At 37.7% G+C, this 144179-nt stretch overlaps 3 protein-coding genes across 3 annotated transcripts in view; 2 read left to right on the forward strand and 1 right to left on the reverse strand.

Annotated features, from left to right (window-relative positions):
• The first annotated feature begins 23237 nt into the window (after positions 1-23237).
• Positions 23238-42834, forward strand: TTPA (alpha tocopherol transfer protein). The gene is made up of 5 exons (XM_081266420.1): positions 23238-23769; positions 31445-31598; positions 36500-36693; positions 38947-39057; positions 41905-42834. Exons 1-5 carry the CDS (start codon positions 23566-23568, stop codon positions 42076-42078), a joined length of 837 nt encoding a protein of 278 aa, XP_081122546.1. The 5' UTR covers positions 23238-23565; the 3' UTR covers positions 42079-42834.
• Positions 42835-65812: 22978 nt separating this feature from the next.
• GGH (gamma-glutamyl hydrolase) lies at positions 65813-83593 on the forward strand. Its single transcript, XM_081266240.1, has 9 exons — positions 65813-66053; positions 68869-68980; positions 72438-72488; positions 74645-74729; positions 75567-75708; positions 77892-77998; positions 78079-78169; positions 81185-81322; positions 83175-83593. Exons 1-9 carry the CDS (start codon positions 65945-65947, stop codon positions 83294-83296), a joined length of 957 nt encoding a protein of 318 aa, XP_081122366.1. The 5' UTR covers positions 65813-65944; the 3' UTR covers positions 83297-83593.
• Positions 83594-114093: 30500 nt separating this feature from the next.
• The window catches only part of NKAIN3 (sodium/potassium transporting ATPase interacting 3), a gene marked incomplete at both ends in the record, with an annotated part of 615336 nt that continues 585250 nt past the window's right edge, over positions 114094-144179 (reverse strand). The window contains 2 exons of the mRNA XM_081266514.1: positions 114094-114147; positions 125653-125723. Of these exons, the coding sequence (XP_081122640.1) occupies positions 114094-114147; positions 125653-125723 (125 nt within the window). The remainder of the gene's footprint in view (positions 114148-125652; positions 125724-144179) is intronic.

The following is a 144179-nucleotide window of genomic DNA, read 5'->3' on the forward strand; positions in this document are numbered from 1 at the left end:
CCTCTATTTTATATCACCCTTTAATTCAATCATCCATGCTCATGTTTTCCACACAATTAGCACTCCCTAGGGCATTGAAAGGCAGCATTTGTTGAGTCTGAGAAAGGAACCCATTGGATGCAAACTGTAAGCCAGCTTTGCAATTAAGTAGAACCATCTTATTTTGACCACAGGAATACTGATAAATATATGTGATTCAGCAATTCCCCCTGTTGTCCTGCTTGACCTTTTTGTTTATACCCATAATTTTTGGGGTCACAGGGCTGAAAAGATTATACTAATTGAAATTTTATGGAAAACAGTTTGTCAGATTCTCAAAACATTAAACATAGAACTACTAAATGACACCGGAAGTCTATTCATAGGTCTGTGTCCAGTAAAAGTGAAAGTGGGAACTCAAACAGATAACTAAACATCAATGATTATAGCAGCTTCATTTATATTAGCCAAAACATGGAAGCTGATATCAAAACCAGGCAGAGACACATCAAGGAAAAAATTTTAGAACAATATCCCTGATGAACATTGATGCAAAATTTCTCAATAAAATTATGGCAAATCATATAGAAAAACATATTTAAAAAAATATTGCACCATGATCAAGTGGGGTTCATTCTAGTGATGCAAAGTTAGTTCAACATACAGAATTCAATAAATATAATTTATTACATCAATAGACTTAAAGAATCATATGATTATATCAATTGATGCAGAGAAAGCATTTGACAAATACACCACCCTTTTATGTTCAAAACACTAGAAAAACTAGGTATAGTAGGAACATACCTCAACATTGTAAAAGCTATTTATGCTAAACTCAAGGCCAACATCATTCTAAAAAGAAAAAAAAAATGGAAACATTCCCTCTAAAAACAGGAACAAGGTAAGGAAATCCTCTTTCACCACTTCTATTCAACATAGTCCTTGACACTCTAACCAGAGCAATTAGACAGAAGAAAGAAATTAAAGGGATATGAATAGGAAAAGAAGAACTCAAACTATCATTATTTGCTGATAACATGATTCTATATTTGAGGATCCAAAAAACTCCACCAGAAAACTTCTAGAATTAATAAATGAATTCAGCAAAGTAGCAGGATATAAAATCAATACACACGAATCAAATGTATTTCTATATATCACTGATGAATCCTCTGAAAGATAAATTAGAAAAACTATCCCATTCACAATAGCCTCAAAATAAATAAATAAGTAAAATACTTGAGAATCAACTTAACCAAAGAGGTGAAAGACCTCTACAATGAAAACTACAATACCCTAAAGAAAGAAATTGAAGATGACCTTAGATGACAGAAAGATCTCCCATGCTCTTGGATACACAAAATTAATATTATCAAAATGGCCATACTACCCAAAGCACTATGCAGATTCAATGTGATTTCAATTAAAATCCCAATGTCATTCCCTATAGAAATAGAAAAAGCAATCATTAAATTTATTTGGAAAAATAAGAGATCCAGAATAGCCAAAGCAATTCTTAGCAAGAAGAGTGAAGCAGGAGGCATCTCAATACCAGACCTTATGCTATATTACAAAGCTATAGTAACAAAAACAGCATGGTACTGGCACCAAAATAACATAGAACAATGTTACATAACAGAAGATACAGAGACAAATGCACATAAATACAGTTATCTCATACTAGACAAGGGAGCCAAAAATATACATTGGAAAAAAGATAGTCTGTTCAACAAATGGTACTGGGAGAACTGGAAATCCATATGCATCAAAATGAAACTAAATCCCTATTTCTCACCATGCACAAAACTCAACTCAAAGTGGATCAAGGGCCTAGGAATTAGACCAGAGAACTTACCTGCACCTAATAGAGGAAAAAGTAGTCCCAAATCTTCATCACGTCAGATTAGGCCCTGACTTCCTTAACAAGACTCCTAAAGTACAAGAAATAAAATTGATAATTAATAAATGGGATGGATTCAAACTAAAAATCTTCTTTTCAGCAAAACAAACAATGAGGTAACGAGAGATCCTATATTTTGGGAGCGAATTTTTGCCACACACACATCAGAGCACTAATCTCCAGGATACATAAAGAACTCAAAAACTTAGCACCAAAAAACCAAACAACCCAATCAATAAATGGGCTAAGGAGCTGAATAGACAATTCTCAGAAGAAGTTATACATTCACTCAACAAATATGTGAAAAATGTTCACCATCTCTAATAATTAGAGAATTGCAAATCAAAACTACTAGAAGATTTCATTTCACACCAGTCAGAATGGCAGCTATTCAGAATACAAACAACAATAAGTGTTGGTGAGGAAAGGCACACTCATAAATTGCTGATGGGACTGCAAATTGGTGCAATCAATCTGAAAATCATTATGGAGATTCCTTAGAACACTTGGAATGGAACCATCATTTGACCCAGCTATCCTACTCCTTGGTCTGTACCTGAAGGACTTAAAATCAGCATACTATAGTGACGCAGCCATACCAGCTCAATTCACAATATCTAAACTGTGGAAGCAACCTAGATGCCCTTCAATAGATGAATGGATAAAGAAACTGTGGTATATATGCACAATGGAATATTACTCAGCATTAAAAGAGAATAAAATTATGGCATTTTCAGGTAAATGGATGGACTTGAAGAATATCATGCTAAGCCAAGTAAGCCAATCCCACAAAACAAAAGCCTGAATGTTCTTTCTGATAAGTAGATGCTTATCCATAATGGGGGGGCATGGAAAAAATAGGTAAATTTTGGGAAAAGGGGAGGTAAAGAAGGGGAGAGCGTATGGGGGCAGGAAATATGGTGGAATGTGATGGATATTATTACCCTAGGTACATGTATGACTGCACATATAGTGTGACGCTACATCATTTATAACCAAAGAAATAACAAGTTGTGCTGCAATTGTGTACGATTAATCAAAATGCATTCTGCTTTCATATATGACTAATTAAAATAAATGAATTAATTAAAAAATATGGAAACAAGCTAAATGTCCATAGACAGATGAATAGATAAACAAATGTGGTATATAAACAAAATGTGAGAGATATACCTATAGAATACACACACACATATGTACACACACATTGAAATATTACTGAATCATAAAACGAGTCTAATTTGATATATTCTACAACATTTATGGACCTTCAAAACTATGTTAGGTAAAGTAAGTCAGATACAGAAGGATAAATATTGCATTGTTCCATAAACACCTAGAACAGAAACATTTGAAAAGACAGAAAGTAGAATAGAGGTTCCTAGAGGCAGGGGGTAAAGGAAGAGGTGCATTGTGGGTTCATGGGTTTAGACACTATCACATGTGAACTGGGCCTGGTGAGTGGGATATAGTCATCAAACAAGGTTCTTTAGTAAGATGCTGCACAGCAGAGGCTAGATGACGTTACATCAGGTGTGGGGAGCCATTCTGACACGTGATTGGGTGACTCCCGTTAAGGGCCTGAGGCGCTCTGGCTGTGTTGGAGCTTTCCCGACCCTTTCCTGATGAGAGAGCCCATCCGTGTGGGGGTGTGCGTGACCACTGACCCCGGAGACCCAATCACTGGCCCTGACCTTGGAGTGCAGCCCCCCCTCAACCTTCATTGGATGGAATTCTCCCCTGAATCTCTTGTCCCCCCAAATAAAAGGCTGCTCCAAGGCGTGTTCGCTCTCTCTCTCTCTCCTGCTAGCCCAGAGTAATCCTCGCTGCCCTGCTGGGCGGCTAGAGGCGGGAACCAGGGAGGCGAGCCGTCTGGGACCTAGCAATGTAAAATAAGGTACTGGTTTGTGTGTTTTATTTCGATCTCTTCTAACTAACTTAATGCCTAGAACCTCATTAATGAAACCACTGTGCAGGCCGCGTGGTAGAATCAGGTGCAGCCACATCAATGACATTCAAGTCTGGAACACGGTGAGATATTCCCACTGAAGTGAGAGACAAGTGGATGCTCCGACTATTTCCCACCACAATAAAAATGACAACATTTGAATGATTCTTTGGATATTGGAAGCAAGATATTACAGATGAGTGTCTCTAATCTGAAAATTCAAAATCTGAAAGGATCCAGAAATCTGAAACTTTTGAGTGCTGACATTATGTCCACAAGTGGAAATCTCACACCTGACCACATGTGATGAGCCAGTCAAAATGTGGCTACATTAAAATATCAGATAAAATTACCTTTGAGCTATGTGTGTTTGCATATGAAACATAATGTAATGTTTCAACTTGGGTTCCCATCCCCAAGGATTCATTATGTATATGAAATATGGATTTCATTTTGCATATGAAAATACTATCATTCAGATGTGGTTGGAGTGTCCCCTAAGAGTCCACTGTGATTAAAGCCTTAGTTCGCAGGGTGACACTATTGGAAAGTGGTGGAACCTTAGGGAGATGGGGCCTAGTGGAGAGTACTTAGTTTGCTGGGTTGTGAGGTGGTTCTTTTGTAACCATATGAGGTTTCATAAGAGGATTATTATAAAATGAACAAGTCTGGCCTCATCCATCCTTACTTCCTCTCTGTTCCTGTTGGAGATATTACCACTTGCTCCTGTATGCATTCCTGCTCTGATATACCAACCTTACCAAAAGCCAAACAAATGGGGTCTGCCTGATCTTGGACTTTGGTGCTCCCAAACCATGAGCTACAGAACACTTTTTCTCTTTATAAGTTAACTGTCTCAGGAATTTTGTTGTAGTAATGAAAAACTGTACAAAATCTGTACAAAAATCTGAAATCTGAAACACTTCTTGTCCCAAGCATTTTGGATAAGGAACACTCAACTTATACCATATTTGAGCATGCTGCTCTAACTCATTTATCATCAAGCTCTCAGGTGGCCAATGTTAATGGGACATGAGGTAAGAGAGGGTTAGCAGAAGGTCCAGGCTGCAGCACCAACTGCATTGCAATCTGGCCTTGTGATCCACCCTGAGGTACTGGATTTGTCTATGGTATTGAGACAATCACAGTGTAGACCTCTAAGTATTTTCATTGAGGCTATACATGCCCTATTCTGCACACAATACTCCATTCAAACATCAGCTCCTCACTTGCTATTGAGACCTGGTGGAAATTGGCTGCCTGATCATGAGGCATCAAGTAACTATGAAACCTGAACTTCCCATTATGAAGTGTATATTTTTTGATATACTAAAACATAAAATTGTATGTGCAGCTGCATGCTATTTTTAAAGAAAAGTGTCTATACAAATCCAGGCTCTGACAGACCAGGAAACACAGATAAATATCATATGTAGGTTGCTTAAAGTCCCATAGAATTCATGTCTAGTGCTTTGCTACCTCTTTTGAAACACATCAGTAGCCTTATGGAGACCCCCCTATAACTAGTTAATAGAGGAAAGAAGAAACGTGGCCCAGTTTAGAAGTAGGCCTACACTATGATGATACCAACTATATGAGGAAAACTGCTACATTATAGCTCCACTAAGGGTTATCCCTCACAGTGATAAAGGAAAATCTTCCCTGTGGACAAAATTCAGGTGGCACATCTGATAGTCTGCTTCATGTGGGAGGAGAGAAGGCCTGAGATACAAATCTCTTCTGATTGTGGGCAGTGGCTAATGGTTTGCCAGATAAACAACTTGGAAAGAAGAGTACTAGAGAACTGGCAATCTGGCAGATGGGTGGAAATCTACGTGTATGTACCTCTTGAGATGGGGACAGACTGGGAATATAAATCTACTTTGTTGAAAAGGATTTATGGTAGAAAGGTAAAGACAAAGGGACATGCAAGGCCTCACTGCAGAGGGGCATCTCAGGAACCAAGCAGATAAAATGACTGATTCAGTGGCTAATTCTCTTCTTCTCTCTCCAAGCATCCTATCGCCTGCTCAATGGGTCCAATTACAAAGTGTCCATGGTTACAGAAAGGCAGTCTACACAGGGACTTGGAAACATGGATTTCCCATCACTAAGTCTGATCTGGCTATCTCCTAATTTGCCATTTGTGTAAGCCAATCTTGAGCCCTAATATGGCACCTTTCCCTGGAGAGACAATTGAGCCACTGGTCCATTGGTTACACTGAGAATTTTCCATCAGGAAGGGACAGTAATACTCCTTCGTGGAAAAGTTACCTTTTTCAGATATAGGCCTGATTTTCTTGCCCAAATGGCTTCAGAAATACAAGTACAGGTTGGCTTACAGATACCTTAGCACTGTGGAATTTACCTCTGACTGTAGAATTTGTCTTATAGTATAGGAAGTGTCGCAAAGGGCTCATACCAACAGAATCCACTGGTCTTGAAACTTTTTCTCCAAGCTAGAAACAGTTGAGGCATCTTGAACCAAAAATTGACAAAGAACCAACCTAAAATTCAGTTACAGTGCCACCTAAGAAACAATGTACTGCAAGACTGGTGACCTTTGCTGGAGGATACCTTAAAAATATGGCCAATGCATTTATACACAATGGAGTATTACTCTGCATTAAAAAATGACAAAATCATAGAATTTGGAAGGAAATGGATGGCATTAGAGCAGATTATGCTAAGTGAAGCCAGCCAATCCCTAAAAAACAAATGCCAAATGTCTTCTTTGATATAAGGAGAGTAACTAAGAACAGAGTAGGGACGAAGAGCATGAGAAGAAGATTAACATTAAACAGGGATGAGAGGTGGGAGGGAAAACGAGAGAGAAGGGAAATTGCATGGAAATGGAAGGAGACCCTCAGGGTTATACAAAATTACATACAAGAGGAAGTGAGGGGAAAGGGAAAAATAATACAAGGGGGAGAAATGAATTACAGTAGAGGGGGTAGAGAGAGAAGAGGGGAGGGGAGGGGGGATAGTAGAGGATAGGAAAGGCAGCAGAATACAACAGACACTAGTATGGCAATATGTAAATCAATGGAAGTGTAACTGATGTGATTCTGCAATCTGTATACGGGGTAAAAATGGGAGTTCATAACCCACTTGAATCAAAGTGTGAAATATGATATGTCAAGAACTATGTAATGTTTTGAACAACCAACAATAAAAAAATTTAAAAAATAAAAAAATAAAAAATAAATAAAAAAATATGGCCAATGCATGGTACATGGACACCATTGCCATAAAGCAAGGCTATAGGAAATAAGGGTCAGCTATAATCTCAGTCCCTCTGGATATTACATCTAGTGAACTGCTTAAGAAATGTTTTGCTGCTGGGTGCAGTGGTGCACATCTGTAATCCTAATGACCTGGGAGGCTGAGGTAGAAAGATTGGAAGTTCAAAGTAAACCCCAGCAACTTAGTGAGGCCCTAAGCAACTTAGTGATACCCTGTCTTAAAATAAAACATAAAAAGAACTGAGGATGTGGCTCAGTGGTTAAAAGTCCCTGGTTCAATCCCCAACCAGTACCCCCCCCCCAAAAAAAAAAAAAAGAAGAAGAAGAAGAAGAAGAAGAAGAAGAAGAAGAAGAAGAAGAAGAAGAAGAAGAAAGAAAGAAAGAATGCTTTGCTTACCATATCCAAAATACCTAATGTTTCACTAGAAGACACAATTATTATTCAATAAAATAGAAAAGGAGCCTATCCCCAAAGCCATGTGGCTTCCCTTTTCTCTAGATAAACCATCAGAAAAGGGGAGTCATGGTACTAGCCAAAGTGATTGTTGTAAATGACTAACGGGAAATTAGGTTTCTGTTACACAACAGGGACAAGAAGGACTATGTTTGCAACCTAGGGAGTTCACCCAGGAGCCCTTTGATCTGTGGTAGTAATCAATGAGAAACTCCATCAACCTGGGTCATCAAGAACCTGGAATCTAGAAATGAATGTAGAAATGAATATTTGGGTCACCCTGTCTCACTGGTAGAGAATAAAGGGTTCATGGAATAGTTAGTGGATGAAGGTAGCTTTGAATATCAATTTAGATCATATGAACAGTGAAATCATTACCTATCACAAAAATCATATTGCCAAACAAGGAATCACACAATGTTTATTGGTCATATCTCTGTGATTAGTTGAGATTGCCTCATTGGCTCTGCTGATTTGGGCTGGGCTCACTCACACGACTGAGGATTAGCTTACTCTTGGCTGATCTGGAAGATCTTCAGGTAAGCTGATGGGGCATGTAGCTCTGCTGCAGGTATCACTTTTCCTTCAAATGGGTTAGAATTGGCACATTCTCATGGTGACGGCAGAAATGCAAATGGGCAGATGAACACGCAGGAGGCCTTTGGAGATCTATGCTTGGAACTGGTGATGTCAGATAGAAGGAATAAGAAATAGGTAGAAAGGAGACATAAAGGAAGGACAAGGAAATAAGATTTTAACTCAGAAGTTCTGCATAATTCCAGGCCTGTCACTCCTTAAACAGTCTCTCTTCTAGGACTATCACTCCCAAATTCATGGGAAATCTTTAAATCTGCTTGTGCACTGCTAACTAACCCCTGATAAGTAGATTTAGTAAAGAGAGAGACAATATTTTCAGAAACTTAAAATTTATGGAATTTTCTGGTGCTATCTGTTGATCTAATAATGAAGACGCTGAGGACGCTGAGATTGACCAGATTATCCTATACCATCTTGAGAACACTAAAATGATATTATTCCTACATACCTTTCCATACTTACCACTCACCAAGTTTCCTTTAAAAGAAGAACAGGGAACCCCGAAAATGCATCTCTCACTCTTGACATGGCCCACATTCTCCTTTGAATATGTATTCCTTACTTTACTCCCAAAAGTATCTCTTGAGATCACCCACATTTTCCCCTTGAATGTGTTATATCTTTCCTAAATAAACTTCTATGTCTCTTACTGGCATATGCTGAAATTCTTTTCCAGCATGTAAGTCAAGAATCCTGTTGGTCCTGAGCTGAGTTCCCCCTCCTTTCTGGGAACTCCTCAGATCCATCTTGGAGATACCTCTTCTCCCATGATACAGGCATATTGGTGTTGCTGCTCATTTAGGTTGAGAAGCCCAGATACATGGGTTAAAGATAAGGACATCACATCTTTCATGAGAAATATTGAAAAATTATATAGTAAGAGACATAGATACAGAATGGAATGGAAATTATGGGCCATAGTTGAAGAGTTTTTCCCTTAAAATGTTAGGTCTCAATGGATTCTATAATGGGTTCTTCTTTTGCTCTTTCAGATGAGGGGCAATATTAGTTTCCATTGTAGTTGATTCCAACTCTGGTATACCTTGCCTACCCTTGTTGGTTTCTCTGTCTCCATCTGTTAAATAGTTCCCTTCTGGGGCTGGGGTTGTGGCTCAGAGGTAGAGTGCTCGCCTAACATGTGTGAGGCACTGGGTTTGATCCTTAGCATCATATAAAAATAAAATAAAGATATTGTGTCCACCTATAACTAAAAAAAAAAAAAAACCAACTAGTTCCCTTTTGTAAACTCTAGTCAACTATCTCTTTTGAGACTCATCTGTTTCCTGCTGGGACCCTAATACAGTCTTAAATATTGTGAATGAAGAAAGTAAGATATGAATATTCATATTATGTTATATTTTATGTAAAAATAATGAAGAATATAACTAGATATATATACTATTGACCTTGAAAAGTGAGGTTAGAGGAGCTGAACTATACGTAGTAAAACAAAATCTGTAAATTTTGACTCTCTGAAAACCTAACTGCTAATAGCCTTCTGTTGATGGGAAGACTTACTGATAGTATCAAAAATTAACTAATACATATTTTGTGTGTTATATGTAATATATATGTGAAAGATGTGCAAAAAACAAGAGATCACTTTTTATTACAATATACAATTTACTGGAGAGAAAAAGTGCTCACATGGAAATGATTGGCAGCACACAGCATTTTAAGCAGACATTTGCAATATTTATGCTCACCTTAGTAGCAATAGGAGGTGGTTACAAAGCTATTACAGTAGAACAATATATACTATGGCTAATTATATGCATTTATGATGTAGTAATGCATCTTTATGTTTGTTTATATTTCTCTTAATTGGCTCCATGTATAGTCCATATTTGTGTCTTTAAGCTTTGGTAAATGTTAACTTTTCACAATAGATTTGTGTATAGCTATGGCAGAAAATGATAAAACTGACTATTACATATACATATTTTTTTAAGAGAGAGAGAATTTTTTAATATTTATTTTTCAGTTTTCAGTGGACACAACATCTTTATTTTATTTTTATGTGGTGCTGAGGATCGAACCCAGTGCCCCGCGCATGCCAGGCGAGCGCGTTACCGCTTAAGCCACATCCCCAGCCCAACATACACATATTTTATGCATCTAATTTTTCAATATTTCTGGTCTATGTGATGCATCTGTGAGGTTTTTCAAATTGTAATCCAAATAAAATAAAATCCAGCTATAAGTGGAAGGACATAGTTCAAGCTCATATTTTTCAAGGGTCAACAGTATTTATTTTTATTTTCAAAAAGAGAAAACAGAAGCATTAATGAACACTAAACAATAGTGAAGAAAGAAAAAAAAAGTGAAGGGGACAGATATTGAAACCAGATTTGGAGATGAAACCAGATATTCACCAAAAACTCATGTATGCGACAATGCAAAAAAATTTAGAGGTGAAATTATTGGGTTATGAAAGCCTTAACCTAATAAATGCACTACTCCTCTGATAGGGGTTAACTGAGAGATGACTGCAGGCAGATATGCTGTGGTTGGAGGAGGTGGGTCATTGGGGTGTGCCTTTGTATATATATTTTGTCCATGGTGATGGGATCTCCCCTCACCTTGCTTCCTGATGCCATGTTTCCAGTTGCTTTTCTCCACTACCCACTTCTGCCCTGACATTTTGCCTCACATTGGCTCTGGAGAATGGAATCAGCCATCTGTGAACTGAGACCTCTGAAATCATGAGTGCCAAATAAACGTTCCCTTCTCTAAAATTGTTCTTGTCAGGTCTTTTGGTCACAGCAGAGAAAAAGCTGCTAAAACACTGTAAATTACAGCCTTCTACAGCCAAGAAAACCAGTTGGAGTGCTAGCAGCTACTCAAAGCAGGGAACTGCCTGCCAGGGTGGGGTCCACAGGTCAGAAGGCAAAGCCAGGTTCTCCTCTGCTATAACTGCAGTGGTGTGTTGCAGCTCTCAGTGACAGGCTATCCCGCCAGTATTGCAACAGACCCCAGCAGCTTGCTGTTATATTTCTTCCTAGTTTCCTGTGAATTCAAAGAGTAAAATCCATGGACAATGAAGAAAGAGTATAAAAGAGTAGGATTTATTCCAAGAAGGAAAAAAAAAAAAAAAGAATCAATGCTTCTGCTGAGCAAGAGGGGGCCTAATAGCAGATTTTCCATTTAGGTTTGCTGGTCTAGGGATTTAATACAGTTACCAGGTAGAGTCATGAGTCAAAATCTATGGTAAACAGGTATCAGAAAAGCTTAAGGCTATTAGTTTAGCTCATATCCTTATGATTGTGCTCTTTTTAGCAACTTTCCTATAGTTTCTGTTTAGGTTAACCCCAACTTTCATTTTCCTGGAAAAAGGGTACTTTTTCTATCTTTCTGGGACAAAGGGTTGGTTGGAATGCTTGGAATGTTTCCACAGGTTAATTGCGTGGAGTAGCCTTTACATTAAAAAAAAAGAAAAAAAAAAAGAAAAAGAAAAAGAGTTTTTGGAGGGCCCATTACTCCAATTTCTGTACTATCTATCTTATTCAAATGAAAATACAACTCTATGTCTTTTTTTAAAAAAAACTCTGAAATCAGTTAATGTTTTATATTATATACTTAAAAATTAAAACAAAATTTCCTTAAAAAGACAAGGGGAAACAATAAAATTATGTATTAAATTGTACCAACTGAGCTATATCTCCAGCCCTAAAAAAATTTAAAGATGGGGTTTTACTATGTTGTCCAGACAAGTCTTCACTACCTGAGTTCCAGCGATAGTTCCACCTCAGCCTCTTGAGTAGCTGGAACTATAGGCTCATAGCATCATACCCTGAACTTAAATTTTGAATATATATCCTTGATAAGATATTTTTGAATTTCTAATCTTCATTTTCATTAATTTTATTTTGACTGAGCATGTGAGGTGTTCAGAGACAAAGTTTTTATCACACACCTTACAGTAAGTGAAAAGTGGGTTAGCACCTTTGAATTTACATGTTCTGGACCCCATGGTGATTTAATGGGAGTTAAAGGAAAATATTCCTACATGAGTGGCAAAATATGCCCAGTGGAGAGGGATTGAAGAAAAATTATTTTTCTCCGTTTAGAAAGAGAAGGAGTCAGCTGCCCCCTTTCATGGCTAAAAGGGTCTCTTTACCTACCTCCATGCCTTTGGTATATAAATAAAATCTCTCCAGGAGACAGATGTCTACTTCTTCTTGGTTCTTAGCTTTTTCTGTCTAGAGATTTCTTATAGTTCTCAGGCTTCATTCTTCTTTGAGATGTAAATTCCTACAAGAATATCCATCCTAGTCATTTTGACACCAGCGAGACTTAACCTAAGGACTAAGCTGTAACCACATGGCTCTCTCCGGGAGATGAGAATAGTTCTACTATTCTCACAGGTGAGAGCCATTATAGTGTTTTAGTCAGCTTTTTTTGTAGAGGAGAAAAAGTTTATTTGACACAATTTCAGCGGTCTCAGTCCATAAATGGCTAGCTCCATTGCTCTGGGCCCGAGGTAGAACATCATATGGAAGGATGTGGTGGACATGGTCCTCAGGAAGCAGACAGAAACTCTGCTTACCAGGGACCAAATATATATCCCTGTGACCCTCCCCCAGCCACATCCTACCTGCCTACAGATACCACCGAGTTAATCCATCCAAGCAGATTAACACACTGATGAGGTTAAGGCTCTCATAACCCAATCATTTCACCTCTAAATTTTCTTGAATTGTCTCACACATGAACCTTTTGGGGATACCTCATATCTGAACCATAACAACTAAATATAGGCTACAACTAATTCTCAGGATCTGTGAAAATGTTTCTTGGGGACTGAAACTCTTCTTTATAGTAACACTGGACAAATCCAGAAAAGTTTTACCTACATATATTCTAAGAAAAAAAAAATGCCACAAAAAAATCTCTAATAGCATTCAGTAATCTTATTTTCAGTGTATTACTGGAAGCATATCTAAGTTGCAGGATTAAAACAAATGAGTAATTGTATCACTATTACAAGGCAATATGATTGTCAGTATAATGTTACAAAGATCAAAATATAAAACCAAAAGTTAGAAAAACACAACAATCTTAAGGTTTGATTTAGAAAAAACTGTATGAATGCATGGTATATTTTTCCCTTTAATAATTCTAATTCTTTCCACTAAAAAATCTAGAAATTGTGACAATTCAATGGAAATAAGCAAGAAATTGAGCCTTCTTGTGTCCCCTTCAAGACACTATCTACAGCAAAAATTCTTTTGTGACTGTCTTTTGTAATCAACTTCATGTTTGGGTGATACATCTGCATTGTTACATGAGCATTTAGTTTGTTAATTCTCTTTAAATGTAATATTCTACTATATGAATATACTGATTATAACAGACAGATGTGAATGTGGGGACATGAGGTTAAGAGGATAATTCTATAAACTGGACCTACTGTGCTGACCCTCACGTCCTTCTTTTAAAAAGCAATGTACCTGAGGCCATGCCTGACAGGATATGTTGCATTCGTTAGCAAATAATTTGTTATCTGTAGGAGAAATGCATACCAAAAGACTCTTCCTGACTGATAAGAAGAACACACTACCCTGAAGGGTGATTTTTGTAACCTTTATACAAACCCACATTCCCAGGACTCAAGGAGACAGGATAATTAAAAGCAAAGCCAACAACCATAAAATCTGTAAAAATAAGTTGGAGGGGGGGCTGGGGTTGTGGCTTAGCAGTAGAGCACTCACCTAGCACCTGCGAGGCCCCTGGTTCCATCCTCGGCACCACATAAAAATAAATAAATAAAAAACAAAGGTACTGTGTACAACTAAAAGAAATAAATATTTAAAAAAAATAAGTTCCAACCAGAACTGGTCAGCATAGGCCAAAATGACCCAGAAATGCCTTGGATCTCTAAAATGTCATTATAATATTAAAATCTCCTCTCCATGGGACAATACCATGTGCATGGGGACTTGGAACATCTGAAGCAATCCTGCAAGTCAAGAGAGGTAGATCTGATGAACAGTTACTAATAGGGCATCAGATCTACCTCTCTTGACTTGCAGGATTGCTTCAGATGTTCCAAGTCCCCATGCGACGTGATTCTGCAATCTGCATTTGGGGTAAAAATTTGGAGTTCATAACCCACTTGAATCTAATGTATGAAATATGATATGTCAAGAGCTGTGTAATGTTGTGAACAACCAATAAAAAATAAATTAATTTAAAAAAAGAGAGAGAGGTAGATCTAAGTAGGACTATCCTGAAACTTCCCTGGAACCCTTTATAAATCTGGAAGGCAGGAGGTGCATGCCAGTCCTCTCCTCTCTGATCTCTCCCCTCTTTCCTTTGAGTGTCTCCCCTTTGCCCCTTTCCTATCCCTTCTAATAAACTCATGCCCGCCACTCTGAGCAAATGATCTGAAATCTTTCTGGCATGATTGTAAGAACTGGTGAGCAAGGAGATCTATGGCGGCTTAGGCTCCTCAGATAGCCTTACTCTGTCACAAAACCACAATTTATCTCTTTTACTATTTATGGACCCTTTTTCTCATTCCAATTTGGAATACTACAAATAGAGCTCCTATTCTCTCTGCATGTCTTTTGTTGAATCTGTGATATATGTATAAGAGTAGTTAGATGGATGAACACTGGTAGGGGGATGGTGAAAGAACAGGAGGGCACTCCATCTTGAATAATGAAGATCACTTCACCCTGGGTGATGGAAAACCCTGCTCATTATCCTAATCCTTCAAAGTCAGCTACTACCATCTTAAATCTAAATAAACCAGGTATAACCAGCTTAAGGAACTTACCAACTTTAGGACATTTGCAAAGAACTGAGGCACTGTCCTTTGGGTGATCCTGGGTCCATTACAAAATCATTTACATTGTGGTTTTAACCCCCCTGATCACCTTGTAGGGTTCTCTTAGGGACTGACGAGAAATTTTCCAACATGGTAAAAAATCAGTGCAGATGGACTAAGCCATTCTGGGAAACTGCAGTAACTGCCCCAAATACATAATACATGAGGAGGGAGGTTTCCAAGACCAAATATAAAAACCCACCACATGGAAAATTCCAGACTGCTTTTTCTCTCAGACTGGCCAACTCCATGTTCCCTGAAGTGTACTTTCACTTCCTAAATAAGCCCTTTACAAAGCTTTTTCTATCTATGTCTCCCAACTAAGATCTTAGGAGAAGACAAGAATTGAGGAAGCTATCATTTGATAACATATATAGTGCATTTTTCTTCAACAGATGGAACATATGTTATATGTATGATCACATGTACATATATGTAGGAGCGAATAGTTTCAATACTAGTAAATATTGCCAACTAGCTAATGAAAACAATCAAACATTCATCTTACATTTTCAGTTAAAACTGGATTTCACATTAATAAAATAGTTGGTAAAAGAAAGTTCTTATATTGAGAAAGATTCTAATAAATGAGAAAATAAGAGTCAGAAAATGACCATTTTGCAACCCCTATCAACAAAATGGACATACCTTTGGGTAAAGGGCAAAAGAAAACTTTAAAATGCATGGATCATGGTAAAGATGCCTAGGCCAAACCATCTTATTAGCATACTAACATGGTGCGTGAACAAAGGTAGCACATACCTCCTCCTGTGATTCAAAATGAGTCACATCATGAAACACTCTTGTTAGAGTAATTGAACCTTAATAAAACCACTAGATCTAACTACTGCTTACCAGAAATACAGGGAAAGAGGAATCTTTAATGATACCAAGAAAAAGCAATCAGATGAACTCAGAATATGGTAAATCCAAAGGAAAATTGATTTGGTTACTCCAAAGAATTAGTGGCATAAAAAATTGGGGGGGGGGACTTTTCTTCACATTGAAGCATAGCAAAAAATCCAGTGAATGGACTGAAGAATATGGAAGATGACAATCCCCAATACAGTGTGACCCAGGAAGAGGGAGGGAGGAAGAAGGCAAACCATTGATCCTTCCCCAATAAATCCTTTCCCAGTGACAATGAAGCCACACATTAATCCTGTCCAAGTGACAATACAATGATCCCAAAGGAGAAAGATAAGCACTAAGTGTTGAACTCTGGACCCTCCATCCTTTCCCAGTAATAATGAGTTTCAAAAATTTTACAGCCTTTTCCTGACTGCCCAAACTGGCACATCTTGACAAAGTCTCCAATGATTAAGTCACCACTCATTGTAACCTATAGAAGCACAGACTGCTCTTATAACCCAGAGCCATTTTCTACTGAGCCCCTCCAATGCCTGACCAGTTGACTCCACTGTTGAATAAAAGGGGTTGCTGATCTGTGAGGTCTGCTCCTGTTTTCAGTTATTTTTGCACTTTAGGTGGTTCTTACTTCTTAAATAATTTAAGAGATATTTTTTAGACAAGTAGAGGTATATCAATATAACCTGGGTACTAGATGATATTAGAAAACTTACATTTTTCTAAAGTATAGAAAAAGGTTTTTTTAGTGATAATCCTCATTGTTTACCAAAACAATTAAAAGTGCATTTTTGTTGTATTTACCAGAAAAATTATAAGCTCTATGCTATTTCTTTAAAATATTTCAACTTTTTAAAAAAGTAGTCTCATGAAAATTGAAGGGAGGCCAGTACAGTAGAAAAGGAAATCAAGGGGAGGGAAAGAGGAAGTTTTGGTGAAAAAATTGATCAAATAATATTCTATTATATGCATGTATTATGCATATATGAATGTGTAACAACAAATCCCACTTTTACATATAACTGTAGTACACAAATAAAGTTTTAGAAGGAAAAACAAAAAAGTAGGAGAGAGAGATGAGATTGGCAAAATAGCATTCGTTGCTGAAGCAGGCTGTACACTGGTATTTGTTATTATTCTTTCTACCTATGTTGAACATTTTCATGATAAATATATTTTTTAAAACTTTAAAATAAGGTTCCCCAAGGGATATAGGGTAAAATTTGTGTTTCAGTGGAAAATTATGCATTATGTAGACACTAGATGACACTTCTGGGGTTATTGGATTGTGATTCTAATCAAGTTATTTCACAACTCTACAAATTGTAGATAACTGGTGGCAAGGGGGCAAATAATTCCTGTTTAAGAACATGCAAATTCTGTCCTGCTTGGGCAGATCTTCCTCTCTCACTGGGGAAGCAGTTCATTTTGTTTCCATTGGCACATTCATTTCAACATTCTTTGCTCCATATAAATGTGTACTTTTAAAAATTTCTTCTTTGAAGTTGGCATAACACCTGCCTGGTTTCCTCCTTATGAATGAAACAAAATCTTTAACACATGTTCATAATTTTACTATTTTTTGAAAATGTTATCTTTTATAAATAAATAAATATTTATCTATGTCTTTTCTAGGGATCTGAAAGCAAAATAAATTGATTGTTATAAATTATTATGTGTGGATGAATAATTCATTAAATAATTTTAGAGACACTTGTAAGCTACTTGCAAATATTCTGAACTAATTTTTCCTTACATTTTTGCTTTTATTTCTTGATAAAATTTCGGATGGTTAATCTTGGTTGTTGGTTTGACTGAACTGCCTCAAAAACTGGTGAAGTACTCTTTTGGGTGTGTCTGTAAGGGGTATTTCCAGAGATGATTGGCATGTGGGTTAATGAACTTAAACCTGAATGTGGGTAGCACTCTCCAATAGCCTGGAGGCTCAGATGGAACAAAAAATGCAAGAGGATAAATCTCATGCAAGCTTGATTCTTCTTGAGTGGATATGTTTTTCGCTGCTGCTATCAACTTCAGACATCAAATTACCAATTCTTCAGCTTTTGAACTCAGACTCACACCAGTGATTCTCCAGGAAGCTTCATGGCATTTAACTTTGGACTGGGGCTACATCATTTGTCCCTCTTTTTCTGTGGCTTCTGTTTTGTGGAGTGAGCATCTTCCAGTTTCCTTAGCTCTGCAGACCATAGATGGCCATTGTGGGACCATCCAGCCTCTGTCTGGGTAGACCAGTCTAATAAACTGCCTCTTATATGTACATTCCATTGGTTCTATTCCTCTAGAGAACCCTGACTAATACCATTAGTTCCAGAAACCCCTTTGGAATTGTTTATTTTCTTTTTGAGTGTGTGTGATACTAGCTATTGAACCCAGGGGCACTCTATTACTGAATTATACCGCAGCCCTTTTTTATTTTTATTTTGAGACACAATCTCACTAAACTTGAACTTGGGATACTCCCACCATTGGAATTTTAGGTGTAGGCCTCTACACCTACCCTTTGAAATCTTTATACCATGGCCTATATGTATTTTCACTAAGTGTGAGTCCTCACAGTGTATAACATGAACATAACAAATTTCAAAACACTTCAAAACAGAACTGGAGTAGCATCTTTTGAAAATTTATTTCAAGAATTCAAGTTTTTATATATATATTTAAGAAACATTGTCAAAAGACAGCACATCTTCATTATTTACTAGAAGTAATCAACTTTAAATGTAGAAGTACCACCTTGTATGTCTACGCCACCATTTCTCCATTTTTTTCTATTTTTTTCCCTTAATGATGTACTCTTTTTTTTTCTTTTCTTTTCTTTTCTTTTTTTTTTTTTTTTTTACAAGTGGACTACCTGCCAACATTGAAATTACTTCACATTGTAATTATAAGTCTCTACTATTTCCACTGCCATTTCTTTCTGTGGTATTTAGAAGTCACCTGTCACAACCATCTAGACTCAAGTTGGCTCTAGTTTTAACACGTTTAGTGACAATCAATTGACATTTTTTTGTGCATAAATAACAACTTTGGATTTCAAATTCACATTATGGTATACTTTTTAAAAAGAATACTTAATTAGATAATGCCTTTGATATATTTTACTGAAATTTCTACCCAAATTCCCAGAACAAGATGCTATTACTTGTTGGGTGCAGAGCAGGCTGAACTGTGTTGTCTGCAGGGCAGGCTGAACAGATGCTGGCTGCAAGATAGCCCACACACTCAAACCCCCCTCTATCTGGTCCTTTATCAAGTCCTGCTCAAGGCTGAGCACTCAACCCCACTTGGGCCAACAAGGCAGCTTGCAGACCCCGAGGCCCCATTAGATTTGGGCTATAAAAACTCCCTCCTGCCAGGCCCCTCTTTCTCTTGCTCTTTCTCTCTTGCTCTCTCTCTCTCTCTCTCTCTCTCTCTCTCTCTTTTGCTCTCTTTATCTTTCTTGCGCGCGCTCTCTGTCTCTCTCTTGCTCTTGCTCTCTCCCTGTTCATTTCTTCTCTTCTTTCTTTCTCTTTCTCTCTCTCTCTTTCCTTCCTTCCTTCTTTTCTCTTTGTTGCACTGCTGAAATAAAGATCTTTTGGTCACTCCGAGTGTTGTGGTCACTTTCCTTTCATTGGTGCCGAAACCAGGGAGAGGGTTAAAACCCACTTTTGGGTCCCTCTTCCTTCGGAAGTGCCACTCACTGGATGGCCTGAACCCAGGCCTGAACCCATTTTCTCGATTGCCAGAACTCCATCCACCACCGACCTTCGATTGGTGAGTTTCCCCTTCCTGGAGTCCTAAACCCAAAGGTGGTGTCAGGAGGATTTGACCATTGATTGTCTGGCAAACCTCTTTGCCCACCTGCGGGGAGGAAAACACCCCACCACAGCCTTCAAGGCCACGGTGGCCCTCAGGGACTCCTTCCTAGGGCAAAATAGACTCCTGGGTTCAAAATTATTCCCTTCCCTTCCCCGCTGGTAATTTCCCAGCGTAGGCTTTGTAGGTCTCCCTCGAAGGACTGTGTAACCTCCAGGAACACATAACAGAGAACTGAACATCACACCCCACCCAGACCTTCACCATCTTGGTGGCTCTCCTAAAATCCTAGTCCTCACACCTTCAAGATTCCGCCAGAGAGTCACTTACCCTCCCCCTCCTCCCTCTTCCCCAGTCTCTTTCTTTCCCCTCTTTCCGGCCCTGTGGCCCTGCAAGTCTCCGGCCTCTCCAGGAGGGGTCCCAAAAAGAAAAGCCTTGGCCAAGGTCTCCCACTGCTCTGGCTCCGTCCAGGACGAGAGATTCGACTGTCAGGATTCGGTGACGACCAATCTCTGCAGCTCGAACCTGCCACTAAGGCACTCCTGATTTTTGGCTCTAGCGGGGACGCCCCTTTTGCCAATAAATCAGTTTCCTCCTTCTCTCTTATACTACGGTTGCATCTCCTTCCTTCTCCTCTATACCAAGTTTGTGTCCCCTTCCCTCCTCCTTATACTATTTTGCGACATGGGTAATGTGTCCTCTCTGCCAGTCGACTCTCCCCTACAATGCCTCTTGGATAACCTCAAAACTCTCTCCTTGACACCAGACATCAAACCCCCAAAATTGATCAAATATAGCACCCAGGCCTGGCCCACTTATCCCTTAGACAACCAAAGCAGTTGGCCCCCCTTTTGGGTCCCTGGATCCCTCCATTCTAAGGGATCTCTACAATTACTGTGAGCATTCGAAAAAATGGGTAAAAAGCTGCTACATCAAAGATTTCTTCTTGCTTGTGCTCTCTGCACCTCTTGCAGACCTCTGCAAATTTTTCTAGCTTGCAAACCAACACCCACAACCACTGATCCCCAATCTCCTCCTCCTCCAGACTCATCCACTACTTTTGACCCTACTGATGAATTTCCACCCTATTGCCCGGCTCAAATAGGTCCTCACCCTCAACCTTCTGCCCCAGCCCCTCCACTGTCTCCCCCACCTGAACAACCTGACTTCTCCTCTCCACTCACTAGATCAAAAACTAAACAACCGCCTTTCCTCAAACCATTGCCTCTTTTCTGAGGTAGCAGGTACTGAAGGAATCCCTTCACCCACTCACTCCTCTCTTCTTCTGTCAGAGCCCACACAAGGTGCCACCAGGTCCTCTTACCAGCTAACCCAAAGCTCAAACAAGCTGAAGAGAGCCCTTGGACCCCTATCAGAGATCTGGTGAAAATGGCCTTTAAAGTTGCTTTGTCATCACTGAAAACAGGTTACTAAGAATTGTCCTTTACAGGCTTTTTGGGATATTCACTCCCATCCTCCCCTCTGCTCTACCTGTTCTACTGCTCAAGTTTTCCTTGCTAGGGAAAATTCTATTCTTTTACATCACTCCTTCCTCATTCTCAGATCCACCAAGCTGCTCTCAGCCCCGCCTTCCTGTCTTCCCCTCCCTACCCAGGCCCACAGAAAAGGCTTAACTGATCTTCTCCAGAAATCTTCACCATGGCTGATTTTAGGACTTTCAGCAAAAAAAAATCTCTACAAAAAAGTTGAATGTAGATAAACTTCCTATTTTCGTGTTGCCCTGTTTTACTTGGTCACTTTCCTTTCATTACTAAAAACAAGTTAGAGGTTGTTTTTGGAAAAAAAACCCAAACAACTTTTTCTTTAAGAGAAGGAATCATGCTATATGAACTCTCTCAGTATTACTTTTAAACACTTAAAACTGCTTGAGAAGACTGGCTTCTCTTGTCTTGTTAATCATTCAGAGTTCCAAATGGTACTTTTCTTCCTGTCCTCCCCTTCTCTTTCACCTAGCAAATGCTCCCAATGCATCCCCCAGGCCAAGCTGCTAGGGAATCAGGTGGTTTTCCTCTGTGCTCCCACAGAGTGAGAATTCTTTCATACACTATTCACATTAACTTATCAACCTTTACTTTATTAACTTCCTCTCATTCCAAGTATAAACCAAAGTTTGGAATCCCCATCTTCATTTATGCTAGCTTATTCACTGGCTTCTGATTACCTCCTTTACTGATATTCCATCTCCTCCCTCAGAATCCAAGACAAAGCCTGTAGCCCTTCAATCCCAGATACCCTCCTTATATCAGTTGTTTGATAACTGAAGACACTTAATTTCCTGCTTCAGTTGGTTTCTGTTCTGCATGTATTGCCATCTTTATACCATCTTTACTGACTTACCTTCTTTATTCTCTCCCACTCCCCCACAAGAACAAAACTCCCCAAGGCAAGAGTTTTGTGTGTTTTGTTCACAGGAGTGTCACCAGCACCCACAGTGGGCCTATGTTTGTCTTTTTTTTCTTTTTCTTTTTTAAATACCTTTATTTATTTGTTTGTTTGTTTGTTTATTTGTTTATATGTGGGGCTGAGGATTGAACCCAGGGCCTCCCTCAGTGCTAGGTGAGTGCTCTATAGCTGAGCCATAAATGCAGCCCCCAGCCTAGGTTTTTCTTTAGTGAATGAAACGTCAGCTTCCATCACCATCCTCTGAACTCCTCAAAGGCAAGGATTTTATTTTGTTTTTGCAAATCTAGCATTTTCCTGTACATACTGTACATTCAATAAGAATTGGGGCTGAGGCTGTAGCCCCAGCGACAGAGCACTTCCCTAGCATGCATGAGGAACTGGGTTCCATCCTCAGCACCACATAAAAATAAACAAATAAAATAAAGGCATTCTGTCCATCTAAAACTACCAAAAAAAAAAAAAAAAAGACTTAGTTTTATGAATACCCTATTGGGAAGACAAGCCAATTCCTGGGTAGTTTTAAGCAGACAGAAATCAAGAAAAGGCCTGTTAAAAACAACTGCTCAGATTTCTGCCTCAGTTCCGGGCCTCCTGCTCCCTACCTAAGATCCCATAGATTCTATCATATTAGGCCACTGGACAGACTAGTACAACTGCAGACGTACTTGCAGATGAGTGATTGTGGAGTTTAACAGAATAGGTTTATGGCGTTAAAAAAAAAAAATCTCCCCATTTGCTAGGCATTTATTTGTATATGACACTAGCAGGGCCAGGTGCCAAAAACTCAGAAGGGTTTCCCTGGACTGGGAGGGAAGAAAGGGGAGGAGCATGTTATGGTGGCTTTGTGGAACTGCATTTTTTTTTTTAAATTTTTATTTATGTTTTTTTTTTAGTTTTCAGCAGATACAACATCTTTGTTTGTATGTGGTGCTGAGGATCGAACCCGGGCCGCACGCATGCCAGGCGAGCGCGCTACCGCTTGAGCCACATCCCCAGCCCCTGGAACTGCATTTTTGAAACAATGTTGTAATACGGTTTCAGGCGCCATATGGAAAGACTAGGGCTCAGAAGCGGCAGGGCCCTTAAATCGGTCGTTCTAAGACTCTTTCCAGCTGCAAGATTCCAGGGAGGAAGGACTGAAAAAGAGGGAGGGAGGAGAACAAAAGGTCCTCTGACTGGTGATTTTTTTAAACCTTCCAAGTAACTTTTGGACAGCATGCTCTTGACTTTGAACACACCAGTGACTTCCCTCAGGAGGAAGGGCTCGAATTACTACTTCAAACTACTAAAGACCTGTTGAGCCCGCACGGGGACACTACTGGGATTCCTTTAAGAGGCAGCTCTCACCCTCCCACGGTTCGGGTGGCGAGGCCCGAGGAGGGTTGTGCGCGGGTGGGTGTGCGCTGGGCAGCGACCAACAGAGGAGGGGCTGAGGGTAGCGCGGGGCCGGCGCTTTCCCCCCTCGCCGCCCTGGCAGCGGCGGTGGCCGCCACGGGCATGGCAGAGATGCGGTCGGGGCTGCCAACCGGGCTGCAACTCAGCGCGCTGCCGGACCACTCGCCGCTGCTGCAGCCCAGCCTGGCGGAGCTGCGGCGCCGAGCCCGGGAGGAGGGCACCTGGTTCGCGCCGCTGCCGCTCACCGATTCCTTTCTACTTCGATTCCTGCGCGCCCGGGATTTTGATCTGGACCTGGCCTGGCGGGTAAGTGCTGCGCTGCGCCTGGCCAGCCGGGCAGGGCGTCTGTGACTTCACCTGGATCTCTGCGGACGCTCTGGCTGCCGGCAGGACGCACAGGATCCTAACGCACCAAGCGTTGGCGCTTCCTGCGGCTGTAGATCTTCCAAGAAATCGCGCTCAGGTCCTTCCAGTTCTTTGGAGTTAGTGGAAAGGGGGAAACTTAAAAAGTGTTGGAGCCCTCGGGGGTAATGGCAAGCCCTGGATTTCGACCTAGATATGTCTCCCGAGCCCGTCAAGTTTTGGGGGAAACTTTATGCCTTCCTCTCCCCGCGAGAAATCCTGTGATATGAAAGTAGAAGCAGGTATCTCAAGACTTGTCACATCTGAGCAGAAAACTACGTGTGGCGAGGAAAATGATATTGCCGGTAAAATTGAAGATCCGAAGCCATACCCTAGCAAACTAGTATTATTAATAGTAATATTTAAATGTCAAGACAGTAAAGCAGCCCGGTATTATTTTTGAACCCAGGGGAACGACGGGGCTGTTCTTTTATGTTTCCAAGTGTGTTACACCAGTTTGAGAGAAAGGGTGGTGAAAAGACCGAAATCAGAGATGCGACCTTGAATTTGTTACTTGGGGTTCATTGCCCTTTATCTGTTAAATAACGGTGAGAACCCTTATCTTGTTGATTGATTGTGAGGATTGAACATTAATCAGTTAAACTGTTAGAACAAGATGTGCCCAGTCCAGGCACATGGTAAGCACTAAGGAATTGGATGGGATCTAGCCCATTTTCTGAGTGCCTTGCTCAATGTCATTCTGCACGTTGGGAACAGGGAAGTCAGTCCTAGAACAGAATTTAAATGTGCTTCATTGAGGTTTTTTTTTTCTTTCCCTTGTTTTAAGTAAAAATTTTTATTGAAAAAAGTAAATAGTGAAAATACTGCAGATAATACAAAATAGCAAAAAGTGCAAAACAAGTTTTTAAAAGTAACTTTCTGAAGGAAAACATTTCTTTACCCTCAATACCCAGGGACCATGTCTGTCATCTGTCTGTTTACCTTTTCAGCCATGCCTATATTCACATAAGCAGGTGCATGCGTGTTCTGCCTTTCTTACCTGACTTATCAAGGGAGTCGTCTCATATGACCATGTACACATACATCTTGCTTATTTTGGAGCTGCTGTTATGCCATAAAATGGGTATATTACATGTTAACTAGTCCTCTGCTTTCAGATGGGATTTTACCAACTGATGCCAGTGCTTCCTTGCACGCTGTTCAGTCTTTCAGTGATTCTCTTTTTTGGACTCTTAACTGTTTGCCTAGAGTACACAAGATGCAATAGGCAAGGTGTCTGTGGTTTCTTCCATCATCAACGGTGCATCTGGTATATCTTCATGCTTCCTCTGGTGCATAAATAGGGACACACCCTTATTGAATAAATTTAGGTGGGGAAATTGCTGGATGGAATAAGAAGTACATTTTTTCAGTCTTGAGGAATATCACAAATGGCTTTCCAGAGGGTTTGCACTAATTTTATCACTTTCATATTACATAGTGAGATTTTGTTTGTTTGTGGTATTGAGGGTTGAACCTAGGACCTCACACATAAAAGCAAGTGCCTTACCACTGAGTGATATTCCCATTCTGTCTTTTAAAAAACTTTATTTTGAGATAGGTCTTGCTGAATTGTTGAGGCTGGCCTTGTATTAAGAGACTCTGGAGTAGCTGACATTACAGGTGTGTACTTCCATGACTGGCAGAGAAACGGCTTGTCATGGTTATAACAATATGCATGCACTTTGAGGGTAATTTTTTTGTGTGTGTGTGGTGCTAGGGATTGAACCCAGGGCCTTGTCATGCAAGGCAAGCACTCTACCAACTGAGCTACATCCCCAGCCCTGAGGGTAATCTTTAATATAGCTAACCTTTAAAAATTATTTTTTACTTTAATTGCCTGTTTGCCATTTGTTCATTTTTATATCTTACTGATTCATATCTGTATATCAAAGTAACTGTGTATCAAATAAAATAGTTCTTTGTCCTAGCTTGATGCTTGTCTTTTGACATAACTATGCTATTTTCTTTCAGAAAGACTTTAATTTTTTTTATTGTGATCAAATGTAATGATTGATTGTTTTCTGATTGCTCTTTGTTCTTGCTTTTGATGCTGGCAGTTGAACCCAGGCAGGGCCTCATGAATGCTGAGCACCTGCTCTACCACAGAGCTACACCCTCAACCCCCACATTTGGGTTTTAGAAACTCTTCAGTCCAGAATTTTCCCGAGAAATGATGGCTTCTCTTTTTCTATGTCAACATGGATGATATATTGAGATTTATTTTGCTGTTAGGACTAAAGTAAGAATACAGTTTTCTTTATTTTCATGAAGTTCAATGCTTATGCAAGTGTCCTGACATCCTGAGTAATAAGCTAATGTGTACTCATAACCAACTGAAAATGAAGATTTAATTTTAGTTTTGTGAGAAATGCAGTTTAAATGAGGTATTATACATATATGTATGGAGATAATGAATAATAAAATGGTGTGTTGGCTGATTTTTAATTTTGCTGTTTTTTTTAAGAAGTAATGTCTAAGTAGAAAAAGAAGTAAAATTTAACTTCATCCTCTGTGACTTAGATATTCTTCTGTCTTCCTCATTTCACTGAATGGTTTTTATTACACTGTGCCCTTGAAGAACTGGCTAGCAGGACTATGTCCAAATTCACTGGACACTAATCAAGTTTCTGTCTGTGACCTCTTTGTCTTAACTTTTCTGCCAACTGGAAAGGAAAGAGGAAAGAGTAAAAATGTGAAACTGGCTTTTAATTTTCCTCCACAGTGGCAGTTAATTTAACTCAAACTCCATATTCATAATATATAAGCCCTACAGTTTTTGTAGGAAGAAACCTTGAGAAGAGCACTGGTTATGATAAAAGTTCTCATTATTCTAGCATTTGTATTTGAAGTTATAATGAATTAATAAGGTCTTCTAATCCTCATAGCTAACTAATATGCTTGTGAAATGCTGGGTACATTTTAAAGAAGTATTTGCATTATTTTTTCATGTTAGAAGAAATTGAGGTATAAAAAGTAAGTAAATTGTCAAAAATCATGTACCGATTAAGTGGAGCAGAGATTTGAAGTTGGGTAGAACTCAGGAGGGCCTATGCTATCAGATATATGCACTAGCCCTTTTGGTTTAAAACAATGAAAAAAAAATATCCTCAGTTCTTCTGTCTTATAGATCCTTACGAATTTCTGTCTTTTACAAGTGAATAGTCCAGTTATTTCTATTTTTTATTTCTGCTGTTATAGCTTGAGTAAAGTTTGTGCCCTCCAAAACTTGTATTGGAATTTAAACCCTATTGTGAGGAACTTAATCAGAGTATGGTGTTTGGAGGTAAGGCCTTTGGGAAGTGATTGAGATTCTCTAATTTCATTGAGGGGGGGGTCCCCACAACAGAATACTGATGGCTTATAAGAAGTGCAGGACAGGGCTGGGGATGTGGCTCAAGTGGTAGCACGCTCTCCTGGCATGCGTGCGGCCCAGGTTCAATCCTCAGCACCACATACAAACAGGGATGTTGTGCCCGCTGAAAACTAAAAAAAAAATAATAAATATTAAAAAAAAAAAAAAAAGAAGTGCAGGACAGCCTGCTACTCCAGAGGCCTTGACAGGAGGATTTCAAATTAGAGGCCAACCTTGGCAATTTAGGCAGATCTTATCTCAAAATAAACTAAAAGGAGGACTGGGATGTAGCTTAGATATTGAATGATCCTGGGTTCAATTCTAGTTAAGAAGAAGAAAAGGAGGAAGAGGAAGAGGAGCAGGAGGAGGAGGAGAAGGGAAGAGGAGGAACCAGTAGCAGCAGCAAGAGGAAGAGAGACCACAGTGCACACACACTTGTTATCTCTTGACATCTGATGTCCTGTGCCACCTTGGGACTCTGTCATCTAGAAGGCCATCAGAAAATGTGGCCCTAGGACCTTGGATCAGAACTATGAGCCAAAATAAATCCCCCCCCCTTTTTTTATCACTTACCTAGTTTGTTATCGTTATTACCAACAGAAAACTAAGACATGGGATTTTTAAAATCCTTTAGTTATTTTCATAGTTTACCCAAAGATTTTAAAACTTTCAAAATTCCATGGATTCTCAGTGCTAATTTCCCTCTAAATGTAATTTCTTTTTTGAAACTTACCAGATCACATGTCAATTTCAGTCTCTACTATGGTCCTGAGAGTTATAATCCTTAAATGAATGTATAATTTCTCAGAGCTTTACTTGTCTTATCCATCTAATGGTCTAAGTTCCCAAGGTTGGCCTTGAACTTGGAATCCTCCTGTCTCAGCCTCTGGAGTAGCCAGGTCTCCCCACTCTTATAAAGCCATTAGTATTCAACCATGGGGGTTCCACTCTGATGACCTTAGTTAATCCAGTAACTTCTCAAAGTTACCTTTCAAGGTAGTTGTAGGAGGACTTGCAATTACTTCATTAGGCCCTGTAAGAGTGGCACAAAGACAATTATTTTGTTTGAAAATACATGAAAAATATAAGAGGACTCTTTATGATAAAGCATAGTTAAAACATAACACTGTAAATATTTTTCACTTCTATTTTTTATTTATATATTTTTTACAAAACATGCATGTTCCAATAATGAATATTCGTTTGCAGCCATATTTTTGCTATTGTGGACACAAAGTAGTTTGAGAACTGCTCAGTAATAGTTCATTTTTGGCATTTATGTAAAATATTTGCACTAATTGGACCTGTGGATTTATTTATCAGTAGAAGAATAATAATCAAAGGTTTGGATTTTGATGTTCCACTTTTCAAAAGTTAAGTGTCAGAGGAATGAAAGTGATTTGTGCATCTTTACAGATCTTAGTTATTCAAGTGTGTGGACATGATTTATTCATGCATTGATTCATTCTTTTGTTCAAGACATATTTCTATCCCCTGGGAGCCAGCTATCTGAAGAGACCAATAAGCTGACCACCCTGCCACTATTACCTAAAAGTTCCCTTCTAACAAAGCCACAACTTTTATCATTCCTCAGGAAGTAAAGGCATTATTTCTACATAGCTACTAATATTCTGTTTCTAGCATTTTGCTTGAATCAGAATTGAAAGACCCGCTTATATGTCTGAGGAAACTCTCAAAAAGTAATGAGCATTGTAAATTGCTGTAGATACCTATTCTGATGCTCCTGAGGACAGGAGGAAGAAGGGAAATTCATCTCCTAGAACAGAATGAGCATACCAGAACCTACAATGTGCTTGTTGTTCTTACTACTTTTGTAAACTGATATTTAGGTCACCAATTATTTCTTGGTTGGCACACTGACTGACTTTTTTTCCCCCTTACTTCTCTGTTGCATTTAGCTCTCAGCAATGTTCTCTCTTTTTCTCTTTTAAAGTTAAGAAGAGTTTATTAAATGTGGAGATGAAAAAGAGGGAGAGAGACACAGAGAGAGGGAGACAAGATCAGAGGAGGTGGGCGGGGTGATGCTGATGATTTAAGAAACAGGGATGCACCTCCTCTCTCGCCCAGCCAGCCTCTCTCTCTCCCCCAGCCATTCCCAGCCAGGGACACTTTACAGGGCTCACAATTTTTACCTCTACTTTCTGTATTATTTGTAGTTTCTCTTCCAGATCATTACTGCTTTTTTTTTTTTTTTGTGATTATGGTTACCATCTTTATTCTAATGCATTTCAAATATAAAATCTGTCTTTTCCTTTTTGCCTTAACTGTGATTCCACATTGCTAATAGGTGTCTTTAAACTGAAAATAAAATACTGTTATTTTAGAAAAATTGAGAAGGATGAAAATCATAAAGAGGAAAATTAAAATATAATAATTTTTAAATATATCCTTTGCTTTAGTATTCTTTACAGTGCATTTGTTGATTGGCCATTTCTGGTGTTTATTTTGGGGTGGCAGGTGGTGGGGTGGGAAGAATGTAGAATTCCTTAAAACCATGTTTTGCTAAGAATTTTTTAGCCAGGTGTACTGTTCCTTGGGCTCTTCTAATTCAGTTGATTGATTTCTATTCTTATTTTTTTAAAAATACTTGGGCTGGGGATGTGGCTCAAGCGGTAGCGCGCTGGCCTGGCATGCGCGGGGCACTGGGTTCGATCCTCAGCACCACATAAAATAAAATAAAATAAAGATGTTGTGTCTACCAAAAACTAAAAAATATAAATATTAAAAATTTCTCTCTCTCTCTCTCTGTCTCTCTCTCTCTCTCTCTCTGTCTCTGTCTCTGTCTCTCTCTTTAAAAAAAATACTAAAGGTGGCATTTCGGTTTTCTTCTGCTGAGTAATAAAACATCCCCAAACTTCTTGCCTTAAAGCACAACTATTTATTTGTGTTCTCTAGTTTGGGCAGGGCTCAGTGGGGATGCTTCATCTCTGCTGAACATGACACCAGATGGGAACTTGGTTAAGTGAGCCTAACCAGGATGACCTCTCAAACTCTAGGGCTTCTCTCCACGTGAACTGTTTTCATTCAACAATCTTACATGGTGTCTGAGTCTCAAAAACAAAACAACAAATTCAGAAGGTTCCAGGGTTTTTAAGACCTGGTGCAGTGTCATTTCCATTGTTATGCCAGATTCGTGGAACTCCAGTAGACCTCCAGGAGCCGAATCCGATGCAATCACACAAGAGTCTTTATTGCAAGCTCGAGCCTGGACTCACAGCCGTTCCGGACGCAGCGGTCCCAGGGAATGAGTCCCTGGTCCTTTGTTCAGTGAGATTTTATAGGTTTTGGGGGGATACTCTATGCGTCACAACATCACACAGCAAATCATTCCATATCGCGGGAAAATCAAACAACTCTTAACATTGATTAGCATATTCACTGGCGGGAACAAGTTGGGTAGGGGTGATTGGTTAGTACAAGGGGGATTCCTTTGAACTGATTGGCTTAGGCCACGAGGGGTGTACGAGCTAAACTACATGGTTTCCCAACATGTTATCAACCACCATAAACTACTGGGGGGTCATCTGGCATTCCAGGTATTTTCCCTGTCTCATGCTGATTGGTGGTTGCTAGGGGGTTGCTATGGGTCCTCACCTAGCCTGAGTCAGGGACACCTGGTGCAGAAGACCTCTCCTGTTACTTACAGACAAACAACTCAGCAGGGTGGGTATGTGCTTAGGAGTGCTCTGTGGGTTTTTTCAAGGACAAGGGTCACGCCCCCTTCCTTAGGACAGGCCTTGAGGTAGAAACTGCTGTTATTTATTTATTTTTAAAAATGGAGTCACATTAGTTTCTCACTATCAATTTCTATTGGTCCAAGTAAAGTGTAAGGCCAACTCACACACAGGTGGAGGAAACCAAATGGATCTCACTGCCTGCTAGAAGGAATGCATGTATATACCAGGAGGGGAAGAAGTGTTGGTAGCTGACTTTAGACACTATCTACTCTAGGTGGCAACTGAAAATTACTGGACTGAAAATTACTTGATGAAAAACTCCTGTTACCTTAGACCCTTGATGATGGGAACTTGGGCTCTATAGAGGGATGCTATCATGCTCAGCTAAAAGATACCCCAGATTAAAATCCAGATATAATGGATTTAATGGATGTCAAGGTTCATATAATGTCAAGGTTTTCCTACTGTTATCACAAAATGCTTACCAGGTGTACAATCTATGGACAGTTTTAATTTTATTTTTCAGTTACTAAAAAACTATTATAAATGGAGAGCAGAATGTCCAGAACTCAGCGCAGATCTCCACCCTGGAAGTATCCTTGGCCTTTTGAAGGCTGGCTACCATGGAGTTCTGAGATCCAGGGATCCCACTGGCAGCAAAGTTCTTATTTACAGAATTGGTGAGTCACACACAACTCTTCTTCTCCCCCACCTTCCTTCTCCTCCTCCGCCTCCTCTCTCCTCATATTTTTCATTGATTGCCGAATAGAATGTTTTAGTGTCTATGTTTAAGAATTTAGGTTTCAATTTATGTTTTTAGGTTTCAACCTCAGTGTACTTTAGGTCTTAACATTTACCAAATATAAGAAAATGTTGGCAGTTTTGAGAAAATTAACAGAATTTGGCAAAAATCCTACTTGTACTTTTCTAAACAGTCAACTGTATAAAATAAAAGAAAAATGGGAAGAGCAATAGTGGGAAAAAGTGAAAGCGCTCAAGATAAAGTGTTCAAAAACTGTTTAGTAGGAAATAAAAAGAAAAAAAAAAGAATTCTGAACTATAAGATATAAGCCACATGTATTCACAGATTTTTGTCTGATATGTTCATTGCTGTGTCCCAAGCACTGAACATAGGGCCTGGTACATGGAAAGCACTCATTAAATATTTGTGGAATGAGTGAGCGAATGACCAGTTCAATAATGCCCAGGGCTGAGGAGCAAGGGACTCATTTCTCTGGGTGGAAGGGGGTGCAGTAGGGACCAAGAACCCCTGGGAATTATTGCAGACACTTTATTCCATTAGCACCTTTTTATTTTCATGTTTTCTCTTTTTAATTACTAGGCATTCCTAGTTTTGTGAGTGGGTGGTTTATCCATTCAAGCTGCTACAACAAACTGTCATAGACTATGTGGATTAAAAAATAGAAAGTTATTTCTTACAGTTGTGAAGGCTAAGAAGTCCAAAAGGCATCAGCAGATTTGGTTCTGATGAGACCCTGTTTTCTGGTTCATAGACATTTTCTCACTCTAACCTCTACATCAGGGGCAAAGGTCTCTCTTGGGCCTCTTTTCATAAGGGTACTAATTCCATTTTTGAAGTCTCTTACCCTCATGGCTTGATCGCTTCCCAAAGACTTCCCCACTAATATCATGACCTTGGGAGTTAGGATTTCAACATATAAACTTTTTGTGGGGGGACATAGACATTCAGACTACAGCATTTGGTGACCTACAACTTCTGTTGCCTGTTTAGTTCTGTGTATGATTTTAAAAGCCAGGTGAAAGGGAACTCTATAGCTCAGTTGAAAGGACAAATAAAACCAACGTTTTGTGAACTGCATTCTATGAATTATCATCTTATAGAAGTTTCATCCTTTTTTCTTTCTTTTTTCAGATGGGGTCTTTCTGGGCTCTCTGGGCTAGCCTTGAACCCCGGGGGTTCAATCATCCCCCTGCCTCAGCCTGCCAGAGTAGCTGGGACTAGAGAAGTGTGCTATGATATCCAGCTAACTTTTAAATCTTTAAAGAATTAAACTTTATGTATTTATATTTTCAGCCCGCTTAGAGATAAGATACTTGCCTATAATGAAAGCTTGGTATCTGGCAAAAAGATATTATATTTAATTCTTGAAAGGGTATCAGATGATCTAATAAAGTTATTCTGTTTTCTTTTTATTTATTTTTTTGTCCCAGCTTGTCAAAAAAAAAAAAAACTGAGTTAATCGTTAAGCCATTATCTATAAAGCAGACATTAAAATGACCTTTCTGTTCTTTCATGTCTCCTCTAGTGCCAGAGGCTATTGAATGATTTGTCAGTCATAAGTTCCTTGAACTCCTCAGGGATAGGGTTGCCAGTTTTCGTGTTTTATTTAGCAAAAAACCCTACATATTATAAGAATATAGGGTGCCCAGTCATATTTGAATTTCAGATAAAGAATATTTTTGAAGTATGCATGGGGCATAGTTGTGCTAAATAATTATATCATACTTATCATAAATTCAGCTTTAACTGTGTGTTCTATATTTTATCTGGCAAATCTATTAAGAGTTCCCAGGAACATAAAACTGAAATTCATAGCAAGGTTTTGGGCTCTGCAGTGCCTGACTGAATTCTCTCTCTCTCTCTCTCTCTCTCTCTTTCTCTCTCTCTCTCTCTCCTCTCTCTCTTGTCCCTACCCCCTCTCTGTTTAGGAGCCACTTGGGCAAAATAAAAAGTAAAAATGACATTTTTGTAGTGAGAAAGAAAACATGCTCTTTTGGTCATAAGTTCTTCTTAAAGACTAGCCAGCACTATCTCATCAAACTTTCTATGATGATGAAATTATTTTATAGTAGCCACCAGCCCTCTGTGGCTACTGAGCCAACTTGACATTGGCTCAGACTATTAAGTTAGTTGACTCAGAAGTTTAGGTCATGAAAATATTTTGATCTGTAAACTTCATTTGGCTCATCACTCAGTGTCTGAAGGAGTATAGTATTTTTTTAGTTATATTTATTTTTCAAATGCTTACCATGAACCTGAGGGTTTTTAAAAGCAAGAGTAATCCCATTATACCCTCCCAAGACTCCTTCTGATTATCTTTTCTTTTTCTAGATCTTTAGGGCTTTTGTTGCTACTAGATGTTACCAACCAATACTTAAATCTGTTAAGGTTCAGTCCTCTAAAAATATACAAAAAGTCCTCCTCTATCCCACCCCTGCCCAGCCTCTGCCCCAGCCACCTTTCTTCCCAGCTCCCTCTCCTATTCTAAGCCAGACTTGTTAAGTTAGGATGTTCACCATCCACACTTTCCAATCATTCCTTAGCCCATACTGCTCTGGTTTCACTCCCACATCTGCTAAAAAGACATCAGTGACGTTTTCACCAAATCTCATGGACATGTTTAGTCTTATTTTACTTGGCTTCCAACACAATGAGACACTTCCTCTTTTTTAAAATATCCTTTTCCCTTGGCCTCTTTGATGCCTTCAGCCTAATTAGTGGCTCCTGTCTCTTCTTTTTCTCCTTTCTCCACTTCCTCTTCTCCTCCTCTTTGTTTTCAGAATCTAAGGCCTCACAAATGCCAGTCAAGTACTCTACCAGTGAGCCATATGCCCACCTGGCACCTTTTATTGAGATAAAATAGAAGCATTTTGAGCAGAAAAGATCCGTAATTAGGAACATGTCAAACTGCTGACTGTGAGTGGGGTGCAGTGGTGCATGCCTGTTATCCCAGAGGCTCTAGAGGCTAAGGCAGGAGGATCCTGAGTTCAAAGCCAGCCTCAGCAACTTAGCAAGGGTTTAAACAACTTAGCAACACCCTGCCTCAGAAAAACAAAAAAGGGCTGAGGATGTATTCATTGGTTCAACACCCCTGGGTTCAATACTTGGTACAAAAAAAAAAAAAAAAAAAAAAAAAAAGAAAGAAAGAAAATAAAAGAAAGGAAAGGAAAGGAAATTGTTACAGTGAGAGATCCAAATGGATACAGCCAGAATAGGGATCTGGTTTTTATGAACTGGATTCCCAAGGTTCACCTCATTCTTCAAATTCTGAAATTCCTTTTACACTGGCCTTAGCCTCTGCTTTATATGATACTTTATCTCTACCTTAACAGAGAAAAACTTGGATGTAAGACAATCAATCTCTCTTTTAGATTGCCATCTAAGTAACAACTCCCAGATTTGTATCTTCACCCCCATCTTCTCTTTGGGGATCCAGTTCATGTGACTAGCTCCCTATTCTAGCTGTACACTTTTGGATGTCTCACTATCACCATTTTGACGTGTTCCTACTTAGGATCTCTTCCACCCAAAAGGCTTCTCTTTTATCTCAATAAACGGTACCACCATCCTACCCAGTTGCCCATACCAGAAACTTTGCTTTTTGAATGCTTTACCATTACTTCACATTATGAATAATTTTTCATTCATTCTGTTAGGCCCTTCATCAATCTTCAATCTAAAGACTTACATCATTTTTCAGCTATGTAAAAAAATTTCTCTATGGTTACTATTCTGTTGTTTCATGTTCTTTGTATTTGCTTTCTATATCTCAGGATATTAAAATTTCTAGGTTTACCTGCATTATCATTTAACTTTTATTCATACTCATCAACTCTTGACTTGTGTGCCAAATTGAAGAAAACTCCTCAAGTAGATCTTCCAAACCACTGTTCATTTACTGGTTCTGTCATTTGTTCCATCCGATTTCACCTGATTTTAAAAAATCTTTGCCTGTTCTTAGAATAATAGCTTTCAACATCTTCTCCCTGGTAGTATTATGTTTCTTTGAATGTCTCTACCTTTCTTAACCTTACCTCAAGCTTTGTTGCCTTTATCTACTGAGTTCAGCTCATCTGTTCTTTGCATAGACATGTAAAATTTTTGACAGATGCATATCTTTTTTTTTTTTTTAAATTACCTGCTTGCCAGTCAATTATTGTCATTTCTGCCTGCTGTGGCCTGTCTCAGGGATGCAAGGGAACAGGTGAGACATATGGACAAGAAATGTCAGTTCCTGTTTTCAACACAGGTTCCCCTTGTTTTCCCTGGGCATGGGCAGTTACCTGGGTGTGCATCTAGCTGGTCATTTCCTCAACTTCTTTCCCAAGCTCATATTTCCTGCTTAGGCCTGTAGGGACATGCCTCTTATTTGGGCTGCTTCTCACTGAGAGTTGAGAGGATTAACTTGTCTGTCTGCTCCTCCTGCTTTTCTCATAGCAACCTCTTCAGTTACTATGGGGCCCTACCTGCTCCTCAGAATCCAGGCCCTGGGTTTTCCCTTCTCCAACATCTCCTAGCTTGTAGCATAGCCACAGGCTTCCCATCTTAAGACACAGCTCTCTCCTGCATGTGAAGTCGCGATTGCTTTTGACAGTCAAATCCAGCCTGCAAGAATTCTTTCTTTTTTCCATGCTTTTAAAAATCTTTTCTTTGCCAGGGATTTCAGGAGGGAGGAAGAAACGGATAGATAACCTTGGTCCTTAATTTAACGTTATTCAATATTCATGATCCCTTGTACATAGAATGAGTTTCCCTTTGTAAATCTCTCTGGTTCTTTATACAATGTTGAGATATGATACCCTTTTTTTTTTTTTCCAGCACAATGGGACCCAAAAGTTTTTACAGCTTACGATGTATTTCGTGTAAGTCTAATTACATCTGAGCTTATTGTACAGGAAGTAGAAACACAACGGAATGGAGTCAAGGCTATATTTGATCTGGAAGGTTGGCAATTTTCTCATGCGTTTCAAATTACCCCATCTGTAGCCAAGAAGATTGCTGCTGTACTTACTGTAAGTGACTATTTTAACTCTTAGGTATCATACTTCCAAATGCTAGTTTTAAGTTTTGTTAGAGTATTTATTAGAAGCTTAAATAAGATTTCAAAATGATACATATAATTTAATAATGCTAACAGAAAGTAAAGTGAAATTTATTTATACAAAATATTAAAAAACATGAAAATAAATGTTCAAAACCAATAAACACAGAATTTCTACATTTAGATAGTAATGTGGTAAAAATCTTGCCCTAAATTTAAAAACTGACTGAAAAAATGTTTATAACAATGATACAATAAAAGGTCAGTCACATAAATCTTGGTGTTGGTATAAATTGATATGATTTTTTTCAAAAGATTTTAAAAATGGTCATTATCTTTGACCCAGTAATTCTACTTCTAGGTAAAGAACAATCTTAAATATAGTAAGGGCTTTGTATACCATCATAATTATAGTTTACTGGGGCTGGAGATGTAGCTCAGTGGGAAAGTGCTTGCCTAGTATGTGCGAGGCCCTGGGTTCAATCCCCAGCACTGTCAAAAGAAAAAGAAAAAATATATATATATATATATGGAGAGAGAGAGAGAGAGAGAGAGAGAGAGAGAGAGAGAGAGAGAGAGAGAGAGGAGAGGGAGGAGTTTATGATGTGACAGGTACTTTGCTAAGTGTTTCATATGCACTACCACATAATGCACATGCTGGGCCTATGACATCAAATCATTATTTTCTCCATTTTACAAATTAATAAACTCGGTTAAAGAAGTGGCATAGCAATGCCCAGGTACACAGTTTGTCAGCAGTGAAGTAAAGTAAGCTTTATTTAGTCCTGGTAATCTGTATGTACAGGTCATGTTTGTAACCACTACTTCTCCTATCTAGAAAGATAGTTACTGCAGCACCAATTTTTTTTTTTTTTTTTTTGATAGTACTAGGAATTGAACTCAGGGGCACTTTACCACTAAGCTACATCCCCAGCCCTTTAGTTTTTATTTTTAATTTGAGACAGGGTCTCATTAAGTTGCTGAGGATGGCCTTGAACTTGTGATCCTCCTGCTTCAGCCTTATGAGGACTTGAGATAATGGCACGCACTACCACAGTATCATTTTTTTTTTTTTTTAGAGAAAGAAAGAGAGAATTTTTTAATATTTATTTTTTAGTTTTCGGTGGACACAACATTTTTATTTTATTTTTATGTGGTGCTGAGGATCGAACCCAGCTCCCCGTGCATGCCAGACAAGCACGCTATCGCTTGAGCCACATCCCCAGCCTTTTAATAGTATCATTTTTAATAGAATTTTTTTTTTTAAGATTTACTTTTTAGGTGTAGATGGACACAACACAATGCCTTTATTTTTATGTGGTGCTGAGAATTGAACCTGGGTCCCGCCCGTGCTGAGCCACAATCCCAGCCCAGAAGAAAATTTTAAAAAAATTATTTGTCCAGAAATAGGAAAATGGTCACTTAAATGGTGGTATATCCATTTGATGGATCATTATAACAGTATGAAAATGCATGATGACCACAGAAAAAATATATTATAACAATGAAACATAACAGTATACAAATTATTTAGGGAGCCTATTAGCAATTATATTTAAAGTAAAATTATACATATAAAAAGAACCTGGAAGAAAAAAAAACAAATTAATAACACGTCTCTAAAAGCTAGACATGAAAAAGAGCTTTGCAATAAAAAAGAAGAAAAGAAAGAAGAAAGGTCTATGTATTGATCATATAACTTTTAGATAGGGAAACTATTGATGAGTTTTTTTTCTTTCAACTCTTAACTTTTTAAACCTTCTAAATAAGCCTATATTACTTTGATGCTAAAGATGTATACCAGTACCTAAAGTGTGTGTTATGTTTTTCAATTTTTATGAACTTTTGATTACTTACCTCTCAAAAAATGTTGGCAAAAAAGTTAAATTATATTTGTCCAAATTAGTCATTGGTTCCCTAAGAAAATATCTCTGTGTGATGGGGAGAAGGGATTTCTAGTGAAAAAGTGTTAAGTATTTTATAGGAAAACTATTAAATATTTTAATACTTTGCCTATGCTTGTTTAAGATTTTTCTTAATCTAGTGAGAGTGAAGTATCAATTAGACTTTTGTGTTGCTGGAATAAATAATTTTGGAAACAAAATAACACCGTAAGTACTGCTGTAAATTTGGAAAGTGTTTAAAGAAGAGGCTTGTCTTAGGAACATAATTGCAATATTAATTTGTGTTTCATTAAGATGATTTTTTTCTTTATTTTTCAAAGGATTCCTTTCCATTGAAAGTTCGTGGCATCCATTTGATAAATGAGCCAGTAATTTTTCATGCTGTCTTTTCCATGATTAAACCATTCCTGACTGAAAAGATTAAGGAACGAGTGAGTAAAACACATTCAAGTTACTATTTTTCTACATCAAATATTCCAACCTTTTTCATTTAAGGATCGATTTATTATCTCCCTCCACACCCACCCACCCTCTCCATTAGTTCAGTATTTTGAATATTTATTTATCAAACCAACTATTTTTGTAAATTAAAAGGATATTATAAGTCCTTGGGAAAACTGGGTCACTCATACATCCCTGGCTCGATTGCAAAATGATATATTCCCGGTAGAGGGCAGTGTGACTGCAGTTATCTAAATCACAACGGTAGCACTTTTGGGAATTTATCCTTCAGATATGTCTGTACATAAACAAATTATATAGAAATATTCATTGCAGTAAAACATTGAAAACTGCCAAGTATTCATCATTACGAAACTGATTTTTAAAAATCTATGATACATTTACACTAAGGAATGCAACAAGTTTTGTAGGATGTAAAGTGAAATGCACAAAATGAAAAAGAGTGTTGATGATATGCTCTTTTTTTTAATAAAAGGGGGAGAATAAGAATAGGTCCTTATTTTTGTATAAAATTATACTAAAAAGATATGTAGGAAAATAAGTTCTCACCTACATTGAATAGAATAGAGGTGTAGTAGCCAAGCATAGAAGAGGATAAGGTTGATAGCAAGACATCTCACTGTGTATCTTATCTTGTTTTGATTTCTAACCATGTTAGTGTGCTATTTATGCAAGTCATAATGCATATTTTTCTTCCTTAATTTTATTTTTTTGGATTGAATCCAGGACCTTGTGCATGTTATACACTCAGTTACATCCCTGCGCCAAAATTGGTATTTTTCTTAATTAAATATGTGTAACTGAAAACCACAGTGTCTGACATATAGGACTTTATGTTATGTGAATTAAAGCAAAAAATGTGATTTTTTTTAGCATATCCTTCAGAGCTTTATCTCAGATGGATATCTAATACTTTTTAGAATTTTTGAAAGGTTGAAAATGGAGTCTGAGTTCGCAAGAAAAGCAACCACTCTTCTACATTAATCTGTAGAGAATTCTGAAATATTTGATTTAGGGTATTGCTATGTTGCCCAGGTTGGTCTTCAATTCTTGTGCTCAAGTTATCTTTCTACCTGAGCTTCCAGAGTAGCCCCAATTACAGGTCCCATCATGCCACTGTGTGTGACCACCAAGTATTTTTAAAGTCTTAGACAAATTAAATCTCAAATTATTTAAATATAATGTGACACCGTGGATTATCGTGCTATGTTTGAATTTTAGAAACTATATTCTTTCATTTTAAGGAAATGTAACATTTTGTACCTGAACAGGAAACTATGACCATAGAGCTTATTTATCTGGTGGGTATTTCTATTTTTCTTCAAGAACCACCCCTCAATTATCTGCTTTAGTGATGATAGCTACTTTTCATTCTAGTGTTTTCATTTTTAAAATCTTATTTATTTATTTATTTTTGGTACCAAGGATTGAACTCAGGGGCACTTAACCACGGAGCCCCATCCCCAGCCCTTTTTGTATTTTATTTAGAGACAGGGTCTCACTGAATTGCTTAGGGCCTTGCTAAGTTGCTGAGGCTGGCTTTGAACTCATGATTCTCCTGCCTCAGCCTCCAAGAGCCACTGGGATTACAGGTGTGCCCCTTGATGCCTGGCTCATTCTAGTATTTTTATAAAAGCCAATTTTGTTGTTTCTTCATTTTTTCTTTCTTTCCAATGTAGCTTGATAACAGCTAACCACCTCTCTTTAACTTTTAAAGATCTAAAAATAAATATTTCTATTTTAGTTTATATCCTGAGCAAGTACAAGCAAAAATGTAAAAAAAGAAAACAAAAAACAACTGGACTTAATTTAAAGAAGAGTGTATGTACACAAGAGAAAGAAAAAATTTAAAAATTGAGAAGCTAAGGGAAGCAGGGAAAGTCAACATGAAGAAACTTGCCAAAATAGGGGAGAACACAAATCTACTTTTTTCCCTTTCAATTTTTCAGCAATACTCCACCTTTCATATTTCTCCTTTCCTGATATGACAGAATTTCTCCTCAGATAACTGATAGTATTTTTAAAATTTCAGAGAAAATCAAGAATTGAGGTTGTGTGGCTCCTCAGTGTAGGATTCTCATTTCATTCATTGGTCCTCATATCCTGGTGCTTATTAAACGGTTGTTGAATGCACAGATAAACATTTTGCCTTAATAAGAGAAAATTTATTTATTTATTTTAGCAACATGTATTCTTAGTTTCTGCAGGTTTATCTTAACTTCAGGCCATTCGGTGATCAATTTGTTTAAAAATTTTTTTTCTTTTAGTATTTTTTTAGTTGTCAATAGACCTTTATTTCATTTATTTATATGCAGTGCTGAGAATCGAACCCAGGGCCTCATATGTGCTAGACAAGCACTCTACCACTGAGCCATAACCTCAGCCCTGGATGATCAACTTTTAAAGTTTAAAATATTTGAAAATCAAAGGTTCTCAACAATCATAATCTCCTACTTTTGAACTAGCCAAGAGTATCACATTGACAATACCATATGAATCATTCTTCATGAACCTAACTGTGGGCTCAGATGTATGCTTCTATTTGAATTAATACCAAGTAGGATATTTTTGTTATCTTCTGAGGTTAAGAGAATGCAAGTCTAAGAAAGTAATACAATTATTAGATTTACAGCACTATAATCTAAACATAAATAAAATTCTTAGATTCACAAGCAAAATAATAGAAATAGTACATACCCTACTACTTTGGAAGTTATTAGAGTATCTCATTTTATGAGGTTAATTTTGCCCCTGGAATTGCATCTATTTAGTGAGAGGTGGAGGGGACACCTTCTAAAACATTTTGACTATTTCAGATTCACATGCATGGGAACAATTACAAACAAAGCCTACTTCAATATTTTCCTGACATTCTTCCTCTGGAATATGGTGGTGAAGAACTCTCCATGGAGGACATCTGTCAAGAGTGGACAAATTTTATAATGAAGTCTGAAGATTATCTCAGCAGCATTTCTGAGACCATTCAATGAGAAGAAGCTATTTCATATGAGTGGCTTCCTCATAAAAATATGTGAGAGAGATCCTATCTGATTACATAATGAAAGAAAAAGAACAAATCTTTTAAACTAATTCATGCATGTCTTATCTTTAAAAATGTTAAAATCTCTTATATGAGCAATATGGGCATGTGGGAGGCTTTTTTACTTTTTAAATGTATTTTTTTTAAAAAAACTTTGAAGTAATTAAATGTTGGTATATTTGAAAGGCACAGAAGAGATTGCTGATTCTTACACATTTCTCAAGTGACTGTTCATATGTATTTTTGTATGTTTCTGGAAAGTTTAATTTTAAACAAATTTTCTGATTACATTTGTTTGGTACTAGATTTATAAATAGTCCAGTGAAAAGAAATACTATACAAATCAACTGATGGTGGAAACCTATTAACACTAATTTTTGGTGCCCGATTAAATTATAATTCAGAATAAAATCTCAATACAGCTTTATGGCTATTTCTATGGGCCATCTGATGGCTCATCTCAGGGAAATTCTATTTAGCATATTTGCACATTAGAAACTTTTGACTGAAGAATTTTTATGCCATATTATTCTATTTAGCATCTATAGGTCTCCAGGAAATTACTGATATTGATATAGCTGAAACATTTATAAAATATTTCAGGCACAGTTGGCTTTCAATTTATTCTCAAATAAATAAAAAAATATAATTTTGACCTCTGTTCATGGTTATTCTTATCATGACTACACAGATATTTGGAGAGTGAGTAATGATTAATTGTCTTTTATAGGAACAATTTCTAGTTGAATAATCAATAGAACTACACAAAGAAAAGGAAGTGTTTATATTTTAAAAATCACTATCAACTACATATAGTATTTTTCAGGTTATTCATAAAACAATTTAGATTTACTATTATATCAAGATATTCTAAATCTCATAATTTATATTTACTTTAAAAATTTGTAGTTGGGATGTGCTGTTTATATTCTAGTTTATGTCAAAGAGCATTTTAGTTATCAATAAAGATATAATCTTATCCCTCATATTCAACATAGCTTTTATGTCATAACTTTTATACTTAGTATTTTGAAATTAATTTTATTCAAAACTTAAAAATGAAAGAATATATGCACAAAATTTGTTGAGCATTTTTGTTCAGATAGTTGGGTTTCGACCTTAATCATACAATAGTATCTTTGTGCAAAGATATTTTTCTTTGTGCAAAGGTGTTTTTCTTTATAAGAAAATTAGTCTAATCAGATGAGCTGATACTTATGTTCTCTTATATGTATCTATGATAAACCTGATAGTAACTGCAGATGTTCTTTAGAGAACGTGTTTGATTTTAATTTAGCATCAGGAAATTAACACTACATCATTATATTTTTGTAAAAAAAAATAGATCCTGCCTGTTTTCTTAAAAAAATGTAAAGTGTTCTTTGTAAAATTATGTAACTCAAAATTATATAATTAAAAATAATAATATAAAAAATCACTTAAAAGAATAAATAGTAGAAGTAACAGACATCTGTAGCTTATACAACTGTTATTCCTAGAAGATTTATATCACAGGTTCCACTGCCTTTACATTTGGCTATTTAAAACACTTTCATATGACTGTGAAGGAATGAGTAGTTTAGCACACGAACAAAGGACACTTAAAAATGTCTTCTAAATGTGATTCATCAGTGATATAATCAATAGTAAATAAAAATAACTCAATTGATATTGGTACATTTTAAGATGGGTCTTTGAAATGTTTATAAAATGAAGCAATATTCTGAAGAACAATGAAGAACAATGTGAAATGAGCAGAGCATATTATAAGGTGCCAAGGTAAATTACTGTGTGATAATTTACTGTGTTACTTTACTGTGATTGTACCAGAAGTGCCTTTAAAAAGGTCAACTCCATATGTGCTTATTGTATTACTGAACTGCACAATAATTTATTTAATATTATTCAAAAAATTAAACATCTTTCACATAAACCATGGTATGTAGAGTCTTTCTTTTTTCCATTTTAAAATACAAACATAGGGCATTTTTTGAGCTGCTTTTTCTTTCACAAAATTTTAAGAAAAACTACCTCCAGTATTTAAATGTCAGTTTTTCTGATACCTAATTAAGTTTTAATTGCAGGCTGATTTTTCCTGCTGCGTGATCTTCCCATAATATCTTTTGTTATAAATAAGGACCAATTTCATAAAGCTAAGCCATGAACATTTAAGAAGTTAAAACTCAAAGCAAAAAAACTAAAAACAAATGAATTAAAAGTCCCCCCACTAGCAGAATAGAATAGACATTATGATTGATGTATGTACATTCCATGTATGTATTATATGTCAAAATACATTCTGCTGTCATGTATGACTAAAAAAAATAAAATTGTATGGTAAAAAATAAATAAATAAATAAATAAAAATTCTAAAAAAAAGCAGGCAAGTTACTTGAAAGGCCACTTTAAATTAAAAAATCTAAGTATTCAATAATCATAAAAACGCAAAAGTTTTAGAAATTAGATGATGTGAAATAATATCACATCATATACACAAATTAAATAGTATTGATGAACATGTTGAATAAATACATTCTCATAAACAGAAATAACTAACTAACTAACTAACTAAATAAATAAATAAAAGTCCCCCCACTCAAGAAAGGTTTTGACTTGTTAAGTATGCATGGCTTAACTTTATGAAATTAATTAGTAGTCCTTTATGTACAGCACAAGGCATTATGGGAAGACTAAGCAGCAGGAAAAACCAGCCTGCAATTACCTAAGTCACTTAATCAGGTAATATGATTTCTTCAATAGACTATATTTTCAGAGCAGTTTCAGGTTCACAACAAAATCAAGCACAAGGTAGAAGATAGACAATTTAGGATTGGAGATGAGGGTGGGTGGTAGAGCAATTGACTAGCATGCAGGAGTCTTTGAGTTCAATACCCAACACTTGGGGGGGATTATTTAATTTCAATTTTTATTTATTTATTTTTATGGTACTAAGGATTGAACCCAGGACTTCACACATGCTAGGCAAGCATTTTACCACAGAGCTATTTCCCCAGCCCAGATAATTTAATTTTGAAACAATCTGCTATATAGCCTAGATTATGATTTTATTTGTCAAGCCAGATTTTTATTACAGGAATAGCATTAAAATTCTATTGGAAATATTCTTTTCCACTCACCTAAATTAAGACTTTAGATTTAAAATATCTGGATATATATAAAAAGCTCAGACAACAAAGAAGATGTTTAAAACCCTCCTTCCAGGCCCTATATGATGAATTTTGCCATACTTAGGTGGTCCAGTAGAACTATAAGTTACAAAAGTGGATCTAGAAATGAAGGCCATAAAACTAAGTTTGCCAGGGGCACACTGCCACTAATTTTCTAATTAGCAAGGACATATAACATCCTCCCCCCACTCCCACGATGATTTGCACTTGATGATTGCTTTCTTCTTATCATCCGAGTCAAGAACATTAATTTATTATATATCTACTTTTGATAATACTGTACCTTGAATGAAGTGATAGAATGAATAGAAAAATCAACCAGATGCTACAGAGGAGAGAGAAAACATATCCAAAATAGCCAAATCAAGTGCAGCATAGCATGTTGTAGAGACCATCAAAGTAATTCCAGTGAAGTATTTTGGGAGAATGATTGCTACCTGTTGTAATTGAGGATTCGTAATGGAGGTACTATTTGAAGCAGTCTGTAAGTAGAATTAACTTTCCTATGTAGGGATGAGACAGGAAGGAAGGGTATTTCAAGAAAAGAAGTAGCACAAACAAAGATTTAGAGAAGAGAAAAAATAAAAGATGTTTGAGAAATTGTAAAAACCTGCATTATTGGAAGGAAAAGCTTGGTTCAGGAAGAGTGGGTCATTTGCCCAGAAAAATCCATGTTATATTACAGCAGGTCTTGAACACCAGCTGAAGGGCACTAAAAGGTAAGTATTACTTATTTTGTGCAGGGCACCATATTAGATTCACATAATTGCATATTTGATTTTCAAAAAATAGTGGTAAGTGGCATTATAATCATTTTATATTCTTTGCTCAGAATCACAGAGAGTAAATGACAGAATCAGACTAAAATTGGCTCATTTATCAAGATGAGCTGTGCACTGCACACCAACACAATGCTCCTATTAGAACGCATTCTGCAGGCCAGGGGAATGATGACCCCAGATTTTATCAGTCCTACCTTGAAATGTCTGAACCTGATCCATTTCTAATCTCCTCTCACACAATCTACAGCAATAGCTTCCTCTTGGACTGCAGCCTTCCCATTGTTCCTTCTTTTCCCCACCTCTTCCCCACTGCCAGAATCATCGTATGGCAAGATTCCCTTCTCTAATTTTCAAGATGGTAGTACTGCACCCAGGGTAAATTGTAAATTGGCACCCAAGACCTTTCATACCCAGGCCCAACCTGTTTTTCCATCCTCACATGGCAGGACTCCTGATTCCACCTTTACTCCAAGGCACATCCCCCTTTTGAAAGTATCTTCCTTTCCACACAAGACATAGAAGACAGAAAGGGATGGCGGATACTTTATGCTATGAACCTTGGCTCTTAATGTTTCCTCTGCTCAAAGTCTTGTCTTTGCTTATTGTTGGTCCTTCCCAATTGTCACCTCAGTAGAGCCTTTTCTATCCCTCCCCAGTAAGAATTCTTTGCTCCCTTTTGTGTGTTCCCTGTCTGGATTGATAGCTGTTTACCTGCTGACCTTCCTGACCTCTTTCCTCTACTTTTTCATTGTCATGTTAGATATTAGCTGTCAAAGTTTTTACTTACTGGGCTTTACTTTATATTTATTGAGTACTGGGGATTGAACCCAGGGGTATAGTATGGCCTCTATGAAGTTCAGGAGAATCATTATAAAATTAAAAACAAAACTTGTACAGCTTCCTCTCCACTTAATGAAACAATAACAACGAGTTCTCTATTGTGTCAAGCTCTTTTGGTAGGTTTCCCACAGCTTTATTGTGCATCATGTTGATAGTAGTTTGGAAATCAGGATCACGTCCTCACTTCCCAGTTGTTTGAAGATTAGACACCAAGAAACACCGAGGCAAGTTTAGAAGCAAGTTTTATTTAAGAAAGTGACAGAACACAGACAGCAGACTTCTCTGCAGAGAAGTTTGAGCCCAGAGTTGGGTGCGCAGGGGAGTGGATATGTCTTGCCTATTAACAAATCTTAGATTTTCCCTCCCTGTCTCCTCTCCATAAGTGCCCAAGGGCAGGAAAAGAGCAGTTTAGGGGGTAATTATTAGCATACCTTGTGTTGTGAGAAAATAATCCCCAGAGGTGTTAGCAATTGGTTGAGCTGTGAAAGTGCTGGATGGAGGTGTAAGGGACCCATTTCCTTTTCTTTGATAATCAAACCTGGTCATTCACTATCTACCTGTCCTTTGCCCCAATCTCCTCCCTTTCTCAGATTACCATGCAGCACCTGGGGAGATGTTGGGATCTGGAATGGGGAGTGGTCCGGCATAACCCATGTTGTACTCTGCCTTTTTTCTCTACTGTTGAATCTCATTCACTTGTGACTCAGGCTGGCCTCATCTGAGGAACTTCATCTTACCAGTCACCTCCAGAACTGTTGGATGCCCAATCTTACCTGAATTCAGTAGGTAGGTGACCTTATCTCCAGCTCAATGATGATTGTCCACACTCAATATTTACTCCAAACTCTTGCCCACAGGGTCATGACATCTCTACACACAAAATGCAATGAACTGGGCTGGGGGTATTCAGTGGTAGAACATGTTCCTAGCATGTGATAGTTGTGGGGGGACTGAGTTCTTTTGTCAGTACTGGGGGGTGGGGGAGTAAGTAATTAATAGCTATCAAGTGCCTAAGACAAGTCTTCCTGGAAGGAAACACTTCATACTCTGAAAGGATAGTATCAATTTCCCTTTCCTTAAGACTAAAAGACAGCTTAGACTTTCTAGGATTAGCTGGTTATTGCCAATACTGAATCTCTGTTTTTTTCCTGATATTGCTTCTCCATTGGAGATTGTCTCTTGAGACTCCTGTTTCTGGGTTTGCATTTCAGAAATCTGAAGTTCTCTTTTTCCTTTTCTCCCACCCTTAGATTCCCCAATTACTCATTATCCATTTTCTTCTTTTTACACTTGAAAGGGATGAATATACATTACAGTTCCTCAGCAAAACCCAACTGTCCTCATCATCTAAGTTGCTGTGAAACTACAAAGAACACAACTTTGGGTTCACACTTCACAATTTAAAAAAATACAAGCCTTACTTAAAATGGAAATCCATCTCAACAGGAAATCTTAAATTGAAGATCTTTCAAGAGTCCCCAGTAGCAGATCACAACCCAGGTAGATTGCTTTACCAAGAACTAGTGTATGACCCCAAGAAGAGGTCAGCTTCCACCCTAGACAGAAGACCAAGATCCCCTATGAGTCCTATGTTGAGTCCCCTCCATAGCCTCCCTTTGTATCATTCTTACTGACCTTATATTTTTCTATCACTGTATTAAAATTTCCTTATGCCATGTCTTCTCTTTCCCTTTTTGCCTTCCCTGTAATTTCCTTCTTCCCTATTCCTCATTTACCTACACTGAACATCTCCAAAACTTTTGTGGAATTAATTACTTCATCTAAAAATCTTTCTTAAAATTGTTGCTTTTAATCACCCTTCCTTTCTTGACTCAATCTTCTGTCCCTAAATTCCTCTTTCCATCCTTAAATTCCCACAGTTATTACTTTAACTGTTTTGACCCCCATGGAGTTAGGCAATTTTTCATATATTTTATATCAATTAAATAAGTATCCAAATCAAATTTGGATCACTTTTAGGAAAAGTCATGTTTGTTTTCATTTCAATTTCACAAACAGAAATTTTCTATGTCCTGATTTCTTAATATATATCATTTACTCTGTCAATTCTGATTGAACTTGTAATTCTTTATTTTTACCCATGGAAAATGCAATTTTTTAAAAAATGTGAAATAACTCTAACACGGGGTACTGTCATCTGGGAGGACCAAAGTTTCACATATGGGAAAGTCCCAATCAAGATATTCCTCTTACAGCTATATCCCTTTTTTTTCTATCTTGCATGATAGAAAAGATAGCTCTCTGAAAAAGGGTTGCCCCCATTTCACTTGGTTATCCCCCCAAAACATGAATCTCATTCCAAGTAGAGAAGCCCAATAGTATCCCCTTGCACATTGAACAGATTCATGTTACCGGTTCCATCTTGTTAGCCATTACCACACATGTAGCTCTCAGACTATTTCAATTCCTCTCTCCTCTTTAGTGCTCATCATTGGTCTTGACAATGCACTAATAACTGTGTCTCCTGAAGATGCAGAAGCTGACATCAAAATGCTATTGTATTCTTTTTTCACTACTAGATGTGAACCTTGAAAAGGAAGCTGATAAGAGTGGTAGAAGATCTCCAGGTCTTACTGGCATAGAGAAGATTTTGAACAGTTTTAGAAGGCAGTTGAACTACAAATGTAGTGAAACTCTGCACTGGTTCTCAGGTAAAACATTGGCATACGAAACTCACATTTGAATTGTTTAAGACAAATAGTTGATGTAAAAATGGTGTGTCTGGCTAGCCAATAGATAGAGGGGAATTAAGAATTGTCTTTTTGAAGTAGGGAAAATTTTGTCCTAGGCCCTTGTCTATTATGATAATGCTATTAGAGTTATTTAAGAAGAACTAATTGTTGACAATGAACATTATTATTTAAAGGAGTCCTTAAATGCTGCAGTCTGGCTGGGCACAGAATCACGAGCCACTCAAGCAGGAACAAAACTTTATTTTTGAAAATGCCGCCAATACCCCGTACACGTACACGTCCGGGCAGAAGCCGGTCCACCCACGCGGTGGTGTTCTACCGGAACCCCAGAACAACTTCCTGCCCCAGAATTCCCTCCTACTGTACTTCCCCAACCAATGGGAACTCTCCAGGAGTCCCGGAACATGAGTCCCGTAGCAGGCTGAGGTGAACAGCAGGAGTCCAATATCCATATGAATGTAAATCTTAATATAATCATATCATCTCAATGGCTAGCTGGCGACACCTTACAACCAAAAGTGCCATACATCATATTACTTGGCTGTGGCTCTTAGCATCTGCCCCCTTCTGTTTAATTAAGCAACAGGCAATGTGGCTAGGGACCGTGCCTGTTAGGTATGTCCAATTCAACATATGGTTCTTACCCGTCATCGGAAAACTGACCTCTAGGCGTCAGCCTCCTGTCTTATGTTGATACCACTGCAATTGAATCATACCCGTCACTGACTACCGGTCCAGTATATAGCCATACCTGTGGATAGGCCTATGCACCAGTGGGGGGGTGAGGTTCTTTGCCTCACCTCTGTTGGCCCCCAAATTTGGCCTTGGTGCCGGTGGGGGGATGAGGTTTTTTGCCTCACCTCAGTTGGCCCCCAAAATTAGACCATCACTAGTAGAAGGGAGGAGGATACAGAAATGCCATGACATCAAGTCAATAGACGGCTCTTTAGGAAAAATTGCATCACTGGTGACACATCAGCAAAGATACGCCAGCACTACCATAGTTCGCTGTATCAACAAATAGAGCACAATGCATACAAGTGATACATAGTCCAGGCAAGTTTTGTAAGCAGTTCAAAGCAGAGGAATCTATCAATATGTCCATTTCCTCCCAAAATAAATCGACTCAGTGATTGAGCATTACTTGTTGAGTTATTATTCATTGATGCATCAGTTTATACAGTTTGTTGTGATAATTATGAAGAAGTTGTAGTTTGGTTTCATCTTTGTCTTCACCGGCACTGGAATGAAAATAGGGATTTTGACAATGATGTTAAGAAAAAAAAATGTAACATTTCAACAGGTATTAAGAAAACAATTTTTAGAACAATTTACATTATCTTGAACAGAATTATTAAATATAATGAAAAGGAAAGGTGAAAGTAAACAAACAGATCTGTTAACCTGCTTATTTGTACACATATTAAAACAATCTTCAACAGCTGTTTACCCAAATTAAATTAAACCATTAAAATCACATGAATAATAAAAAAAATTTGGATCCATATATTTATGAGCGCTCCTCATATATGATATATGGACATATGCACATACAGACATACAACACAAAACAGAAATGTGCACACGTAACATACAACATATAAGACAATAGTAAATGCCTTGTAGATTTACCTAGGTGAAATCTCCATTGCAATGTTTAAAAACTCCATAGTCAAAAAATAAAACTGATCAGAAAAACATTGATCTAGGTCTGTATGAGCACAAAAATAAAATGGAACTTTATGATGTGGGAAAAAGCAATAATAAAATAGATATTGAAAAAAGCATCCTGGTTAATCGCTGTCGCAGATGTAAGAATAGCCAAGCTGGAGCTCTGGATATCAGCTGTTATGGATTTGAGTCAAATCATCTTCCTTTTGGCCTGTAGAAATTGTTTTGGTTAACCTCTCTGGAATCCAAATCGGCTGCTGTTCTTCCTGTGGAAAAACACAGACAGAGCCCCAACTCCAGACTATCACTGGGTCAGGACCTTTCCATTGTCCTGTTAGAATATCCTTCCAAAGTACCTTAGGCTTATGTACATTTTTTGGATACAAATGTCTTTCTGCAGCACTAAGCCCTGATGAATCCAAATTTTAAAAGTTTAGAGTAAAAAGGGTTAATTTACGTTTATCTTTGGGGGATATATACCCCTTTCCAATTCCCTCCTTTTGTTTTAATAAGTACATTTTAATAGTTTGATGAGCTCTCTTTCAACTATGCCTTGTCCTTGTGGATTGTATGGAATTCCTGTTATGTGAGTAATGCCAAATGATGAGCAAAATTGTTTAAAAGAGGTAGAAGTATAACCAGGACCATTATCCATTTTTAACTGTTTTGGAACGCCCACAGTGGCAAAATTTTGTAAGCAATGAGCTATAACATCTTTAGTTTTTTCTCCGGCATGAAGGGAGCCCATCAAAAATCTGGAAGAAGTATCAACTGTAACATGCAAATATTTCAATTTTCCAAATTCTGGCAAGTGTGTGACGTCCATCTGCCAAATATGGTTAGGTATCAGTCCTCTAGGATTGACTCCAAGATTAACTTGTGGTAAAAATGTCACACAATTTTGACATTGTTTCATTATATGTCTGGCTTGTTCTTTAGTTATTTTAAAACGCTTTTGTAAAGTATTAGCATTGACATGGAACCTTTTATGAAAATTTATAGCTTCTTCTATTGTGGAGAAAATATGTATGTCATGTGTAGATTTATCTGCTAGTTCATTGCCCAAACTAAGGGCTCCAGGCAATCCTGTATGTGCCCTGATATGTCCTATAAAGAATGGATCTTTTCTGTCCCAGATTAGACTTTGTATAGCGGAAAACAAAGAGAAAACAGTAGAGGAAGGGGAAATCTTACCAGCATCTTCAAGGGATACTATAGCATTAACTACATACTGACTGTCAGAAAATAAATTAAAATACAGAATCTTTAAACATCATAAAAGTGTGTAATACTGCATTAAGCTCTACCTTTTGAGCTGATTGTTTGGGTACTAAAAATGTAAAAGTTTGATCAGGAGTAACTACTGCTGCTGTACCATTGTTTGACCCATCAGTGAATATATTTGGAGCATTCATGATACGGGTTTTTCTTGTCATTTTTGGAAAAACTACAGGATGCTTAGACCAAAAAGACAACAAAGGATTAGATGGTAAGTGATTATCAAATGAAACACTAGATTTACACATGATTATTGCCCAAGTATTTAACTCATTAGCTAACTCATCAATTTGATCCATAGTATATGGAGTAATAATTTTATTGGGAGAAATCCCAAACACTCCCTTTGCTGCTTTTATTCCTTTGAGTATTAATTGTCCTACAGCCTCAGGATATCTAGTAAGAATAGTGTTAGGAGAATAAGATAAATGTATCCACAATAATGGACCTTCTTGCCAAAATACTCCTGTAGAAATATTTTTTGTTGGTAGTACAATAAATAATAAAGGCAAACTTATATCAATTCTATCCAAATGCATATTTTCCATATATGTCTCAATGATTTTTAATGCTTTTCTTGCTTCAGGTGTTAACATGCGGGGTGAATTTGGATCTGACAGACCTTTTAGAATATCAAATAAAGGTCCTAACTCTCCTGTTGGTATGCCTAGATAAGGCCTTATCCAATTTATGTCTCCCAATAACTTTTGAAAGTCGTTAAGTGATTTGAGTTGATCTACTCGTATTTGAATTTTTGGTGGATGGACCATGGTTGAGGATAGTAGAACTCCTAAATAATTAATTGGAAGATTTAATTGTACTTTATCTATTGCTATCTCTAGATTATAATTTTTTAATAAATTTGTAAGTGTGGCATAACATTCTAGCAATGTGTTTTTATCTTTATGTGCCAATAACACATCATCCATATAGTGAAATATTTGTAGTTCAGGATTTTGATTTCTAAGTGGCTGGATTGCTTTGTTAACATAAATTTGACACATAGTTGGACTATTAGCCATCCCTTGAGGGAGTACTTTCCATTCATATCTCTGATCAGGACCTTCATGATATAGTGCAGAGATAGTAAATGCAAAATGTGGACTATTCTCGGGATGAATTGGAATTGAAAAAAAACCCAATCTTTAATGTCTAAAGCTAAAACATACCAGGTTTTTGGTAAAGCAGACAATTGGGGAATCCCTGATTGAGCAGGCCCTATAATAACCATCTCATTATTAATGGCTCTTAAATCTTGCAATAATCTCCATTTACCAGATTTCTTTTTAATGACAAAAATGGGAGTATTATGGGGAGATACAGAAGGTTGTATATGTCCCTCTGCTAATTGTTGTTTGACCAGGTCATGGGCTACTTGTATCTTTTCTTTAGTCAGGGGCCACTGAGGAACTCACACTGGTCTTTCTGATTTCCAAGTAATTTTGATTGTCTCAGTGGCCCTTTCTGAAAACCCAATCCATGTCTATTTATTTCTTGATCTATTTGAATTGGTGCTGTCATACCTTGTTCTTGTTCTCTTAATCTTTTTTCTTTCCTAAAGCCTTATCTAGCCCTAGTAGTGGGCGCGTTAGGATTGATGTTATTTGTTAATGTCAATCATAATTGATCGAGGACATCTCGTCCCCATAAATTTATAGGAAGATGGTCCAATACATAGGGCTGTATAGTTCCTTCACATCCTTCAGGATCCTTCCAATCTAATACCATTGCACTTCTATGGGGATTAGTTGCCACTCCTAGGCCTCGAAGTGTTTGAGTGGCTTGTTGTAATGGCCAATGTTTTGGCCATTCTTGACGAGATATGATGCTAAGGTCAGCACCTGTGTCCAGTAGCCCATTAAAGTCATGTCCTTGAATATTTAATTTTAGCATGGGGCGAGAATCTAAATTTAAAGACCGCATAGCCCAATCTACACCTGTGGAGCCTAATCCCTTGGAACCTCTTTCTACATTACAACTGGAAAATTTATCATGAAGGCTGGGTATTATTAATAACTGTTCTATTCTATCTCCTGGTGAAATTACTGATATACCTCTTGGAGAACTAGCTATAATTTTTATTTTACCCTCATAATCGGGATCAATTACCCCAGGACTTATCATAAGTCCTTTTAGTGTAGAAGAACTTTGTCCCAATAATAAGCCTACTGTTCCCTGGGGAAGAGGTCCTTTTATTCCTGTGGGAATGATTTGAACTCCCATCTCTATAGAGTTAGTACTGCTCTGGCAGAGGTGCAGATGTCCAACCCTGCGCTCCCTCTAGTTTGTCTGATGAGGGATTTAATGGATAATGCGTCCTGGGCACTACCTTGATGGTGCTGCTGGGTTCCTCCATTGCCCTGTATATTTGTGGTTTGGGGCCCCGGGGCATTGGGCCCTCCAGTCTGTTTTTTGGCAATGGAGCCTGATGCCTTTCTCCACAATATTGTGGGTAAACACTTGGTCCTTGTCCATTTTTTGATAACGGAATACCCTATATGGTGGTTTGAGAATGGCATTCATTAGCCCAATGTCTCCCTCTATGGCATCGTGGGCAAATACCTGGTATTCTATTCCTTTGATACCTAGCTTTGTTAAACCCTCCTCCTATAGGGCAACTCCTTTTAAAATGTCCTGTTTGATTACAATTATAGCATGTTTTTGGCCTGGCATCTAAAGCCTGTTGTACTGCTGCCAAGACTTGCCCTTGTTCATTATTGTCTCTACATAATTTAATATATGTGTTTAAATCTTCATGTCTCCATGGTCTAATGACCTCTCTGCAGCAACGATTTGCTTGGTCATAAGCCAGTTGTTTTATAAATGGCATTGCCTGTTCTGTATCTCCAAATATTCTAGAAGCTGTCTGAATAAGCCTATCTACAAATTCAGCGTAAGGTTCATTAGTTCCTTGTATTACCTTAGATAATTGACCTTGTAAATCTCCATGCCCCTGTAAAGTTTTCCATGCCCTAACTGCATCTACAGCAATTTGTGCATATACGCCAGGATCATATTCAATTTGTTGTCTTTGACCCTCATAAGGTCCCTTTCCTAATAACATATCTAGATTTCTTTGAGGGTAACCGGCTTCTGCACTTCGCCTAGCTGTCTCCATGCAAAATTCCTCATTGGCAACCTTCCATAACAAGTATTGTCCTCCATTTAGCACAGATTGACACATGTTAGCCCAATCTGCTGGTGTCATGTCCAAGTTGGTAATAGATTCGACCATACTTATGGTAAAGGGTGCTTGCGGACCAGAGGTTGTTACAGCCTCCTTTAATTGCTTTACTGTTTTGAAATCTAAAGCACGGTGAATTCGTTGCCCTCCTGCCTGCTCAAGTACAGGGCATGCTAATCTTTGGGGTCCTGCCTCAGGATTCCGTCCATCAACTACGGGAGTTGAGGGCTGCTCAGCTGTATATGGAGCTGTTGGTTGAATTACGCCCTCTGGTGATAGAACGGAGTTAGTAGCAGCCTCCTGTTGTAATTCTCCACCTGATGGCTGTTTTTCCTCTAAGCTTTCTTTCTTCAAATTTTCCTCTGTCTGACTAGCTCGAGAGACCTTCTCTTTTGCTTGACCTAACATGTTTTCTACCGTAGTCTGGACCTCTAACAATTTACTTAACAGTCTTTTGGTTTGTTTTTTACTAGATTCTAATCTACTATAAAGGTAACGCAACCCAATAAGATAGCATAAAACAAAGCCAAAACAGAACGAAACAAAAACGGAACAGAGAATGGTTGTATCAATTTTCTCTTTCTCAGGGCCGAATAACTTCAAACCTTGAGCCAACCATTTTTCCCAGTTTGCCTGAGAAAATTCTAGGGCTAGGGAGCTTGAAACAAAAACAAAATAAATCAAAACAAGAACACATTGTTTTTTGAAATGGTCACCCATTCTGTCGCCTTCCCTCAGGGGCGAGCAATTTTACTCACCTCCAAGCTTCAGGCGTCCCCCGCACGGGCCACCAATTGCTGCAGTCTGGCTGGGCACAGAATCACGAGCCACTCAAACAGGAACAAAACTTTATTTTTGAAAATGCCGCCAATACCCCGTACACGTACACGTCCGGGCAGAAGCTGGTCCACCCACATGGTGGTGTTCTACCGGAACCCCAGAACATCTTCCTGCCCAGAAATTCCCTCCTACTGTACTTCCCCAACCAATGGGAACTCTCCAGGAGTCCCGTAGCAGGCCAAGGTGAACAGCAGGAGTCCAATATCCATAGGAATGCAAATCTTAACATAATCATATCATCTCAATGGCTAGCTGGCATCACCTTACAACTAAAAGTGCCATGCATCATATTACTTGGCTGTGGCTCTTAGCACTTAAACAGATCCAAGAGCAAAAGGTCATTGGGAATCTTTGCTCACACACATCTAAATATCAAGAGAGTGGGAAGGGTTAGGTATAGTTAGTGGCTGGGATCTTTACTATACTCTTGGAAACTGTATTAGATGTGTAGAAGTTTGTTTGTGAAACTTAGAGCCTCTGTATTTCTATTCATTAGGTTCATATATATCCTGAAAACCAGACTCACTTCCAGCACTTACTAGATTCTGCTGTCACAACAGTTTAAAATGGGGCTTGTTTTAACCAACTGTTTTCTGTTGAAGGACAGCTTTCAATCCTTAAGTAGCATATCTACCAGGAATCTTTTTTGTAGCACTTAAACCCCCTGATAAATATATACCTAAAGGACTTAAAATCAGCATATTGTATTAATGCAGCCACATCAATGTTTATAGCAATTCACAATAGCTAAACTATAGAAGCAACCTAGCTGCCCTTCAATAGATGAGTGGATAAATAAACTGTGGTATGTATACATAATGGGATATTACTCAGCACTGAAGGAGAACAAAATTATGGCATTTGCAGGTAAATGGATGGACTTGGAGAATATTATGCTAAGCGAAGTAAGCCAATACCCCAAAACCAAAGGCTGAACGTTCTGATAAGTAGATGCTTATCCATAATGGGGGGGGGGCATGGGAAAAATGGAGAAACTTTGGGCAAAGGAAAGGGAGTGGAAAGAAGGGCCGTATGGGAGCAGGAAAGATGGTGGAATGAGATGGACATTATTACCCTGGGTATATGAATGACTGCATATATGGTGTGATGCTACATCGTGTACAGAGAAATGAAAAGTTGTGCTGCAATTGTGTACAATGAATCAAAATACGTTCTGCTGTCATATATACCTAATTAAAACAAATAATTAAAAAAAGAATAAAAATCATTAAAAGAAAACAAAAAACCTGACAATGCTCTCTCAGTGAACTACTCAATGAATTTCTTCACTTGTAGGTGTCCCTGGCCTGGTGAGTTAAAGACTCAGCTTTGTTTTTTAATTCTTTGAAATTGCAATTGTGATTATTTTGCTTTCTCCTCTCCCCGACTTCTTAAAATTAACATTGTGTTTTATTCTAGGTGTTCACTTTTGATTTTCATTTCGCATGAAACTTCATTAAATTTAATAAGGCTTTGACTACCTGTTTTTGTTTACTCATAGTGCTTATAGTCTTAAGAACAAGAGTATTTTCGAAATGGGATTCTCTTAGGGTATAATGTCTGGCAGTTAAAACTATTTTTAAAAATAAGGAAACATTCTTAAGTATGTTAAGGAGAATTGTAAAAATTTCTTTTTGTAGATTTTTTTTGTTGAAAAATCTCATCCATTTTGCCCATCTTTTTCTTTTCTTTTTTTTAGTGTTTTTATTAGTGAATTAAAATTATACACAAGTGGGGCTATTGTGATATTCATGCACACACATCAACTTAATTCCTAAGTACTTCCCCTTTCCCATTTCCCTGTTCTCCTTGCTCTACTGGTCTTTCTTCTAGTTATTTTTTCTCTATTTTCTTTAAAATTAACCATATCTTGTTTAATATAAAAGCCTTATCTTCTAACTCTAGTATTGGAATCATCTATGGGTTTTCCACTTTTCTTTTTAGATACTTATTTTTATTTCTGCTTCTTTGTTTTTTTTTTAAAAATATTTAGACGATGATAGGCTTTAATTTTATTCATTTGTTTATATGTGGTGCTGAGAATTGAACCCAGTGCCTCATACATCACAAGCACTAGGCAAGTGCTCTACCACTGAGTCAGAATCCCAGCCCTTCTTCGTGTTTTTTTAGTAATCTTTTACTGTATTCTGAACATTGTGTTTACCTGTAGAGATTCCTGGTAATATTTTCCACAGGGTTAGTCCTTCCTTCCTTTTGCCAGATAGGTTGAGAGGATAGTCAATCACAATCGGGTCTTGAGCTGGTTGGAGCTGGGTTGGTAATCTATTAAATTCAGTCCACCACTGATTTATCCCTAATCCTCAGGATTGATCCTCTTGGCTTTTGACTGACATCCTAGATGGGCTCTTTATTCTCAGTCTTGAAGGTTCTGACTTTTTCAGGTCTTATATTCATTTCCTATCCTTATAGGTTCAAAATCTGACAAATGTCTTGAAGACCCATTGTATACTACTTAACAGCCCCTCCTTCTGGTGGATTTTCTCTCCAAAGCTCTTTGTGACAATCACAGTTTTCACTGTGCCTTTCCTGCTCAGCCCCTCCAATCTCTGTATCATCTTAGAACTCAGCATGTTTCAGGGGAAAAATCAAACCATGTATTTTATATCTTTCAATTCTTTTTTGCCAGTAATACATTAACTACAAAAAGCTTCACGGATTTCTCTTTTCAACAGCAGACTCTCTGTGATAGAATATAACTCTGTATCTATCAGTCAATCATATATGTGTATGGGTGAAGATATTTATAACTTCTTTACAACTCTCATCCTTTAATTCCATTTTATTAACTTCCTCTGGTTGGTTAGTTTTAAATGGCATCTTTTAACTTCTATTTTCTATACACAGTCGATAATCTCATTTTATTTTGATGTTTCTTTCTCCTTCACTTTCAATTCTTTATGTGCATTCTTTCTGTTTGACAGAGCATATAATATTCACTTTTTTTTTCTTTTTTGGTGAGACAAGTTCTTACTATGTTGTCCAATATGGCTTCAAACTTCTACCCTCAAGTGATACTCCTGCTTCTGACTCCCAAGTAGGATGCCATCACACGGGGCTTTACATTCCATTCTTTGACCCTTGTACCCATTCTATTATTTTGGTTTTAATTTTGCCATCAAATATATTACATCAGTTGCTTTGCTAAATTTTCCAGTTACCTTTTGTTTGCATAAGTTCATGTTCTAATCAGTTTACTAAAATATTGTGAATACACTATTTTCTTCATTATAGCATGTTCAAAAATGTATCTGTAGCCAGCTTGGTTGTCTATGCATATAGAACAAAAGAATCTATTTGAGTTTTTCTTCTTTGTTTGTTTTTTTAATGATACTCCATTGTTGCCTTGATTTTGGTTTTCCTCTTGGAACGTGTAAGATTATCCTAATAGCTTTAAGTGAATTGATTATTTTGCCTGATGACCTGGGTAATTTTTATTATTTTCATTAATGTTTTATAATTTTAAAATAGAATAAGTCCCAGAGTTTATAATTTTACCTATCACTTTTCAATTTTATTTATGGTATTCTTGAATTATAGTTATATATAGATTGTCCTGTTCCATTGCTTTGTTTTCTTCTCCTATCATAATACATGTGTTGGATTTTTTTTTTTAAAGACAGAGAGAGAGAGAGAGAGAGAGAGAGAGAGAGAGAGAGAAAGAGAGAGAGAGAGGAATTTTAATATTTATTTTTTAGTTTTCGGCAAACACAACATCTTTGTTTGTATGTGGCGCTGAGGATGGAACCCGGGCTGCACGCATGCCAGGCGAGCGCGCTACCACTTGAGCCACATCTCCAGCCCCATGTGTTGGATTTTTTTTGCCTGTTATCCAATTTAAATTGCCTTGGATGCTTCTTTTCTCATTGATATTTATTAAGTTTTCATTTGAATATTTTTTGCCTTGAATAGTGGCAATTTATTCTTTGTTTTTGAGAATGTATTATTGTTTCCTTCAAATTTTTCCCCAGTTTGATCAATACTTGCAATCTTTCCTGGTTTTTGTCCATTTTGGTTTTGAATTTTTGATTCAAGTTTTTACACACACATACATCACCACTACTCCACATACATCTAATGTTTGAAGATATTTTAGTTTGGAGCTTTGTCTTAGGTTTTACTTGGTGAGAACAAAATTTTATTAGATGAAATGTTGCAATTGTGATTATTTTGCTTTCTTCTCTCCCCCCATAATTTTATTCTCCTTTAGTGCTGAGTAATATTCCATTGTGTATATATACCACAGTTTCTTTATCCATTCATGTATTCAAGGGCATCTAGGTTGCTTCTACAGTTTAACCATTGTGAATTGAGCTGCTATAAAATCTTTTCTTTGAAAAGTAGCTCTGCATTAAAAAAATGTGCCTTTATTTTTATAGTCCTATTGTGGAGATGTTCCTAGGTAAAAAAAATGTTTACTTCTGTTGATATAGTTGAGTGCAACTGTTTTAGTAGGTAATTTTATAGTTTGCTCTTGGAACATGTAACATTATAGTTGTGGCAGTATGTATATGGGGTGAGGTGGGGTGGGTGGCATGATTTTTCTTTTGTTTTTCCTTCAGGATTTTTTCTTTTCTTTTTTTTTTTGGTACCCAAAAGGGGCATTTACCCACCGAGCCACAACCCCAGCACAATCCCCCACCCCCTTTTAAGTTTTGAGATAGGGCTTCTCTAATTTGCTGAGGCTGGCTTTAAACTTGAGATCCTCCTGCCTTGGCCTCCAGAGTCTCTGGGATTACAGGCAGGTGCCACCACACTCAGTTCTTCAGGATCTTAAAATTTCCCCCTTACTATCTTCTTTCCCTTCACTGCCATGTCTTTAAGGGGGGCACACTTCTTTGCCAATGTAGTTGATTCATTCTCAAAAGCAATTCTTATCTACAGCTTTACCTCTGGCCTTACTTTCAAGTCCTCTTCCTTTAAAGCCAATACTGTAACTTACCAAGATTTAGGATTGTCCAGTATTTGGCACGTAATATTTGGCATCCTCTTTCAGGGCTCAATTTTGCCTCTGTTTAGTCTATGTCATCTAGTCCCATTTTCTCTTTTTCAAAGTTTCTCTGAAGTATTGCTTCCTCACTCTCCACATTCAGTCTTATAGAAGTGTAGCATACTCTATTGGAAATCTGTACTTATCAGTTTTCTGGCAATTTAATGTTTGTGGTATGCTCTTTCTCCTAGTATTGCTGAAGCCATGAATCATGTCATCTTCATACACCTCATGGTTTTTTGAAGAAGATGTGAGAAGAAATGCTGGTTTAGGCAGTTGAAGTTATCCTTTACACCCAGGTATAATTTACCTGTTACCTCTTTTTAATAAAAATTTATCTCAACCCAGATGCCCTTCAATAGACGAATGGATAAAAAAAATGTGGCATCTATACACAATGGAGTACTATGCAGCAATAAAAAATGACAAAATCATAGAATTTTCAGGGAAATGGATGGCATTAGAGCAGATTATGCTTAGTGAAGCTAGCCAAACCCTAAAAAACAGATACCAAATGTCTTCTTTGATATAATGAGAGCAAGTATGAACAGAGCAGGGAGGAAGAGTAGGAAGAAAAGAGTAACATTAAACAGAGACTTGAGATGGGAGGGAAAGGGAGAGAAAAGGGAAATTGCATGGAAATGAAGGGAGACACTCATTGCTAAACAAAATTACATATAAGAGGTTGTGAGGGGAATGGGAAAATAAACAAAGAGAGAAATGAATTACAGTAGATGGGGTAGAGAGAGAAGATGGGAGGGGAGGGGAGGGGGGATAGTAGGGGATAGGAAAGGTAGCAGAATACAACAGTCACTAATATGGCATTATGTAAAATTGTGGATGTGTAACTGACGTGATTCTGCAATCTGCATTTGGGGTAAAATTGGGAGTTCATAACCCATGTCAATCTAATGTATGAAATATAATATGTCAAGAGCTTTGTAATGTTGTGAACAACCAATAAAAAAAATGTAAAAAAAAAAATTTTATCTCTATTAATATGTTCTTCCAATTCATTCATTTACATACCCCGATAGTCTGTTAACTAATTTATTAATTCATTCTCTCATTGATGATCATTGAATTTGTGTTTAATATTTCATTGTTACAAAAATGCTACAAAGAGCATATTTGTACATATTTCCTTGTTCACACATGCATATATTTCACTAAGATATTGTCTTAGTTTGTTTGGTATATTTATAACAAAATACCTAAGGCTAGGTACTTTATGACAAGAATAATTTTATTTAACTCATGGCTCTGGAGGTTTAAGTGCATGACATTGGCATCTGCTGTGCTCTGGTGGGGGCCTTATCGTGGATGCTATCACAATGGTGAGAGTGTGTGTAGAACTGGGAGAAAAAGATCACATGGCAAGACAGGAAGCCAAGCTACTGGGAAAGTGACCAGGGTTGCTGGTTTTTTTTTTTTTTTTTTGGTACCAGAGATTGAACTGAGGGCTGCTTAATCACTGAGCCATAACCCCATTCCTTTTTCTATGTTTTATTTTGAGACAGGGTCTTGCTAAATTACTGAGGCTGGCTTTTAATTTGCAATCTGCATGTCTCAGCTTCTGGAGCTACTGAGATTACAGGTGTCTGCTACCACGCCCAGCTAGGCTTACTATTTTTAAAACATCTCACTTTTTAAATTTTTTTAAAATTTTTTTCTTTTTAATTATACATGACAGTAGAATGTATTTTGACATATCATATATGCATGGAGTATAACTTCCCATTCTTATAACAACTCACTTTAAAAAATTTTTGTAGTTGTAGATGGATACAATACCTTTATTTTATTTATTTATCTTTATGTGTTGCTGAGGATCCAACCCAGGGCTCACATGTGCTAGGCAAGCACTCTACCACTGTGCTACAACCCCAGCCCAACAATTCACTCTTAAAAAGACTTGATTCACTGCTACTAGATCATACTCACTCCAGTTAGCATTAATGTATCAATGAGGCTTGAGCTGCCATGAACTAATTACCTTTCACTAGGTCCTCCTTCTTAAAGGTTTCACCACCTCAAAACCATCAGACTGAGGACTTAGTTTCCAACACATGAACCTTTGGTGGACAAATTATATTTAGATCATAGCAGGTATACCTACATCTGAAAAGTGCTAGCTAACAGACTATGTGACTCTTTAAGGGTATTAGGTAATATACACATATTAAAGATATGTAATAGCTATGTAATAACTTTCAAAAATAAATGTAATAATCTACAATTCTTCCACCAGTTAATAATTCTCCTTTCACTATATCCTTGAGTTTATTACTGAAGGCTTACATTTTTATCAATCTAATGGATGTGACATATTTATGCGCATTCTTTGGATAATTAGTCAAAGTCTAGTTTGTTTCATATTTCTTCCCACTTTCTACATATTATAAATATATCTTCCAAGTTTGTGCCTTCCCTTCTTTAATAGGTTTAAAATAAAAATAACATAGATGTTTTTAAATTTAACATTTTCAAATAAATCTTTTTCTACTAACTCAAGTTTTGGGGCAGGGTGGGGGGGAGTACTAGGGGTTGAACCAGAGGTTTTGAGCTACATTCCCAGCATTTTTTATTTTGAGCGAGGGTTTCACTAAGTTGCTTAGGGACTCTCTAAGTTCCTGAGGCTGGCCTGCAACTTGGGAACCTCTAACTTTTAATAAAAGGTTTTATGAAAACCTTTGACATCAAGGTCAGAAATATATATTGGTATATTTTCTTTTTACAATTTTTTAAAAGTTATACATGGGCACAATATCTTTACTTTGTTTATTTATTTTTATGTGGTGCTGAGGATTGAACCCAGTGCCTCATTTAAAAAAAAATTTTTTAGAGTGAGTTGTTATAAGAATGGGAAGTTATACTCCATGCATATATGATATATCAAAGTACATTCTACTGTCATGTACTCATTCTGCCAGTGAGTCACAACCCCAGCCCGGTATATTTTACCTTTCACATTTACGTTTTTAATCCACCTGAAGTTTATTTTTGTATATAATGCTAGGTAATAATTTATTTATTTTTCATTTGACAGCCAATTGTTCCAGCATCACGAATTCATATTTACAAAAGCTCCTTGTCTATTCAGTCATGCTCAAAACCAGCTTGGCATTTTCACAGTATCTTTCATCACACCCTTAAAGACTTCTCTCTCACCACACCCTTCTACAGTAGCATCATTTTCTTTTTAAACCAGGCTACTTATTGAATTCTTCCTGAAATATGTTGAAACTCTGCCCATGTTCACGCCACAAATCATGTTCCCTTTTTTTCCTTACTAGATTGTGAAAAAAGTCCCTCTTATGACAAAGACATTGTCCAATTCATCTTTTCATCCTCAATATGATCAATAAGGTTTTCAAATGCCACCTAAATTTAATCTAAATTTGACATGGCCTTTTCAGGTGGCAACTTTTACCTCTTAAAAGCTATATATCCATATATTTAGAAATCTTCAAAATGCATATATTAAGCATCAAAGGCATAATTTCTGCCCTTGTGTAGGACAATCTATGGTGGCAGCAGTGAGGTTTATCAGGACCAGGCATCGTTTGCGGGGGTGGCCTAGACTTGCCCCTTCGAAGACAGATGCCAGGAGTCACCCCTCCTTGACCCACTTCTGAGGTGAGGCGATGCTGGCACCAGCGACCGTGTTCACGTCCTTTGTCCTGCCCTCTTCTTCATTTCCTCCAGACGCCTGGTCCCCCTAGAAAAGCGGCCAGATGTGGCAATCACCTCCGAGGTCACAGGCTCTCTTTACATTGAATGTCGTGTCGTCGGCATTCCTAGGGGCAGGCCCTGACCTTTTAGGTAACAAAGTTCTCAGGCGACTTCTAGAACCTCTCGCCAGCCTCCCTGGCTGCTTGGTTACCACACTGGGCCTGGCGCGGACCCGCAGCTCACCCTGGAGGACCTTGGGCGGGCCGCCGCGCTTCGCACAAGCGTCTTAGAGCCGCGAAGACGGACTGTTGAGGGGAAAGATTCCAAGCAGGCGGAGACTAGCCAGTGCCCGCCTTAGGGTTTCTGGAATCTCGGCGGAGGCCTACCGGCAGCGCTGAGCGCGGCCGGGAGCGGGCCGAGCCATGGGGCGGGCGCGCCGTGCGCGCTCCCAGAGCCGCCCGCGTCCGCCCCCCGGCCGCCGCGTGTGCGCGCCGGGACTACATTTCCCATAGGCCCGCGCGGCGCAGCGCCGTCCGCGCCCCCGCGAGCCGGGGGCCCTGAGGCCGCCGTGGCCGCCGCGGCGCTAGCCCGCAAGGCTGCAGTGCCTTTGAACTGCGGCGGGAGGCGGCCGGCGTGATGGCTAGTCTGGGTCGCCTGCTGTGCGTGGTGGGCCTGCTCCTCTGCGGGGCAGCCAGCCTGGGGCTGTGCAAATCCCACACAACTGCCGCTAAGAATCCCATCATCGGTAAGAAAGCTGTGCGGGGACCCCAGCTGGGTAGTGACTGGGTGTCAGAGCCCGGACTCCAGCCGCTGAGCTCCAACTAGCACGTCCCCTGTGTTTAGAAACCCCAGCACTTGGTTTAGATACTTGTTTTTTAGTACCAGAGCCAGGGCTAGCCACCTTTTGTGTCGTACAGAAATGTAGGAGGTGCCTTGTAGATTTCCTTGGCCTCAAATGGCTCTTAGGAGTGGGCACTGTGAAGAACCCTGCGGATTTTCCTTTTTAATCTATATAGCTTGGCGTTTCTACTAAAAGAAAAAAATCCATTTTTTTTCACATTGCTAGGAATTTCTATTTTGCATCTAGGAATTTTATACATTCATTATTATATTTATTAAAATTTCTCTGGTTAGGGATGTATTTCAAGATACAATGGAATAGATTAGATAATCAAGAACTTGACTTTGTTATTTTCAGCATCAGGTGGCACTAGTGGCTGGTATGATCCTATTGTCAATTTTATCTAGTGTTAAAGTGAAATATATAATTTTTTACTTACAGCAAGCTTATTTTTAGAGTACAATCAGTGTGCATTAACAGAACAGATGTTTGAGATAGAGTCAGGCAAAGCTACTAGGAGAAATCAGATTGGGATTAAAATTTGCCAAAGAAATTTGCGTGTGGACAATTAACATTAGTTTTATCTCAATCTATGTAGGATTATTTCATTCATACTATTTTTCCTTCCACAAAAATGCACTGTATTCTGTAACTACATAGAAAGTAGATTAGTATTTTTTTTCACATGTATGGGTAACACCCAATTTTCAAATAGGTTGCTTACTAATATTTGGAATCTGAAATGTCTTATTATATAGCTATTTGTGATGATGGTCAGTCTTCAAGGAAATTTTTTATGTAGATAGTTGCATATTGAGCACCCAGGAGGAGGTAAAAGGAGAGAGTAGATTCATTTCCCTTTGCTAGAATTGGGTGTAGCCCTAGGTCAAATACAGAGGATCAATACCCTGATCAATTAAGACAGAATGATTGATCACCTTGTATGTGCAAGGCATTGCTCTAAGAAAGGCAAAGGAAGAATTCACAAAAGTTAGGAGATACCTTAATGTATGTGTGGGATTTTGGTCATGTGTCTAGGGATAAAGTACATACAGCCTAAGTTCTTTTTTCCAGGGTTGGGAAAAGTGAGTATATGTGGGAGATGGGAGCAGGGTGGATGTTGGTGGAATTTATTCTAATGTCTTTTTTTTTTTCCCTTCTTGCCCCTATATTCCCATGAATACCCCATGACCCGCTTTGTGGCAATTCCCCTGCCTGCTCTGTGACCACTCCATTTCCTATGTCACTCCCTAATTCTTCTTTTCCTAGCCAAATTTAATTTTTCATAATGAAGACAATCTTACCATCAAGGAGAGAAACAGTCTTATTGAACACATTTTGACATTTGACATGTTATCTGAGTACCTGATATGTACCAGTTATTGGAAGAAGCTGGAAATACAGACATGATTAATACGACAGGCTCTTCCTGTCAGGTGGCCTATGGAGACATTGAAAGTGTTCCAAATGAAATGATGTAGGAACAGGTACTCACCAGGCAGACTTTTTTTTTTTTTTTTTCCTTCTCTTTTGGTGCTGGGGATTGAAGCAAGGGCATTGTGCATGCTTAGGATGTTTTGATGTGTGCTAGATGCTAGTATTGTGCGGACCTGGGTTGCAGTGATAACAGGAGGCCAGAGAGTTGGGTGGGACAGAGGATGCAGGGTCTTATGTAATTTACTAAAGTTTAGGAACCCATTGAATGCTTAAACAAACTTGTGACTCCTGTGGCTCTGTCTCTATCTCAGATCCTCTTGCTTACTCCCTTCCCTTACATTGTTGTAGTCAAACAAACTCCTTACAGTGTGACAGGCTAACTGGTGACCTTTGGTCTTGCTGTTCCCTAGCCCTGAATTGCTCTTTTCCCGGGATATTTGCAGGTGGCTTACTTTCTTACTTCTCTGAAGTGCTGGCTCACATATGTTCTATTTTCTTAGGGAGAACTTGCCTGGCCACCCTGGTTAAGAGATTATAAGTGAGACACCACCTCCTTTGCTTTACATTTTCTCCCTCCTTGCACTTAACCACCAGCCATCACACTATATCTTATTTCTTTCTATCTTTTTTTTATTATTTGTCCTCCCTTCTTATTCTCCCTCAGGGAGTTTTTGTTGTTTTTTCATTCTTGTTTTCCTAGTTTAGTACCTAGTATGTAGTATAATTCAGCAATATTGAATGAATGAAGTAGGTGATAAGATCATCTTTGCTTCTATGTGGAAAACTGGTTGGATTTGGAGGTTCCTTAGGAAAGCAGAGAGACCTTTTAATAGTCTGGGTTGGAGGAGAAAATATGGTGCTTGGGTTTAGGTGGTGTTGGAGAGATGTGGATAGAAGATATTTCCACACTGTTGCTTTATCCGGCAAGGAAGCAGTTGTGTCTTTTGAGTGTGTATGGGAAGGGAATGGCCACATGTTAGATTTAGGAATGTGTGCTCTGAGATGAATTCCAAGTCTGAGGTTACATAAAGGATGCTGGTGTTATTGGAGACTTCTCTGGAAGGTTTACTTGGCCTCCCAAATGTGGTGAAAGATATGGGGCTACCTGAAACTCAGATCAGCCTCCACTATTCATTTCCCAGATTCTATGGATCGACTTGCAGGAGATGCTTCCTATTTAGTTCTGTGAATTGAAAAAATAAAATAATGATATTTTTAGTTTCAGTTTCTGACTAAGAAATAAAGGGATTTGCTTGAAACTAAAACTTTTCTTAAAATTTAGGAATATTAATGCAAAAATGCCATAAGGAAATGAAAAACTTTGGAAGATATTATATTGCCGCATCTTATGTGAAGTATCTAGAGTCTGCGGGTGCAAGAGTTATACCAATAAGGTATGTTTTAATTTTTTTATATGGTGTATAAAAATTTCAGTGTTTTATCTCCAGAATTAATGCTTTCTCTCCTATGAGTGTATCATTTTATTTAAAAGTAGTAACATTGCATGTGATTTTTTTCCCACAAACCTAATGCCTGCAGTCTGTCATTAAATTGTTCAACGAATGAAGCTGTTTGTATCTATAGTTTCAATAGAAATTGTTGAAAATGAAATGGTAATTTCCTTGCCCCAGAAAAGTTGGTTCCCACAAACATCATGAAAGTAATGGAATAACGGAATTTACAATTGAACCAGCTTTATTCCTTATTATTAGGATAAGGGGACAATTAGGGAGTGAAGAAGATTTTTAAATGATGACTGTAAAAAAGTTCTCATGCTCTGGTTTAAAAGTTTGTAAGGACTAATGCAGCAGTGTTGTTACTTCATTATAAATTAATGGGGTTTTTCAAGTTTAAAGGAGATACATTATTTTGGGGATAAAATAGTTCAGTAAGAAAAAAATGATTCATCTCATATTTTATTATCAGCTGAAATTAGTATATTAAAATCTCCCAGAACCCTCATCTAATCTGTTGTGATTTCACACAAAAAAACACAACTTATTCTGTACAATAATTTTTTGTATAATTCCTCAGTAAAAATTAAAACAAAGAAGTAGCCTACCTAACTATAATAACAATAAAAATCAAAGTCAAATATTACAATTTAGAGAATTGTACCACAAAATGTAATGTTTAAATTCACAGGAATTGTCTTCTTGTTTGATATTTTGCATTTCAATTAACTTTCTCTACACTAAGATGAATGTTTGCTTTTAACATTAGTCTTTAATTTTTTAGTAGCAAATTGAATTTTTCAAATGAAATTTTACTTGGAACATAGATGATACCAGAGTTTTAAAGCTGAGGAAGAGATTCCTGAAAGTTCCCAGTAGGACACAATATTTCAAGTTTTTAATCAGGGAATTATTTTAATGCAGCTGTTTTTTTTAGGGTGCTAATCCTGATAATGTGGGCAGGAGAGAGGAGACAGGTTGCTCTCAGGTAGCCTACTTCAGAGGCTGTTGTAAGTCTGGGTGTGAATGATGAGGACATGGATGACCTAGAGCAGTGGTCCTGGGGTTGATAATACAAGTCCTTAAAGAAGTCAGCAAGACATGATGACTAATAAAATAAAAGGACATAGGGAGGAAGAAAGAGATGAGAAAGACGGAAGTTTTGAAACCAGGCATGTTTTGAAATCATACTGCTTGCAGAATACTGGAATTTATGACAGAGATGCTGACAGTGTGTCTGTCAGCATATAGTTTAATCTCCAGTTTGCTTGCTAAATAAAGTATATCATAAGGTGTATTGCTTGGACTTTGCATCATGTGATCCTGTAGAAATGAGGAAATACAAGGGAGCTAAATTCCCAGACTAGCATGTAAAGGGTTACCTAATGTAGAATAAGAAGGAAGGGCTCACACCTTTAGTGTTAGGTTCCTGTCTGTATTGGGTTGTTGGGGGCTGCCTCCTGTAGTTTAGAGGGGAAACCGAAGAGGATGGGAGACATAGGCAAAACTCAGCGGTAGGTGAATAAGTTTTTCTTTGGTCACCTATCTTCTTTTTGCTACCTTCTCTCTCAGGCACAAGTTGCTCTCAGGTTGCCATCAGTTCCCACTGTGGGACTTTTTTTTGTGTCATTATATTGCCCAGGCTTTCCTTGGTTTCCTGGGCTCAACTGTGATCTAATGTTGAATGGAACATGTGCTGTTCATTGGCATTGGTGCCTGCTACTCATTTCCATGCTGCTGAAGCAGGGTGTCATTTACCATCATTACCAGGCTTAGCCATTTTTTTTTTTTTTTTTTTTTTAGTTAAGGAATGAACTATTTCTTCTATCTTTTTGAGAGGCTTTTGTTTCAAGAAATGCCTTACAATGTGCAAATAACATCTGTGTTCAAAAACATGTGACCTGGTCTATTTTCTGTCATAGGCCCCTGAGGCAAGAGAGTTTATGACATACTCAACAATTAGCCTCCTTAATAATGATAAGTGGGGTCCAAAGATTCAGTCATGGACAGTGTGGGAGCTGACTGTTTAGAATAATGACGTGACTGAAACTAGCCTGCATAGCTAGCTAGCTGGCAGGAGTCCTTAGCGTGTAGCTGAGTGATCTCCATCCATTCTGATTCCTGATGGTAGTGGTTTGCTCCTTCTTATTTAAATGCCCATAGGGAGGATTCTGAGACTTGGCTGATTCGTTTCCTTTTTTGTTGGCACAATCTGGAGAGATTGCACTGGCACATTACTGAAAACGTGTGGATTCACATTTCACCTCCCTGTGGCTTTCGAAGACAGGGCCTCTTGCCAGTTTATTTTCCATTTAAGACAGTAGTAAGCACCATCCCACTATCACCCACAGCCTTGTGGTTCTCTGCCAGAATAAGATTTACTATGAACTTCTGAACCTGTACTTGTAAAGCTTACTTGGACTTAGAGGACAGCCCAGAGGGATTTGTGTGCAGAGCACAACCAATTCTAGGCATCACAGGTTTCTGCTTGATAATGGGTGTGTTCTAACTCTTCATAACACTTGTCCCTAGGTGAGATTTGGACTGAGGTTGGCAATAGATTATAAGTCTACTTTTTTTAGGGGGTGGAGAGGGCTTCTACTTTGCTATTCTCTTATAGAAACAAAAGACTGCTAAATGTAGGAGAGTTTTTGGAAGAATTTCACAAACATGAAGCTCTTTTTTGTTGTTTTCGCATTTTACTGAATTTTATGGCAACATTTAGAGGTTGTTGCCAATTGTCATAGATAAATCACATTGGATTTATTCTGTATTCAGGATAAAAATCATTAATAACATGGTGATAATTAAAAGGTGCTTAGGGATGTTTGCTGAAGGATGATTCAGAATGATTTAGGCCAGTCCTCCGTGAGCTGTGTGTAATCTGAACTGTTCTGCCTTTTGAGTAGATAGACAGTAGTTCCCAGACTATTGCAGCTGGTTGATGAGGATGGAATTTGGCATTTTTTTGTATTGTTTTTATCTTGCAGAGCTATTAAAGTAATTAAAGTTAAAATAAAGTAGGCATGATAATAAAGTTCTCTACCTAATCTTTACATAAACTACTGAAAACTCTTAGATTTTTTAATGATTTTTGGCTAACAGAAATTACTGGTGTCCAATTGCATATTAACTCATGTTTTACATAGTAAGTTTCATTAGACCATACAAAAATACATTTACCTGTCTGATGAGCAAAACAAGGGCATAATTATGTAACTTTCATGTAGTTTGAGAAAATGCCTCTATGAAGGTAGGGAGGTAGGTAATGTTGTCTACCATTTAAGAATTATTTTTCGTCTGCCTTTTGAAAATTAATGTGATAACTTTATTTGGAGGTATAATTTCTTCCTTAGGTTTCAGAAATGAATATTTTGTAAACTGTGTTTGTTTTCAGGCTTGATCTTACACATGCAGAATATGAAAAACTTTTTAAATCTATCAATGGGTAAGTTACCTTGATACTTTGTGTATGTCACCTCAGTCCTGTCTATCAATTGGTTTGATACAATGTATGAGTGTGTGCATATCTGTTTTTGCAAAAAAATACATGAGTGGCATGAAATTAGTTTTCTGAACTTTTAAAGGAAATATTTTGCTGGGAGTTGCAAAAGTTCTATACAGAGTAGGAGGTAGATTAGAAAATGTATAATTATTACATGATTCTTTTTACATGTGTAACATCTTTGTGTTTCTTTTAAAGCTTATCTAAAATATTTTGAAGCAACTTTGAATAGTAGGGCATACTGCTTTGCTGAGAGGATTTATGTAAGTCCTATATCTGAGGATATCAATTGATTATCTTTTGGAAGTAATTTGACTAGAACTTGGAAAAAACTTTTTTATTCTTTAGTTTCACCACAAAAGATATGATTGTTTAAGTCACAGAAAAATACTTTTAATCATTTGAATAAGGGTTCTACATTACTCTTGATTGAAGGAAGAAGGTGAATGGAGCAATTAAAAACTGTTTTAAGTATCAAGTTGACAAAGATAAAAAATTTGGTAATACTCAAAAGTGAGGTTATGTGGAAACAAGTATTCTCATATTTTATTAGTGGGAGTGTAAATATTCTATAGTATTTTGGGGGCAATTATGTAATATCTATTGAAATGAGAAATAAATATATCTTTTGACCCAGGAACTTGAAAAAACTCCCAATTTAGAAGTTACTTAATAGTTCATCAGGTGATTATAAAGACTATAATCATTTAATAGACTACCACGCAGGAGTTAAAATTTAGTAAATCTAAGCCAGGCATGGTGATGCATGCCTATAATCCCTGCAACTCTGGAGTCTGAGGCAGGAGGATTGCCAAGCAACTTTGTGTGTCCTTGTCTCAAAATAAAACATAAAAAGGGCTGGAGATGTAAGCATCCTTGGGTTCAATCCCCAGTACAAAAAAAAAAAAAAGGAAAGAAAGAATAAAAATTGGTATATCTATAGATGCTGCTTTGGGTTGCTGTTGTCATATGAATGTTAATGATATGTGAAAGACACAAGGCACTAATGGTGCATATGGTTTATTTACTATTTGCTTTTGGTTTTAAGATATTGGTGAGGAGATACACATAGCAATTTCTATCATATCAACAAAAAAATTTTAACATTGTTTCAGGAAATGGGGTAGGACGGAGTGTTTTTACTATAAAGCTTTTTGAAAAAGAGCTCTGTTGTTACTGTTTTTACTTTTAAAAATCATGTTTCTGTATTGCTTTTTTTTTAAAAAAAAGTTATTTGCCTTCAGTTCAGTTTGGTTCAGTAAATATTTACTGTAAAATCAGTTCACTTTAGTAGAACATTTACAATGCCTGTTATGTGCAAAGTACTTTGACAAGGACAAAGATAAGTAAATTCAGACTAGAATATAATTGAAGAAACCCCCAAATATACTTTTGGAATTACTTCATCTTTTCCTACTCTCTCCCAACTGCCTTCCTATTTGGTAAGGAATCTGAAATAGTAGTTGTGTAGATAGGAATTAAAAATTTTTGGTAACTGACTTGTCCACATGCCCAGTGTGCCTTCATGGAAACCAAGCAGTAGCTCTTAAATCAGCAAGGGGATGCCTTCTGTGTCTTCCCCACCAATATTATGCTTTGACGCCAATTTTTACTCCCATATGATCATACTTTCCTCTACAGCAAGGCACTGGAAGCTGGTCTCTTAATTAGGGAAATCAGGGGTTGTAATTGACTGTTTCTGAATGTCACCAGAAAAAGAGCCATACTCAAATGCAACTTGAAAAGAACCTTTTTTGAGCTCTGATTATGCAGAAGACCGCATACTATTTTGGGGGTGGTGGTGAAATGGATGAAAAGACAGCACCCTGCTTCAAAGGAATTGTCATTTGAGAGGGACAGTGAAGTTTTACTATATGAAAGAACTTTAATGAAATTAGATATACCAAATTTGGTCAAAGGCAGCTTTTTAAAAATATATTTTTTAATTTGTTCTAATTAGTTATACATGACAGTAGAATGCATTTTTCCATGAGAGAGAGAGAGAGAGAGAGAGAGAGAGAGAGAGAGAGAGAGTGTGTGTGTGTGTGTGTGTGTGTGTGTGTATGGGGGCAAAAAATGCATCTTAATTGGTGTTTCAGAATCCTTTTCCCTGGAGGAAGTGTTGACCTCAAGCGCTCAGATTATGCTCAAGTAGCCAAAATATTTTACGACTTGGCCATACAGGTAAATATATGTTATTTCTTATCATTCAAGATGGGTTTTATCAGTTTCTCTAAGGATGATTCTGTTTTTAAGCACATGGTATTGCTTCCTTCACAAGTAAAGTAGCCTCATACCCATTAACTTTTGAGGCCCCTGTTCTCCAACAGCCAGTGGCTACTTCCACTCTTTTTTTGTGTGTTTGTGTTGTCTTCTAATTCCTGGCTTCTATGTGTGAACCACAGTCTTCATGTGGCTTAATAATTCTGCTATCTCCTTCTGTTCTCTTACCTTTTTATTACATACTGGCCATTGTTCCTAATTTATTAATTATCTCCTCTTGAAATCTGCTTTTCTTCCCAATCCATTCAATCCTGTATCACCTTTCTTTGCAGTTACCTTAAACCTTAAAATAATTAATTTACTATGCAGAAACTCTGACTTTTCCTTTGTAATGTTGCATATTAGGCCCACCTTTGAACCATAGCTTAGACCCTTACTGTTTCTCCCCTTAACTATTGATACAATTTCCTAATTAATCTTGTTGGCCCTAGTGTCTTGCCAACTCTTTCTTAGATATTTCTTGAAGTGACTTTTGAGACACTTGCTTGGAAACTTTTAATAGCTAAGCTAACCTGTGATCTTTTATAGCCACTGGGTCAAGATATATAGTGAGTTCATAGTTCACTTTTTCAAGCCTGTGTGGGAGTTTCGTCTGAAGAGAGACTGATAGTCTACTTATGGATCATGTGCAAATTTTTAGAAATCCATGTGTAAATCTGGTAATGAGAAACCACATGTGTAATTTTTGTTTGAAAAATTTGAATAAACTTGGTTTTCTTTTTCCTTCCTTCTGCAAAGAGTTATGATGATGGAGACTATTTTCCTGTGTGGGGCACATGCCTTGGATTTGAGGAGCTCACCTATCTGGTTAGTGGGGAATGCTTATTAACTCACACAGAACACACTGTTGCAGTGACATTGCCGCTGAACTTCACTGGAGGTGAGGATGCTCTTTAACCCCTTTAAAAATATATATTGAATAGAATTACTAAGCAGCAAGTATCAAAGTCAAAAATGCTTATATCTTTGATTTTTAAAGTATCTACACAGGCTAAAGATGTGAGTGATGGCCTTTGTATTCATTTTTGAGAATGATTTAAGGAATTTTAAATTCTGATATCTCTTGCTCCCAGTGATAATCAAGATCATGTGTGGTTAAGAACTCTGAAACTGGTTTTGAGTCCTAGTTTTCTTACTTTGGACTTGGGGAATCATCTAATCTCTCTTACCTTCAAATTCCTCATTGAAAAGAGGGTTCTACCTCTTAGGAATTTTTCGTGAGAGAGAATTAAATAAGATTTTTGTTGTTGTTGTTAGTGTGTTAAGTGATTTAAATACAACTCTTTATGTTGGCTATTATTACTACAGTGTCAACATTTTCCCCATGATTGCCTACTTTGTTTCAACCCCAGCTGAGTATACTGTAATTTAATTTTAGCACTAAACATCTGGATTTAGTTCAGACCCCACAAATGAAAGGGTATGGTCCCTAGCAAGAACACCTTATTTCAGATGTGAAAATCATATTCCCAGGCCACCCACTCTTCTTACTAACTTCTGCAAATTTGGGGTTTCCCAGACTTCTGATGTTTGTAATTCAGTACAAGGAGTCACAAAACTCAGGAAAGTACTGCATTTGCTTAACAACCGGAAAATCCATTGAGCTTTGGTGCCCAGGGTTGGTTTTTGTTTTGTTTTGTTTTGCAGTACTGGAAATCGAACCCAGGGCACTCTATCACTGAGCTACATCCCCAACCCTTTTTATTTCTCTTTTTTGAGACATTATTTCTCTAAACTGCAAAGGTTAGCTTTGAACTTGGAATCCTGCTTAATCTCCTAGTCACTAAGGTTATAGGCATGCATCCCCTTTTTGCAATGAAATACCAACAAAAACCCTTGCCTGTATAGGTTTTTTTGTTGGTATTTCATTGCAAAAGCATAAACAATTGAATCATTGGCCACATAATTGAACTCAGTATCTAGTTCTTCTTCCATTCCCAGAGGTTGTCTTCTTAAAAGTCAGAACCTTCTTATCACGTGGTTTGTCTTTTTGGTAATGAGCTCCATCCTTAGATAATCTACCCTGAGTTCCCTCATTCGAAATAACAAAGACTCTTATCCCTCAGAAAATTGCAAGGGCTTTAGAGGCTTTATCAGGATCCTAGAATGAAGACAAGACATATTCTTTGTTATATCACTGAGTGTAAGTACATAATGATTCTTGTATATTATTGAATATATAGATTCTCAGAATTGAATGCTACTGTTTCTTATTCTCATAAGAATTTTGGAAGGAAAATAGTAGTAGGCATACAAAGAACTTACAAAATGCTTTATGCTTTTGAAAGGTCTTTCTTATTATCTCAATTATTTTAAAAACTCTATGGAAGGTATGTGTTTTCATTCAGATTATTTAGGTTATATGGCCAAACCCAGCTTATATAGAAAAGCAGTATTCAAGGTACTGTTGTTCTCATGGAAGCTGTTAGCTAGACGAAGAGGCCTAGTTTAGAACAACTAGCATCAGAGCCTTGAGTATATCAGGATTTTTTTTTTTTAATTTAATCCTCAGTTGTTATTTGAGTCTATGTGTCTGACTACAGAGGCTTCAATGTTGACCACTAAGATATATTGCCGCTTTGATCTGTTTACCGAGCAGAAATTTTTTGGAATAGTTAATGTTCTTTTCTACATTGTTGGTATTTTTAATCTTTTAAGTTCTAGATACCTTTTAAAATACGTTGGAAGTTTTGGATTCTTTCCTGGGAAAACAATTATATAAACACTTGGAAAATTCTACATATTTTTCAGAGATGTCTGGGGAATTAGAGTTAAGATTCTCCTCTTACTCTATGGCCAGCATACAAATTCTTATATCAGAAGAATTTTACTTATTCATATTAATACTCTGGAAGAAAAATACTTAATCCTGAAACACATTTGGATTTCTGTTAAACAAATTTTGTGCTTGTTTGGAGTACTCCTGTGGTATTGACTGTTTTACTTATGTGGTTATGGTGATTATGTCTTAATAATGACCTTTCTTTGGCTTCAAAAAATGACTTAAGGGGATTTTATTTTTCTTGGGTTTAAATTATGTATCTTGTGCTTAAATTACTTTAGGTACATTGCAGAGCAGAATGTTCCAGAATTTTCCTGCTGACTTGTTGCTGTCATTAGCAACAGAACCCCTGACTGCAAATTTCCACAAATGGAGCCTTTCCATAAAGGTATCACATTAGATATACAGGAAATTGATATATTTAGAATAGCTACAGATTTAATAATTTTATTTTATTTTATACTCTAGAATTTTACGTTGAATGAAAAGTTAAGCAAGTTTTTCACTGTGTTAACTACGAATAGAGATGACAAGATTGAGTTCATTTCATCGATGGAAGGTATGTGTCATTGTACCATGTATACTTTAATTCATTAATTTTGATTTTATGTATGTCTTATAAATAAAATTAATTTCCTTTAGGGCCTTAAGGTGGAAATGAGGGCATTTTTGGAGATAAGAGGCATATTTGTCTGAATTTCAGATCAGTTATGATTTACCTGAATATTTTCTAGGACGAGGTGATGATGATAAAAACAGGGGCAGGGGGAGAGGATAAGGACATAAACGAAGAAAGTGACTTCTGTTTCTAACTGTATTACAAATTAAGTACTTTGACAGATTCTCCTCCAGACAACAACAGAAATGCTGTTGATAGAGAAAAGTATTTTTCTAAAGTACATTGATGAAATGCTAAGAAAGTAAGGATATTCAAGCCTAAAACTCTGAGTTGACCAAGGTATTTATACCAGCATTAGTGTCAAATCAGGAAAATTTGAAAGTTCAGGACCTGCCTCCATGGAGACTACTAGATGGAACAGGACCTGAAAGGCTGCACCTTCCATATAAGAGTGAACTCAGACTATAGCTGGAGTCCTGTCTGCACAAGTGTCCATCTTGAACCTGCACTAAGGGAGTGGGGTGGGTGGAGTCAATAGGCCTTGAGCACTCAGGATGACAGGTTGGTCTCCTAGTGTGGTCTATGCTAATTGGGAAGCTGGAAAAATCTCAAGAATTTTACTTAAAGTTGTCTCATATTGGTTGCTCACACATGAATGTCAGAAGCAGATAGAAATCATTCTTTTTGGAATAGCAGTCATTCATTTCAGACTTCAAGGAATTCCTGCATATAAGATTTGAAGGAATATGAACAGTTCTTGCCCCCCCCCCCCAAAATCAATAATACACAGGAAGCAAAATACCATGTATGAGAAATCACAGAAACAACAGATATAGAGTCAGCCTGCTACAAATCTTAGGTATTAAATTATGACGTACAGTGTAATATAATTATATTTTAATTTTTAAAGGAATAAAGGACACTTAAAAATATAAGTATGAAACAATCAGACTTGAGCCAAATTCTAGTAGAATGAAGACATAGTTGAAATAATATCAGAAGACAGGTTAATCTGAAGGTTAGACATGGTTAAAGAGAGATTAGTGAACTAGAATGAAGACAAATCTGAAGAAAATGTGCAGACTCCATCATAGACAGAAATGTGAAATGTGTTGACAGAAAAGTTGGAATCTGGAGGCTAGAGTTAAAAAATTCTAACATTTCCAACTAAACTCTTGAAGGAAATTGGGATGGTGACAAACTGTATTTACATATTGACAAAAAAATACTGTCAAATAAAAGACCTAAGTGGAAAGGAAAACTACAACAAGATTTTAGAGGAAGTAGAGGAGAATATCTTTATGCTCTTGTGTAAGGGAAGGAGACAAAAAAAAAAAAAAATACCATAAAGTAAAATATTGATGAAATCAGCCAGATTAAGAAGTTGTGATAAAAAATAGAGGAGAAACAAAAGGAGATATTTGTAATGTGTATGACTGGGATAGGATCACTTTTTATCTTATATAATGTAAAACCATGAATTAATAAGGAAAACCTAGTAAATATGGTTGAGATGTGGGTCTTTTGCTGGTATCTTCATGAATAGTCCCAAGGCCAGAGAAAAAGTGTAGTCATAAGGAGGTGGGAGGGAGGCAGGGGGAAGCCCACGGCTGCTTGCTGGTAGACTTTGCCTCCTGTAAACCCCAACTATGCTTCCAGAAAATGTTTCCCTTCTTGTGACATGCTCTCCAGTGGAAGAGACTGGTACGATGTGAGAGGACAGTGCTCTTTCCTCTGAATATCTCTACTTTTCAGCTGATTCTCTTCATTTCTCCACTTTCTGGTGGTAATCATGGTTATAATTACAAAGAAAAGTATTATAGAAGGGAATTTTTTTCCTTTGAAATGAGGGAAGGCACAGGTTAAGAAGAAAAATATATAAATTTTTCAGAAGGTAAGCCAGGCATGGTGGCACACACGTAATCCCTGTGACTCGGGAGGCTAACAGGAGAATGGCAAGTTCAAGGCAATCTTAGCAACTTAGACCCTTAATTAAAAATAAAAGGGCTGGAAATGTCTTAAAGTGCTCCTGTATTAAATTCCCTATATTAAAAAATAAATATTATACATATTTACTTTTTAAAAAATAGTGTAATTTTTGAAACATGTAAATGTTGAGAGTCACTAAATGAATCCCGGCGTATCTATCTCAGCTTCAACAACTGTCAGCATGTCCCTATTCTTATTTCCTATCTATTTTTCTCTCCACACTGAATTATGTTTCTAAGCTAATTCCAGGAATCATACCATTTTTATCCACAAAGATATTTAATAAGAGTTCTAAAAACAGTTGATTTTTTTAAACCAATCTGTCTTTAATACCAATTTTGAACTTATAAAAGCTGTTTAAAAAATTGATACCCAAAGTCATGAGATACACAGAGTTTAGGCTGAGACAAATTAGCTAATGTGAAAGGATACCAGAAGTGCTGGCATAGTTTACTTGTATAAGTCATTATGGGATGAAAATATGGTTTGAAGCAGTGGGTGAAGAGATACCTATCTGAAAGAATCTTGTGTCACTAATTAAATATGCACTTGGGGCTGGGGATGTAGTTTAGTGGTAGAGTGCGTGCTTAGGCCCTGGGTACAATTCACAAAAAGGTAAACAAAACAAAGACTGCATTTGACTGCTAAACTGTTCTGTATTCCATGGCTAAACTATTTTACTTTGCTGTGATTATCTCAAAAAGCAAATCATATTACAAATGGTAAAAAGTGAAATTGAATTAAAATTAAAATTGTAAATCAGTGGAATACATTATTGGGAATATTCACGTAGACTATGAACAGAAATTCTTTATTTTGTGTCTGAGAGGTTATTCATAATTTTACTTTGTCTTTTGTATTGAGTTTTAAAATACTGTTTTGTTTTACATAGGATATGAAATAATTTAATTATAAAAAACATCTTAAACCATTCTTAATACTTACTAGTCTGTGTTTTTCTTAAAGGATATAAGTATCCAGTATATGGTGTCCAGTGGCATCCAGAGAAAGCACCTTATGAATGGGAGAAATTACAAGGCATTTCCCATGAAGCTAATGCTGTGAAGACTGCATTTTATTTAGCAGAGTTCTTTGTTTCTGAAGGTAATACATGGATATATAATCTTATTACTCTAGTATTGAAGGAAATTGTGGACTTCTATGTACTCTTTTTCTCTATAACTGTTTCATAAGATCTATAGGTTAACTTTAAAAAAAAAACAAAAACAGATACTAAATAATGTTAAAGCTCTGTGTTTGAGATACTAGGTAGTCAAGTAAAAGGAAGACAGTTATTTAACGGTATCATAGATGCTGCAGTGAGCTGAATTCTTGAACAATAGCTTAAAGAATCTTCCTTTTTCTTTCTTTCTTGAATTTAGTTTTTCCTCCATTGCTTTTCTTTTCTTTTTTTTCTTTATTAGATATACATCAGTAGATTTTTTTTTTTAAAAACATTGATGGGCCTTTATTTTGTTCATTCATTTATATGTGGTGCGGAGAGTATTTTGACATATTATACAGATACGGAGTATAATTTATTCTAATTATGATCCTATTCTTTTTAGAAATAATGCTTTAATTATAATAACTTCTCAGGATTAAGGTGTTATTTTTCTAAGACAATGATGTTTTGTGCTGGTTTGTGATTTTAAGGCATTGGCACATTGAAGAAAGTTAATAAACTTTGTCTGCTTTTTGGGGGTGGGGTACCAGGAATTGAACTCAAGGGCACTCGACCCCTGAGCCACATCCCCAGTCCTATTTTGTATTTTATTTAGAGACAGGGTCTCACTGAGCTGCTAAGCACCTTGCCATTGCTGAGGATGGCTTTGAACTTGTGATTCTCCCTCCCAAGCTGCTGGGAGTTCAAGTGTGCACCACCACACCTGGCTTTGTCTGCTTTTTAATGATGAAAACACAGAAATTTTTGTTCTATTTTATGTTTGTGTGTAAAATCTAGGATTGGTTATAGATACTTTTTTTTTTTTTTTTAAGTTGAGTGATAGGTGTGTAGGACAGAGGTATGGACACAGTTTGCAAGGAACAGAGCATCACTTAGGTGGGGTGTGGCTACTTGAAGACATTGGTGAGCCTTATTTTCATCTTATCTCTAAGCTTGCCTTAAGCTTTTTAATCTATATTCCCACTCTTATTGGGAAGCCAGGTACCCCCTACTGGGTTCATTCTGGTTTAGAATTATGTGTAGTTGAATGGATGGTTTTCATGACAGAGTCTCCAAATTGAAAAACAAAAACATAACCTCTCATAATCAGCATTAGTTCAAAGGTACATTTTTCTGTCATGGGCAGAGTAGCCTTCACTGCAGTTTTAATCATATGGCAATTGTTGGTTCTTTACTGCCAATGTCCTTGTTTCTGAAAATGCCAGAAGAGCCTGTGTTTATCTTATTTGGACTTTAGGATAAAGTCTAAGTTCTTACCCTCTCACCTGCAAACTTTACCATGCCTCTTTGCCTTTTAGAGTTCTGCCTCATCTGTGAAGTGCCTGTCTTCCATTTGTTCCCATTTCATCTGTGCCAACTTCTCCATCCTTTTTACTCTTGTAGTACTTCAGTGAGGTGTACTATAAATACATTGCAATGTGTGGTTACTAGGCTAAACTTGGGCAGAAGGCCCTTGTCCCGTTTATATTTCTAACCCCAAGCCCTGTATCAAGTCTCCTGCACATGTAGCCTCTTTAGTCAGGGTTTGAATGAATTGGGGAACAAGCACCACAGGGTCCTGGTGCAGGGTAAGTACAGTTGCTGCTTCACTAGGCAACTGTCTAAATCAGGCACTCCTGTATTTGGGGGGAAATTCTATTTTGGGGGGAAATTCTGAAAAGCATTGTCTTCTTGGTGTTTTACCATTTAATAATGCTGACTGCAGGGAGAAATCTTTTTGAAACCTTGTCATGCAATCTTTTTTAACAACAAACTTTCTTTTTCTTATAGCTCGGAAAAATGATCATCACTTTGAATCTCAATCTGAGGAGGAGAAAGCCCTGATTTATCAGTTCCGTCCAATTTATACTGGAAATTTTTCTTCATTTCAGCAATGTTATATGTTTGATTGAAAATCTTTGATGTGTTAACAGAGCACTTTGAATAATTCTATGATTAAACTATTATAATAACTCATTATTAATGGCAATATTAGAAATCTACAGAGATTCCCTTTCTATGTGATTACCTCTGAGTTTTAAATCAATATATGATTTTTAGTCACATTTGATAATTCATCAGAGACAGATAATCATAGTGTTTTCATGGCAAAGCCTTTATGTCTGAAGATAGAAAAAAAATGTATTGAGAATTCAAATTTTTTTCTGATGTACTGATTTTAGAAATAAATACCACCCCTTACCCATCCATCCCATTTTTATTGGGAGACTTTCATTTTATATTATTATTTGTGGTGTTGGGGATTGATCTCAGGGTCTTATACATGCTGGACAAGGCTCTACTGCTGAGCTGCATTTCAGCGTTAAGAATTTAAACCCTACCTCTATACCCTGGGGTGCCTCCCTCCTTTGGGTCTCGGGATTATGTTGTTGTGTGAGTGGTATGTGTGTAGAGAAACATAAATATCTCCTTTTGCCTCCATTTTAGCTCCACAGTTAGAGGGCACACATCCTGCAGACAGTCTGTGCCTTGATCTATTATCTTCTACCATGTCTAGTACACAGGCCCTTGATGAACATCTGTGACTACTCGTATTTTCCATATCCATGGAAAATAATTAAAAAGCTGTCATGCATTGATTTCAGTGCATTTGAATATATTTCTCAATCTGTGCTACACTCTTTTATCCCTTACTATCCTATATAGACCCTCAAAAGTCTGAAATTTACACATTCCTTAAGGATAAGCAAGCTGTTAGAAAAAAAGAGAGGATTTTTTGACCTGTGTTGAATAAAATGTGTTTATGCATCTCTTCTTTGTGGTCTTTAGAGCTGCAGCTAGAGAACAAAACCCCAGGAAATTAGTAAAAACATTGGAGGACATTATGAATGATATTATTTACAGAAAGATAAGAATAATAATCTGAAGAAACTGAGAGGTAAATCACAATCTTTGAACAATAAGGATGAATGGAATATAGAAATTGAAAGGATTGACAAATTTAGTCAGCCAAGAAAGAACTTTAATAGAAATCTGGCAGACAGTTTTTTTTTCTTCTTTTTTTATTATGTCTTGCTGTCTAATGTGCCATTTCTGGCCAAGCTCAAGTCTTCTACCACTAGAAAAGGTAGTGGCACTATTCCCACTCCCCATACCAGGCCTCTTCCTGACCTTTTGTTAGAACCATATAGATCTGCTTGTCTCTACAGAGCCCTAATGGCACTTCACACTGACTGCTCGTTCATCACTCATGCTGTGTCCATCCTGCCCATGAATATTGACTTCTAGTTATTTCCGGTGGTTCTTACTGGGCTTTATTGATGATGCCCACAAATGCAAGAAAATGGAAAAAGATTGTTTCTGCTCATGTTTAATTTACCATTTTCCATGTACTTTTTTAGAGTCCTCATGCTAGAATCACTTTATTCCCAAAATGGGATTTGTTCCAAAGTTGTGTATACCTTGCTTTCCATACTCCATCAGCGATAGGTAAGGGTTTGAGGACAAATGAGAAGAGCAGGCTGTTCAGGTAGAGAAGGTTCCTCATTGAGCCAGGTACCACTACATCAGTAGGAGCAAGAAGGACATTGATGAGAAAATTTGCCTGTTAATGCTTTGAGCAGCAGTCTGGAAAACCCTGGGCCTTACAGTGTGGAGGGAGCAGAGGCTGAAGGAAAGAGTGGCTGTAGGAGTGTATATGGATTAGAAAGAGGAACTACAAGAAAGGAAGGATTGGGTAAGCCTGGGCCTTGTACATGGAAGAGACAGAAGATGTATTCCCTGCCCCAGCTCACAGCTGATTTCAGTTTCCATGGCTTTTTAGAAAAAAGTTTTTATCTTCATCATTTCTCATTCTTTTACTTATGTGGAATATCCCAAATAGAAAGAAAATGTTGGTATTAAGGGCCTTCACTCATTTCTATTCAGCTAGATTGCCCTAAGGACCCACAGTTTAGGCCTGGCACTATGTTTTATGAGAACATATTAAGTGTCTCCTCATTTCCACAAAGCAGAGTAGGGAAATCCTCAAAACCTTGTGCATAGGCCAAGATTCCATGGTTTAGAATGGTCCAGCAGTTTCTAAAAGCACAGAGACAACTACAGTGGAAGTCTACAAGTCTAGCACCTGACACACAGTAGGACCTCAGAGAGTCAGTGCCTTTCATTTCTCTACCTCTCTGTGATATGGAACGCCTCCGTATGTGCTGGGTCTCTCTCTTTTTACTCTACAGAATTGTGAGAAAATATACCATTGCAGGGTTTTCCCAGGGGAAGAGTTAAAAATAAAAGTGCCATTCCTTAGGAACAGAAGCTTTGTTATTATTTTGTTTGGAGCCTTATTCCATTTAACAATTTTTTTCTCAAATGAAAAATGTTTTTATTCCATGTACAATTTTCATTCTAAGAATAGTTTAAAATTAACAGATATTTTGCAATAATACTTGAGAAACACTAGATGTCAGGAGAGAACCAACTAACCTCATGTTTGGCTGGTTGTTTTGCATTCAACCATTTATAATAGGTTTTAGAAAATTGCTAGAAACCTAAAGACATTTACTCATAATTATTACATTTATTTAAGTATTAGTGGTTATATAAACATTGACTTGTAGCTACTACTGGACGTTTTCCACTCTGATGAATGAAGAGATTCTGATGATTCAATACAAATAAACAATTTAAAGTATCTATTAGGGGTCAGTTGTATTCATATACATAAATTTGTGTACCATATATAAAATTCCAATCACTTTTCTCCTGCCTAACTGGGAAAAATCCAGGATATGGAAGTGCTTTCTAGATGTGCAAAAAGCCAGACCATCATAAGGTGAAAGATGTTGCTGGGGAAACCTCTGGAGAAGGCAACAAATTCTTGATCACCCCCTGTAAATATACTGGTGAAGTGCTTTAAGTCAACATGGTCATGGATTGTATTTTAGCCCTATACAGATTATAAATTTTTATCATAACCTACTCTAAACCTTGTAATTGTTTCTCCTTCAAATTTAAGGAAAAGTTTTTAATTATTAGTTTTCTGTGGAGCTTGTTTCTTTTTGCATAAATTTGGCATGATTTCAGGGTTTTCAATTCTTTGGCATTTATTATAGTTCTCATAAACCTAACTAGAGTCAGGATATCTCAATCGTCATCATGTAGATTATCTTTAGAATTTATAATATCACTTTAACATCTTTTGCTGTAGTTGAATTCAAGTTATCACCTTGCCCCTCAAAAGTTTTCAGGGAGAAATTCAAAGATTTGAGAGAATTAAGAAACTCTCAGATTGTTAGGGAATTTAGATAATATGGTAGGAATTGGGATTTATTATTCCCATTAATGAGTCCTAGACAGTATTTGTTTTAGGTTAGTCACATTACTTCCAGATTATACCAAATTGCTTATAAAGAAGTCACAAAGTCCTTCTTGATTAGTTCATATGTCTTATCTTCCAGCTTCCTAGTGGATAGAATTGGGAAAGAATACCAGAGTCAGAATGCCAAAGATTAAGTTCTACTTCTGCCACTTCCCAGCTACATAACCCTGGAAAAATCTCATGATCACTTGTCTATGAAACTTACACTGAGTACTTCAGATCCTTTGAAATCATCCTACAAGTTTTTAAACAGTGTAGATATTTTTAAGTCTCTGATAAGCTGAAAAATTATTTCACACACTTTTTCTAAGATCAAATAACACAATAACAGTTTTCAACTTAAATTAGCAGAGCAATTTTACATTTCCAATAAGTAAATCCTTTCTTTCAATTTTGTAAAATAAATTGAAGTGAGGATGGACATTAAAATCTTTTTTCTATTATAGTTAAAAAATCTAAATTACTTGGTTCCTGTTTACTAGTCTCTACCCAGGGCCAAAGGAGCTAATAAATAACACATGCAGATCGTTGGTGTAATTAAAAAATAATGATTGATCCTAATTTTAAGGGGAAATAGCCACATTAAACAAGTTTTCAACTTAGAATAGACTTTAGAACATGAATATAACAAGGGTATTTTTAAAAATTGAATTCAGAGCCTCCTTCTGTTTTTTCCCTTGGCATATTTTCACACAATTGGAAATACAATTTATGTGTCACTTCTTTTGTTTCACTGAATCAAAAGCATGTTCCCTTGTGGCAGCTTGGCCATCCTAGTAGACAGGATCTTTGCCCTTTGGGAGGGTTGGATGGCTGAGATATTAAGGATTGGTCAGTGTAAGAGGCAGATGAAGACTCAGTCAGGGCAGGAGTTCTACTTTCCAAAGTCCAAAGTGGGGTAGTAAGGCACATCCAAGCCAAAGTACACAAGTAGAATCAGAAAATATAAGAACAAAAGGACCAGAACAAGCCAGTAACTGGACAATGGAACCAAATATTCAGGACTGAATCAAAGAAAGCTTCAAGTGTGAGAACAGGTTTCAACAAGCCAGCACAGTTCAGGCTGAGGGCTACAGTATCCAGAGTGGTCACAGATCACTTACGGGGTTCAGGAGGGTGACAAGTGCATGTCTGTCTCTCTCGGAGATATGGTAGTAAGGATCACACTATTTTCTGTGACTTCAAGACATCCCGTCTATAAAAGATGCTAGCATTTGTCCACGTCAGGTATGTTGGCTGTTTATCTGAAAGCCAGCCTAGATTGAGACTTCAAATCTCTGTGGGCTCCCTGTAGGGATCTCCCAGGATAGAATTGGTCTGGTCCATCAGCTACTGTGTGTGCACTCCAAGCCTCCTCTCTTCTGTGTTAGCTTTGGTCACCCTCCCAGAGGATGTGTGGCACTCAGGGTGTATTTTCCTTTTCTTACACAGCCTCCTGGGATACGTGGGTCTCTGCCTCACTTTGGAATTCATTTCAGGCTGTACAACATCAGGCTCTAGCTCCAGCCTTGGGCTCATCCTTGTGGTCAGTGGCAGGAGCAGAAAGTCCCCACATGTGGAGAAGACCATCCAGCCCAGCGTTCACTGGACATGTTGAAGTGGGAAGAGGCCATTTTTGCCTTATGCTTAAGCTATGATCTGCAATACAGCTTTAAAGAGTACTAAAGTGATAACTGTATTTTAATCCTTCCCTGTGTGTATAGAAAGTTTGCAGAACTAAGTTTCCTCAGACCTCCTAATGTCTGCAAAGGCAAACCACACAAAGGTCTTTGCTTCCCCTTTTCATGGGTTTCTGCTTAAAGTCATTCTGAGGATGAGGTCGGCTGCAGTGGTCTGAAGTTGCTGCAGCTTCTTGGGCCAAGACCTCATGGCCCACTTCAGAATGCACCCGGAACACTTTCAAATGCTCCCCTGACCTGGCAAGAGCCCTCTTTGCATATACCTATGAAAGCTCCATATGATGTTTTCCCAGTTCTTGCCACAGGAAGTGGTTCCAGGCCCAGATTGAGGGACTATTAATCCTCTGGGATGTCAGGCAGTGTTTCAGAGGCTTTTATTGTGTAACAACTCCCCTTCCCCCAATTTAGTGAATTAGGATGACCACTTTATTTAATTTCTGCTGCTGTGGGTCTGCTGGGCAGGCCTTGTGGTTTGGATGAAGACACAGACCAAGATCCTCTCACAGTAAGTATGTGAAGTGCTGAGTGCATCAAGAGGATCAATTCAATTCTGCATCTAGGAACTGTTTTTGTTCAATTTTGGAGCCATTTAGATACTGTGGCCCCCTCACAATGTTGAGATATGTTATGGTTTGGATCTACAGTGTCTCTCAAATGCTCAAGTATTGAAGACTTGATACTCAATGCAGCAAAAGTCAGATATTTCGGGAAGTAATTGGATGGATCATAAGGGATCTGACTTCATCAGTGGATTAATTCATTGATGGGTTCATACTGGATGTACTATTAGGAGGTAGTAGAAGCTGTAGGAGATGGGTCCTAGAGGAGGAAATAAGTCACTTAGGGGTATGCCCTGGCAGAGTTTATCTTGTTCTTGGTCGTTGCTTCTCTCTCTGCTTCTTGGCTGCCATGAGGTAAGCATCTTTGCTTCGACAGGTACTCCCTGCCGTGAGCTTCTGCCTCACCACACACTCATAGCAATGAGGCCAAGTGACCATAGATTGAACCAAAATCATCTTTCCTCCTATAAGTTGTTGTTTTCAGGTATTGTGTCACAGTAATGAAAAGCTGACTAACAAAAGATAAGAGGTGATAAAACTCGTCAGTCTAGATGTGGACTTGTCAGTCTGAATGTTGACAATCTGCCCATCAGCTACTGTTTTAAAATTTAAATTCTATTTTTTATTCAGGTAAAAGGAAGCCTGACAAGAGACAAAGCAATTTTAAAAGGCACTTTATTCTTCTCAGTTCCTAAGAGGAACTTGGGAGCATGGGATACCACTCACACAGGTCATAGGAAGGACACTGAGTGGGCTATTGGCAGAGTGATGGGAACTTGAAAGGAAGAGCCTTTATTGTGGCTTTTGTGGGAAGAATTGGGTGAGGCAGACTAAGCAGGTTAAGCGGGTTGAGGATTGCCTGGTCTGCATAACCAGTTGTTGGTGCCTGGCTCTGGGAGAGTAGATGAAGGGAATGCTGTCCTTCTGTGTATGCTAATAACAGGGACAGTGAGATTGGTCTCTGAACTGGTTCCTTTGCTCATGGATGGCACACTTGCTTTCAGGAGAGTTTGTTATCTCTAATTAGCTAGTCTTGGAAGGGAAAGTCCCTCCCTGGTCAGAAAGGTAAGAAATATCAAAAGCATCTGATCTAGAAGCTAGAATACAAGCAGCAAATTCAATCGCCTGTGCCTTCTAAGCCCAAACCAGGTGGTTATGAGGCATGTTTTGATCTGAAATGCCCCCCAGGTGGTTTTAACTCGGATTTATCTTCCTAAGACCTTCCCTTATAGTTATGAGACTTGTGTGTCCCCCTAAAAAATGGGAGTTATCATCCCCTGGAGTGCAACTGTTAGTCCCCCTCTCCCAACATTCATCAGTAAAACCCATTCCTCCATGAAAGCCAAAAGAGACAATGTCTCATGGCCGCCTTCATTTTATTGTTTATTGTTCCTTAACCATAGGTCAAAAGCCTAACAGAGCTTTTCGGATTCGTACCTAGAGCAATCGCCATCTCATTAAGCACGCGTGCACCTCCACTGCTAATGGTAGGAATGGAAGGGCAGTCCCTTTCACAGGAACTGTGGCTTTGCCTGACTACTTCCTCACTTCCTCTGATGGTATACCTACCTGCCTGCTGGTCACTGTCTGTATAGGGTCACTTAGAGGGATCACCTAGATGTCTCCGACACAGTGGGGATTGGACATCAGTCTTGCTTTTTAATTCAGCATTTTCCTCAAGTATTGCAGCATCTGCTAGATGCTATTTTCAGTGTTAAGTGACACCTTTTTCTGGTTCCTGTTAAGGTTTCTGGAAGATGAAGCCTGACCAGGATGGGCAGTTTCTGACTATAATAAATCATTCAGTGTTGACATTTTTGTGCTCACCTCACCCTTCATCTTTTGGATAATTTTCTTTAGAGTCTCCAAAATGGAATTACTGGGAAACTTGGTTCTTGATTCAATTGATATAAAGGAATTTGCATCATGGGTTAAACAATTTAGATTATTTTTCCTTCAATGTTTGTTTCATTTATCCCTTTCATTAAACTTAGGAGAAAGTCCATTCCTCTCTTTATTTCTGTTTTCTATTTTTTTTCTATTGATTTTCTAAGGAATAATCTTTTTAAATTTTGTAATCCAACCAATGCTGATACTGGAGTATTAAAGTGATGTTAGTGGCTAAATTTGTTCTATATTTACAGTTTTTCTAGAATAATCTTCTCCTTCCCCAATATTTCATAATGCTTTCTATAGAATATATGAAATTATTGTTACTGTTATGTTTTCTATTATCAATTTTGTTTCCTTAGTTTCTGCCTATCCTCATTCCAATACTTTTAGTTTAATTACAATATCTTTGAAATGTATTTTAATATGGATTTATTTTATCTTTTTTAGTTTTCTTTTAAAGAGATCATTTTGATATCCTTTTCTATTCACATGTTAAGGTAGATTGGGGGATTATTTTCTCAAATCTCTCTTTCCCCAGACATTGATTTTTTTGGATTATAATAAGTCTATATATTAATTTGAGAAAAACTCACACCCTTAAATTTAGCTTTTTTGATATAGCAATATACAATGTATCTTTTATATTTCCTAATTTAGTTAATTAAAGTCTTGAAAACTTTTTATTTAAAAATAATTTTAATAGTTTCATATACATTTCTCTTTAGTTTAAATATTTTATCATAGAACTATCATATAACTAGTTAATTTCTCAACGGGATTTTTAAATTTAATTTCTTTAATAGAATGTTTTGAACATACACCTCTTAACTCCATCAAATGAGGTCTCTTTAGAAATTTTTAATGAGTTTTATTTTGGGAAGTGGGAGTGGAGAGCTGGCTTCCCAGCATTCTACTGATTTCCGTCTGTGAATTTTATACCTGTTCTTTTTATTAAGCCATTTATTAATTCCAGAAACTTTTTAATTGATTCCTAAGGGCTCATTATATTTTGCTTATCATATATCCATATATATAACTATATAATGATATTCATACATAAATGCAATATATTAGACTTATTAATTCATATTTTGTACATATGTGCATTTTTTATATTCTATTTGATGTTTTTTTTTTTTTCCCAGAAATAAAGAACTGAATGTGCACATTAATTCAGAGGGGTTGAATCAGTCTGACACCTAACAGGTACAATTAAAATGGCGTGGTTAAGCTTTGCAGATTCCGGCTTTACATTTCAAGAGGTGATAGAGTAATCACAGTATGTAATTTTCTGGACCTCATTATCCCAGCTATTTAGAGGTAGGATCAGTTGTGTGTGGATTATTGCTGCTCTTCTACTATAATTAAGCTTTTACCTTTTCTTTGTTTTCAAACAGAAAGGTCTGAAAAAACAAGTAGTGCCTTCTGGGCATCATGGAAACCACAAAAATTGTGCCCTTGTGTTGAGCTATACCCCAAAGAAAGAACTGATGCCAAGCTAATGAGAGTGTGTCAAGGTATTACCAGCACTGGTCTCATCACTTCTAATTATGGTCTCCAGAATGCTATGAACCTTGCCAGGACTCTGACTTGGGTCATTTGAATAGGTTTTCATTCCAAAGCCTAGCAGCTAATTTGGGATTTTTATTTTTTCTCTGTAAGATTTCTTGAGCCATTCTGACATATAATTCATTTACTTTACTTTTTAAAATTAAAGTTCTTGAAAAACTTTTTATTTGAAATTAATTTCATTTTTTAAGAAAAAATTCACATATTGCACAAAGAATTCCTTTATACTCTTCATTCACAATACCCAAATATTAACATTTTACACATTGTCATCATTATTATTATTTATCTATATGTTTGTGTCTGTATGTATATGCATGACCACACACACACACACACACACACACACACACACACACACACGTATTCTTTTTCTTACCCATTTGAGATTGATTGTGGATGTATTGCCTTTTCCTTCTAAATACTTCAATGCATATTTCCCAAAACAAATAACTTTTTTTTATATGAAAACTGTATCGTTGTCAACATCAACAGACCTTATTAAAATTTGATCAATCATTCCACTATTGTTTTGTAGCTTTGTAAAGCAAATGAAAAACAATGTTATTGGGTCCAGGATTCGATCCAGAATCACAAGTTGCATTTAATTATCATGTCTCCTTGGTCCCTCTTAATCAGTTCCTCAGCCTTTGTCTTTTGTGTCCATAACGTTTGTGAAAGTGTATAGGAGCTATTTTGTGAAAACTTTCTCTTAATTCTAAATCTGCAACTAATTCTAAAGGCATGACCTTTAACTTATAATTAGTTCTGATTAGCTTTATTTTTCCATGTCTAACCTGAAGACATTAACCCCCCACTTGTGATCAATGATCTCATACCTAAGGTTGGAAACAAGGGAAGGGAATTGTTATTTGCTGGGCACCCGCAGAGCCCCATGTAAAGGAGCTGGTAAACATCCCATTTAATTAGCACATCCTCCTGAAAAATGTTATTATTATTATTATTATTATTATTATTATTACTGTTGCAAATGACGTAAAGGATGCTCAGTAATTGTGACCTGCCTAAAGGCAGGTAGTTGACTCTATATGGACTTGGATTTCGGAGAATCTTCTAGGCTTCTGTGGATCACAGATTCTTTCTACCTTTTCGCCACTGGACTGTGGTTAGCTCCTGAGAGGGAAGGACTGTAAGTTATTTATAATTCCTATGCCTAACTCAAAGCCTGGAACTTGAACTTTATTTATTTATTTATTTGGAACCTGGGATTAAACTCAGGGGCATTGGGAGCACTCGAACACTGAGCCACATCCCCAGCCCTATTTTGTATTTTATTTAGAGACAGGGTCTCACTGAGTTGTTTAGTGCATCTCTTTTGCTGAGGATGGCTTTGAACTCCCAATTCTCCTGCCTCAGCCTCCTGAGCTGCTGGATTACAGGTGTGTGTCACCACCCCCAGGGAACTTTATTTCTTGAATGAAAGCATTTGAGTGTACAGTCTAAAACAAGTACAAAATGCAATCTGTGCTTATGTGCATACAGTCCATATCCACTGCCCCAGACTAGAGCTGTCCCTGTGGCCTGTGCAGGTGGGAAATGCAGCATCACCCACTGCACCATGGCTCTAGGGGCCCCTTCTCCACTGTGGGCACTGGCCTGGTACCCTGACACTGTTTGGATTTTGAAATACAAAACATTAATTTTTTCCTACCTTATAAACCAGAAAGAAGTGATTTATGTCACATGGATTTTGAGGGACATTCACACTATAGCAACCCTCTATCCATGAGTTCATGTGACTGGTGATTCTGGTGACCACAGACAGAATCCAACCACTTGTAATACTTGTTGTCACCCTTATCACTCACCTGGAGTAGTGCCACAGCCTCTTCACCTGCCAGCTGTTTCTGTTCTTGTCCATCTATAGCTCCTTCTCAACAAAGGAGTCAGAGTGATCCTTCAAACACCTGGGTGCTGTCATATTAATCCCCTGCTCTGAATACACCTATCAACCCACCCTCCAAGCATGCTTCCACGTCCATGCCTGGCACTTGCTGCTCCCTCGGCAACTAGTCCCCTTCCTCAGAGAGCGGCCTGTCTCTCACACACCTTCTTTCCTGCCTTTACCTAAATGTCACCTTCTCAGGGAGGCCTTTGCTGAGTACTCCACATGAAGCAATAGCTCTTGATTTGGCAACTGCAGCTCTCCTTCCCTTGTTTCATGTGTCTCCGCAGCATATAAACCCATCTGGCAACATTTTATTTACTTGCTTGTGTAATTATTTTCTGCCTCTTTACCTAGAATGCAATTTACATGAAGACAAGGATTTTATTTTGTCTTATATCATTGCCTGCGTGTGACTGGTGCTGCATAAATAACTAATGAAGAGCCGTATATTCAATGCCAGAGAAACTCCTGACTGGGCTGAAAGTGAATGAACAACTAAGTTCATGAGCACTGTACTTGAGGGCTGAATTACAGTATTTTTTTAAAGGAAATTTTGACTATAATTAGCTTTTGTTTTATGTACTCACTTTTCAACTTATATGCCCAGAATAGGATTTAACCCCACTGTGGAAAATGGTGTCCACATGGCCTTTTTCATAATGTAAGTGACAATAACCCAGTGACCTGAAAGACATTAAGTCCTCTGATCAAGCACTGAGGTTAATGACCCCCAAACATACTGAAAATATCTACTACATTCAAAGTCTCAATGTTAATAATTCTACGAAAATAGCATGAGGCTTTCTTGCTTTCAAGTCAAAATCCAACTCAATCCAGTAGCAAATGCAGAGAGAAACCAAAAGTATATTTCCAGAAAGCACTAAGTAATAATATAGGTCTTTGGAAGAAATTTTTATTTTATTTTTGAAAAGATTATAGAGGGGGCTAGGGTTGTAGCTCAGCGGCAGAGTGCTTGCCTAGAATGTGCAGGGCCCTGGGTTCGACCCTCAGCACCACATAAAAGTAAATAAATAAAATAAAGATATTGTATCCAACTACAACTAAAAAATAAATATTAAAAAAAAGATTATAGAGGAGGAGCAATTGCATCATCAAAAATACCCTAAGATTTCCTAATGTACTCTCTAAATATCACTTCTTCTTTTTTTCTTCTTCTTCTCTTCCTCCATCTCTTCTGTTTCATTTTCTATTGCCTCCTCCTCTTCCTTAAACTTTTCATCTCCTCTCCATACCCCTTCTTTATTTTTTTAAAAAAGCCCACTTATTCAGTAAACTGAAAATTATTAACAGCTATAAGTAAACACTTCACATTATCTCTCCTTTTCCCACGATAAAGTAAAAGCGAATGAGAGGATGCAAATCCCTGATGTTTGGTGAATTATCTCAAATGACTTATTCACAGATACTGGAACCCATGGCTAAAGAGTTAAAAGTAAAACCTCTTCTTACCCATGATGTTGCACTACCACCAAGGTGACCCTCAGGTGAATTATAAGCTCCAAATACTATTACCTTGTGTTTCTTTTTATTTTTTAATTTAAAAATTCCCAGAATTTTTTTTCTGGTTAACTTTCTATTCATATCCACTAGCATGGATTTTAATAATAATAATAATAATAATAATAATAATAATAATACCCTAGTTTGTGTTTATTGATCCAAAACTCTTCTATTAACTCTTGCCTGTTTATTATCCTTTCTCCATCCAACAATTTGAAAATTCAATTTGGACCTTAATTTCTGGAAACATTAATTTCTGGAGATTTCTGGAAACAAATGGTCATTTCTTGTTTTTCAAAGGGGGAATTTTTAAAGTTTTCTTAATAAAAAAATTTCAGTTAATGGATCTATTGCCTACCTAGCTAGTCTGCAGAAGACAGCTTCTAGCAACTTTACATCACTTTTACTTTTTACTTTGTTTACACACAGGTCAAGCTGAATATCCTGTTAAGTAGAAGGTGTAGGCCACTGGTTCTCAAACTTGAGAGTGCCTCAGAATCTCCTGGAGGTGCTGTTGATGCACAGGCTGGGGACCAGCCCCAGAGTTTCTGAACCAGTGGGTGTGAGGAGAGGCCCGGGACTCTGCATTTCTAACAAGTTCCCAGGTGACACTCACTGATGTTGCTGATCTGAATCACTGTTTGGAATGTTCTTTGGTTTATTTTAGACTCATTTTCTTTTTTTTTTTACTCCTTTTTTCTCAGCTTTATTATTATTGACAAGTAGGAGTCGTGTATATTCAAGGTGAACAACCTGATGTTCTGATATATGTATGTGTTATGCAATGACGATTCCCTCCTTAAAGTTCCTATGTCACTCCAGGCTCCTTTCTTTTCTGCTTCTCCATGCTCTCCACCTACCTTTCCCTCTCCCTCTTTCACTTCCCCAGGCTTCTTTCTAATACAGATCTTCATGAACTTTCTAATACAAATCAGTTCAGCTTATATTCTGCTTTTAGTTCACAAAGAACCCTCACCCCACAACAGAGCCTGAGAAGTGTGAACTAAGTTCTCCTTTCCTTCACAAGCCTGCTGAGCAGCCTCCACTGTGGCTTCCATCTGTGTACAAGATGTGAATCGTCGTCCTCTGCTGTCTCCACTCTTAGCCTGCTTAATATCCCCAGGTCTTGCCATGTAGTCATTTGGAATAAACTCCTAGAGTATAGAGGGCAAGAAATAGCTACTTAGAAATATCTACTTCCCAGGATTAAGCATGCAACAGGATGTGCTTCTGCCACACCCATCTAATTGTGGTTTATTTGTTTAATATTAAAATGATCTCAGATCTGCATAAGCCATATGCTTTTCCTCCAGATTTCCTGAGCCCTGATGCATTAAGCATCTGTAAAGCCATTTCACTTTATGTCATTAAGGATGGGAATGTGCTAATGTAAATACCAATTGGAAAGCTTGAGTAGTTTTTCACATTTTTTCAATCATACTGTTTGCTGTATTATTATTATGGATTAGTCTACTTTAGGTACAATTTCACAGTATGATCAAAGTCTTACTCTAATATTTAGATCCCAAATGACAAATTTAATGGCCTTAGTTAACACCCCAAAGATGTAGGCTTAATTTTATGGTTCACCTACTCTTGCTGTTTACTTTTCTGAGCTGTAGCCAAGCTGAGGAAACTGTAAGAAAGCAGAGTATGATTATTTATGAAAGAAAATGCCTCCTTCTTCAGTAAAATGAAAATTTAGCTTCTCCTTTCAAGTTGACTCCTGAAAGAAGGGAATCTCCACAAGGGGAGAGAGGAAAGAGACACTTCATGGCCTCCATTTTTCTCTAAGGTAATGCCTATATCAAACTGGCTTCCACATCATGCTCCTTTCCTGGGATATTCCAGCTCAAATGAGGAGCCCATGTCTGTTGTAAGAGCAGAACTTTTAATTCATTAATTACCAACTTGAAATTTCCCGAGTAGGTTGTACAAGGGGAGTCTAAAATGTCTCCTTGATTTACCCTCCCACCTACCCAGTCCTCCTTCCCAGAGGCATCCAGGGTAACTGATTTCTTTCATATCCTTCCTAGGACATTCTATACGTAAATAAACAAATATATGATCCTGTTCATCCCTGTTCTTGAACATGGGGCACACTGTGTTACTTGCTGGACGTGGCTTTCCCCTTATTCTGACTTGGAAATCTGCCAGTGAACAGAGTTCCTCATTCTCTTCTGAAGGTGCAATGACCAGTCACATGGCTGCACCATAATTACTTAGGAACTTTCCTATAGATAGGCCTTTGCATTGTTTCTAATCTTTTCTCTCCGTTTTTTAATTTTTTAATCTAGGGATTGAACCCAGAGGTGCTTAACTACTGAATCACATCCCTGGCCCTTTTAAAATTTTTTATTTTGAGTCAAGGTCTTGCTAAGTTGCTTGGGGCCTCACTAAGGTGCTAAGGCTGGCTTTGAACTTGTGATGCTCCTGCCTTAGCCTCCCAAGTTGCTGGGATTACAGGCATGTGCCACTGCATTGGGCTCTAATATTTTCTTGAGAAGACGCTTTGATGAAAACAATGAGTAGCTTTTTATACATATATAAGAACTATCTAAATATTACTGAGTCCAGAATCAATGCATCTTTAATTAATATATAGTACCAAATTTACACTACTATTGCCGTTTACCCACAAGTACTGACTTTATGAAGACAAGAGTTTATAAAAGACTCTGGAATACTGTAAGGCATATGTGAACAACCCAAAGTTAGAAAGTGTGGCTTATGAGCTACGACTTACTTCCTCTGGGTTTGTGATCAAATAAACGCTTTTTTCCCCCTCTCAATTGCTCATACAAGGCAGATCTCAAATGAGGCAGGATATTTGCTTTCTCCTTCCTCGTCTGCCTCATACTGTTCCACCTCTGTAAGCCAGAGGTAACATAAAGATGCCTTAGGTAATGGAATTCAAGGAATATAAAGCTACCAAGACTCTTCTGGACTAGAATTTTTCCCATCTCCATCCTATCCCCAGTGCCAATGTCTGGCCCAAACAGAACTCATGCTAGAGGCTGATCACAAGCAGTGAGAAGACCCAGGGGCTGTGGGAAGGCGGAAAGGAGGGGAAGGACAAGGTGACAGCAGCACAGGGGGTGGTCTGGTGCCTCCTTTCTCTCCCTGTTAACCTATATTGTTTTTGTAGATGTGTAGAAGAATTCAAATTAAGACAGTCACTTATCCTATGAGAACTTCAAGTTTGAGGACCCTTTCTTTGCCCCCAACCCCCTAATTTTCTTAAATATTGGTGAATCCCAGTATGACAAAAAATGCATTAAAATGAAAAAAAAAATAAAACCATCTGTAGTAAAAGATTTTTGTGGCAGGGTTTGTTTGTGTTAATCATATTCCATTACTTTTCTGTCTTGGCCGGAACTAGATTCTATTGTTCTGCTTTCCTTGCTGGCTGGTGGCAGCAAGGGACTATGCTCTGGCCTGAGGAATGTGGGCAGAGGGATGTGTACCCTTCCCAGAACTGGCCCCAACAAAGTGCCTGTGCAGTCACCTCTCTTTCTCTTTCTGCCTTTGCACACAACTGGGAAGCAAATGTCTTAGAAGAACCTAGGGGATGGCAAAGCCAGACATAGAATGACTCTGGGGCACTGAATGCTGTTTCAAAGAGACCTCAAGAAAGCTGTGTTGTGCCTTCCTTAAGTGATGTTACTTCCTTCCTTGGATTGGCCTCTGCTGGGGTTGCTGTATCACCTAGTACTTATCCATCATGAAGGCAAGTGTAGGATTCATTCATTAGATAAATTTTCCCAAAATCATCATCATCATCATCATCATCATCATCATCATCATCATCATCATCCTGTCTTCAGTTAGTACAGAAGGTCAGGAAATTATTTTAGAAATCTCTTGAAACAAAAACAAAGTTCATGTTTACCCTTAATGCTGGAGTATGCTGTTGAGCACATTAAACTCTATTCTGGTGGCTCCTTAACCCTTGTCACCACCAACCTCAGTGAAGTGAATGAATAGCTGATTGACCCATGGCATGGCGGGGTGGAGAGAAAAAGAGGGAGGTCAAGAGGGCTGAGATGGGTGAGGGAAGACAAAGATTTGTAGGGACTTATCAGTATGTCTGGGCCTGTTATCTGCTTTATGTGCATTTTCTCACTTAGAAATCAAAAGGCACAGGTGCCTATTTCCTTTTATAAGGAAATTCCAGATCTGAGAAACTTCACTAAATCAAAATACAAAGAATTAATGAGTGACAGAACTCAGGACTAAAATAATGTAGAGGGGGGATCCCCAAGGAGTGCAGAAAGCTTAGAGATGGGAGAAAGGAAAGGCAGAGTAGGAGGAAAAAAGGGGAGAGAGTGGGCCCGAGTGGGGCATGGGATGGGTGTCAAATGGCATCTCTCTCTAGCTAACAACCCCTCTTTCCTCTGAAGATGTTTGTTCCTTAACTGTGTCTGCAACCAAGAAAATTGCTTTAGCCAGTTTTTATTCCACAGGACTCTGTCCCTTAATGACTTGTCTAATTAAAAAGCTCTAAAAGGATTGCATTAACTGGAGATATCCAGTCTTCTTTCTCATCATCAACATGACAAAGACAGAATCGGGCATCATAAATGCTGATATTTCTGCCCTTGTAAATCCTCATTAAGGTCCTTTAAACACAACCATTGGAGGAGACATCAGCTTTTGGCTTTTGGGAAAAACACTTTTTGAAAGCAAACTTGATGAAGTCACTTCTACAAAATCTAAAAAGCACAAATGTCTTTTGTGATTCAATTTCTATTTCCAACATGTTTACTAAAGGCTGATTATGATGTGTCAGAGCGAGCTGAACAAGCATGTGCTTTGTTCTGACATGGTATTGCTGTGTTCTCAATAGCTTGAGATGACAAAGCAGGGAGGAAGGAAATTAAATTTAATCGCTGCTTAAGTAAGGGAAAGAGTGCTGTACCCTTGTTCTTTGCCAACAGTTCTGCTTCTTAAGGATACAATTATTAGTATTTTCTGGTATGTACTGCCCTAAGAAGTGCCAATGAAAGCAGTGCATGCTCTCCAGTGGTTTCCTGATGAGTAAAACCTCAACCTCTCGCCCTGGCGTTGAAGGCTCCTTAACCACAGAGGGCTTCTTAGAGTTTCCAGAATGTGTCGGCATTTTTGTATCTTAGGGCCTTTGCACTGCTCTACTCCCTGAGCAGAAGTTATCTCCAATGTTCTTTGTATCACTGATCCCTCGTTTTTCAGGTCTCAACTCAGGGATCTCTTCTTCAGAGAGGCGTTTTCTGACCACTCTGTTGAAGGCAGGGTCCCATTGTCCCACATCTATTCGTTCTCTACCACGTTATTCCATTCATTTTCTTAGGCACTGAATCATGTTAGGATTTAATTTTAGTGTGTTTATTAGTTTGCTCCAGCTTTACTTTTTTGTGTGTGATTATTATCCATTTACAGTCTATCACATCATTTTTAAAAACCTTTTTCTTTTTGTGGTGCTGAGGATTGAACCCAGGGTCTTGTGCATGTGAGGCAAGCACTCTACCAACTGAGTTATATCTCCAGCCCTAAACCTTTTTTTAAGGGCACTTATTACCATCAGAATTTATTTAAATTTATATTTACTTAAAATAAGGAAGCTTCACTTAATAAGTGAATAAGCATGCTATCTTTGAGCAGGTGCCAGGTTAATCTCTATATTGTTTCAATTTTGGGGTACATTTTGCCTAAATCAGCACAGGGATTTATTTTTAATTTGTTTATTGGTTTGCTCCAAGTTACAATGAGAAAAAAATATCTAGCTGGTTCCTCAATGCATAACCTTTCAAGGCCCAGAGAATCACTATGTGAGCTTTTTGATTGGATGAGTTGTATTTATTGGGCTCAAGATAAATCCCAGAGTCGAGTGCAGGGTCTGGCATACTATACTTGTTGGAACATTGAATAAATAGAAATGCAGGTAAAATCATCGCTCATGGTGAACTTGGAGAATCTTAGAGGAAGATACACGTATGGAAGACTAAAAATAGGGTTATCAACATGAAAAATCTTCATACAGCAGAAGAAAGATCAAAAATTGTAAATCAGTGAATTTAGTGGCAATTTCAGGACAGATGCTAGGATATAATTTATATCATTCAAAAACCAGTTACAGTCTTAGAAGTCAATATGAATTATCAAAGAACACCTCAGGTTGGAAAAACGACAGGGGGGTCAGAGTCCTGGGTAGACAAGTCCAGAGCAGCTGTCTGCACTGAGCAGACGCAAGTCACTGGGCAGGTTTGCAGACCATTTAAATGCTCTCCAGGGTTTTTATGCAATTCTTGGGGGAAGAGCCTGAGTTTCTTGTAGTTGTAAAAGCTTGAGACTTTTGTTTAGGAAATAGAGTGCTAACTCATTGGAATCTGAAGAACGTAAGGACATTCAAGATGCATATACTATTGAGGATACTATAATACATTCACGCTACAGGTTAGGAGTCCCTTATCCAACATGCTTGGGACCAGAAGTGTTTCAAATTTCAGAATATCTGCATTACCTCATGAGGCATCTTGGGATTGGGACCTATGACTAAACACAAAATTCTTTTATGTTTCACATACACCATATGTTACATATACACTATATATATATACATATGTATATATATACACACACATATGTGTATATAAAATATGTACATATATATATAGAGAGAGAGGCGGGAGGTAATTTGTGCAACACTTTTTTTTAGCAGTTTTTCATATGAAACAGGTCATGTTTTGTCATTTTTGACTTCATAAATGGGATTTTTTGAGCATTTGGATTTCAGATATTTGGATTCAGGATGCTCAACCTGTGCAATGAGGAAAATCATAAAAGCAATAGTCATCTTCTACTTCAATGTACATTTTTATTCATAGTTGAAAAGAATAGTCTATTACTGCTAACATATTGTAAATTTACTCAGAATCAAAGGGTTCAGAGAGACATAAAAATGTATGTATTTTCTATTAAATAACAATTTCTGCTCACTTTAGATTATGAGTATAGTATACAGGAATTATATGCACAAAAAATGTAAAAAGTAATTGTGAAAACAAGTCTCATTACCAATTTTTATAAGAAAAAAAGACATTCATTTTTTTTTTTACAAGCTACCAACATCATATAGGATAGTTTTGACAAGATTCAGTCTTCTTCAATTAATTCATCTGGTAGCTCAAGAATCTATAGAAAAAAATCAATATACAGTGAAGTCACTACACAGTGTCATGGGACAGTAGAAATTCATATCAGTACAAAATATCATTCAAGAGTTTTACATGGAGTTCCAGTGTCAAGTTGGAGAGACATTTTGGTTGGCAAGCAATCTAAGCATTATTGAAGATTGAAAGATTTAAAAAAAAATGATTTCTGTTGGTAAAAATGTTAAGAGTTTAAAAACATGTAGAAATAGACAGAAGTTGTTATGTCTTGGTCTTTCCATCATCTTACCAGCAGATCCTTGCCTTGGAAACATAATGAAATGTTTTAGGTACTTCCAGTATTTTCCATAAGATGGCAGAGTTGATATTATAAATATGAGAACAAATTCACTTTTATTCTGTTGGTCATAGCAAGAAAAAGAGCCTTAGAATCATTCTCACTATTTGAGTATTGCTATCTTATATTCAACAATAATAAGTTTAAAAGAAGCAATAAAAATGTAACAGTTATGTTTTAGATTGAGATGATGCCATAGTTCCATGGGAATTCCCCTTTGAGCACTGATTTTGCTCCTTGAGTAAGTTCCTGTACTGTCAATTGTCTGTGCTGAGTTTTATGTAAACACTAACCAACCCATCTATGCACTACTCTGAGATCACCACAGATATGACAGGAAAATGTTGGTATCACTGAAGCAAGTAGTGATCGTAACTGTTTTTGATTGTTAGGAGCTGAAGACTGTCTACCTTTAATGCAAATTTAGAGGCCCTTCGGTCTTTCTTTGATTCCCTTTGACACGGGTGACAGGTTCTGAATGACAGGACCTATTTTGTCCATTTGCTCTTAAGTAGAGAGTCACAGCAACACATGCAGCACCCATCTGCCCAGAACAGGTAGTCAGGGGCCAAGAGAGACTTTAGAATCAGAGTGAATAGGTGTCAGTTATAGAGACTAAACTCAAGGAAATTGTGATGCATAGATTGACTAAAAGTGACTTGGATTTCTGTTGGAAACATCTCAAGTAAAAGCTGTGTATTTGATTGTTTTTATTGCTTCCCTGGCTTCTTGCACAAAGCAGATGCTCATGAAGTATTTGTTGAATGTGTAAGGATACAGCAAAGAAATGTTGCAAATGGACTTTCTTCCTTTCTCAGCTTGCAGGAGCTCAGAATCTGGAAGAAGGAAAATTGTGGCATCTCCAGTCAGGGCCCAGCTTGTGTAGCGCACAAGGACCCGGAGCTCTTCACCACTGGACTGTGAACTTCCTGTGGGAAGACTGTTATTATTTTGCTTTGTATCTCTAGTGTCTGTCCAGTGCCTCATGCATAGGAGGTGCTCCACAGGGATGTTTTGAGAGAAAAAGGTGACACACATAACTTGCCATCAGTGGACACTGGCATGTGTGCAGCTTGGGAGTTTTTTTGAATCCTGTCTTACCCATGTGGTTGGTTTACCAAATGCTAGTATGGTAACTACCTGCAGTGAAACTTCCAGATCAATAGTATCTCCTGGGTATTGTCGGTTTTGCACACCACAGGGGAAGTCTGACATCCATAAAGGAAGAGGAAACATGTTCCAGTTTGATGTAAACTGCTACTATCCAGTGAATACCCAATGCCAACAGAATCAAGTTTGTTTTGGTGAATGTAGGCAAGATCTTGTGGAACCCAGAAGAAAGCATGCCAAACCCATGTTTTCTGTAAACGTTTCCCTTTTCTGTGAAATTTCACAGGATTATGAGATCTTTCAAATGAAAAAAAAAATCAGGGCATTGTATCAGAAGAGACAATTTGGTAATTGCCAAGTGGAAAAAAAATTTTTTTCAAAGGGAAAAATTCTAGGGAACTAGTTTTCAGGGCCCACAATCTTGAAAATTTACCTACCCCTTCCCTCTGAGATAGCTTCTTACGGTACTTTTGCTCCTATTTTATGTACACATAGACTACATCTGTGTTATTACTGATCTTTGCTCTTTTAAATACCTAAGCACATTTTCTTTAATCATTTTGGGAGAAGAGTCTTCCAAAACAAAGTTGACATAACCTAACTATGTAAGAAGACTATAATGACCATATGGTCACCACATATTGTTGGACAGATAATGCAGGAAGCGGTAATACTACATTTGAAAGCTTTTCATTCACACAGTAGTCATTGAGATATGAATAGTCATCAGAAGAAAATGTCTAGCTGATGAAAGTAAACTATATTATTTAAATAAAATCAATAATTAATATAATTTTAAGATAGGAAAAAGTTTCTTCAGAAAGTAGTATCTGTTCCTAATTCACACAAATAAATCTTTCACTTAATGATTTGAATTCATCATAATATGAACAAAATGTTTTGTAAAACAATACAGCACTGCCTTTAGGCTGTGTTAAGTAAATTTATTTTTGCCTTAAATATCCCCCCCATAAGACTGTGATTTACATTCTTATATTAGTTTTTCCTTTCTGTTCTTTTAGAAATAGTGTGCATAATTACTATCTGTATTTTTGCTCATTTTACTTTGCATCTCCCTTTCCTGTTTTCTGCTTCTAATCTGTATGGGCTTGAAAATTATTTTTAATAAAATAGTTGAGACACTAGGACTGTGGATCAATTAAGAGTTGAGTAGGAGTTAAATAATAGCTGCAAGAGTTTTCCTATGAATAAAACTGAGGAGTTTCAGGGTATGGATTTTGTGAAATCTATTGGGATAGTCAGACGACATTTTTGTTAGATTTTTGATTCTTGTTCTGTTGTGGATGGATGAGTTTGCCAGGTAGCAGAGTCCTTGTCATATACAGGAAGTCTTAGAAAACTTTGAAAGGTAAGTGCAATGGAGAAGACCAGTTTTGGGATATTATTATTATTATTTTTACCTACAGTGGCAGAAAATCCTTAGTGTTTTCAGAGCAGAAGTTCTCAGTGGGAGACAGTTTTGTTCTAATGTATCAGGCATTTTGCTTTATGAACTTTGTGGTTATTAATTCTCTTTGCTTCAGATGTTCCCCGTAGGATGCAAAAGTATTTTGAAGTGTTAACACCCACATTTCCTTTGAGTTACACTGGATGAAAAAATGGAATGCCTATGTGTGTAGAAGAAAATGAGGCATTTTTTGTATTACAATTATCACGGATGCTAATAATACTCTGGCCTTCTAGCAGCACCTGTCACATGGCATCTTCAATTTTCAGGGAAACTTTAATGAAACCTCTTCGTTTTCTTAAAGGTTGTAATTATTATGTAGCACAATGTTTACAGATAGGGAAATGTGAGAATCAGGCAGAATAAAATCAAGGAAGGTTGATGGCCATGGGCCCCGAAACAAGAGGGAAAAGAATAAAACAGAAACAGACTTTGTCTTCTTAATCCCACCCTGAAACCACTGCCCAAACCTCCTTTTTGACAAAGATTAACAGAACCAACGTGCCTCAAGCCTAGACATTGAAGGTCTAGGAGCACAAAGACAACTTCATGCAGGGCCAAGTGGTTTCGATTTTGGGGAGAAATTTAAATAATTTGAGTTCTGTAATCAATGGCCTTTTTCTGTGGTGTCAGAAAGTCCAACACTAATCAAATGATTTTTAAAAATCCACTATACTAAGTGGTTTGAAAGCAATAAAAGGAATTAATGAGCTTTACTTGTCCTATAGAAACAAGTACACTACAGAATTGCCCCAAATTCCATTCTCTGGAGATGTTTAACTTGTTGCTTCGGACATTATATTTTGCTTAAAATGTAATGTCCAGAGAACATTTTTTCTTATTTAGAAACATGGCAAAATGGAAAGTTATGGAGGAACCTAAATAAATATTAATACATATTGATTGAATAAATGGATTAAACAATGACAGTAATAATGAAAACCCTGGACAATACAAATAAAAAATCTATACATAATTCCATTGTCCAGGGATTATGTCCAGCTTCTCATAATCCCAACAATTTGGGAGGCTGAGACAAGAGAATTGCAAGTTCAAGGTCAGCCTCAGAAGTTTAGCAAGACCCTGTCTTAAAATAAAAGGACTGGGGATGTAGCTCAATGGTAAAGTGTCCCTAGGCTCAGTCCCCAATACTAATAAAAGTATTCTACACAATAGAATGCAAGCATTGATGAAGGAATCAGAAAACCAATTAGCACTCACACATATAATGATCTCCATTTATATTATCATTACCTTAATTCAGTAGTAATATTTGATATAGTGAGGGTCAGAGTTTCAAATTAGATAGATGATCCTAGTAAAGTATTTTATAAAACTTTATCCAATGACTTGCTGTTTTAGGTTTAAAATAGATTTAAGAAGTCAGAAGGAGAAAAGGCCAATCCTCTTTAAAAGAGACTTAGAAGAAATGAAACCCTGAGATAGTTAAAAAGTGACTGAAGGCAATTATTTGCAAAATCGCTTCCCCAGAAACAGAAAACTTTAGAAGGGTTTTACATCCAGCAGTTAAAAGTAAACTTTCTTCATTCTGGCTGGAAGAAGTGATCAGGAGGCTTGTCTGGGGCATGCAAATTATGTTTAAACACAAAGTGTAAAGTAGAGAAAGAAGGCAACGGGCAGGGATGAGGAATGAGCCGTTTTTTTGAAAGCAAAGAGCAATGATCTGAACTCTCAGATTTCTTATTTCCCCTGAGAAAATACATGCAGAGATGAAAATAAGCAAAGTCAACAAGAACACATATAAAGTATTTTGTAAAGGGCACTCTCTGATACTCAGATCCAAGCAGAGGAAAGGTCAAGGGCCAAAAAGCCCACAGCAGGTTACTTCTTGCAGCCTGGATATGCGAGGCCAGAGGAGCCTTTACAAATAGCAAAGGCATCAAATTAGTCAACAGCAAAGGTATGGTGTAGTAGGGACAGCTGTTGGACATCCATGTACATGGAAGAAGGCAGACCTGATGGGACATGGTGCAGACCAACTACAACTACCAGCTTCAGTCTCCTCATCTGTAAAGGAATCACTGAGGTCCCTTTTTCAATGCAAACATTTTATCGCATAGAGAAATTGCACATTGTATTAGACATGTTATTTCTTTTAACTTTCACTTCCTAAAATATTCATATACTATTTTCCATTTAAGGAAGTGGATCACATGGCACATTTTAACAATATGATCACATAGAAAAGGGTCTACTCTGGTATTGAAGTTTGTGTGAAGGTGTGTGCACAACAAGAATAAGTCGCCCACTCTTGTTTAAATTGTCGGTTAGTCATGGTTGCCAGATGGAAGGTGCCAGGTGTTAAGAGAACAGAACTAACAATTTTACTCATGAAAATCATTTCTTGCAAAAGTATTAAATAAGTAGTACCTTCAAAAGAGAAGGGCATGATAAAATAAAATAGTTTAACTGTTATGGCCATGGAAGAATTAATTTATTTTATGTATTTTTACCCTTTTTACTAAGAAATAAAGCCCCTAAATTTTATATGACACAAGGTCATCAAAAATAAAGACTATATTTCCCAGTTTTTTTTTCAACAAAGTTTGGTGTGCACCAAGTTTTGGGCAATGCAATATAAGCAGAAGTAGTGTGGGAAAATTCTGAGAAATGCCTTTAGAGGAAAGAAACCTTCTTCTTTTTTTTTCTTTTTCTTCCTCCTTGGTTGGAATACAAAAGCAATGGCTGGAATTTCAACAGCCATTTTGAATCATGCTATGATCTGGAGAATGATGGCTCCCAAGGATGAAGCAAAAAAGAGGGATCCTGGATCCACATCTCTAGGAAACTCACATCTAGTGCTTTGCTGATTGTAGAATTTTGAAATATGAAGAGGAATAGACATCTTATTTAAGCAACTGTATTTTTTTTCCTTACTGTAAGTAAACTTAATCCTCACTAACATAGACTGACAAGGTTGGTTGTCTGCCAAAGCAAATTCTATGAGAACTAGATAGAGTGTAGGTTTTGCTAAACTGTTTCTTAACAATTCCAAAGAGGAAAAGGAAAGCATGCCTTAAATGGAGAATGATTCAATGTTTTGAGTTAATCAAAGGAACAAGAAAAAACAAAACAAAACAAAACAAAACACAACTGTGAGTTAAGGATTGACACTGTCCAAATCCAAATTAGGAAGACTTTGGGTACTGAATTCTTCTCTTGCCTCCTCTCTATTCCCTTTCCTTCTCTTTCTTTTCTCATATTCCTTCCTCTCCCCACTTCCAGCTTCCTTTTTATCTCTTATTTTTTTAAAAAATTCTTTTTACTTAACTTGGATCTCAAGTTCAAGCCAAAGCATATTTTGGATTCCTGGAATATTTCATTTTAAATGCTCCACATTTAATATAATTCTTGCCCTTTAAATGATTGCAAGTTCAATGAAGATGATTAATTTTTTTACCTGACACCATTTTTTTTCCTATAAATACCAATATTTAAGGGATTTGACCCACTTTCTGGAAATGTCTTTTTTAGACAGAAAAGAGAAATGCCACCCACAGAATTTGGACTATTTGATAATTTCTCTTTTTGTGAGAGACCTTAAATAAGAAATACATTCATTTAATACTTAAAATTTGTCCTTAAGTTGTGGGCCTATTTGTTGCAAATATTTAACCATGGCTTGTAGATACTTCAACACACCTCCTATCAAAATAAATAAATAAATAAATAAAATAAAACAAAGTTGAAGACCATTCTTAAATGCAAAGGGTGTGTGTGTGTGTGTGTGTGTGTGTGTGTGTGTGTGTGTATTTAGAACCCAGACATTTAAGATTGCTGTGGTTTAGAAGATCAATTATTTGTATTTTTTTTCTACTTAATTCAGCTACCTCTTGAAGGAAAGCAGGTACTACCTTGGGCTAAAATGTCAAGTTAGAATATTTGAATTCTAATCAACTCTAACATTTCTGCTAGCTACATATTAAAGTAACTCAGAAATGATAAGTGACTGCTTTAGAAAATAATCAGCCAGAATATTCTCAGACCACAGTGAGTCCACATTTTTTGGGGGACACCATCATTTTTTTAATTAGGTTGAAAATAAAGGTCTTTTTATTCTTGGCAAGATCCCTTTATAATTTGCAAAGATTAAAGAGAGTAATTTTGCTTTTTGTTTTCCTCTTGATTTAGCAGAGTCATGATGGTTTTCCTCAGCTCTGCAATGTACATTTTAGCTAGTTCTAATGAAGACAAATTCCACTCAATCAGGAGTGTCCCATTCATTAAGTGAGACAGATGGCAGCCTTGCCATGTTTTGTTAGCTTCAGCCACTTGAAGCTGGCTGCCTCTCTTATTTAGGTCCATAGGAATAGAAGGGCTTATTTTTTAAAGGAAAAAAGGAAAAAGAGTCAATATTTTTTCTAAAGCAAGATGTCACATTGTCTTCAAAACAAATGAACAAACTACATCCCAGATTCGGAGAGATACAGACATACATGTCAGGGACACATTCTCTCACTTTATATGGCAGGTGGAAGGAAGGCTAATATTCCTGGGGACATACTTGCTTAAAGATTTTCCTAAGAGATGCTTGCAATTTCTCTGATGTGGACGTCCCATGATCAAGGTATTTTCTGTCCCCTGAGAATTCTGTAACCCTCCCTATAACTCTCTTGCTTAGCTTTTTCTGGCTTTGAAACATGACTGGAAGCTTCATTAAATAAAAGTTAAACTGAAAGCATCCCAGCTTCTTGTGGTGTGACACATTGCTGGCAGAAAACTCTTCAAGAAGGATCAATCATTCATACAAGATAGAAGGCACAGCCTGAGGAGGGTTGGTCAAGGTTTACAAGACTCACTGCTAGGAAACTCAGAGAGGAAGAAACACTGGATGATGTTCTGCTGTTCTGATGTTCTTTGATGTTCTGCTCAGCACTAGGGGATCAAGGGTGGTGGATGTCCACATCCTGCTTTAACAGGGATGCTTCCGCGGAGAGCTCTTGAGCCTGAAGATGTGCCCTCTCTTAAGATGGTAGGTAAGATTCTGGCAGAAGAGTTACAGGCTAAGGAATGCTTTCATTTTCCCTTACTCTGACCAGTTACACAATTACACATGGAAAAGTCAAGATCTGGCCAGAACACACATCTAGTGAACAAGTCGTTGTTGAAAACCCTACTGGATAGGCACACAGTGCAGAGTGGATTCTCTAAAATAGGAGGCAAAAGCAAGAACTGAAATGACAGTTACCAGGGAACAGCAATCAAAGTAGTACCATGTTGGAATTATCCAGATTCGTGGGTGAAAGTGGAGGGCTACTGCCCAAGTCCACGATTCTCTTTATCATAAGTAAGCAGAGCCTCTAAAGAGTAGCCAGAAAAATGAGACACCGTGAGAGAAAAAGGAAAGAAGGTGGAAGATTATGCTAATTTTCTAGAATTTGAGAATAATCCTTGTGGATTAGTAACAATCCTTACTAGGGATGGAGATTGAAACAGTTATACCTTCAAGTGAAGAAAGATTCATCTACATGCCATAGTACGTAGTTGCCTAGATTTAACATTCCTAGAAAAATCACTAACATAAAGATTTCCTCCTTAAATCTGTTATTGGTGATTAGCCAAGGTTTAGAACTCTGAGATGCATCTTAGAAGAACACAAATCCACATGAAGAGACAAGAAAAACAAGACAATGTGAGACTATTTTATGAAATGCTAACTATATTTCTTTTCTAATGTTTAGTTGTAGATGGACACAATACCTTTATTTTATTTATGTGGTGCTGAGCGCCCCACTAATGTGAGGCAAGCAATCTACACTGAGCCACAACCCCAGGCCGCTAACTATGTTTTTGTTTGAGTGTGTAGTGACACTGTAAGGAAATGGCAGCTTTGAGTATTTAAGTATTAATTTTATCCTATTTTACTAATTTTTTACACTTTTGATGTTTTATTAGCTTTTTCAATAAGATTATGTATTAGTTTTGGAATTTTAATATAAAGTTTATTTTTTTAATTAAAAATACCATTTAAAATCTGCATGATTTCACACTGCTTAAACACGGGCAAATGCTTTCATGGCTTTTTAGAAAACAGAAGAGTTAGTTGTTTTTGTGGGATTTTAATAAACTTGAGTGGGTCACAAGAGCTTCAGACCCAACATATTGCTCTGACACTACGGATAACAACTACCTCTTTTAATTGTGAAGTGTCTCATATTTGATGGTATATTTTTAACATTTTCAGTCAAATCCACACCCTTGGGATGTTAAGCTCATAGGTCCACTTCCTAAATGAGAGATGCTGAAATGTCAAAGGCTGCTTTGGATTGGGACCCAAACCCCAACTTTTGTCCTTTATGTTCTTTTCCTTTTACCATAGTCGTTGTCCCTCTGCACAAATACAAGGCTCTGGACAAGTCCACCAAAGCTCTAAACCCTTAACGCCTTCAACTGAAGAACAGTGGCTTGGATCTCACCATTTCCAAGGTCCCTCCTTCCTCTTTTTTATTTTGAATCTGGGTTCATCCAGTAGGAATGAAAAATGATGAGAGACAATGAGGGTCCTCTGAGCAAAGGGGCACAATCTCCAGGCTCAGGAGTTAAATCAACCTCTATGAAGCCCCCTGTGGTTTTCATGGACTTGGAGGAACCTGGGTGATGTCTGTTGCATTAAGTTCTGATTCTGATTCTTAATAGAGTCACATGAAATCTGTGAGCAGAAGAAGTAGAAGGAGGAAGAGAAGAAAGCCTTAACACACTTTCAAAAATTTGCAATGCCTTTAGGTGATTTATAGACCAGTCTTAGTGATGCATGGACCAAGTTAACAATCTCTGTCCTTAATAGTGTGCAAATGCACAATTTTGTGACTTATGGTAAACTTGATTTTGGTTGTTGTACAAAGTGAGTGAAACTTATTCTCATGTAGAAAATAGTGATTCAGGAATAGGGAGAAAAAGAATGTGAAGGGTATATATATGTTACAATTAAGAAAATTAACCAATGATGAAAATGAGCACAGTTATGGTCTATGTTTGGGAATGTGGCAATTGATTGAAAAGAGGGCATGAGGGAATTTTCTAAAGTGATGAAAATGTTCTGGTTTTGACTGAGGCATTAGTTACATGGGGATGCACATATTCCAGAAGGAATCAAATTGTACCTTTAATATCAGTGCATTTTACCATATGTAAATTTTATACCAATTTAAAACAAAAACAGTTCTTTTTCTTCCCCTACAGAAGATTTTGGAACATTTCCCATATGATTTTCTTGGCTATTGGGATGGGGTAGAAGAAAGAAAAGTTGATGTAGCTCAAACATAAATATTTACTTTAGAAGTACTTGTGGAGAATTCCATAGTATTTTAACGTTCCCTTTGAATATCCTCAAAGCAAAGCTGATTGCAGATTTATGGCTGTGATTTTTTGTCCCACAAGCCCACGTGCTGTGTGTTTAGGTCTGACATAAGTGTTAGAAGGGGGATAAAGTGTAGAAAATATGGACCTTAGAGACGCCCATGCTCCCTCCAAAGGAGAAAGGGGTTCTGTAAATCACTTCAGCCTTTCATGTGCCCCCATGATACATTAATTTTTTATAACATAGGAAGAACAAGGTATCACACATGAGTTCTGAAAATTTAGATAGCCATAAGTTTGTTCTGTGTTGTGAGAAGTTGAGAGCTAGGGAGGATTCTGTGTGTTGTCTTGTAATATTGAAACAATGATCCACATTCAGTCTGAAAGCTGGACCCATTGGGTACTCATGGGTACTCATTGTACCCATGTAGGATCTGTCACAGCGTCTGCCTTTGTGTTTGATGACCACAGGCAATGTCTGCCAGTGCAAACCCACCTGGCCTAGAATAACAGCAGCACTGATCTCACACCTTAACAACACACACTGATGTTTCTCATAGAAATGACTGATGAAGTCTTCAGATTCCCTCCCCACCATTTTGCATGCTCACATTAAATATTGTTAAAAAATTAAAAACCATTTTTTTTTTACAATTTACAAGTGTTCATATAAGAAGAAAATGACTAAAAAAATACCCACCCAAGCACCTAGAACTCATCTAGCAAACAAGGCTAACAATACACAGGCTGTGACCGAAGAACTCCACTATTGGTGGGAAAGCTGGGAGGCACAGTCCAATCTCTGGAAGGAAGGTGACAGGTGTCGGATCCACAGAGTGCTGGCTGTCGGTGGTGCTTTGTTCCCTAAGTCAAGTTCAGCAGCCGAATTTCAGAGTCAATGTCATTACTTATTTCGACCTATAAAAGAAAATATGAATTGCTTTAAAGAACTTCAGTATTGAAAAAAAGAATCCTTCCTATTCGCTTAGGCCTTTTGAATGCAAAATAGCTTCTGGGTGTGCCTGGGTTGCATTGGACACCTGGGCTTTCCTGCTTTCCTGATTACAGTGTGGCAATCGGGTTTCAAAATGTAGGACTGATTTCCTGGGACAGAAATGCTGACCATGCTGCAGTTGCAAAGTGGCATGGAGTCATCAGGGGCCTTAGGGGTAAGATGATTGGGGCTGAGCTGTGTCTACACACCACCACACACACCTCCAACCTGATCTTCCTCTACCACCCCCTCTTGCTTGACTACTCAAGAATCAACCGAGTCTGGCTTTCCTACCACCTAACCACTGACCTGTTTCCCTTACATATTTCTTATCTTGTGATGGTTACTTTTATGTGCAAACTTGGCTATTCTGTGGTCCCCAGACATTTGATCAAACACTGGTGTTTCTAACCAATACATTATAACTACACAGGAGAGTGGGACTCCCTGTGCTCTATGTATATACATGCACATCATGTGATTGGGTTGATTTCATTCCTCATGGACCTTTCTTTGCTCTCTTCTCCTCCATCCACCTCTCTCTCTTCCGTATTCTCCTGGTTTACCTTCTATTTTTGAGAGATCCCTTTTTATTCCTTTTTTTTTTCCTCTTTAGCTTCCGTATACAAGAAAGAAACGTATCCTTTTTCAGGGTCAAATGCTAGTTTAAGTGTCAAAGTATCTTGTATCTTTTTGCTGAGAGTAGCATTTAAATCAGTGACTCTGAGTAAAGCTGAATGCCCTCCATAATGTAGGGGGGCCTCCTCTGATCAGTTGAAGGCCTCAAAAGAACAAGACTGAAATTTTCTGAGGAAGAAGGAAACCTGCTTCCAGGCTGCCTTTGGACCCAAACTGCAATTTCCATTCTTCCTCCTTGTGTCTCTGATTTGCAAGCACAATCTACAGATTTTGGACTTGCCAGATATCATAATTACATGCTCTAATTTCTTAAAATCTTAAAAATCTCTCCACTCTCCCCACACTGTGTGTGTGTGTGTGTGTGTGTGTGTGTGTGTGTGTGTGTGTGTGTATGTATCTGGCTCTCTTCTTTCTCCCTCTTTCTCCACACACACACACCTTAGTGGTCTAGTGGTTCTGTTCTATTATACATTCCCATGTTCAGTCACTCTTGTCTCCAATTTTTTGGTGAAGACTGCATATTCTTTGCTTCATACTAAGTGGTAAGTCTTTGGGATATAAGGGCTCTGAATTATGCAACTTTGTACAAAATGGCATAGAACCTGCTGCACAGTTCACACTTAATGAATATTGGCGGAGTACTTCAGCTCTCAATATTTCTCTCATGCAAAGTCTTAGCCCATCCAAATCCTACTGGCCTCTAAAGGTTTAGTTGAAGTTCTCCTCTGTGAAGGCTTTCACTTCTCCTCAGACATATGACTTTCCCATCCCGCTAATGGCAACTCTCATGCTATCAGTACTACCCCACGTGCAGCTCATGGCAACCAGCTTCACAATGAATGGTGCCCTAATGATTTCATTTAGGCATGAAAGTTTTTCCCTCCAACCAACTTATAAGCATCACACTAACAGAGACTATGTCTCACTCTTACTTTAACCCCCAACTAGAAACTTTTCTTCCACTAGCTCAGGATAATGATTCTATGGTATGGGATGAAATTTTTAGTCATACTTTGAAATAGCTGAAAAAATTCCAGGTTGTCACTTTCTCCAACTATAAATCATGGTCCCTGCTGCACAGCTCAGAAGTCGGAGGGCTTCACCTCTCTCCCAGCTTCCTTATTGTGTTTCCCCAGCTCTTCTGTTACTCTCTGTTCTGAATGACACAATCATATAGCTGCCCTTTTGCATTTTAACAGGGATTTAAATTGAAAGATAAAGGGATGAGATTATAGTGATGGAATTTTATGATTTTGTACAACCTCTAAGTTCGGAGGGAGATCCAATGTCCTCAAGTTCATTTATCTACTCAGCACATGAATCCGTTCCAGATACTGAGAAGGTGATGAAGGGCATGTGCTTCTTTGTTAGTAGAAGAGGTTTGGAGAAACTTCAAAATAGCTACAATGTTTATTTTTAATGTCAGCTCTGCTTCTAGCAAATATTTTATGTTCTTGGGCTTTAGCAACACAGATTAGTAAAGCAGTGAAACAGGTGGAGACTCTTCCTTTGGTGCCAGGTAAATATTCTGGAAATGTCATTTCGATGGTTAGGAAATGTGTCTGCAGGGAATTTTGAAGAACACAGTGAAGCAACTTTGACAGGAGGCATTGAAAGCAAGCCTTTGGTACTCTGTGTTGGGTCTTATTAACAAACTGACTTCTAAAAATCAAACACAGAAGTAGAGAGAACAGTATTATAAATCCCTATATATTCATTACTCTGTTTTAATGAAAATAAAAATTATGGTATCAAAGTGTCCTCTATTCATTGCTGCTTTTTGATGGGGGAGAGGCTAAGATATTTAAAACCAAATCTTAAACATTATACCATTTTATTCAGATCTCTATACATCTGCAGTGCATTGATTCTTAATGAGGGGAAATTTGCCACTGTCTGGAGACAATTTTGTTTGTCAAGATGTGGTAGGGAGTGGTGCTACTGACATCGAGTAGACACAGAACAAGGAAGCAGCTCAATATTCCCATGTGGGACCAACCCACTCTGGAGAATTATCTCATCCAAAGACAACAGTGAGTTTGAGAGATCCTGCTCAACTGGTAAGAACTAATTAATTAAATTTTTACTTATTCATTACCAACAGTTTCTTAATACCAGTTAGTATCTAGCCTGTACTCATAATGTCCCAATGGTTTAGAAACTTCTTATTGCAACAGGCTTGTCAAAAATCAGGATTCAATAAGGTACACATATTTATTTCATTATTATGTCTTTAAAATCTCTTCTAAATCAATGATAGTTTTTCCTCTTTTTGAAAAATTTGCCCCACACTATTATTCACATTTTTAGATTTGGCTGATTACTTCCTTGGTGAGATTCAAGGAATCTCATTTTGCTGTTTTTGTGTTTTCTATAATACCAGTCCAAGGTCAGGCTTGGCTTTATAACAAGATGGTGGTGGTATATACTTCTTATGCAGCTCACATAGAGATATAACATCGGGTTGTCCCAGTTTTAATGATGCTATAATTGATCCACAGGTCTGTGTTAGAACAACTTGAGATCTGGGATCCTAAAGATCATACCTTTTTAAAAATAATTTTTATTAATACAAGTATTTGTAAATCATAGTAGTTACCTGACCTGAAGGCAGAATGAAATCAAGTAATTAGATAGTGATGTTATTTCAAAGGATGTCTTTTGACATGTTTACTTGAGAGGCTTGTAAGTATCTTTAATAAAATTATTTCTCTAAGACCTGTAAGAGTTGAGGAAAAGAATGAGGGGAAGGGATGAGAAGAGGAAAAGGGAAATACTGGGAAATGATATTGGTCCAATTATTTTGTTATATTGCATGCATGTACAAAAATGTAACAATCCTGCTATGATGCGCCACTATCATGCACCAATAAAAATATAGAGATAAAATAGGGCTTGAAAACACACAACTTCCCAACTCCTGCATACACACAGATATACATGCACACACAGATACACATGCACACAACACACATACTTGATTTGTTCTACCAGCTAGTGCCTGATCTAGGTGCTATAAAGTTATTTGTACTTCTTTTGCCATTGATTAATTTTGGAGGTGTGGATCATATTTCCTTACATTAATTAATTTTGGAGGTGGTGGATCATATTTCCTTACCACTATATGAATCTACTTTCTTGCTATGGGCATCAGTGACAAATACAAAGGAAAAATAAAGAGTTCACATCCTCTCTGGAAGGCATCATTCAGATATCCTCTATTCAGATATGGCCTTCCTCGTCCTAGAAAAGGATCTATGTACTTCACATGGCAGCATGAGAAACAGTCTCTGCAAGGTTCTAGGGACAGAGAGTGAGGTCACGTATCCAAAGAAATGATTTCTGTGTCCCCAGTGAGAATGGGAAGGGGACTGACCTCCAGTCACAGTGGTCACGTCAGACTGTTGCATCTGCACTCCTGGCAGGGACAGGAGGAGACTACACCACACAGGGACAGTGAGGAGACTACACCACACAGGCCATAGAGACCCAATCAAATGGCTACAGATTAGCAATGTGTTCTTACTGTATCGTCTCCAAAATGGTACAACTATTTCATATGATGGATCCAAAACTTATTAATGCCAGTGAAAAATAAAGAGTTCCAAAGCTAGGGAGAGCAATGAGCCCTGTTGCTGCTACCATTGTGCTAAATAGGAGAAGCCCACAGCAAGTCCCATCTCTCCTTTGGGACGACTAAGATGATCCTGAGTGCCTTGCAGTTGTGGCACCCTTGAGACAGCCCCAGAGAGTTAATGCCTCCGAAAGTGCCTTCCATTTCCAAGGGACTGATGGCAGGGGCTCAGGGGATGGAACGCCCATGCTCAGTAATGGGAAGAGTGAGCCAGCCATCTCTATGAGCAGATCTCAGGTACCTCGCGCTGCCTGCCATGGAGGACAGGGTGCTTAGCAGCCCCTCTGTGTTGAGAACTATTAAAGCGTGAGAGCCATTCAAAGACAAAGGAAAACAGCAAAGACAGTTATCATGTTATTATCTTTGGGTTCCTCCAGCCATAGTTTGTTAACACATGGCTGATGCTTGTTGGTTTTTAAGTTAGAGTTTGATCAAAGGGAGACCTGTAAGAGTTGAGGAAAGGAATGAGGGGAAGGGATGAGAAGAGGAAAAGGGAAATACTGGGAAATGATATTGGTCCAATTATTTTGTTATATTGCATGCATGTACAAAAATGTAACAATCCTGCTATGATGCGCCACTATCATGCACCAATAAAAATATAGAGATAAAATAGGGCTTGAAAACACACAACTTCCCAACTCCTGCATACACGCAGATATACATGCACACACAGATACACACGCACACAACACACTTACTTGATTTGTTCTACCAGCTAGTGCCTGATCTAGGTGCTATAAATGGAAAATGTCCCAGCAGGGCACCAACTTACACGTGAGAATACTGATAGAAAAAAGCTGTTTTGGGGGAAGAACAGATACTCCTGACTACCTCTGCCTTCATCCTATGGCCTGAATCATCAGAGGTGGGTTTCCTGTGGGCCTGGACTCTGAGAGGCAGACAACCAGCAGTGAGGACTCTGGAGCCGGAGGCAGTGACAGCTTGAAATGGGGATTAGCCTCCTCTGTCTTTTAGCACTTAGTGGCAATAGCAGCCACTCCATCAGCAGTGGCCACATAGCATGTAGCAATTTTTGTGAAGAAAAAATTAGCCTCCAGCAAAGGCAATCACACAAGTCAAGATACCAAAGAAAAGTCAAGTTCTCCTTTGGAAGCCTCGAAAGCAATTGCTTAAAAGTGATGGGGGACATCGAGGGTCAGCTTTCTCATCAAGTCTTTCTTAACTGCCATCATGGGGTGTCTTCCTCATGGAAATTTCTAACATAATCAGATGCAGCTCTACCTCTGCTGTACAGCTCTGTTCTGGAATGCAGCTGCTATCTTTCTTTGACAAACTGCCTTGGTCTAATTATTTTTATGTGAAGAATTACTGCTACACAGAGCTTCATTTCCCCACTACCCGGTTGCTAACCATTTTGATGGAAATAGACCCGTCATGATTTTGACAATTGTTAATTTAGTTGTTCACTGTGATGTTCTCTGAAATTCTGTCTTGTTTTCATAGCTGCATGGATTCACACCATGCTATTTGTCTTCCCCAAAGTAAATCTGCTTTTGTGAGCCCCTTTCCCTGGATGTCATTGCTGCCACCACTCTAAGCCACCATGTAGGGGTCCTCTTCAATGCCCTGTTCACCACTTGACCTCTTGGCTCTCTGCTCTTAGGATAAAATGATCAGATCCTTGCCCTTTGCCCGGATGAGAGGTGGGATCGGTGCATGGGAGCAGTGATGGAAGAGATCCTGGTGGAGACCCTACTGTAGCCATGGTGACTATTATACTCCCTCACCAACAGCTGTGGCAAGATGAGGGGCCCCAGCATAAGGGTTACAGTTTTAAGGTGTTCCCCCAAAAGCTTATGTGTGAGAAAATGCAGGGATGTTCAGAGGTGAAATGACTAGATTATGAGAGCTGTAACCTTATCAGTGGACTAATTCATTTGATGGATTAATAATTTGAAAGAACTGTACTGAGTGGTAACTGTAGGCTGGTAGAGTGTGACTGAAGGAAGCAGGCCCTGCCCTTGGGGTTCATAGTCTGTTCCTGGTCGTCTCTCTCTCTCTCTCTCTCTCTCTCTCTCTCTCTCTCTCTCTCTCTCTCTCTCTCTCTCTCTCTCTCTCCTTCCCAGCTGCTATGAGCTAAGCAGACTTCCTTGGCTGCATTGTACCCTATGAAGTTCTGCCTTACCTCAGACCACAGTGGAATTATCTGACTATGGACTGAACCTCTGAAACTGTGAGATTAGAATAAACTTTTCTCCCCCTATTTGTTCTTGTCAGGTATTTTGGTCACAGTGATGAAAAGCTGAGTAACACAAAAGGATAATCCTGACCTGTGTGTCACATGTCCCCAAACCAGACCCAGATGACAACCATTGAAAGCATTTCTATAGTTCTGTCACAAAGAGTGATGTGGTTTAGAATGTGGAACAATGGTGGCTACAATCCCCTGGTGTCCTCACTAGGCGCTGTCAATATTCCTGCTCTGCTTAAGAATTTGCTTTTTTATAGGCTTTTTCATTTTTATGTGGGGACTCCAGCAACATTGGCTCGGATATAAGTTTTGACTTTGACCTCTGCAGAAGGGCTGAGTCAATCAGCCTCCACGCTTGGGATGCCTGTTTAATTCAGCTTTTTTTTTTTAAGACAAAAATTTTTAAAGAGAAGTTTTAGGTTCATAAAAATATTGATGGAAAGGCACAGAGATTTCCCATACACATGCATAGGTTTCTTCACTATCAACATTCCCCAGCAGAGTGGTACATTTATTAAAGTGAGGAAGCTACACTGACATGTCATTATCACTCAAAGCCCATGCTTTCTTTACATTAGGATTCTTGGGTGTTTTCCACAGATTTAGACAAATGTTTAATGATATGCATCCATTATGATAGTATTATCCAGAATAGTTTCAATGCCCTAAAAATCCTCCATGTTCCTCCCTCTCATTCCTTCCTCCCCAAACCCCTGATCTGTTTATTGTCTTGGTAGTTTTGACTTTTCCAAAATTTCATTTAGTTGGAATCATACAGTATGTGGCTTTTCCAGTTTGGTTTCTTTAACTTATGCATTTGTCTTTTCATAATTCGATTGCTCATTTCTTTTTAGTGCAGAATAAGGTCACACTCTCTGGATTGCCACAGCTTATTTGTCCATTATTCATTTACCTAATGTAGCGTATCTTGGTTTCTTCCAAGTGTTGGGCAATTATGAGTAATGCTGCTATAAACATCTATGGGCAGTGTTTGTGGAGACCTAATTTTTCAACTCCTTTGGATACATATCAAGGAGCTCAATTGCTAGGCCATATGGTAAGAGTATATTTAATTTTGTAAGAAAATGCCAAACTGTCTTCCAAAGTGATTGTGTATGTTCTTTGATAAACTCCATCTCTTCTTTCTAATGTCAGCCTCATCTTCCAGTGGAGCCTTCTTTGCCAAGGGTGTAGTAGCCATTTCTCATTCTATATAGAATTGCTTTGGGGACAATTTTGGGTGGTTATTTTTATGTAGGTCTCTTCTCCTAGTCATTAGCTGCTGGAAGTCAAATCTCAAGTGCTATTTATCTTTATGTCTCTAGCACCCAGGATAATGCCTGGGTGATCAGTCCATGGGTGTAAATTGAACTAACTCAACTTATTTCATCAGTGGGGATTGGCAGCTTGATATCATTATCTTAGAAAGAGACAAAGCACAAAAGACCAAACCCCAATGTGAGCTACCTCACCACTATCACAGCTGTATCTCCAGTATACCTGTTCACCCACAATATGTCCGTGGGAAATCCGACACTGAAACATGAGAATTCAGACTCCCTGTACATTTCTGCTGTGTTACCTATGAATGATCTATCTAGTATGGCTTGTGTCTACTCATCTCAAGTTGAAAGCTACATATTCATATATACGTGCCTGGGAATATGCCAAGAATTTTCTGATTCCTTTAGCAAAGTGGCTTCCTTATAAAACCTGGCTTTGTATTCCATGGAGATTAAAGAGGCTTAATGAAAGTTAAAAACCAGGGTTCACTCCACCTCTAACAATTTAGCACAGCAGGTTGGCTAGTTCTTCAAGCTGTTCAGGGGGCGGGGTGTGAGATGGTTTCATGGAGTTGGGTTCAATGGAATCCAACATAAAGGTCTTATTAAAAGAAATCAAGCAGGCTGATAGATACTGACTGGGTAAATGCTGCAATATCTGCATAGTGGTGAGAAACAGATATAGACCTCTTAAATTGTTTCATGCACAATGATTTCAATTCAGGTTTAGTTTGATCTCGAAGATTCCTACTCTCTTCATGGTTGAAAGGCATTCCATATTCGTCTGACATGATAATATGCATTTCCTTGCCAGCGCACCCCATGTTAATTGTGGTAATGCTGGCATATCTTTGCTGATGGTGTCACCAGTGATGCAATTTTTCCAAAGGAGCAGTCAACTGGCTTGGTGTCATGGCATTTCTGTATCCTTCTCCCTTCTGCTAGTGATGGTCTAAAATTTGGGGGCTAACAGAGGTGAGGCAAAGAACCTCACCCCCCCACTGGCACCAAGGCTAAATTTGGGGGCCAACAGAGGTGAGGCAAGAACCTCACCCCCCCACTGGTGCATAGGCCTATCCACAAGTATGGCTGTATGCTGGACTGGTAGTCAGTGACGGGTATGATCCAATTGCAGTGGTATCAACCTAAGACAGGAGGCTGACGCCTAGAGGTCAGTTTTTCCCATGACGGGTAAGAACCATATGTTGAATTGGACAACCTACCAGGCACAGTCCTTAAGCCACATTGCTTGTTGTTTAATTAATCAGAAGGGGGGAGATGCTGAGAGCCATTGCCAAGTAGGAATGATGCATCGAAATTTCCTTGCCAGCGTACCCCATGTTGCTTAGAGGAAGGACTTGTGGAAATGGACTTGCCTTGGACATTTGCTGTGACTTTGCATGTATGTTTGAGAAAGGTGACCCTGCTCAAGGACCAGGGTGGATCCGGGTTTAGGGAGGATCCTACTGGATTAGGGCGGATCAGGTTTTAGGGAGTATCCCGTCCTTGGGTTTAGGGCGGTTCCAGGTTTAAGATTATTCCTGCTGGGAATAGGGCGTATCCTGCTGCCTGAGTTCCCGTTGAGTTCTCGTGGAATTCAGAAAGTATTTGGGATTCAAAGCCTGGTGGAGTACGTGAATTTTGCGGCAGAACGTGATTTTTCCCCAGAACGTGTTTGTAGAGGGCCGGTGTGAGTTCGGGAATAAAGAATTGCTGTTTGAATCTACAAGGCTGTGAGTGGCTCGTGATTTTGTGCCCAGCCAGACTGCGGCATCTGTAGCCTGGAGTTTGTGTTACGTTCAGCTAAAAGGTGTGAGGTCAGCAGTGAACAGGGATGTTGAGAAAACCCTTTGAGGAGAGAGCAGAGTTGATCAAAGCCTTGTAGGTGATCAGAAAAGGATGTTTTATGTGTTCTTGGTTCAGAGAGATGGAAGGAACTTCAGAGAACATAACTGGGAGTCACTTGCCCTGGGCATACCACAGAACACCCTTTTAAGGTATATAGCTATATGAGTCCAATCTTTAAAACCACTCAAGGAAGTAGATTCCATTATCAACATTAATCAATGGCAGTTCTTAATAACCCTCCCTAATAGAACGATCTCTCTTACATTGCATCATTTTTCATATTGCAATTTCTCTGCAGTTTTTTTCCACAGTAAGATGAAAGAAACCATTCATCATCTTCATATTGCATAAAAATATAGGAAGACTTTCCTAGCCACTATGAGGCATTGTTTCAGTCCTTGCTTCCAATGCACCCATCATCCTTATTATTGTCACAATCCCTGCCAAGCTCCCCAAATCCACAAATATCAACTTTTGGAGTGCATCATTTACGAGTGCTCAGAAGCATGAGTAATGAGGCGGTGACTACTTGCTCCTGGAATGTTATATAGGGCCAATGTTTCTCCAAGTTGGATTTACTTTAAGAAACCAAACATTTATTTAAACATCTATCATATGACAGACATAGTGCTGGTTTGTGCAGCCTGTGAGCTATGTTTACTTTATATCACTCCTCAATACTAAAATGCATTCACCCTGGGGAGGTGGAGGAGCCAGTACCGTCTTCTTAGGGCTTACATCCCCATAGATGCAGACTGGGGGTTGCAGATTAGGGAAGGACTTGTGAAGAAAGGGAGCAGGGGAAATCTTTCATGCATGTTTATTATGCCAGTGGCTGTTTTACATGATTTCCTCTATCACTATGAAATTATAAAGGAGTGGGTTTCAAGAAAAGGAGGAGTATCTAATTACATCTGCACTATCAGGCCAGGTTTATCACTCAGGAACCATCCCAGTCAACCACTTACTTATGGTGGGACATTGAGAAAGTTGCCTAATCTCTATGAGCCCCCATTTCCTTATTCATAATCAATATCAGCTACTATAGTGCAGTATTTTTATGAAGATTAAGTGAGTTACTATAGGCCAAATGCTTAGCATAGGATAACTATTGTTATAGTTTCCAAGGAATGGAGTCACACCATCTTCTTGCCTGTTTTCTAGTATTTAACTTATCAGGCGACCAAGATTTCTTCTTCATTCTCAACAGATATTGGTTCAGTTATTGGTGACATCTTTTTTTGTGTGTGTGTGGACATTTTTTGCATGTCTTCTAGGCATGTAGAAAACTTGTTTCTGAACTCTTTAGTCAAATATGTGAGTACAAAGAACAATAATATGTATGTGTACATATTATGCACATTGTCCCATATAGTCCATCCTCCTCCCATGAAGTCATATTATGGATGATAGAACAAGTCTCAGAGACGTCAGAAAGTCACCTGGGTCGGTCTCTCTCCCCTGTCTGCTTTGCTGTGATACCCTAAGACATATATTTAGTCTTCTCTTATGCAGAACAAATAGTCTCATCTTTTTTTTTTTCACTTGCAATCAATGTGATATGCAATCAACTATTGACAAGGAAAGCAAAGCAAAAATCTCATTTAAAAAAATATAATCCAAGTCACTACTTCAGTTCTGGAATGAATAATAATAATGATGATGTCGGGTTACATGTGAAAGGTGTGTTTTAGGTATGAGTGGAAAAGTAAACCAATGATTAGTAGTAGCTCCAAATTACTTCATTTGGGGTTAGTTTTGGCCAGGTTAGAAGGATTAATATTTTTTATAGCATCACACCTTTACTTACAGGTTTAACAGGCTTTAACTCAACATGATCCTGGTAGTAGGAGTGTGTATCAAGTCCACCTATGAAATCAACTGAAAATATAACAGCCCAAGTTGAATAAATGGGTGAGTAAAAATAAATGTAACACTAAATGTTTAAAGTAGAATACACACAAAAATAGTCACAAAATATCTGCTTACCATAAAATGGGAAAATGCATATTTAGTATAAAGGACTACTAAAAACATTGTCAATGACCAAAAAGAGAAAACGGGGGTGGGGATAGTGAATTTTAAGAAACACATAAATCACCTGGGCTCTCAAAACCTCCCAAAATCACAGCTGCGATTGGTTTCAGTAGATAATGGAGTTTCATTAACTAGCATAAGATTTAAATGACGCATTTGTCCATATGTGTATGGTCACGCCCTTTCCTCTACTTATGAAAAGAGGCATTTTTTTCTTCTTGATGCCAGAATCCATTTTTCCCCTTAAAACTATTCTTTGCATCAAGAAGGCTTTTGAAAAGTCATATAATCAATCTCCATGCCTTCTGTCTTCAAGCCACTCCTAAGAAATGACATCACCCTTTTGCAAGGTGTCATGTCCTCCCTGATAGCATGGAACTTGTCTTGCCTTCACTACAATCTCTAGACGTTGTTAGTCTCTATAATAGTCTTTCTAATTTTTTTTCTATTTAGATCAAAGCCTCAGTCTTTTTCTTCTCAATTCTTTGTTTCTCTTGTTCTATAGTCTGTTGAAAACATTAATTATTTAAAACCAAGCTTTGCTTGTATGGTGGTACTTTAATATTAACAGGTATATAAGCATACGAGAACACTGAACTGTCAAAGGTGTGTGTGTGTGTGTGTGTGGAGGGTGTGTGGATGTGTGTGGGCACACACACTAGCATACACAATATTCAAATATTGTTCCATATCCTCAGTTCAAAATGGGCATTTCAGTTTAGAGAGAGAGAAATCAGCCTAGAATTTCTATTGAATTCTTGATTAGCTGAAACCACTCTTGCCAATCCCTGACCCAGTCCATCCTTTTTACTTTCTTTGGAGGAGATGAAGTAAGGCTGGGACAATCAAACCTTTACCAGCTCACTTGCATGTATGGGAGTTTTGCAAGTCTGTAGAAAATCTGGCAATCAGAAGGCTAGGGACATCTCCGGGTACCCACCCTGCAGGGAAGAGGAGCCTGATGCCTATCTTTTTCCTATCAGGTCACCAAGTTCCCCGAACACCACCTTAAGGAGAGAAGCTATGAGAACAGAGCCAATCTGAGACACTGACAAAAGTTTTCCCTACTCAGATTGAACTAGATTTTTATTAAATTAGATATGTTATCAAAATCTGCTTCTTTATCCTGTGGATCAATGGGTGGTATTTTAGAAGGAGGCAAATGTTGATTAAAAATTGAATGAGATAATTTACAGGGCCATTTTGGAAGTTAGAGAGGGTATCAGAAATTGTATATATTTTTGAGTGAAATGGTTCAATTTAAAAATTATATTCAGACAAAATTATTTCTAAAAACAAAGAAGGTATCCCTAATACATCAAAGCAAAATGAAAAGAATACATCTCTATAGTGATAATTTGGACATTACAACGTAACATTAAAAAAATCATTATTTTTATATTGATCATTTGGACATTGAAATAACATTGCCAGAATAATTTTTGGTATAAGATCATAGATTTTGATTCTTAATCAAAATGAAATCGAAACAAAAGAAACAATTGAAAAAATTGACAAAACTAAAAGTTGGTTCTTTGAAAAAATAAATAAAATCGACAGACCCTTAGCCATGCTAACGAAGAGAAGAAGAGAGAGAACCCAAATTACTAGCATACGGGATGAAAAAGGCAATATCACAACAGACACTTCAGAAATACAGAAGATAATCAGAAATTACTTTGAATCCTTATACTCCAATAAAATAGAAGATAGTGAAGGCATTGATAAATTTCTTAAGTCATATGATCTGCCCAGATTGAGTCAGGAAGATATAGACAGCCTAAACAGACCAATAACAATAGAGGAAATAGAAGAAACCATCAAAAGACTACCAACTAAGAAAAGCCCAGGACCGGACGGGTATACAGCAGAGTTTTACAAAACCTTTAAAGAGGAACTAACACCAATACTTTTCAAGCTATTTCAGGAAATAGAAAAAGAGGGAGAACTTCCAAAGACATTCTACGAGGCCAACATCACCCTGATACCTAAACCAGACAGAGACACTTCAAAGAAAGAAAACTACAGACCAATATCTCTAATGAACCTAGATGCAAAAATCCTCAATAAAATTCTGGCGAATCGGATTCAAAATCATATCAAAAAAATTATACACCATGATCAAGTAGGATTCATCCCTGGGATGCAAGGCTGGTTCAATATACGGAAATCAATAAATGTTATTCACCACATCAATAGACTTAAAAATAAGAACCATATGATCATCTCGATAGATGCAGAAAAAGCATTCGACAAAGTACAGCATCCCTTTATGTTCAAAACTCTAGAAAAATTAGGGATAACAGGATCATACCTCAACATTGTAAAAGCAATCTATGATAAGCCACAGGCCAGCATCATTCTGAATGGAGAAAAATTGAAGGCATTCCCTCTAAGATCTGGTACAAGACAGGGATGCCCTCTCTCACCACTTCTGTTCAACATAGTCCTCGAAACACTGGCCAGAGCAATTAGACAGACGAAAGAAATTAAAGGCATAAAAATAGGAAAAGAAGAACTTAAATTATCACTATTTGCAGACGATATGATTCTATACCTAGCAGACCCCAAAGGGTCTACAAAGAAACTATTAGAGTTAATAAATGAATTCAGCAAAGTGGCAGGATATAAAATCAACACGCATAAATCAAATGCATTCCTGTATATCAGCGACAAATCCTCTGAAACGGAAATGAGGACAACTACTCCATTCACAATATCCCCCCCAAAAATAAAATACTTGGGAATCAACCTAACAAAAGAGGTGAAAGACCTATACAATGAAAACTACAGAACCCTAAAGAGAGATATAGAAGAAGACCTCAGAAGATGGAAAAATATACCCCGTTCATGGATAGGCAGAACTAACATCATCAAAATGGCGATATTACCAAAAGTTCTCTATAAGTTCAATGCTATCCCAATCAAAATCCCAACAGCATTTCTTGTAGAAATAGATAAAACAATCAGGAAATTCATATGGAATAATAAAAGACCCAGAATAGCAAAAACAATGCTAAGCAGGAAGTGTGAATCAGGCGGTATAGCGATACCAGACTTCAAACTATACTTCATCTTTGTTTCTAATGCAACATATCAATGATATTTTGGGAATATAATATAAATATACAAATAAATATAAATATAATTTGCCTACATATATTTATGTGTATTTAAATATATGTTTAATATTATTGTTAATAATTAATTTTTAATTTTTTAGTATATGATTAATTTTTAAAATTTATTTACAACCTTCTTCAAAATTTTCTTGTATGATTTTATATATATATATATATATATATTTTTTTTTTTTTTTGGCGGTGGGGGGGATTACTGGGGATTAAACCTAGAGGGGCTTAACTCCTGAGCCACATCCTCAGACTTCTATTTTTTTTTTTTTTTATTTTGACAGGTTCTCCCTAAATTGTTCAGGGACTTGGTATGTTGCTGAGGCTGACCTCAAACTTGTGATCCTCCTGCCTCAGCCTCCAGAACCACTCACTGGGATTATAGGTGTTTGCCACTGTGTATGGCTAAACAATAGTATTTTGCTGAAGAAACACTCACTGTTGGTGCTGGTAAATGTAGAATATGTGTAATAATTTTAGTCCAAATAGTTTGCCTCCATACCAGTATCTTTTCTTTGTCAAAAATTTTACAAGACAAAAAACCAGTTTCATCTATTGATGATTATTTTCCATAAATACAAATGCTATCTCATATTAACTTCTTTTCATTCTGGTTCAGGATATGAATTTGTCTGATTAAACATAGGAACTCCACCAAAAGATTTATTTTTTCATCAACTTGTTTCAAAGGAAAGTTCTAAAAATGAAAACTAAATCTTATATAATAGTTGAGCTCTTACTTTTTAACTTGTCCTCCTTTTTGTGTATAAAATTCCATGTTTTCCTTATTAAATCTTTCAATTATTAAAATTTGCTAAAATCTTTGAAAGCTGCCTTTTTGGGGTGCTTTGTTGAATAGTCTAATTTTTTCAACTGAACTTGAATGTAATGCAACTATGTAAGTATAATATGTATATATCACTATATAAGTATATATATACCTACATATATAAGTATAGAAAATTCATTCATAAAAATACTATCAAGCATTGTAGGAAACAGAATAATTACAAAGTAGTTCTTCAAAGCCTGAGTAATAAAGATAAGGTAAGAGAGAAAATGTATTCTTCCATGCTAAAGTTCTTTTTGTTTTCAATATCAGTCTCACTATAAAAATATTCTAGTTTATTTATTCCTCATATGTGTGTGTGTGTATATATATATATATATATATATATATATATATATATATATATATATATATATTAATTTTGAAAATTAGATTTTGTACATTCATTGGTAAAATTTTAAATTTTCTGTGCATCTGAATCCCGAAATCACTTTTCATGTCTGAGTCTTAGTTACATGCATGTTTGATTTTAGTTACACATATTTAAAAAATTGATGTGTTCTTTGCTTTTATCTTTGAAAAGATAGTTTTAAATTATAAAATACTTTGAATACTTATAAAATCACATAACTCAAAAGAACAGACACTTATGATTTCATCATTAGGATTAAGTAGATGTAAGCATTTTACCATAGTTACTTCAAGAAACACAAGCCACATACATAGGTAAAACTCTTTTCTCCGTCCTCTCGACTTGATTTTACATATCAGCCATCTTGTTTTGAATTCTAACTTTAACATTTAGCTTTTGGGAACCTGGGCATATTATTCAACTTGTTACTAGCCCATATGGGCAAATTGCTTGCTCTAGTTATCTATTATAATAAATCACACCAGGCCATAATAATGGTTTAGAACATCTATATCATTTATTTTGCTGATGAATTGGCCATTTGAGCAGGACTCAGCGGGAAAGGTTTCTTTCTGCTCCCTTTGCAGGGCTGGAGGAGCAACTTCTGAGGTGGCCCTGGTCACATAGCTGGCAAGTTAGTACAGGTTCCCGGTGGCTACTCAAATGGGGTTGAGGGCGGAAGAACTCCTTGCTCTCTACTCCAGTCTCTGCATGTGGCCTGGACTTCCTTGCTGTGTGATAATTGGATTCCAAGGGCTAGTGACCCAAGACAGAGAGCCAAGCAGAAGTTATGTCACCTCCTATGATCTAGCCTGGAAAAACAGTCACTTCCACAACAGTCACTTCCACTTCCTCTTACTGGTCAGCATAGTTACCAAGCCTGATTAGGGCACAAGAAAAGGGCAGAGAGACTCCACTTCTTGATGGGGAAGGTAGATACAAAATCTTGTTGTGACCATTTTTGGAAAATAAATTCTTCCACAATGGTTAGTATGACTTTTAATAGGTTTACTACGAAGATTAACAAAATGTATATAGCATAGAAGATAATGCCTGTTGGGCTGAGGCTGAAGTTCAGGGACAGAGCACTTGCCTAGCACATGCTTAGAGGCACAGGGTTCAATCCTTAGCACCACATAAAATTAAACAAATAAAGGCATTCTGTCCATCTACAACTACAAAAAATAGAGTTAAATTTAAAAAAGACAATGCCTGTTGACTCTTGGTAAGAGCTGAGAAATATATTACTTCTTTTTTTTTTTTCACTAGAGTTAAATTTTCTGATCTTTGATGTATTTATTTCCCCAATTACATCTCCAGTACCGTGGAAGTAGTAAGCAAGGTAACTTGACTCCTCTATGAATCAAGTAGCGGAGGAGGATTAATAATTATGAAATTTATAAGCATTTGGCCATGATTTCTATTATTTTTAGGATAAGAGGGTCTTTTATAACTCTATGAAACTTATGGAATACCTTTGTAAAAAAATGCATACTTCTCTATCGATTAAATAATTTCCTTGTTATTTCATAGGGTTCAGAGCTCTTTGCATTCAATGGCCTCAGATTAAACACCTCATATTTGGAGTTCAGCCTTTAGCTTCTGCACGTCTAATGCTGAAATATGCCATTTTGGTGGTGGGGGGGCACTCAAGCTGTTGTTTATCTTCCAGGATTAACTATAGTCACCAAATAATTAACCAGAAAGCAGGCCTTTTACTTCACATTCAGCCATGTTGAATGCTGAGTTGTCACTGAATTGAGGAACCACAGAGCCCTGTAACCCTGCACTGGGCTCAGGGGAAAGACTCAGGAAGATGAGGACCAATGGATACATTTCCCCTCCTTTTTTTTTTTTTTTTTTTTTTTTTGCTTCTAGCAAGAGATATATAACCCAGGACCTTGTGCATGCTAGGCAATGGTTCTACCACTGAATGCCACACTCAGTCCTGATGTATTTATTCTGGACTTGCATTCTGGTCTATCACTGTTCCTGTTATGTAGTTTTTAGGCCTTTCGAATAGGTGCTTATTTGTCAAGTCCAGCAATAAATTCTTCGGGAAGCATTGCCTAGGTCCGGAAGGACTCCACGATTGGGCCATTACCCGGTGATTTGTTTTTCTGTGATATGAACTATATAAAAAAAGCTGGGATGAGTCTCAACATCAACCTAATTCAGGCAGAGAAGATTTTGCAGCACCCCCTACCTGGTCCCTGTAATGAGAGCTTTTAGGAGAGAACAATTATTTCAGAGGTAGCTGGCAACTAAATTCTGCTAGTGTAACTGCTCTGCAGTGTCATTAATCTGCTGCCATCTCCCTTCCAAAGACTCTAAGCTTTCAGAAGGCCCAGCCTGCTGTGCCAACCCACAGGCCACCATCGGGCTTATCAGAGCACACTGAGTGGCCACAGGGGCACCATGATATATCTGCTGGGCAAGGGGACTTGACAGTGTCCTAAAACATTGCTGCTATCCAGAGAGGGTGGCTGGGGCTATTCTACCACCTGACTGAAATAACTTTGTGAACCTTAAAAGCCATCCAAGAAGCCAGATGACACCCAAGTGCCAGGTTTTATGGCCATTCCTTGTTTCTTTCTTTATGTCTCTTTATGATTCTGGAAGTTCCAAATCTATTCCACTTTTCAGCAAGCATGTAAAAATGAAAATAAATGAATAAATAAATAAAACACAGGGGGCCAGTGAGATGTGCCAGGACACCATAGCTCCAGCTGGAAGGGTAGAACAGGCAGTCGCAGGGGCTGCATTATCCTGATGAGAGTTCTCTAACCTTTTTACCTTTGTTTGGTAATAAACATGCAAAATAGACTCTTCTCACATCTCTCTTACCTCCCTCAGTCTCAGGTACTGGTGTGCAGAACTAATATGGTTCACTTTTCCTTGATGACAGTTTGGTATGACAAATGCTGGGAGCAACTACCTAGAGTCTGGAGGTTCAAGAAGCAGCCCTAGCTCTGATGGGGAGCCCCAGCTCTGTCTTACTCTGGGGAGGGAAAGAGGAGGCAATAAAAGACAAGTGGCCTTTACATTGGGGAAGGTGTGCCCCTGGTGAGTGCAAGACCTCCTAACTAGTGTGTGGGCATGCATTGTGGTCTGCTGCTATCACAGAATACCTGAGACTGGATAATTTATGAAGAAAAGGAATTTATTTGCTTCATGGATCTGGAGACAGGAAAGCCCAAGGGTGTGGCAGCAGCTTCTTGTGAGGCTCTTGTGCAGCTTCATTGCATGATGGAAAGCAGAAAGGCAACTGAGTGTATGCTGAAGAGAGAGTGATAGGCGCAGCCTTGCTTTAGAACAGTCTTCTCTTCAGAAAGATTTGAATCCTTCCAAATGAACTAATCACCTCTAATGGCTCCACCTCCCAACACCACTACATGGCAATCAAAAGTCAACACAACTTCTGGAAAGACAAACAAACCATATTCAAAAGATAAAAGTGGTCAATTTCAAGAGCCTTAATTCTAATATGTTTGTGTCTTGGAAAAGCACCTGTGAGCATTCTGGTTCTTGGTTCTCATTTCCTTCTACAATCCTCTTTACACCCATTTTGCAAGGACAGGCATTTATCTCAGCCTTTTGAAATCTCAGCTTGTTGTATAATCCTGGAAGTAAAAGCCTACCAAAGAAAATGGCAGTTTTAATTTTCTATGATGCTGTTGATAATGTAATAGCTACAAAAGACAAGTTTTCCATAAATAAATACTACCACCAAACATGAAAAGTACTTGAGATAGCTTATTTTGCTCTAAAAATAATATGTATCTATGACTATATGAACTGATTGAGACAAAATTGTTTCATCCATTTCATTGGGAGATGTCATTTTAATAAATATTTTATTTTATACTTTGGATTTATTCTTAAAAATTTGTGTTACATTTATAATTACTCAATCATGTTGATAGCCAATGATTGCAATTATAACTTCATCCAAATAAATACTCTGGTACTTAAAAATTACCTGATCACTGTGAAAAATTAAATCTTTATTCATGAAATAAATCTATTTTTTTTAGAGAGAGAGAATTTTAATATTTATTTTTTAGTTTTCGGCGGACACAACATCTTTGTTTGTATGTGGTGCTGAGGATTGAAACCGGGCCGCATGCATGCCAGGCGAGTGCGCTACCGCTTGAGCCACATCCGCAGCCCAAAAAATTTTTGACTAAATAAAGCAAAATGTAATTGAGAGAAATAAAAGATGTCTAAAAGAAACAGAAAAATATAAAACATTCATGGATTGTTGTGTAACTCAATACTGTAAAGATAACAATTGATCTGTGGATCAGTTAATCTATTGATTCAAAACCATTCCATTGAAAATTTCAGCAGTTTAATAGCAACGCTAACACTTAAATGTATGTGAAAAGGCTGATTCAAGATTAATAATCTTGAATAACAACAAAATTGAAGAACCAATGATACCAGATATCATGACTATATTCTAAATGAATATTGTGGTAACCAAAAGCATATACTTTTTGCACAAGAGCAGGCAACAGGGAAATGAAATATAATGGAGTTTCAAAAATAGATCGACATGATTCATGGCAAAGGTGTCATCAGAGGGGGAAAAGAGGGAAAAGGCTCTCTCTCTCTTTTTACCCAGAGTGCTTAACCACTGAGCTATACCCCCAGCCCTTTTTATTTTTTGAGACAGGGTCTCACTAAGTTGCTGAGGCTGGCCTCAAACTTGCAGTCCTCCTGCTTCAGCCTACAAAAGGCTCATTTTAAAATAAATACATTTGGAACAACTGGATACATTGCAATATGGAAGAAAAGAAGAATGCTGATTCCTTCCTCACATGACATGTAAAAATCAATAGATCAAAATGTGAGATGCTAAATGAATAAATGTTCAGCTGACAGATGGGGTCCTTTTCACAGTTCAGTGAACACCAGCAGAAAAGACAGGATGGCCTCCCTGCTCCTCCCAACACATAGCACCAAATCAACCCTGAATTCAAAATCAGTGCTGGGGGGACCTCACCACTAATGGCCCAGTCCTGCACAAGGAGGAAATGCTAGTCTTTTAGAACATAACAGAAGTTGCATTTTTGGTGTTTAAAAACCATACCCACATTTGTCATATTCTCTTACATTGTATTGAGCCAGACTTTAATAATGCGGTTTTTCTGTCTCATTGGATAGCCACACGGAATTTTGCAGCTATTAAAATTAAACAGTTTTCAAAAATTTGGTTGCTGTTTTCACAATTTGTTAGTTTTTGACGAGGATCCTAAAATTCTGCTATTCTAATAATAAGCTTCATTTATAAAGTGTTCTGTGCTGAAAGAGATAGATGCTTTGGAGTGAGGTTTCTGGGTGTGCCTCTCCCCATCCACTTAAATTTCGGTGGGCTACATCTATTATTTTTCTTTACATTGTGCCAGTAGTTTGTATTGTCACTCAATATTTAAATATGAATTCTGGTTTTAATCCACTGTATGACCAATGTCTCTTTTCTTTACCTACTCATGAAGAATTTTGTTATCTTTGACTATTGCCTGTTGAAAATCACGTGGAATCCAATCTTAGTTCCATTTGTTACAAGCTGTGTGAGCTGGGGAAATTTTCAGTTTACTCATCTGTAAAATGAAACAATGACTCTGTCACAGGCCGTCATTATTCCAAATGAGATAATGGCCACAGAGTACACAGACCACATGCAGTAAACCAGGAGTGGCTAACATTATCTTATCTTGAATATACGTTTTCATCCAACAACTGATTTCCAAATGATTTCCCAAACGTTAAAAGCTTTGATCAGGTTATTACATAATGATTTGCAAAAATTCCTATATACTCTTCTCCCTATTTTTCCCCCCAGAAAAACAATCTATCCTGATGGAAATTGCACTGAACTTGGGACCAGTTTTTCTGGAAATCGTAGCTAATTTGGAGGAGGGGGAATTGATTAGTTGGCCACATTTGGAAGCCTAGAACTTTCACCTTCTATAGACATTTTTTCTATTCTGGGAAGATAAATTTTAATAAAGACAGAAAAGAAAACTCAGAAATCTTGGTATGTCACAGGGGAGGGGTGTGTTCCTTCTCTCCAGGATGGCTGCTGTGTAGTAATGGGAGTAGGGAGTTAGGTGGTGGGGAGGCTAGGAATCAGGAGCACTTGACCCTCTGGATGCCTGCTTGACAATCTCCTTCACCATTTCTTTAGCTTTCAACTGGCACTGATTTTATTTTCTACTCTTTTTTTTTCTTTTCTGCTGCTTCTTTGGCTCTGAGGATCCAGTCCATTGCATTCAAGACAAGTGCTGTACCACTGAGCAATATCCCAGTCCTCTCTACTTCTTGCCAATAGCACAAACCCTCAGGGGAGCTCTCCTTGTCTTTTTTTTTTTTTTCTTTTTTTTTAGTATTTTCAGTTACTTCACAGGGTTCCTTTGTCCATAACACATCCCCTTTGTGTAAAATGCACAAGTGACTTTTTCCTAATGTTTCCAGTGGTATTCCTTGAGACACAGTGCTATGCTTATCCTGGCTACTCTCACAGTATCCCCTGGACCTTGCTGGCTTCCAAATGTTGTTTTTGATCCCTGCGTAGGGACCTGGATGCACTGTCCCCGTAGGAGTGCTTTGATGATAGTAAGTTTCTCCCACTACTGTGGCTTCACGTGTGGACTTGGTTGCAAGAGTTTACCTGTCTTTACAAAAAAGCCTATGATATACCTGTTCCCATTCCCTTCCCCTCCTGTAGCCCAACATACCTATACTTTTTAGTGTTGATTTTGTCATCTTTGGAAAGGAGCAAGGCTTTCTTTCTTTTATTACTTTAGCCTTCATCTTTAATAGTCTATTTTTTTTAAAGTTTCTTAGCTCCGTGAATGCTACACAAACAGTGCTGTATTTCACTACAATATGCCCTTAACCCTCCAGCTTCTCTTCCTCAGGAGCTGGGTAAGTGGCTGGAACTGCTGCTTACAGCTATCAACTACAGTTTAGCTTTACTTCAGGCCCTTTCAGAGTTTTTGTAATTTTTTCAATTACTGTCTGTTCAGATTCACTGGTGACTGGAGGTCTTTGTGACAGTATTGCTGGGCTCATTTAGAGGATCATTTTATTTTGGATGAAACAAGCTTTTCAAAAAAAAAATCCTGAACATACTTCTGTTTTCTGTTTTTTGGTGCTACATTACATTTTTATTTGGTTGTACTTTTGGGTTTTGCTCCTCTTGTGAGCCCACGTCTCTGAAATCAGAAGTTGCCTATAATCAGTGCTTTCCATTTTCCAATAGTGTGTAATATTCAAATGATGAGATAATTAATATGTAGAATCTCTTTGGGAGTTAATGAAGCACACAGGATTGCAGAAAGGCAAAATCATGTTCAAAAAGACATGTGGCTAGAAACAGTTCTGAGAATTTTCCTAAATAGCTCTAGACAAATTCTTTTCCCTGTGATATATTTTTCACAGTTACCCAGTTTTTTCACCCAATACATTTTTATCATTTTAGTGTTTTACTTAGCTCTATAAATCAAGTGACAGATACTTGTTGGCTTTGAAGTCTCTCCATAATTCCCTTTTACTGTCTGCTTCTACAATTATGGACATTTCCCTTCTGAAATATTTTCTTTTTTTATGGCCCCTATTATTACTTTTGATTCTCCCTTTCCTAAGAAAGAAATTCTATTCTCTCACTGAGATCTCTTTTATAAGTCCTTTTCTTTCTATGAATCACTGTTGAAAGAAAATTGAATCTGATTCTCAAGATTAAATCCATTCACTGGCTCCCCATCATCTAGCAGAGCCCCTCAAACAGTATGACCTGCGTGGGTGCAGATGTGACAAGATGTCCATTCTCTCATTCCCTGGCGTGTGCTTGCATGTGTGTGCATGCTCCTACACCTTCACCTTACATCTCCATGTTGAGTGAAGCTTAAGATAGCTGGCTCCCTGGGTCAGTTCTTTCTTGTCAGGAGAAGAGTAATTTATATACCACTAGGTGCCTATAAATGTGGGCCAATCATGGAAGAGGATTGAAATCACTGGTGCCAAACAATCCAAGGTCCCTCAAAGGCTGACTCACCCTTCACTTAGTAAACTGAACCTACTCAACAACTCAGAACTTCCTGAGTGATCCAGAGATTCCCCAGTCTTTCCTCAATATTCACTTCTTAGAATGTAAGACCTCCTGGGAAAGGGACCAAGTCTTATTCATCTTGATATCCTTGTGGTTTAACACACAGAAGTCTCTGAATAACTGTTTCATGAGTGAATAAATCAATAAATGAATGAAATATTAGCTTTTTAAGCTTTTCTGGACATCCAAAACTAAATAAGAGTATGTTAGATCTGGATTATAAATACATTCACATCTGGACAGGTCCGTGACTTCAAAACAAGAAAAGCTATGAGAAATGCAGCTAAAATCCATTAAGTGTCTAATAGAGTTGGCAACCGACCTGGAATATGGAAAGAAAACACAATTCCATCAGGGAATATAGATGAAAGAAGCAAGTGGAATCTCAATACAGGGTCTGTCAAGCTAAATGTGAAGACATCAAAAAGTTCTAAAGAGCTAATAAACATCAAACCAACCAAAGGGAGACTTTTAATAGGAGTGAAGTCTTTTTTGTCTTGTTTTGTTTTAATTAGTTATACATGACAGTGGAATGCATTTATGCATTTTCATATATCATACATAGATGGGAAATAATTTCTCATTTTTCTGAGTGTACATGTTGAAGAATCATATTGATCATGTAGTCACATATATACATACAGTAATGATGTCTGTTTCATTTTACTATCTTTCCTATCCCCAAATCCCCTCCCCTACCTTCCCATCACTTCCCTCCACCTAAGGTAACACTATTCTTCCCTAGTGCCCCCTGCCTTATTGTGAATTAGCATCCACATATTAGAGAAAACATTCAGCCTTTGGTTTTGTGGGGTTGGCTTATTTCGCTTAGCATGATATTCTCCAAATCCAATCATTTACTGGGAAATGCCATAATTTTACTCTTCTTTAAAGTTGAGTATTATTCCACTGAGTATATACCACATTTTCTTTATCCATTCATCTATTGAGGGACTCCTAGGTTGGTTCCATTGTCTAATTATTGTGAATTGAGCTGTTTGATGTGGTTATATTATTATATAGTATGCTGATTTTAAGTCCTTTGGGTATAAACCAAGGAGTGGGATAGCTAGGTCAAATGGAGGTTCCATAGTCTTTGGTCTACTAGTATCTGATGGCATCTGAGTTCTGGTGTTGCAGGCTTCTGTATTAATCACATTTTGATGATATGGAAAGAGATCTCTACTTGTTCTAACAACTATGTTTCAAAAAAGCTCTTTAAGTTTATTAGTGGGAGCATAGAATCCTTTTGAAATTTATATCCTGTTTCCCAGCTGAAAATTCCTAAACATGTAGAGATTAGGATTTTATAATCATTGGGATAAGCTGTGTCTGCTTGTATGTAAAATATTTGTAATTCTTAACATAATCAGAATGTTATATCTGAGAGATTCACCCTGCAAAACCAGTTCAAGATTTTAATTGGGTAACTGACTTTTCACACGTGTTTTAAGTTAAGAGACATGGAATTTTGTTATTAAATTTCTTTGACATTAAAGAAAATTTAAGATTTAATTTATGTATAAGTTCATTTTATTAGATTTGTTAAATTTGCTATAGTTTAAAACAATAAATATTCCATTTGTTAGGATTAATATTTGAAGGGCATCAAAATGATAATCACAAAGAGTTCAGTGCAAGTTAAATGTTTAAGTAACTATAGTTAGAGTTGTAAATAAAACAGATCAAAAGATTATTAGAGTATTGAATTCAAATAGATCAAATAGGAATGATGGTTAGTGGAAGATTATTCAGCCTTAAAAAGGAATGTGAATTCTAATGTATACTACAATATGGTGAACCTTGAAGATATGTGGTAAGAAATAAGCTAGACATAAAATGACAGATATTGGGTGATTTTACTGACATGAGGTCCCTAAAATAAGCACATTCACAGAAGTGGAAAGTGGAATAGAATTTATCAGAGGCTGGAAGGGTGGAGAGAAAGAGTTATGTTTAATGAGTACAGAGGTTCTATTTGGGATGGTGAAAAAGTTCTTGAAACAGTGGTGATGACTGCTCTACATTGTGAGTGTACTAAATGCCACTGAATTGGTCACTTAAAATGTTAAAATGCCAGTATTATGCCTGTTTTACCACAGTAAAAAGAAACAAAAATCCTCTCCAAATGATCATTGAAATTTACCAGATTTATAACAGAAATACTGACATTTCTATGTAGCATTTAGAGCTTAAGAAAAAAACACAGTTCAAAATTTTGTCACATTTATTTATTTATTTATTTATTTATTTATTTATTTATTTATTTATTTTTGGTGCAGAAAAGCCTCTCTCAGGGCATCAGAAAATGAGAGTCTTAAAGAAACTCTGGTCTCTGCCTGTTTCCCTGCAGCTTTATTATCTGGGTTAGGAGGAACACAGAATCAGTATGAAGCCCTGGCTTCCACGTTAGGACTAGAAACTTTACATTTAAAAAAAGACATGGATGTAATTTGCTTTTCCAGCAAATGTGCAGATGAGCTTAAAACAGAAAATGATGAAAGTAAGGGACTAAAGGAAAAAGAATCAAAACCTAAGACCAGGTTGTGCAACTTTTCTCACAGCTGTGGGGTGCTTCTTTTATCAGATTCACAAAGCCTTCCTGCTCAATACAGGGTTTAAAATGAAGCCCCAGATATAATCTGCTCTTAATTCACTCCTCTTTTGAGAGGCAGCAGCTCAGGAAAGACCAGATCACCCTTTTGACCCTTCAGAGCAGTTGATATAAAACAGGTTCCTGAAGGCAAAGCCTTTTTTTTTTTTTTTTCTGGAAGCTTCTTCCAAGAAGTGATTTCCTACGGGCCAGGTGTTCCTTCTGCCAGGAATGCTCTTCTCACTCATTGCCTCATGGGCTCCTTTTTGTTTAAATGTCATTTCTTCCAAGAGACCTTCCCAGGCATATCTGGAACACTCCTGTGTTTGATAAATGTCTGAAATGCTAAATGTCCCCCTGAGGGACAGTACTCCTATAGGTTTATACTCAGGGGTCTCCCCCTCTGGGATCCCTTCCCTTACAGATTCTCTTGTGTTCTCCTCAGTGCCCCATACCTCAAAGGCATTTAACATCTGATTCTCAAGTTTTGTGACCAACTATCTTCCAAGCAATAACTCAGAGACTCAGGCTACGTGGATACTGAGGCGCCTCCATTTTAAACATGGCGTCCAAAGCTTTCTTGTTAGTCTGTGTTCTATAGGTAGGAAGGGGAAGAGTATGACTTGAGAGTGGAAGTTATTTATGGGCCAGGCCTGGAATCTACATTCTAAAATCCAATCTCATGGGGTACCTGATTGCATAGAAGCTGGTATCTACTGGTACAGCTGTGTGCCAGGGAGAAGAGTAACCAAACAGGTTCAGTGAATAGCTAGCCAGTCTCTGACACAAGCTTGTAGATGGCTGTTACAAATTCCTGACAGTGATATTCAGCGAATAAGAATTGGGAAACATTAGACATTTGCGGTTGATTGAACTGTGGCAAAAAAAAGATGTCCTTGAATTACACCATTAACTCTTATCTAGACTTCCAGTTCTTATAATGAGAGAGAGAGAGAGAGAGAGAGAGAGAGAGAGAGAGAGAGAGAGAGAGAAGATTTGTTTCTATGAGGAAAAGATGGGCAAAATAGAAAAGCTAGTTAGGTATAAATCAGAAATTATTCATAATTAATTTACTTTGTATTTCATGCAAATTTCCATGTTGGTATCCAAGTCTGGTGAATACTACCTTATATCTCATGTAGGTTCCAGTTTCAAATATTGCTCCCAGAAAGAACACTAAATTATTATTTTTTCATGGTCAGTAAAGTAGTTGATATAAAGAACGTGAGATGAGTGTTCCATATATGCCTTTTATTGCTAGCTACTTATAAAACATTTCTGCAAAGGAATTATTAAATCAGCACTTCATGACATCTTAAATATTTGGTCCAAGACTATAGATTTGGAGACTATTATGTGCCATTTTTTAATCTAAAAGGCACAAGCATGTCTTTTATTGTCTGGTCTTTATAAAATCTTCTATTTTATTACCTGATCCTTCTTAAATATTTTGGTATAAATAGCGTGAGTATAAACTACATACTAGAAATGGCTAGTTAACCTTTTAAAGATAAATCACCACTTTAAATATAGTTGGAAAAAATGCTTCAAAATTTGTTAGCTATATCTGCATCAGAAATATGTTTAGCTTGAATAAAGATTTCGAAATAGTTTTTAATTGGTAAAATATGTGTCGTGGAAGAGGTGGATTTTGCCCGACGAAACTCAAGAGATGTGACTGCCTGCAAACCCAGAAGAGAACATTTTCAAGGAGGTAGCAGTCAACATGGCCAAAGTCATGAATTATAATGAACCTTGATAAGATCTAAGAGAATCTGACAATGAGAAGGTCGTTGCTGGCCTCTGAGACACGGTTTTCAGTGAAAATGCAGGACAGGAGGACTGAGAGCAGCAGCTGAGAGTGAGAAAGTGAACGCGGTCAATGTGGACTAGTTTTTAGAAAAGTCTAGAAGTGAAGGAAAGAAACATGAGAGACTGGGAAGTTAAATGCACACAAGGTGGGGAGTCAGAGGTCATTTCTTTTTCTTTTCTCTTTTTCTGTTTTATGTGGTTTGGTTTAAAAGCTGAGGGAAAAGAGGGCAAGAAAGAAACTGGGTGGATGGAGGGAGGGAAGAGAGAAAGAGCAAGGTGCCTGGGTATGTTGGAGGGATGGACGTAAAACCCACAAAGGCCACAGGATAGAAGGAAGCCTTCTTTTCTCTGTCAGGAAGAAGATCTTCATGGAGAGAGCCTGGGAACTGAATCTGTGCTACTGGCTGCTATTTTCAAGGAGTCTTTATGTTAAGGGGTGGAAGAGAAGAAGGACCAGGAGTCATATCATCTCTTGCAGCATCCCTACGTCAAAGGTAGGGGACTGTAATGTCTCTAAAAGGTGAGCAGGGTTCTCTCAGGCACTGAGAGCTCATGCAATTTATCTTTAAGGGATCTGGAGAAGGACAGACAGGGAATGGTACACTGGTACAGAGGAAGATGTACTGGTATAGCCAGTTGACATGGGGCACTGGAGTAGCATCAGTGCCAGTGCTAATCTCCGCATCTCTAAGCAGCTTAGGACAGACATAGAGAGTCAGAGGCTCAATATACTCATAGTAGGACTGGCAGAGTCAGAGTAGTGGGAGGATTGAGAAGGGTGGGAGGAGAGTTGGGATTAGGGTAGCGGATGTAGATTTAAAATAGAAACACAGGGTATCAGTCAGAACCCCATTGCCTACTCTTTCGTGGGGCTCCTAAATCTTACCACTAGTAACCAGGGTAAAACTGTTGCATAGGACTTTCATAAAATCCTACAGAACTTTTTTTTTTTAATCTCCCTTTGCATTTGTGTGTGCTACAAGGGTGTAAATTCTTTTTTTTCTTTTCTTTTTAAGTTTGTACTCTGCTTTCTCCTTATCACTTCTGGATCCCAGATCTCTTTATTCTGTACCATCTGGATGGCAGGTCTTTCATTCTTCCTTCTCAAGGACTCACTGCACAGCCTGGGGCTGTTGGCAATGGTGACAGCCTGCCAGCTCCTTCCAGTCTGAAGCAAGGAAGCAGGAGTGGGTTAGGCCCTTGTGGAGAGGGCTTGTTTCAGGGGTGAGCCTGATACTTCCCATGTTTTCCAGAGACATCTGGCTATTCTGAAGTGGCTCCTGATGTTGACTATAAGTCAGTAAAGAATTAAAGGTGGATAACTCCTGATTACACCCTGACATAACCCCCACCTGTGGACACCACCCAAAGTATTCCAGTGTTAGAGCTGCAGAGTGGCCTTGGGATCCCTCAAGAGGCAACGTGATGTGATAACCATCACAG

Source organism: Spermophilus citellus (genome assembly GCF_964194105.1).
Source record: "Spermophilus citellus genome assembly, chromosome: 14".
NCBI lineage: Eukaryota > Metazoa > Chordata > Mammalia > Rodentia > Sciuridae > Spermophilus > Spermophilus citellus.

Excerpts from the sequence above, each read along its gene's own strand:
- TTPA (XM_081266420.1), top strand. The coding sequence starts at position 23,566 with ATGGCAGAGATGCGGTCGGGGCTGCCAACCGGGCTGCAACTCAGCGCG. Across the intron at positions 23,770-31,444 it reads ATCTGGACCTGGCCTGGCGG|TTACTAAAAAACTATTATAA; the intron begins GTAAGTGCTGCG and ends TTTATTTTTCAG. Across the intron at positions 39,058-41,904 it reads CTGAAAAGATTAAGGAACGA|ATTCACATGCATGGGAACAA; the intron begins GTGAGTAAAACA and ends TGACTATTTCAG.
- GGH (XM_081266240.1), top strand. The coding sequence starts at position 65,945 with ATGGCTAGTCTGGGTCGCCTGCTGTGCGTGGTGGGCCTGCTCCTCTGC. Across the intron at positions 66,054-68,868 it reads CGCTAAGAATCCCATCATCG|GAATATTAATGCAAAAATGC; the intron begins GTAAGAAAGCTG and ends CTTAAAATTTAG. Across the intron at positions 75,709-77,891 it reads GCCGCTGAACTTCACTGGAG|GTACATTGCAGAGCAGAATG; the intron begins GTGAGGATGCTC and ends AAATTACTTTAG.